The sequence below is a fragment of the Chlamydotis macqueenii genome, chromosome 3, assembly GCF_036417535.1.
Source record: "Chlamydotis macqueenii isolate bChlMac1 chromosome 3, bChlMac1.mat, whole genome shotgun sequence".
Taxonomy (NCBI): Eukaryota; Metazoa; Chordata; class Aves; order Otidiformes; family Otididae; genus Chlamydotis; species Chlamydotis macqueenii.
In genome coordinates this window covers 71,330,244-71,441,667 of record NC_141558.1, presented here as the reverse complement: position 1 = coordinate 71,441,667, position 111,424 = coordinate 71,330,244, and the positions used below count along the sequence as shown (strand labels likewise).

At 48.8% G+C, this 111,424-nt stretch overlaps 1 protein-coding gene across 1 annotated transcript; it reads left to right on the top strand.

The window, feature by feature from the left end:
• The first annotated feature begins 9,553 nt into the window (after positions 1-9,553).
• On the top strand, positions 9,554-111,208 carry GALNT14 (polypeptide N-acetylgalactosaminyltransferase 14). The gene is made up of 15 exons (XM_086744582.1): positions 9,554-9,691; positions 49,903-50,072; positions 72,784-72,882; positions 82,096-82,163; positions 84,598-84,663; positions 86,249-86,370; positions 91,016-91,103; positions 91,786-91,870; positions 93,274-93,377; positions 97,870-97,996; positions 100,572-100,664; positions 101,994-102,077; positions 103,211-103,355; positions 110,353-110,472; positions 111,050-111,208. Exons 1-15 carry the CDS (start codon positions 9,554-9,556, stop codon positions 111,206-111,208), a joined length of 1,668 nt encoding a protein of 555 aa, XP_086600708.1.
• The last annotated feature ends 216 nt before the right edge of the window (positions 111,209-111,424 follow it).

Sequence of the window (111,424 nt, the reverse complement as noted above, 5' to 3'; positions counted from 1 at the left end):
ACATAGCTAAGCATGTAAAGATTTTAGGGGATGAATTAACAGAAAATTATTCGTATGCTGCAAGAATAAATTGCTGAGTCCAGTCAAAGGAACCCCTATTTCTTAATCTTTTTTTTTTTAATGGTGCACAAGTACTTGCAAATACAAAATCTCAGGAGAAATTTGGTGGAAAGGCCATGTGGAAGTGTCATTCTTCAACACTGCTCCTTAAATTACGTAAAATGTTGCAATAAATTTGTAAAACATCAAAGAACTTCTGTCAGCTCCAACCACCTGGAACAGCTGAAGCAAGCTGAGATGTCCACATTGCCTTGCTGAATTAAGGTGCCAAAACCTGAGCTGCAAGCACAGCTGTTGCTGGAGAGCTTACCATGACAGTAAATCAAGCCCTTCGTGCTCTGAGGCATTCATTCATCCTTTCTCAAATTATTTAAAGCAACTGGAGGCAACAGATCCTCAGGTGGCTCACCCTGCTGCATACTCATGAAAGTTAGGATCAGCTCCGAGTGTTTCTTCTTAATGACTTGGCCTATAAGAAAAGCTGCTTCTAGTAGGCAGGTTCTTAAGGGTTAAGCCTAGTGAGGAGGTCTTCTGGTGTTGGTGGAGCTGCTTTGCTAAGGGGCTGTGCTGGGTGCTTGTGCCCTTGCCAGCCTGGGTCTAGGAGCTGAGCTGGCCATTTTGCAGGGGTGAGTGGCAGGGTAAAGGTCCTGCAGCATCAGCTACGGCTGCCTTTCTGCTTTTTGTGTTAAGTCAGTGTTTCTCCCTTGCTGAAAAACCCTGGGCTTGAAGTTGCTGCAGTGAGGGATGGGGCTGTCCTGATGTTAGTAGGAGGTGGTTGTGATGGGATTGACCCCTTCTGCATTGTTCAAGTAGCAGGGTGAGAGTACCCCAATGGTGTGTATGCCAAAGAACTTCTATCAACTTTAACCACCTGGAACAGCTGAAGCAAACTGAGATGTCTGCATTGCCTTGCTGAGGCACAGAGGGTGGGAGCTGGGCACACAGTGTTTCCATCAGTAGCTGAGCTCTTAGGGGCTACAAGGCTATGCTAGCCTGCCCTGAGATACAATAGCCCCCCAGAAACTGAGGATGCTCCTGGCTTCTTCTGGACTGGTGCAGGGCAGAGCCAGCCTGGGACCTGAGTCCCATCTTGCATACGGCATATGGAGGAAGAAAGCTAAAGGATCCATCCTCCCAGGTCAGGCTTTTTGCTCAGCTCTTCAAACTTAAGAACTGCTCCTCTTTTTCCTGCCACTAGTCTCAGTTTGCTAAAACAAAGATTAAAAGCCTGAATTCCTGTGAAGGTACTTTAATGGCAGCCAAAACAGGCTCCCTAGAGAAGATTAACTATGCCCTGGACTGAGAGAAGTTTGAGCTTTAGCAAAATGGACTGATAGGAAGAACTCAGCCAGTCCTACAAAGACTAATTGCATGAAGGTGGGCAGAGCACAGTGAAGGCATGAGACACTGGTTAAGTGTTAGTTTTTACATATAGCTGAGTTCTAGGTCTTTAGACAAGTCTTAATCTTTTCTATAAACAAATAACACATTCATTTACATGAATAATCCACATTTCTTATGCAAATCACTTTCCTGCTGCTGTTTCTACTGAGAATAATATTCAGTATAATTACCACATTTATTTAGTGAATCTGTTTACACACGGTAGCTCTCTGTCCATGAATGCTCTTCACCAGAGAGACCCAAAGAGCAACAGGGGAGCCCAAGCTGCCAGTCATGTGTGCCCTCCACTTTCTATTTTTGTTTCGATAAGGCATTTTGGGACTGTTTGAGATGTCTCGGCAAGAGCAGAAGGATGTCAGCATCCTGCCTCCGTCCCGGGGAGAGCACCTGCTGCTAATGGAAGGCAGCTCTCCTCTGCTCGCTAGCTTGCTGCTTGAGCCGGAGCTAACTGTAATGAGGCAAGGCACTTTGAATAATAACTTTCCTTTGGGTATAAGGCTATCTTAATTTTTTTTGTGTGTTTAAGTTGGTAATTGCCATGGAGTTTGAAAATCTTCCAGGTTTTACCACTCTTAATTATGTTCTCATGCATATGCATCGTCTGCTTGTGCGCTCATTACTGTGAGGAGATCAGAACGCAAAACGCTGGAGTGGTTTCTCCCAATTATCTCCCGTAGGCAGAATTTCCCGTGAAATACCCTTCCTGCGTGGGATAGCACACCTTGCTGTCCAGAGCACAGTCTGCTCTGCGTGGTCACATTGAGCTGTCTTGCTTCCCTTCCATGTCTCGCCTCGGTTGCTCCTACCTGGGATGTCCCTTTGCTTGTAGTGCTGGCTGTTGAAATGCTTGTTCAGGGGAAGTTATTACGGTGTCCTAATGCAAAAGATTTCAACTTTCTAGGCTGGGACTCTGACTGCCTCTTTACCGGCTCTGTTTGCATCTATTGATCGTTCTGGTTCAACAAGAGCCTCTGGGACTAACAAATTCTAACAAGTTTGAATGTATTAATGAGGTGTTATGCAGGGAAGGAAAAATAATGCTGTTGGGCTTCTAACTTGTTCTTGCTCAATAACGGCAAAACAAATGTGTGCAATTAAACATTACTTTGTTTTCTAAACAGCAGCCTTGAAATTTTGTCCTGCTGGTGGAGAAATCAAGCTACCGCTTTGCTTTCTAACTAACAGCAATGGTTTGGTCAGGGGAAATGAGAAGTTCATCCACCTGAGGATGTTCAAGGTAGAATATTGGTCGCTTGTAGGTAGGCAGGATTTGTAGCATGGTGTGTGTATGTGTTTCTGCAGGAGAACACAGTGGATCCCTTGGAAAGATCTATGTGGAGCAAGCGTAGATCTTGAGGCTATGCACTCTTTTTGCACTGAGTAAATGCTTGCTTTTTACTATTTTTGAGGAGATCCAGGGTTTGTTGTTAGCCCCTTGGAGCTTTTGCACTGGGGGCAGAAGATTGCCTGATCACATATAAATTGCTCTGTTTTTCTACTTAGTGTTTTGTAAAGTGCCTATATTCCTAGGCACTTTACCTAAATAGTGGGATTGAAATTTAACAAGTTAGGTGGTGTGTGCCTCACTCTCTGCAGTCTTTTGATTCCTCAGGTGGGGGGATGGTGAGGGGGATTAATAGTCAAGAATTTTTCTATGAAAAATTTTCTAGGAGGAAGACAAGGGAAAAACTTCTCATCCAGCTGTGAAAATGCTCCTTCCCACAAAATGCCTAGTGCAGGATTACATATTGCCAGCTGTGTTAATAGATGCCTAAATCCCAGTTGGCATCAGGCCACACTTACATATCACAGAAGTAGAGACTTGGCTCTGAAGTCTGCTTAACACCTGCACACAAAAGGACAGAGGCACTAAAGCTGCTTTAAGGACAAAGCTTTATTTTGGGTAATGTGTTCTCACCCATCACCTGACTTGTTCTTTATTCTGTTGAGTGTCACCTGTCCAAACTGCAATTATGGGCTTGAATGTGTCTAAGGGACATAGTCCTGCAGCTGGCTAAAAGGACTGATTTAGCATATTCAGAGTAACAGAAGAGTTTGATCAGAATTCTGGCGCAGTTCTCCACTTTCTTAGAGATGGACGGGGCTGTGTGCGCACATGCACAGAGCAGCACATCTCCTTGGGGAGCAGCTTCCCTGTGGAAGGAGGTTCCACGGGTGCATGGGTGCCTGCAGGATGCCCAGGACCTTACAGGCTCAGGTGCTGCTGGTAGAGATTTGTTTGCCCTGTGCTATGTTTGCTTATTGATTGTTTGCTGCCACTTGGCCCATAAAGCTATCTGCCTGTTTTGTCTCAAGTGCTGTTCTATGGCCACTTGGAGTGGCTGCCGCTAGTTGCTGATGTGGTGACCTGGAGCTAGACTGCCTTCCCCTGGCCGAAACACTCTGAAAAATAGGCTATGGGATCAGCAGGCATTACATATTTTCTGGGAAAAGCCTGTGGATACTTGTGTTAGGGAGCATCAGGAGAGACTATCTGGGGACAGATGGGACCCAGAAGACTTGGCTGTCCTGTGGCAATTAGCTCCACAAAAGCAGAGCTAGTCAAAAGCAGCCAGTGAACAGTACTGAAGGTGGTCACAGCAGAAGAGCACTGCTCACAGGATCTGTTCTTGTGCTCCCCAATATGTCCTCCAGCCATGTGCTGAAGTCAGTGTGTCTCCCTTCAAATCATAGAATGTTTAGGGTTGGAAGGGACCCTCAAGGGTCCAACCCCCCTCCAAGGAGCAGGGACATCTCCAACCAGATCAGGTTGCTCAGAGCCCTGTCCAGCCTGGCCTTGAATGTTTCCAGGGATGGGGCTTCCACCACCTCTCTGGGCAAGCTGTTCCAGTGTTTCACTGCACTGGTGTGAGCTACTAAAAAGGCTGCATCTCATACAGAAAAACCTGTGCTTCAGCAAATAGAGACAAAGACTGGGGAGAATGTGAATTAAACACAAGTGCAAGTGGGTGGCCATCTGATTGCAGTTGCTAAAGATGCAAGGTATAATGCCTTGTTGAAGGCAAGAATTCCCCCTGTGCACCTCCAGTCTTACTAAGGAGAAGTCTTTCTTTGTCCCAGTGGTGAGGGAGCTCAGCGCTGCCCCATCCATTGGTGCCATGTAAGCTAGGCTGAAGGTGGGAGCCTGACTTGTAGGAACTGCAGGCAAATGTCTGGATGTGTGCTGGTGCCTATCTACTTGGGGAACAGCTTGCGTTCCTGCAGCTGACTTGATGAGAACTTCAATTAACAAATGCTATTAAAGTAGCTCTCCTCTTTATTTTATTTTTTTAATGCATAGCATTTCCTGACAGCTTAAACCTTTAATTAACTGGAGATGCCATCATGGAACGTTTGCTAGAGAAGAACGCTTGTGGTTTAATTAAAAAGAAAAAAATATCCTTTACAGTTACTGAAAAAGATCTGCTTGCAACTCCAATAGTGGCAAAAAGCCCACAGGAATTCCACTGTTTCCCTTTCTGATTGCAGCAGTAGATGAGGAGGTGCAGAGAGGTGGTGGAAAAGGTGAGTGCTTCAGAGCTTCTCGTTTGACCCTCCAGTTTAGGCTGCAGATGTAGGACAAGCTATGGTTCTATTATCTCAGTGAGGGAAAGGAGACAGCCTTTTACTTTTTTTAAAGAACTTTGACTTACAGTTCTCCTGGAATTAGGCCAGAGCTGTCTCTAACATTTGTGGTCTTCTCTAAGGGCACGCAGGGAGAACATTGTTCAGCATAAGCAAGGGTGTCTCTTTTTTATTTATTTATGTTTTTTTTTTCTTCTGTTACAGCACAAAAGCAAAGGCAGAGCTTACCTGCCATAAAAATGTAGGATAATCTTCACAGTCTCTTTAACGGCCTTCATGGAAGCTGCTTTTTGAGATGGTAGGGTACTGCCTGAGGGGGCAGAGAGTCTTTGCTGCTGTTGACAACCCTGAGGGCTGTGTGTGACAGGAGGACAGGACACACATCCTTGCAGCAACGTGCCATGGGGTCAAGCCGCAGTGGTGCTGCAGAGCTGGTGGACCTCCATGGCAAAGCAACAACTTCCCCTTGCTCCTGTGCAAAGGACTTGCTGGCTTCTTCTCTTCTGCCTGTGTTGACTGGATGAGGAACAGACTAGGTGGCCTGGAGGCTTCTTGAACAAATGCAAACCCAAAAAGAGTTTTTGTTCCTGTAATAAATATAAACCTGAAAGAGTCACCAACGTGACTGTGTTTGCGTTCAAAGCACAGCTCCACCCTTAGAGAAGTAGCAAATGGTTTCTGAGTCATCCCCTGTGAGCAGGTTGGGCTGTTGAGGTGGTGCCTGGGCCAGGGATGTGTGTTGGCTGGTTCTCCTGGAAGCCCTGCACCCCAGCTGGTACCTTGGCTGCTGGGTGATGAGGGACAGCTGGGCTTCTTGAGAAACATACCAGTACTCAGCACTTGCCAAAGCAGCTATTTGAGAGCAGCTAGATGTGCTCTCCCTCCTCTCCTAGCCCTGTCCTCAGCAGGGATAAATTCAGTAAGTGTAGCACACCCTCTTTTCCAGGGGTGGGAGGGAAACTCCTGTGCCAGCTTCTTTCCCCAGGCCTGAAGCGGGGACCACAAGGGAACTGTTGACCACTGAATAAAATCCATCTCCCTGCGTAACCACATGTTGACACCTTCAAACACTGATCTCTTGTTTTTCCAGACAAACATATTCTTCCTGATACATCTGCTACCGCAAGCAGCATCTCTCCATGTGAGAGCTGGACTACCATAAACAGCAGTGAGAGCTGGGCTGCCCTGAACCACTGACTGTACCAGGTCCCCCCCTGACAGCGGGGGTCCATGTCCTACAATCTTCTTTTCAGCCAGAGCTCCGTGAGGTTGCTCCATCCTACAATAACCTGTGGTGTTCACCGAGACTCCTCAGCATACCAAGTTGGGGGTAGATTTTGATCCTTTCCTCTGATCCCTTCTTGAGTGTATCGGTTTAAGCCCCTTCCAACTATACCAGAACAAATGACAAACTATTTGTGATCCTTTTGGAAAATAAATGTGTGTTTTCCTCTGTAGATGGCATCTTGGATGTGAACCACACTCAAATCCAGTAGTGTTCCTAGTGAAAACTGCACTGAAACAGTGCCCAGCTGGTTTGTAGACCTGGTGAGATGAAATTCCCTTGAAATGTGCGTTACAGATGCCTGTGAAATAGCGAGAAGAGCTACTTTCCCCTACTCTCTTTCCTTAAACCAGGACCCTGAAGGGCCATTGCCTGCAGCTGTGATTGTGAAGAGTCCCCCTTCTACTCAGCAATGATGTCCTATTTTTTGCTCTCATGAAACAATCACTTTTTATCAACTTTGCAACGCTGATACCCGCAAATGCTAAATACCCATTTCCTAGACTTTTTTTCTGTCTCTGGCTGGACTGCTGGCCTTAGGTCTTGCTCCCTTGGAAACAGGTAGTACGGACCACACTTGTGAAGCATCTGAGATTGGCAGATGAAACATTAGAAAAATGGGAAACGTATGGGTATCAATAATACAATAGAAGATTTTTTTTTTTTATTGCCATGGTTTTAATGGAAATTGCAGTAGGATTTTTATACAGAGCCTATGACTTCCAATAACTCTGAACCTACAGATTTGTACTCTTGCCTCATTCTTGTTTAAATAGCTGTGACCATCACCTGCTGGATACATTATCTGTCCCAGCACACACGCATGTGATTTAGTTTCTCGAAGATCGTGTGCATTGCTAGAGCTCCTCTGGATATTCATCACAGCACCGAGCCCTGCCAATAAAGCTTTCCCTCAGTAGAGGGAGTTGTTTCTCAAGGTAATAAGATAGCATTATCTGATCACATTTTTGTCAGGTCTGTCCTATTTGTTACCTTACCTGTAATCTAATTTGGAATGTATTTCCCTGATATTTTCTATATCCCCCCCCCCCCCATGTTTTGTAACAGCTTCCACTGAAAGTCTGACCTATGAAAAAGACAAGGTTTTAAATCCAGCTTTGAATGATAACATGTGGGTGCCTTTATCTGGAAAAGCTCTCCTAGGATGGAGCGAGGTCTGGTAGGAAAAGCTCAGCATCCTCTGCAAACGTGTCGGGGGAACACTGTGTTACAGCAGCCAAGTCCTCGCTTTGTCCCAGCCAGGAAAATACCAGCAGCTACTTTCTACTTGTGGCAAGATGGTCTTTTTGGTCAGAAAGCCATTCCTGTCCCAAAGGGGTTAGAGCGGAAGTACCTGAGAAGCAGCAACCAGCCTGTGCCAATAGCTGGGGTGGGCACAAGAAGACAACTACAAGCCATGTGAGAAGCCACCATTGGTGTGCCTCAGGTGCTGAAAGTTGCGCAGGTGCTTCACCTTAGCATTCAGGAGAAAGCATAAAGCAGCAGTTTGGGGAAGAGAGCAACACCCCCTGCATTCACCTTCAGGTCCCTTCTAGGTTGGGTGGTGATGCCTCATGATGGCAGAGCCAGAGAGCAGTGGTCCAGTCACCCGGAGTGTGGGCCTGAGGAAGGCTCATTGGTGTGACTAACAAAACACACCGTGGGAAAGAGGTGGCATTTTCAGGCTGGCACGGGCCTCCTGTGCAGCGTCGGGCTGGCGGCCCACTGCAGCATGAGGGCTTTCTGCTCTCTTCCCACCCGGTTAGTTCTGCTCCCGCTTGGCTGTGCCGCTGTTGTTGTAAAACGAAGTTCAACCCCAGCCTGCCCGCTGAACCTGGAATGCGTTGTTCTGATAAAGGCGTTTCAAAGTCAGACAGCCTTAAAACAAAGAAAGAGAAATGTCCCTTTTTGTGGATGCTAATGAAATTTTTATCTGGGTATCTTTCTGTGAATGTTGGGCCTGAGAGCCATGGATTATGTTAAGGGAGATGGGCTTATTGAGCCCTGGAAATAAATCAGAGGAGGATGGAGGATGAAGATCACAAATGATAAATTAGCAAGTGACAGAAAACAACTGCAGGAAATAATAAAACCAGGAGGAGCGTGTGGGAAACGCAGAGGAGAGGTTGTTTACAACATGCGCATCGGACTTTCCAGCATTTGACATCTTATCTCCGATTCATCCCATATGTTACTTTATGCATGGATTTCTGTTTTTATGGGGTTTGTTCCATAGTTTTTGTACTAACATGAATGACTCACATCTGCTCCAATACTTAATTTAGTCTCTAATGTCTTCTGCGAGGGATTGCTCAGCTCCTGCACTAGCTGTCAGTAGCAGGGTGGGAAGAGCAGCGAGTCAGGCAGGTGAGCAGGGGCTGTGGTGCGAGGCAGCTCTTCTCTGGAGTTGTTTTGGTTTGTTTTTTTTAAATTCTCCTTAGCGATGTCTGTAATCCCTAATTTGGCTGCTCTGGGTGGACAGGCTCGCAATGTGTGGAGCCAGCGGGGAACACCCCACGGGACAGGGACAAAGGCTGCGGGTCCTTCCCACAGGACCACAGTCAGCGTCGAGCTGCTGCCGGGGTACCCACAGCTCTGCGCCGGTGATGATGATTTTATTTTTTAAGTGCTCTTGACAGCTCCGGAGACTCACATCTTCTCTTCCAAATCCAGTAATTAAATTCCACCTACCTGAATTCCCCCTGCTACTTCAATTGGATAAATTAATCTTCCCGTCATGGCTGAGCCTCCTCGGGGTATTGTGGAGCGGCCTCCCCTCGCCCCGGGGACGGGACGGGGACAACTTCGCGGCGGCGCTGCCCGGTCCCCGCAACCCTTCGCGCTCGACGCGGGGGCGCCGGGACGTGGCGCGTGGGAAGGGAGAGAGATGGGCGTCCCCGCTTACACCCCCAACCCCAGCCGGTGTGCCCGCTGTTCCCGGCTCCGGGCGGCCGGATTACCCGCCAGCGTTGCACCTTCCTCCGGCTCCAGCCCCCCGCCACACCCCCCCGCTCCTCCCGGCACCTCCTCCTCTTCCTCTTCCCCTCCCCTCCCCTGCAGATCATGCACAGCCCGGGACTCGCATCGCCGGCTCCGAAGCGGGCGGGCGAGACCCTCCTCCCCGCTCCCCCCGCAGGAACCCATCCACCCTTCCCCAGCCCTTCATATCCCGACCCCCTCCAGCCCCCCTAACCGGACTTTTTCCCGCCCCTCCCGAGGATGAGGCGGCCGCCGCGGCGGCTGGCGCTGTCTCTGCTGGGGTTGCTCTGGCTGGCCGCCCTCCTCCTCCTCCTCTTCTTCTTCTTCGGGGCTAGGAGGAAGTTGGAGGCGGCGGGAGGCGAGGGGCGCACGGCGGAGGTGAGGAAGGAGGCGGGGGTCGGCGGGACAGGGGCGGGATGGAGCCGCCGCCCAGGGAAGTTGTTCCCGGCGGTTTTCGGGATCCCCACCCCCATCGCGTTCCCCTTAAAGTTTTGCACCGGTTGTGTGCCTGGGAGGGGCGCGGAGATCGGGCCCTTTTCTTACTCCCCCGCCCCGGGCTGGGTCACTGGGGGCTGCAGCCGTCGGGGCTCCCCGAACTGCGGGTGTCCAACTCCGAGCATCCCTCGCTTCGCGCCTGGGGTCCCCAGGGAGCGGGGAGACCCGGCCAGCCCCGAGAAAACGAAGGAGCGTGGTTTGTGTCACGCGTGGGAGACGGGAGACTCTTTTCCCCCCCGTGGCTCATGCAGCGTTTCAGAGCCCTCTCCTAAACAAGAGGGGCTCGATCCTGTCCCCTGGCCGAAACCGGAGGGGGGCGGACGGAGAGTCTTTAGGTGGCTGGGGGACGTGGGCTGGGTGAGCTGCGGGTGCATCAGCCGGGTGAAATCTCCGCGTTTGTAATTCCTGGTTTTGTTGAAGGCGGAGCGCGGGCGGGAGCGTTGCCCTGGGTGGACGAAGGGCGCGTTTGCCCTCGGGACGGTTCTGTGTCGCGGTCGAGTCACCGCAGTGAGGGAGCGGGAGAGGTGCGGAGAGCATCCCGCTCCACGCAGGGAGCGGGGCAAAGGAGTTTCCCTGCCCAAACGCCTCGAAAAGCAGGGAGCTGCGTTTGAACAAGGTCCCGCGTCCTCTCCTCCTGAGCTTAGCCGAGGGTTAACTTTCCAAAGGACACGGATGAGATGCTGCTCTTAGTTATACTGCTGTAAACCTTGAATAAATTAATCGGGGAAATTAATTAGTTAGAGCCCAGATCCTAAAAATCTGCTGAGATTAAGGGTTACCACAGCAGAGGAAGGGTGTGAGCCCTCAGCCCCGTTTTTGCACTCATGACACTTGGCTGAGTGTTTGGCCCATGACATCTGGCAGGTCTACGTGTTGGCCAGGTCTTTGGAGAGTCTCATATACATGTCACCTCTGCAGTGGAATTAACGACCTGATTGGAAAAAAAAACTCATAAAGAACTCATAAAGCTTACTTTGATTTTTTTTTTTTTTTCATCCCAAGGAGTTATTGGTTTTCCATGTTTTTTAAATAAGAGTGATTGAGGAGGTTTTTTTTCAGGCTTTCAGAAATCTTTCAGCCCTAGCAGAGGGGAATGAATCTGTGCAATTTCAGGCCCCAAAATAAATAATTATATATAAACTTATTTAAGTGAGGGAAGGTAATAAGTCACTGAGAACGGAGTTAGAAGACAAGCACTTTCTTAACACTAAGTATGCTTCAGTGTCACTGTTGGAACTGTGTTCCTAAAAATTGCAAAGTGAGAGCTCCCCTGTTTGACGTTAGCTCCTGTCTTCTCCTTGAAATGAACCTTATTTCTTGCTTGGCACCAGCTGCAGCTGAGTTGCCGCTTCATTTTGCATCTCGTTTTGACTCTCTGCTCCCGTTCAAGGCTCCCCCCACCCCAAGGTGCAGGTTTCTGACGCTGTTAGGGACTAGGCTGGGCTCCCACAGCTGGCGAAGCGAACTTCTCCTGTCATGCAGGATCAGGCCCTGAGTTTTGAAGCTGCAACCACCAAGTTGCCATAACTCCAGCAATTTGACTGCTAAAATTGCCTCTCCTTCATTTCCTCCGAATTTTCCATCAAAACAGTTGTATCCCCTTGAGACCCACAAAGTGCAGATTCTTTCTTTCTTTCTTTCTTTTTTTTTTTTTTAATGCATTACATTTTTGGCTTTGGAAACCACTTTTGAGCGGTATGAATTATAAGCTGGTTGTGAGCACAGGGACATGGTGTCACTTAACGGCTGCAGAGCTGACTTTGGTACCAGAGGCAGGGATGTTGTGGTCCCGAGAGGAACCTGGTGGCGTGTCCTGTTCCCCTGGCTGGCAGGACCAGCTGCCGCTGATGAAAACTTGAGCAGTTAGAGTTGTCCTCCTAAATTCTTTGAGAAATATGTGGAGGTAGTAGGTGGCTAACAGCAGTGCAAACTTTGTAGCATGGCTGCAGCGGAAAAATGGAGCAAATCTACATCAGCTTTCCTGGCAGCGTTTTCCGACGTGTTTTTTTTTTTTTTTTAGCCCCCTCCTGCCCTTCTGCCTTCTCTCAGTCGTGCTTTATTTCTGTGGCCATATGTGCACCATATATCATCCTTCATGTGGATTTAACCTTTGGACCCTTCTAGTTAGGCTCCAGCTGGTAATGCCTCCTCCTGCCCGTGCCTGTCTCCTGGCAGGGCTCACTGCACGTCTCTGATGCTGGAAGGCTGCGGTGCCCGAGCTTGCTGGCTGGCCGGGGTGCATTGGTGGCTTGCCAAGGGCCGATGGCAGAGCTGTTCCTCACAGAGCTGCCGCCCTCGGATGTGTGGAGGGCTTGCCTGTTCATCACTGTTATTTTGGTCTGTGCCTCCCCTCACCTTTTACTCCAAATCCTGTGCCAGATGCAGTGCTCAGCTTCCCAAATGGAAGTTTGTGATGTTTTTCCTATAGCTGAGAACCCTATGTTGGGTTGGCAAGGTCTCTGAGGAGCAGGCCCTCAGTGTGAGTAGTCTGCTGCCATCTTCAAGTCTTGCCTACCGCCGAAATGTGCCGTCTTCTGTTCTAATTAGCTTGACTTCACCTCCTCTCTTTATTTTTTTTTTCTTTTTTTCCTGTTTTCCCTTCTAATCCCATCTCCATGGGTCTCTTGCTGCTGCCCTGTGGCAGGCAGGCTCAGAGAGCTCCCCTTCTTGCCAGCCCTGGCTCCCCTCAATCACGGCCACCTCCTTTCCCTTCTCCTCCATACCACTTGCAGCCGCTGGCGGTGCATGCTGGAGCAGGCTGAGGCTGGATTTTAGGGTGTGGAACTCCCTTCCGGCTGTGGGGTGTAGTAACCTTGCAGGCCTGGTAGCATGTAGACGAACATGACTTGTTCCATTTAGGACCGCGAAGTTGTTCCCACAACAAATTCCCTGGTCCCTCCGGTGCTGTTATTGTTGCTGTCACTTGGCGTTTGGGTTTTTTCTCTTTTCCAAAGGGCAGATCAAGCCTTATTAGTGCAGCGAGCAAAACTTGCCCGTGCCCTTTCCCTGCCCTTTGTGAAGTCCTATGAATTAGCTGAGAAGGGAGCCGTAGTGGCGTGCCTGCCGCTGCCAGGGTGCGTCGCACGCGTGGCTCGGATGCGAGCCTGCAGCAGCCAGGGGCTCAGCCCGCAGGAAAGCTGGGTCTGATGGATGGGGGTATAAGGACATGGGGCTGCGTGGGGTTATGGATCAGCTGGGACTCCTGGATGCCTCTGTGCCTTTTGGCAGAGGGTTTTGAAATACTTTGCAAGCATTAATTAGTTCCAGCCTGTCTCCCTGTCCTGGCAGTTTTCCGGCTGGATAAACCGGGACCCACTTAGTTGAACTTTATATCCTTCTGGCTCTCGTTGACTCCAATTGGAGTCTCTCAGCCCTCTTGGAAAATCAGGCTGTGAGTGACCCACCTTGAAGTCGCAGAGGGAGGCAGCGTCGGGGCTTGGCACGTGCTGCGCTAATCTGGGCTCGTGGCCTGGCGCTACTGCCCAGCATCTCCTCTGCTCCCTCTGCTCCGGCCGTTTGCTTCGCTTTGGAAAGCAGGGAGGGGGGGAACATATAAATTAATAACTTAATTACATTAAGAAGTAATGAGAGGAACTGATATACGGGATTAATTACAAGCAAATGTCCAAACTGATTTGTGAGGAGTACATGTAGCTGGCTCTGCGGGGATGTTTCGTGAGCGCGCTGGCTCTCCCGATGCCGGTGCCCTGTGCCAGGCTGCAGCCATGCAGCCCTGGGGAATGCGAAGCAGGGAGAGCGAGAGGGGTAGGTGGCAATCCCTTGGTCGTCTCATCCCCTCTGGCTGGTGAAATTCATAGCAGACCAAGGTGGGGAGCTGGCGGTGTAGCAGAGCCCTGCTGCCGCGTGGGGCTTGCAGAGGGATCTGGGCTTCCGTGCTGGGGGCCGGCAGGAAGACTTTGTCGTTGGGTTTGGGGGTTTTATTTCTCTTCGTTCCCTGCTGTGTGCTGGCTTGCTCCCTCTGATGAATGGCTGAAGCACAGCTGACAGCTTCTGGATGGAAAGCGGGTCCGTTGTGGGCTGGATTGCTGGAGAATAACTGCAGAGGAAAAGTTCCTTTTATTAAAAAGTGACCTGATATACATGACTTGTACTAGCGTTCGCAATGCAACAGCTCTTTTCTGAGCGTATTCCAGTGCAGCTGGGGAATGGCTCCTGGGAGGTGATGAGAGGCTCAGCACCCTCGCTGCCTGCTCAGAGCGCTCCAGGGTGCTCAGCATCTCACAGGATCGGAGCGCGATGCGAAGGGACACTTGCCAGCTTTGCGCCTGTGTGCCTCGCACCAGCCTGCGCTTCCTTTTGCATCATCGCCATCTAGAAAGCCTCAGCACCTGGAGCTCAGCTGACAGTTCCCAGATATTAAATTCCTGTCAGTTTTATAGCAGCAGAGCCACTTAACAGATTAAAATAACTGTGTATCCTGCAAAAATTCAGATCTTAACAATTAAGGGATTGAAGTGCCAAAGCTGTCAGGAGCAAAAGGGCAGGGATGCTGGTGCTGGCAGGGGCTTGGCTCTGGGGATGGGTAGGTCCGGGGTGGGAGAGAAAAGGAAGTTCTGTCATGCTTTGGTGGTGAAATCCCACTCTGAAATCTCTAGGGTAAACCCAGGCTTTCTAGGATATCCAAAGCTTCGATGGTGCAGGAGATGGGGTGGAATCCAGTTGCTGTCTGCTGCCAGTGTATTTTAGCGATGGATGTGGAAATACAAAACAGAAAACCATGCTCAAGCTGTCCTCTTCTGTGGGACCAGACAGGGCAGGTCTGGTGCATTGATAGATGTCATTCCTCAGGCGCTCGCCTTCCTTCTGGTGGGCTTGGGAAAAGGTTTTTTCTCAGCATGGCCGCCTCCCCGTACAAACGGCCAAGTCCCCATGGAGCAGGAGCGAGGTGAGCAGTCCTGCCAAAGTCAGCACCCAGTCACCTCAGCTGCTAAACCAGCCATGGACAAATGGTGAGCGGCCTGCCTTGGATGTCTCATTTAATTAATCTACTGACTGTGCATCGAGGTGCTCACTGAGATACCTGTGAAACAATAAGCAGTCATTGAAAACCCTGTTAATTTTTCACTGGTAATTGCAATGAATTAATTTTACCCCCGTTATATTCTGGTAGAGCTCTGTGTTGCAGCTGTGACTGATAGGGGCATAAATATTGATTGAACAAGAGCCGTTTGCTTTGCAGAATGGTGAGCATTGGGATGTCCAGGTGCCTTTCCGAGCTTGGTGCTTTAAAAAAAAAAAAAAAAAAAATCAGGGAAGGAGGGAGAAGATGCAAGGATTCCAGCTTTTTCCTGGGAAGATGCTAAATAAATTTTTATGCAGCTGGCATGTGTCTTGTTGACAAGAGGCGTTGAGCACCAGAAGAAGAAAAATACTTTTTGTTCTGCTTGGAAAGGATAGAAAGAGCTGGAAAAGTCCTGCTGCTGTGCTCCAAAGGGGTATCGGAAGTGGTGACGCTCCCGAGGTGAGCTGGCCTCAGGAATGTCATGCTCTCTCTGGTAATCCACTCCTCCTGGCACAGTCCCTGTGGAGCACCCTCCACGCTGCCAGTCTGGGCTGCAGCATCCCTCGCTGCCCTTAGGGCTGGGCTTAACAGAAGAAAGTCCTGCTTTTGAGCTGGGAGGTCTCTGAAGTCAGCTCTGTGTCTGGATGCTGAGGTGTCATAGATGCAGCATGTGTGTTGTGAAGTGTCTCCACGCTTGAGAAAGGTGCTGACTATCAGAGAAGATCTTTTTGCTATTGATCCTTTTGCCACCTCAGATACATACAGAGGTGGGTTATTTGCTCAAAAATCCAGGCTGTTTTCTCCTCCTCGCTGTTCCTTTTCATGATAAGAGAATGTCACCCCTATTTATTTTGACGTGCTCATGGCCCAGGGCCTGTCTTGACTGGGTTGGCTTCCTCTTGCTCTACCGAGAGGTCTCTTGACCCTGGCTTGGCAGCGTGAGCTGCGTACGTGGGATGGCTGTGGGGTAAGGGCTATAAACAGCAGTGTTGTGCCTGGGGAAGGCAGGTCTGTAGAGATCAGGGCAGAGCGCACGAGGGACGCTCTGCCGAACCGCTGCGGTTTAGCAGGCATGAGCTGGGCGAGCGCAGATGCTCGAAGGGCAGTGCTGGGAGAAGCAGCCTTGCAAATAGCATCATCTCGTAAGCCCATGTAAGTGCGGGTGCAGCTTTATTGTCCCATGCTGGCAAATCCCCACGTAGGTGAATATGGAGTGTAAGCAGAGGTTTTGTGAACTGAGATTTTTTTTTTTTTTTTCCCTTGGATCCCATGCACAGCCCACGGGATGCCAGATTGGTACTTCTGGGTGCTCTTGTCTCTTTGCGGGTGGGAAAAGCAATCTTGAGAGAAGCTGTGGAAATGCAAAAGCAACCTGCTGCAGCTGGGAGAGAGAAACACAATTATAACCTTTCCCTTCCACGAGAGCAGCCCAGCATTTGGTGCAATAAAACCAATTATGGGGAATGTGTCTGCAGAGAAAGCAAAAGCAGGATCTGTTTAAGAAAGACGTTTGTGTGGAGGGGTAATTATGTGTAGCCTAATGATAAAGGGTGCAGCGGATTGACTATTAATTGGAGTAGCACGAGTGGGAGATGGCTGGTGTTAGCTGTGTGTTTCTTGCTGGCTTCCTCCTGTTTAAAGAAGGAAGGGGAGAGGAGAGGCAGATGATGGGTGGGGGGTGTGTGCTCTCAATCCACTTTCCTGTGCAATGAAAAAGCCATTTCCCCCCCCTTTTCTCTCACAGTGAAGTATTCAGATTTTGCCAGCGACACTTAGCACAGTTGCTTACTAAGCCGCAATTAAATTGATTTCCCACTCTCTTTGCCCTTTTCAGTTCCAAAATCTCAGCAGGAGTCAGTGTTACAGGAAGAGTGAGCCAAGAAGGAGATCTTGGGGCCCATCCTCTGCTCGTCTGAATCAGTGTTGTTCCACTCTTCCTATGTATTTCCATAGGAGCCAAGGAAGCTGGGCTGCCTAGATATAGGTTTTCCTGTCCCTGGGAAGCCCCCCGCTGTGGGTGGTTGGTGTCCCAGGGAGGCTGGGGCTTGGGGTACCACAGGCATGCCGCTGGGAGGAGTAGGATGATTTCTCATCCTTAATCCTTTTCCTTCGGAAAATGATTGGTGGTGACAGGTTCAGCAGGAGTTCACTGCTTTGTTTATGGAGGTGGTGTTAGTAGTACTAATAATTTGCATTCAATCCCGCTGTGTGGAAGCTCCTTATGAGCCTTAATTAACCCTTACTGCAGCCCTGAGGGAGCAAGGGAGGCACGGCAGTCCTTCGCACATCACAGAAAATTGTTACGGGAAGGGACAATGTGCTGGTTTCACTTCTTCATGGAGGGGAATGTGCTGGCTTGGGGACTGTCCCCAGCTGGAAGGGATACAGAGGCATCAGTGATGGCACCCACGGGGCCAGGGGACACCTCATGTACCTCACCAAACCCTGCCTTGCTGCATATAGGCAGAACTTAGTGATGATTTACTGCAAAGCAGCTCAAGCTCCAGGTTTGTGATATTATTTGGAGGAGCAAGTGAGCTAATGATTGCATCTCGTCTCAGAAAGGGCTGCGGGAAGTGCAGTGCCAGAAGAGAATTGATTCAGAAGCAAAACAGGTTCATTTTCAGATCAGGCTGAAAAACAAGGGAAAGATAGATTATTTTTTAATTATTATTTCATTTTTTCCCCCCTCCATCTGAAGTGCGACTGAGGATTTTAACCTTTCCCTCTCTTCAGCTTTCTAGTGGAAATGCCAACAATGAACCTGACTGGAAAGCAATACAAGGAGAATAGAACTCATGTGGTGCAAAAGCAAACGAGCTTTGAAATCACCTTCTATTCTCTAAACATTATTCGCAGAGCCAAGGAAATTGAGACGGATTATTCTTTCTTTTTTTTTCTTTTTTCTTTTTTCTTTTTTTTTTTTTTTTTTTTTTAAGCCACTGAAGGAACAAATCCAAAGGATGTAATTTGGCCCAAGCAAGGAGAGCAAGGCTGCTTTGTCCTGGCTTTCTAAATAGCTTTGCCGGCATTTAGACACAGACCATTTCCTCCTCAAGGACCACTGTCGGCATCCGCTGGTTACAAACACACCTCATAACGCATTATGGAGGCATGCGGCTCGAAATAAGATGCAGGTATGTTCAGTGGCGCAGGCCTCAGTTGCAGCCCCCCTGGGCCAGGGAGAGTTCATGCGCATCTTTTATTTTGTGTGCATTGAATAGTTAGTTGCTTGTTGTTAGGTGAGACAGAGGAAAGATGGGAGGGAGGAGTTACAGGTGGCAGCAGGCTCATTTTCAGTGCCTTGAGTGAATTCTTTTTATTAAACATTGATTTTTTTTTTTTTTTAAAGTTGTTTTTTTTTTCTTCTGAGTCGGGCTAATCTGCTCTACCCAATGGGTAGATTTGAGGTCCTTCAGGATGGAATAATAGAATCACAGAATAGTTTGGGTTTGGAAGGGACCTTTAAAGGCCAGCTAGTCCAACTCCCCTGCCAGCAGCAGGGACATCTCCAACCAGATCAGGTTGCTCAGAGCCCCATCCAACCTGGCCTTGAATGTTTCCAGGGGTGGGGCATCCACCACCTCTCTGGGCAAGCTGTTCCAGTGTTTCACCCCCCTCAGTGTAAAAAATGTCTTCCTTATATCCAGTCTAAATCTGCCTCCCTCTATTTTAAAACCATTACCAAGGCCCTGCTGAAGAGTTTCTCCCCATCTTTCCTGTAGGCCCCCTTGAGGTACTGGAAGACTGCTATCAGGTCTCCCTGGAGCCTTCTCTTCTCCAGGCTGAACAGCCCCAACTCTCTCAGCCTGTCCTCATAGGAGAGGTGCTCCAGCCCTCTGATCAACTTTGTGGCCCTCCTCTGGACCTTCTCCAGCTGGTCCACATCCTCCTTATGTTGGGGGCTCCAGAACTGGATGCAGTACTCCAGGTGGGATCTCATAAGAGCAGAGCAGAGGGGCAGAATCACCTCCCTCGACCTGCTGGCCATGCTTCTTTTGATGCAGCCCAAGATGCAGTTGGCTTTCTGGGCTGCAGGTGCACATTGCTGGGTCGTGTTGAGCTTCTTGCCCACCAGCACTCCCAAGTCTTTCTCCTCAGGACTCTAGTGTCCTCTAATATCCTTTGGATGCTGCCTCGGGTGATGCTTGGGATGCAGCCCCTTTGCGCTTTGAACTCGCCCAGCTGAAATGCAAAACTTGGAATCTGGTTGGGGAAGGCAAGTGGTTTTTCCAGCAGGGTGGGCAGTGGGAGGACACAGGGGGGCCACTGGAGCTGGTGTTTGGGAGCTGAGCTGGGAGGGAAGCTGTCATGTTGCATGGCCCTGCCTTTTGGCAAGCGCAGAGCTGGTTGGCGAGGGAGCGGGGAAGATCTGTGGCATTTATAATGCTTGTTGCATTTTCTCGGCGCAATAATACGATGTAATTTGGCGAGAGAAAGTCTGAAACGTGCATTAAGCAGCCATCTGCTCCTGCGACTGGGATCAAAACAGATGAATATCCATATAATGCTCAGAGTTAAACCGTGTACGGCATGTAGGCTGCATAGGGTGTGCTCTTCATGGTATCGTGAAAGGCTTTGTGAAGAGCCTTCCTGTCCTGCCCTCCCACCCTACAGGGAGATCTCTGGTTTAGGTCTCTTAAAAAAAACCAAAAAACAACTGCCGTGCAGTCCTTGGGGATGGCCGCTCAGCCCAGCGGTCCCGGCAGTCCTATCTGCTGGCTATGGCACGGGAGGAGCTGGTTTAGAGGTGGAGGAGATGACAAGTGTTGCCTGGAGCCAGCCAGTGCTAGGTCTCCCTGTGCTGCTGCCATGGTATGGAGCAAGGGAGGGATGGATGGACAGCTTGTTGCAGCAGAGGGATGGCATGTGACTTGGGAAGCTGTTAGCAGCAATTCTGCTGTGGGGTCGCAATTCTGAGAAGTGAGAAGGAAAATCAATTTGACTTTTTTTTTCTTAAGTTTTGACATTTTTTCCATATAATTAAGTACTCAGAAAAATACTGTTCTGGGTGTTTGAGGAGCAGGACTGAGGTTTTAAAGTGAGGTGTGCTGCTGTACCCATCACCACTTGAATTTAGCCCCTTGAAGTGGGTGTAGTTTGAATCCTCCCTGATGAGATGATGTACAAGAGTACCCAGACAGCATACTGGATGGCCTCTGCTTCCTCTTCAAGCAATTATTTTGTTTTATTCCTTACTGCTCCTTACTGACCCTGGAGCCCATAGATGGAGGACAGCTTCCATGCAGACTCTGCTGTGCTTGATGCTCGTGCAGCCAAGGGCTTCAGGAGCTGTAATAATTGTATTTGCACAGTTCCTGGATAAATAAGGATGTATGTGCCCCTTGCAGAGTTGATACATGAAGGATTTGGTCATTGCTAGAAACGGTGAGAAGGTCAAGCCTACAAACAGCCTGAGATTTGCTGAGACTTCAGCTGCTGTGGGCTTAGGAAGCATCAGGTATTTGTGCAAAATTAGCCTGTGCAAAGGCTTCTCACTTTGCCTGGTTTGGTGGCATTCTCAGGGGGAAAAGCATCTGAGCCCATTAGAGAGGCTGTCATCTGCTCCATTGGAAGTCCCAGCCCCAGAACTTGGAGAAGGAAGGACATCTCAAAACAGAGGTCACCAGGATTTTATAATGGGACCAAACCAACTTTTTTCTGCCCCGGTTTTGTTGTTTGAAAGAGTGTCTGGTTCTCCCTGCCCAGCTCTCTGTTCCCCTGCAGTAGAAAACCAACCAGGACATTTCCAAATTTCATCTCTTTAACTTGAAATTACACTTGCAAATGGCAAAAAATCAGAATTGGATGATGAGAAGAGTGGATACGTTGGTGGTCCCCACTGCTGCTAGTGATGTGGCCTGCGTTACTGCACACAGATATGGATGTGTCTCCTCAGCAAGGACCTCCTGGATGCAGCTGCACGCTCAAGAAGCATGATCTACCTTGCAATGTGAGAGTAAGTTCCAGCAGGCATTCGAATGCTGGGGAAGGTTGTTCAGATGTTGTTCTTCACCTGAGGTACCATGGGGCTTGGGGAGGTGAGGACACCTTCCCTTCTGCAGGCAACATCAGCAAGGGAAAGTCAGGTCCAATTTGGCCTTTGCGAGCAGAAGCTCCGCTAGCATGTGTGAGGAAAACGCATCGGCACTTGAGGGCACCAGCTGCTGGGAGGTGAAGTGCGGTCGACCTTCCCCCATAGGCATGAGTCATGTTCTGTAAAACAGGATTTCTTAGCTCTCAATGCTTTATTGCATCCTTTGGAAATCAGCTCTTGCTGCTGGCATCGTGGCCACATCCTGACAAGATGTGTCCTAGAAGTGAAGAACATCTCTGCTGTTTAACCAGACCCTTGTACACCTGCTGTTTAACCAGAGTGTTGTACTTAGACCACGGTTGTTGAAGTGAGACAGAAGCTGGTGTAAGGGCCCTTGCCGCAGGTGGAGCAGCACGTGCAGGTCTGGCACAGGGATTTGCCCATGTGATGGCTGGAAATGAGCTCATTAAATAAAGTGTAATTTGCACCTTTTAATCTTAGTGATGCCTGGGTGCAGGCACTCGTGTTTGGGATAAAAGCTTATTCTGCTTCAATTAATTTTATATCAATATAAGCTGAATAATTAAAGGTGCGAATGAAAGGCCAGGTAGTTATTTTCCTTCCCCCTGGTGCACAGGCTGCACTGAGATAGCTGTGGAGGTGGGAGCACCCAGCAATGCAGGTGTTAGTCCAGCCGAAACGTGCCTGCACCAGCCAGGAGCGGCTATACTTCACAGGCATTTTGTTACAGTAGGCTGCAATAGATAACTGGCCATTTCTGCATCAGAATCGCAGGAATTTTTTTTCTGAATTATACTAATCCAATAAAAAAGTAAGTTTTTAAAGTGTAAAATCTGGGGATCTTTTCCCCTTGAGAACATCAAGTGTTAGCTTGACCTGAAAAGTGTGATACATCTCTATTTCCAGGGTGCAGCTAAACTCATGCCTTGCTTGGGATTTCTTTTCCTCCTTCAGTAATCCTTTCAGTGCACCAAACACAGGTATGGGAAATTAATTTGATGAAGGTCTTTGTGTTTGCTCTGTCTTACAGGGACCCAAATTCCACACAGGGCCAGCTTTCACTGAGGGAGGCTTTAAAGCCACCCAGTTGATCCCAGCACGTGCTTAAGGGCTCTTGCCGCACGGTAGGTTTCAACAGAAAGGACTGGGAGCCAGTGCTCGCTTTTCTGTAACTGGGGCTGGTTTTGGATGCCGTAAGGAGCACGGTGAAGTGTGATAACCCAGCAGCATGGTTTAGTGCCTTTCCTCATGCTGCCTGGCTGTGCTCTTGCAAGGAGCCACAGCGTGATTACAAGGGCCGTTAAATGCCTTTAATATTCATGCTGTTAGAGAGCATGCCACTCCTGCAGGCTCTGCTGTCTGCCGCTGTTTGCAATAGCAAATTAGGATTAAATCACCGGTGCCGCATTGAATAGTGGGTGACGCCCCTCCAGCCAGGAGATTCAAAGACAAAGTTGAACCTCTCCCATTTGCCCACCTCCTACTTTCTCTGCCTCTTAAGTGATGGTGTGGTTTAAGCAAAGAAAACACAGAGGGAATGGTTCAGAGCTGTGAAATAAATCAGAAACAAGACCTCTCAAATGAGACCCTTGTGGAGAGGTCAAGAGATCGGGGCATGGGTGCTGCGAGGGAAAGGAGCCAGTGGGTTGGGGGGACACATGCGTGATGCAGCGCTACTGTACACACTGCTTCTCCTCATGCTCTTCTCAGGCATGGATGGGAAAAGCAGCAAACTGAGTTTTTTGTGTATATCTATCTATCTGTCTATATATGTGCTGATATGTACTTGGTAAGTGCAGCAAATGAGGGAGTGGCACAAGATGCTATGGTGGTGGCATGAGGAGGCTTTTGGACCTAGAGCCAGCAGCTGCTTGTCATAAAAGGGCCCCAGTCCATCCTAATATCTTCTGGGTGCTGGGGGGAAGCTGCTTCCTGTTGTGTTTTTTTTTCTCTTCAGGTTGGTTGGTGTTGGATTTGGGGAGTGTCCGTTCCTCACCATATCTGCACTGTTGTCCGAGCTCCTGGATTTCCTTGGCTGGTGCTGGGACACAGCCGTTTCCCTGTGAAAGCTTTGTCCTGCGCACGTGGCCTCAGCTGCCACAGAGGGGGCTTTAGCCTGCTAGGTATTTTAGGGACAAGAGCCAAAAGCAGTTTCTTGGTACCCTGCTTTACTTGTTGGGCTGCTCCACATCCCTTCCAGTCCCCTGAAGCCGTGTCCTCTCTCCCCTGCCTGCTTCCCCGCTCAACCACGTCTACTGCAAGTGGGTGGCTTGACTTGGAGGTGTCCTGGTGCTTCCCATTTACCCCAAAATGTGCTGCATCCATCTGGCCGTAAAGACTTGGATTTAGCTTGTGGGCCTTGAAAGGCCAGTGAGTGTCTGGGAGAGAGGTGCTGAGCTGAACATCCCTATCCACGGGGAAATGCTGAGGGCTTTTCTGAGGCTGGTCCCAGAGGCACCACAATGGCCTCAACAGCCCCTCGCTTCTGCACCAGTACTGCCAGGGAGAAGGCTGAAACCTCTGCCAAGGACTTGTTTACATGCCTGGCATTCACGGGCTCTGCATGAGAAGAGTCCTGACAGAGTGGCCATTAATGAACCTGTTGGTTAATTGCTCCCCCGTCGGTTTTGGTTAGAGAGAGCAGTGCGGTGGGGATGCCTGGCTGGGTGCTGGCAGGCAGCTTTGCTGAGGGTTTGCTGAGCCTCCATCGATTTTTGAGCTTGTCACACTGTTCATTAGGAGAGGGAGAGTGAACTAGGTGCTTAGCAGAAATGCTCTGAGTCAATCTTGATGGAGCAGAGGGGAAAAAAAAAAAAAAAATCTTGCCCAAATCTCCTCACTCAGCCTCAAACCTCCCATCTTCCAGGGAAGACTAGCAGGACATCTGTCTGTCCCAGCATTGCCCCGTCCTCACAGACTTGCCACAATGAGAGAGAGTGAAGAAAATTGTGCTATTGGTGCTCTTGGCTCGTGGGATGGTTTTCTGTCCTGTTCCTCCCTCTTTTCCTGTCAGGCTCCCATGGCTGGGTCCCTGTTGCATGTTGGGCTTGATGTGTCCCTTTTTCACGCAGCTTATGCCGGAGCTGTGCTGATTGAGGCAGTGAATCAGCTTGCCAGTGCTGTGGAGATAAATGACGGCTGTAATGCAAACTGAGGGGGAGCAAATGGGAAAAAAAAAAAAAAAAGGAAAAATTGGGAAGAAAATAGTATATTCAAGAATGAGTAGGGTATGAAATGAAGTATCTACCTTGACCAAAGCCCCTTGGCATGGCAGCATGATCCTAGCGATGACTCGAGGTGCTGCAGTGGGACCTGCTGGGGAAAAACAAGGGGGTTCCTACGCATGCACGCTGTGCTTGCCTGGCGGGTGCCCCAACGGGATGGCAGAGCCACGCTGGCACCTCGCCTTCCACCCCTTGCTTGCTGCCAGCAGCTGATGGGTGGCAGAGATAAGGATGAAAGCTGGTATCCACAGCATGTGCCTAGGCACTGGACTGAATAGAGGGCACCAAATGGAGGTAAATCATAGGCCAACTTATCATCTCACCATCTACAGCTGTGGTGAAAGTTTGAGCTGAGATGCTATTGTTTGAATGTCTCTGTAGGTCTTATGGTTGCAACATCTCCATTTGCTACCTGCCTTAGCTGGGTTTCCTTTTTTTTTTTTTTTTTTTTTTTTCATGTTCAAGCGCTTTCCTTGCTGGTGAAAGGCTGACAGCCCCCAAGGCTTAAGTCTTCTACTGATTTCAGCAGGCAGTGGTGATTTTTGGGTGTCTGGGCTGCCCACATTGCGTCCCTCAGCCCTGGCCCATGCTTTGGGGATGGAGAAGGGTGTTTGGGGCTAAGTTGGTGGCGTCCTCACCAATGGGTAATTATCCAGTCAGAGCTGAACGGAGCCTGGCAACTCCCTGTGGGCCACAAACCAGATGTCGGGTGGCAGTGATTTAAAGCTTCTGTCATCTGGAGACAAACCGGTGATAATGATTCTCTTTTTATAGACAGAGGCTTCAAGGCACGGGAAGATTTAATGGGAGATGCTTTGTAAAATCAGCTGCTTAGCTAAGTTTAGCAAAATGTTAGCCAAATTAACTAAAACTGAGATAAATTTAGCTAAAATCATCAGAGAATTGTCATTCTTGTTGGGGGGAAAAAAGCAGAAGTCAGAGGGGAAAGTGAAGAGTTAGTGAAGCTGAAAAAGTTGTAACACTGGTCAGTAGTTCAGGAGCATGCCCTTGCCTCGAGTACGCTGCTGAGTTCTGGGCATCTCGCTGGCATCGGCCATGGGTTGGAAGAAATTAAGGTGGGTGATAGGAAGTTATCTGCAGGGAGAGAGAGGGGTTTCATTGGTGCGCCTCGCCACTGTTGGGCCTCTGCAGAGTCAAGCACTGGATGGCTGGCAGCAGGAAGATTTGACACCTGTGTGGCCACGCTCAGCCACACCTTTTATAAGAGGAGGAAAAGAGATGGCAAACAAAAAAAAGTCTTGTGGCTCAGATGGTCTCTCAGTGGCAAAAAAAAAGTGGGGAAAAGCATCACTCATAAGGGAGTTGTGTGTAGCTAACCAGTGTGAGGAGGTTTGCATCTTCCTTGCTGGTGTTGGAGGCAAGGTACTGGGTGAGGTGTCTAGTTGGTACTGAGGTTGGATATGGAGGAAAAAACAATGTTGCTGTAGTCCCGTGCCCTTGGAAGCGAAATGTGAGGAAGGAGTGATGAAGAAAAGCCTCTGTAGCTGAAGGAGGAGGTGAAAGAGGATGAGGTGAAATTCAATTCTGCAAGTCTGGCTGTCAGCCAGGAGGCTGTGGTGAACTTCTGCCATGTGCCTTGGGATCTGTCACAACCAGGAGCACTTAGGAGCTATTTTTCCTACAGCAGAGCTACAGCTTTCTGGAGATGTTAGGCTGCCAGAGACAAGACGAGTTGCTGCAGATGTACAGAGGGCTTGGGTGTATGCTTTTCCCTTTATCCCAATTTGTGTTTGAGATAGTTGTAAGCCCCGTGGAAAATTATTCCTGGTAGAGGATCTGGTGATGTGCTAGTGGCTTTCTGCCTTTTGGCTTTTCCCAGAGGCAGTCCAAGTGGACTAACCAAGGGATGTCAGTGTTACTGGCTGGCAGTGGTGAAGCTGGTCTGTGGGGTCACCATCTCTTCTGCTGAGGAAAGCTGGGGAGCTGCTGTCGCCTATGGATCAGGAGGGACCAGTTGTGAACTGTGGTGGTTTTGTGAACTGTGTGTGCCTGATCTGGCACTTTTCCATCCATTTTAAGCCCTCAGTGCTGGTAGAGTGGCTGCATCTAAGCGGTACCGATGGAACCCGAGTCAGGTGGGCTGGTGCCAGGGGAAGCCATGTGGCAGCATCCCTGCCTGCAACCGCGGGGCTGTGGACTGCAAAATGGGACTTAAGGTTAACCCCAGAGCCTGCCCTGCTGGGAAGCGAGAAGGGGACGCAGAGCTGGTTTGGTGAGCAATGCAGGGGTTTGCCCTGCATCCCCACCTTGCTTCTGGGGCAGCACTTTCAGGAAAGTGATCTTGGAAGAAATATCTTTGGAGGCAGAAATCGGAATAATCTCTCAGTTTGCAGGTGCCTCTGATAAACTTTTGTTTTCAGAAGCGAGAAACAGGTCATGCAGTCTTTTTACTTCCTCCAAGAAAACCCAAGCCCCCCAAATCCACCCTGTGCTATTAACACAGTGAGTAGGGTGAGGAAGAAATATTTATCTTTTTTTCATTAAATATTTAATCAAGAAACATTCACCTTGGCCTGCCCAAAAGGACTCAGTTTTAGAATCATAGAATCATAGAATGGTTAGGGTTGGAAGGGACCTTCAAAGGTCATCTAGTCCAACCCCCGTGCAAGGAGCAGGGACATCCCTGACTAGGTCAGGTTGCTCAGAGCCTCATCCAGCCTGGCCTTGAACGTTTCCAGGGATGGGGCCTCCACCACCTTTCTGGGCAACCTGTTCCAGTGTTCTATAACTCGCATCGTAAAAAAATTTTTCCTAATTTCTAATCTAAATCTACCCCCCTCTATTTTAAAACCATTACCTCTCGTCCTATCGCAACAGGCCCTACTAAACAGCCTTTCCCCATCTTTTTTGTAGGCCCCCTTGAGGTACTGGAAGACCGCTATCAGGTCTCCCCAGAGCCTCCTCTTCTGCAGGCTGAACAGCCCCAACTCTCTCAGCCTGTCCGTGTAGGAAAGGTGCTCCAGCCATCTGATCATCTTTGTGGCCCTCCTCTGGACCTTCTCCAACTGGTCCATGTCCTTCTTGTGCTGGGGGCTCCAGAACTGGACACAGTACTCCAGGTGGGGTCTCACCAGGGCAGAGTAGAGGGGCAGAATCACCTCCCTCGACCTGCTGGCCACACTTCTCTTGATGCAGCCCAGGATGTGGTTGGCCTTCTGGGCCACAAGGGCCCATTGCCTGCTCATGTTAAGCTTCTCATCCACCAGCACTCCCAAGTCCTTCTCCTCAGGGCTGCTCTCAATCCTTTCCCCACCCAGCCTGTATTTGTGCCTGGGATTGCCACGACCCAGGTGCAGGACCTTGCACTTGGCCTGGTTGAACTTCATGAGGTTGGCACGGGCCCACCTCTCCAGCCTGTCAAGGTCCCTCTGGATGGCATCCCTCCCTTCCAGCGTGTCGACGGCACCACACAACTTGGTGTCGTCGGCAAACTTGCTGAGGGTGCACTCTATCCCACTGTCCATGTCGCCGACAAAGATGTTGAACAGGGCTGGGCCCAGCACGGACCCCTGAGGGACGCCACTCGTGACCGGTCTCCACATGGACATTGAGCCGTTGACCACCACTCTCTGAGTGCGGCCATCCAGCCAACTCCTTATCCACCGAGTGGTCCGTCCATCAAACCCATGTCTCTCTAGTTTAGAGAGAAGGATGTCATGCGGGACAGTGTCAAAAGCTTTGCACAAGTCCAGGTAGATGATGTCTGTTGCTCGTCCCTTGTCCACCGATGCCATCACCCCGTCATAGAAGGCCACCAAATTGGTCAGGCACGATCTGCCCTTGGTGAAGCCGTGTTGGCTGTCACCAACCACCTCCTTGCTCTCCATGTGCCTTAGCATGGTTTCCAGGAGAATCTGTTCCATGACCTTGCCAGGCACAGAGGTGAGGCTGACTGGCCTGTAGTTACCTGGGTCTTCTTTATTCCCCTTTTTAAAAATTGGGGTTATGTTCCCTCATTTTAGTTAATGAATGTATTTTAGTTAATGAATGTATTTCTTCTGTCTGGAATCCCTCCACTGACAGCATTCCCCATGCCAGCAGGGCAGACCCCGGCCCTGCCGCTTTCTTGGGATCCCCAGGGACAAACCTGAGCAGCGTTGTGCCATTAGCAGTGTTGTTTTGTGGGTGTGGTGGCCGTTCTCGAGTGGATGGGAATGCTGGTGGATGATGGCATGGCATTTCAGTTCAATAGCTCCGGTGTTGGATGTGGGGCTTGGTGTCCCATTCTAACCTCGACCTTGATTTCCCCCACCCCGAGTCTCCCGCGTGCTATAAGGAACACGGCGTGATCGGGGCAGCTCTCACAAGTGAGCGTTGCTCTTTCAGGTTTGTGGGTAATAACGAGCCATGGTGTGAAATAGCAGTTTCTTTTAAAGCAATCTTCTCTACAAAAGTCCCCTTGAATTTAATGAAGACTTAGAAAAGTTGTTCCTGAAATTTTTATGCTGGCATATAGATATCCATAAAAGAGCCGTCCTGTAAATGGAACAGAGAGGAAACCATTCATTTTAGCGTCTGTACATTTATAGATTGATTTTTACAGAATCCTATTAGTTTCACTGCCAGTAAATGGTAAGAGGACTCTATTTCAAACCAGACAATGTTGAGGTGTAGAGGTGGGTATTAAATATCATACTACCTGTTGCTGTTCAGCTGTAGTTCCTGCTTGTGTCTGAGCAGAATATAATTGCAGAGACTAGGAATGCCAGGTCGATCTCCTTCCAGCTCTCTGGTTAATAAAATCATTAGGAACCAGGATAACATAAGAGGCTGGTGTTACACTATTTCAACAGCCCATTAAATAGATCAGATCATTTTTGTGCAATATTCTTAACAGCAAAGAAATACTCTTCTGTAACTGCTACTTGGTGCCTGCTTTTGAGAAAGCAATGATTTATAAACCTCTTCCTAAATAAGTTACATATAATGAAAAAAAACCTATAAACCTCAGACTGCTACTCCTCACTATAATGCAGACGATTTCCGGATTTTTGTCGCCTCCCCCACTGCCAGGTGGAGGATGGAGTATCCCCTCCCCACCTAGAGGGCTGCTGCCAGCCCAGCTCTAGCCAGACCACAGCTGGCACGGCGACGGGATGCAGCGGCCATTTACACTTTACTTCCATGTGGCATTCGAGCGGCTGACAGCCAGATGGTTTCATAAGTCGCCACGTCTCCTTGGGCCAAGGATAGTTCACCTTCCAGTGTCATTACCAGGCTCTCTCACATTATTATGAATGAAATTAATGTAATGTAATTTCAGTTTTTTTCCTTGTCTGTATTTAAGCTCCCTGCTTTGTGCATCTCGCTCGGTTTTGGCAGTGCAGCACTTTGATTTTCGTTGATAGGCAGTTTTACTTTTCAGTTTCAATTCCAGCTACATTTGATTTGCCGGATTTGGGTACTTCACAATTAAAACCAAAACTGAGCTGTACGCATTGAAGCGAGGCAGGAAAAGCAACAGGCTAACACTTTCAGTATTACAAAGTTTTCTGAGGGTCACTCTACAGTCTAGGGAACGGTGGGCAGATTTGGTGCTTCAGATTGAATACGGCTGCCCTGGGAGCAGAGGGGAAGACGTAAGCCCATTTGTGAAACATTTGCAAACCATTAACCACAACCCTGTTATTAACTGCTTGGATTTGTCCCTGCCACTTGGGATGAACCTTTTGTGGCCTGGCAGCCCTAGGCATATACTTCTCTCTTCCATCCCTATAAAGCTGATGCTGGGATTAATACAAAGAGTGTGGCTTGACAAAGTTTAGGAATATTTCAGATCTGTTTCAACTAGTTTACCATAGTGTTCTAGTCGTAGAATCATAGAATCGTTAGGGTTGGAAGCGATCTTCAAAGTCATCTAGTCCAACCCCCCTGCAAGAAGCAGGGACATCTCCAAGCAGATCAGGTTGCTCAGAGCCCCATCCAACCTGGCCTTGAATGTTTCCAGGGATGGGACATCCACCACCTCTCTGGGCAACCTGTTCCAGTGTTTCACCACTCTCAGTGTAAAAATTTGTTTCCTGATGTCTAGTCTGAATTTACCTCCCTCTATTTTAAAGCCATTATCCCTTATCCTTTCACAGCAGGCCCTGGTGAAGAGTTTCTCCTTGTCTTTCCTATAAGCCTCCTGGAAGGCTTGTAGGCTGCTGTAAGGTCTCCCTGGAGCCCCCTCTTCTCCAGGCTGAACAGCCCCAACTCTCTCAGCCTGTCTTCACAGGAGAGGTGCTCCAGCCCTCTGATCATCTTTGTGGCCCTCCTCTGGACTCTCTCCAAGAGGTCCATGTCCTTCTTTATGCTGAGGGCTCCAGAACTGTACTCCAGGTGGGGTCTCACCAGGGCAGAGTAGAGGGGCAGAATCACCTCCCTTGACCTGCTGGCCATGCTTCTTTTGATGCAGCCCAGGATGCGGTTGGGCTTCTGGGCTGCAAGGGTGCATTGTCAGCTCATGTTGAGCTTCTTGCCCACTATCACTCCCAAGTCCTTCTCCTCAGGGCTGGTCTCGATCTGTTCTCTGCCCAGCCTGTATTTGTGCCTGGGATTGCCCCGACCCACGTGCAGGACCTTGCACTTGGCCTGGTTGAACTTCATGAGGTTTGCACAGGCCCACCTCTCCAGCCTGTGAAGGTCCTTCTGGATGGCATCCCTCCCTTCCAGCGTGTTGATGGCACCACACATCTTGGTGTTGTCAGCAAACTTGTTGAGGCTGCACTTAATCCCACGGCCCATGTTGCCAACAAAGATGTTAAATAGGGCCGGTCCCAATACCAACCCCTGAGGAACACCAGTCATCACTGGTCTCCACTTTGACACCAAGCCATTGACCACAACTCTTTGGATGTGAACATCCAGCCAATTCCTTATCCAGTGAGTGGTCCATCCATAAAATCCGTGTCTCTCCAGTTTAGAGACAAGGATGTTGTGTGGGACAGTGTCAAATGCTTTGCACAAGTGCAGGTAGATGACATCAGCTGCTCTTCCCTTGTCCACCAACACTGTAATGGTGTCATAGAAGGGCCGCCAAATTTATCAGACATGCTTTGTCCTCAGTCAAGCCATCTCTGTAACTTCCAGCAGCACTGGTAGAAGAGAGAAGGCACCTGGGGCTCAAGATGGAGAGGAGTGTGGCACAGTGAGCGGGGAACACTGCTTAGCCATGAGTATGTCAGTCTCCTGCTTGGGAAAAGTGAATCCATAATGCTTTACTGGGCTGTTTAGAAAAGGCAAAATAATATTGCAATCATATATATATATTTTTTCCTATATATAGGTTTTCTGTAGATGAGAGGGAGGGGGTTGTTGCCGAGATCAGTGGTGTAGCCTCAGATGCTGTGTGTTATTTAGGGAGCTGATGCTGCTGGTTTTCAGCCTCCTGATCAGAGAGAGATGTGTCTTAAAGTCATTTCTCCTGTTTCACCTCTGTGGGCTGCCCAGGTTGCCCCTGCATCGAGGCAACAGAGACACTGAGGACGTCACTCCAGACAGAGGAAAAGACGTTTTTTGGGGGGGAGAGATGGATCAAAGGAGAGGGATGTTGATAAAAGAGCCTGATGTAGAGCTCTTACCCTACTGCTTGCCTCCTTCACCCACTGCGTCTTGCCGGCTGTGGAAGGAGAGCGCTGTTGGGGTGCATGGCAACGTGTGACCAGCAGCCTCGCTGTTCCCCTGGCCGCGGCAGGCACCTGCCAGCACAGCCTTGCCACGGGTTTTTCCTGCTTTAATATTGGGGAATAATTTCTGGGAGAGGAGGAACATGTGACTTTCTCATTCCTGGGCAGCGTCGGGCTTCCCTGCCCGTCTGAGCGAGGAGCTGCCCTGCTCTGCCTGGGGACCGGTAAAAGCCTTGGTAAGCCAGATCAGCGTTGAGCTGTTAAAAGCGGTGCAGACGCTTCGAGCTTGCCCTTTTTGCCTTGTATAATTTATGAGTGCAGCAGAGGCCGGGAGCTGTGTTCGGGGTGGATTAGTGCCAGGGCACCTTTCAATTGCAGGGCTTGGCTGCTGGCAGGAACAGGATCTGGCCATAACATCGGTACTCTAAATTTCAGCCTGTCTCAAGGTTTTTGAGTCTATTTGGAGCTGGGTTTTTTTTTTGTTGTTGTTTTTTTTTTTTTTTTAAAGCTTGGATTGCACTGTACCCAAAGAGCTGACACATAAACCTGCAGCTCTGGGAGAGGCCAGTGGCTGGGCTAACAGCTTATAGCATGTTTCTGGTGGATGTACATCCTATGGAGAGTTTCTGGGCTACTGTGGGCAAAGCAGTTACTGTCTCTGCACTTCAGCTTCGCCATCAGGATGGGGAGAAAGGATGGGGAGCCCTGGGTGAGGCTGTGCTGCGCTCCAGCAGCATGGAGCAGCAGCTGAGGCGATTGCCATGTACCAGCCCTACTTCTCCATGCTTCCCAAAGGGGAAATAAGGCCTTGAAGTGTGGCAAAAGCTCACTTTGCCACCTGATTCGCCCACTGCAAGGGTTAAAAGCAGCTTCGTGGCTCCTTGTGTAAGGCTGCAGTGAAAATCATACTCAAAGCAGGGCTAAAAACCCTTTTCTTTTGTCCTTTAATTATTTATTTTCTATATTTAATGTGCTTGCTCTTTGCGAGTCAACTGAACTTTTTGGTAATATTTTTTGCTCAAATATTTATCTGTGTTGGCGGAGGGAATATTTTAAACTGAGCCTCACAGAGCTCACCCTAGATGCTCTGGTGTTTCTTCTGGCTTCTCCTGCTATTGAGCAGGAGCGGTTTCTTGCCTCACATTCCCCACATGTTTTCCCTGCTGCTTCCAATACAGATAAAATGTTAAATTGAAACACAAAGAAGAGTTTTAATTCTATTCCCCGTGTTCACCACTTTTGTCTCAGAAAGTAAGGGACTGGTGAGGATAGGCTGGTGCCGGTGGCAGAGCCCTGGTTGCCCCCTCCCCGCGCCTCCTGCCCTGCTCCAGTAGCACTGGCATTGCTGGTGACAGGCAGGGGGTGAGGGCTAAGCCAAAGCAAGCCTGCCGGAGCTCAGCCATGGTGCTGGAAATAGCAGAGCCCTCTCCAAACACCTTGTGGTTTTGTTTCCTATCTCAGTGTGGAAGAACATCTTGTCCTGATGTACCTTGCTCCCACAGCCCCGGTGCCTTTTAGCAGCCTGGACTCATATTTTAGAATAATGATGCTTTTTTCTGCTTGTCTTTTTATAGCTGTGTTTAAGCAGGGAGGCGGAGGACAAGACACCTGCCCATCCAGGTGACTTGTACTTGGGTTTTACTGTGCTGCTGGCGGAGGTGAGTGATGCTTGGGGAGCGCAGCTGGCCCCAGAGCAAGCACTGAGGGCTGGAGCATGGTGGGCAGGTCAGTTGCCTTCCTGGTGAGCCATGGGTGGTCAAGAAGTGATGCCAAGCAGGGTGCTGCCACGTGAATCTCCAGTGAATCCTGCCTGCTGTTTGCTCCCTGACGACTTGGAGAGAGGGCTGTACAACTGGAAAAGGTGCAGAGAGGGGAGACACAGGGTGGTAGAGGCTTTGGGATGGTTTCTCTACAGGAGGTAGGCTGGGGATGCTTAGTCTGGGATGGGGGAGGGGGATTGTGTTGGAGATCTGGAAGATCATTAATGGCAGAGGACAGGTGGATAGGAAATACCTCCTGTCTCCTCCTGGACAAAAGCTGGGGTCATTGAAGGAAGCTGGCAGGGGCAGTTTCAATGTGGATGGATGCAGGCTGTTTGTGGAGCCACCTGCAACAGCATCTTCTGGGTGCTGAAAGCCTGTGTGGGTTCAGCGGTGACTGGACAGATGTGTGGCAGAAAGGTCCATGCAGGCGTTAAACATGAAGGTGGGAGTGTGCTGGCAGCAGCAGGGTGCTCAGAAGAGGTGTCCCTGTGCTCACCCACCTGTAGTTTTCTCCAGACCTTTGCCATCGAGACTCCCATCAGAGATGGAGTACTTAGGCAGATGTGACCCAGCACTGCCGCCTTTCCGAGAAGCCCTTCTGTGTGTGGCCATCACCCCACTCCCTGGGGGCTGGCTGGCCCAGGGGCTGTGTCTCCCACTCTGTGTCCCCAACACATCCCTGTGCTGGCTCTAGCAGTTCAGTGCAGAGGCAAGGGAGGGAATGTAAGTGAACAGGAAGAACACTGCATGTCTTCTAATATACACCAATATATTTCACTTACTGCATCTCTGTAAGGAAACTGGGCTGTGGAAAGCTGGAACTGGCTGTGGGAATGAGCAGCTTGGAAGGGAGTGAGCTGTGAGCATGCAGCTGCTTTCCATCTGGGCAGGAGGGAAGTCTGCCATGGGCCGAATGGGGACTGAAACCCTCATCCTTCCCCCTGCCGCTCTGTGCCCCTTTGGCTGCGTTACAGTGCACTGGATCTGCATGGTGGCCCTCACCCAGGACATGCCAACCCCTGGACAGGCGCTGCTGTGCATGCTGTGCCCACGCTGTACCTTCCTGCACCTCGCCCTGCCTGATGCTGCTTGCCAGGCAGAGAGCCCAGGAGGAGGTCAGAAGTTGACAGAGAGGGGGAAGCTTTTTAAAATAACTTGTTTCCTTTAGCATCACTAGATTTTTTTTTCTCCTTCTTAAAATAGAAGGAGGTAGATTCAGATTAGATATTAGGAAAAATTTTTTTACACTGAGGTGGGTGGAACACTGGAACAGGTTGCCCAGGGAGGTGGTGGATGCCCCACCCCTGGAAACATTCAAGGCCAGGTTGGATGGGGCTCTGAGCAACCTGATCTGGTTGGAGATGTCCCTGCTGCTGGCAGGGCTGTTGGGCTAGATGGCCTTTGAAGGTCCCTTCCAAACCCAAACTATTCTGTGATTCTTTTTGCCTGCTCCTCTGAACACCACGTTCCCCAGCTCAACAGTTTTAGAGCCAGGCAGTACAACACGGTACAATTGCAGTGGCGGTGCCTGGCTGGGACAAGACCCCCTGCCAATGCAGGGAGCTGGGCAGATGCTGCCAGTGCTGGTCCAGGACAGGGAGGAGGATGCACCCCTGCTGCCGGAGCTGCCATGCATCCTCCTCTGAAGCACTGAACGGTATTAGAGACAGCTTACTGGGAACTGTAGCACAGCACAGACCATTAGCCTTGTTGAGCATGGCTATGATCATACTTAGCGCTGCCTTCCTGTCTCTCGTTGCTGAACCGTAGAGCACTTTGCAACGATTAATTCAGCGTGAGGCTCTAAGTGAGCATTATTGCCCCTGTTTTAGAGCAAACATAAAGGTCGTTGGCAGACCAAGAGCAGAAACTCTCTGCCATACAGGTGTTCACCAGCCTAGCTGTCACAAGCCACCGGTACCTCCCACTGGCCTTCTTTTGTCTCAGCACTTTTTTAGGTCCATTTAATTGCCCTTGAGATGTTCTTTCCACTGCAAAAAGGGAGGATGTATTCATGCGCTCAGCTGTACCCAGTAGTTTGGGAATAAAACTCTCTTTGCCTGCGTAGGAGAAAAAGTCTTGGCTTGTGTAACCAGTTATTTCTGGTGCGTCTCTCCAGGCATCTGCGTTGATGTGGGCAGCAGCAGCAGCATATGTTGCTGGCTGCAGATGGACTGGTCCCATTGCCATCTGCACACAGGCTTGCTGGGGCTGCGGCGGGTGTTACAGCTGGGACTCTGCCTCCCTGCCCTTCCTGGGGCCGTGCAGGAGCCGGTAGAGCTTGGAGCTGGGGACCTGGGGTGGTATGTCTGGAGCTCTTCACATCTCATGTGCGTTTCTTCTCCTTTGAGCTCCAAGGAGGGCTGAAAGTATATGAAAATGCTCAGCTGGAGCTTGTGCTCTGAAGGTGCCTTTACAAGCAGTAAATCAAATTGTAAAAGGAGCCAGGTGGGGCTTTTTTAGAGCCATCATGGAATGGTTAGAGTTGGAAGGGACCTTCAAAGATCATCTAGTCCAACCCCCTGCAAGGAGCAGGGACATCCCCAACTAGATCAGGTTGCTCAGAGCCTCATCCAGCCTGGCTTTGAACATTTCCAGGGATGGGGCTTCCACCACCTCTCTGGACAACCTGTTCCAGTGTTCTACAACCCTCATTGTAAAAAATTTTTTCCTAATATCCAATCTAAATATCAGGACCAGTGCTGGTTGAGATGCTCGAGCCTGCCTGCCCCATGGTAGGATATCTGCACTGACTGCTGTGTTTTCGGGAAGGGTCTGTGGAGTAGCACATCTGTGCCTCAGCAGGTCATCTCCATCCACAAAGTTTCTGCTCCTCACCCTTCCTTCCACGAGGTGTTGTGGCTTTTGCTTTCTCTGGTGTGCCTATGAAAGCCTGAATGTTCTCTCGAGCCCTTTGTATCACCATCTTCTCTTCTCCATTTGAAGGCATGCCATGCCTGGTGCCCAGGGCTCAGGGAGCAAGGGGAGGTTGAGGCATGCCTGTGGCTGGGAGGAGAGGACTGGTGAGGGATGTAGGAGGATGTGAGAATGGAGAAATGAGCTGGTGGATGCCCAGTGCTAAGGAGACATGGCTCCTCTGCAAGGAGAGTCCCTTCCCCTTGTAGCTGGGGGCCGTTGGGCACTCTAGTGGTATACCCAAACCTGTGGGCAGAAAAGCTGCCTTCATCTGGTCTCAGCTGTACCCCTGCTTTCCTCTCCTGCCTGGCTGGAGTTTAACAGCATGCCATTTCCCTCTGGCTGGGAAGACTGGCTCCTCATTTCTTTGCAGCTACTGTCAGCAGCAAACACGACCTCATTTGTATTATCCTGCGTCTGATCCCACCTAATCCTTAATGCAGGACGCTGCCGGCAAGGGGAGCGTGTCGCTGCAGGAGCAAGGAGGATGAAAGGCATGTGTGGCTTAGCTGGGCGGTGGGGCTACCTAAAAGTGGGTCGAGTCTCTGCTCCTTGCATTGTGTGGGGCACTTCCCCTCTCCCTCCATGACTTTTTGAGAGCAGAGACCTTTGCCTTCAGTGGATATTGTACAGCTTCTGGCGGAGCTAATGTGTTCACCTGGTGTGAAATGCTCTTCGTTGAAGAGAGCATCCGGCTGTTTTGTGCTGACACTTTGAGTTTGGAGGTCCTGGAGGTGTTGCCTATCAACTTGTTTCTGGTAGATGGTTGAGCAAGCCTTGGCTGATAACTCCTCTGTGCTGCTATGGCCAGTGCGTGGGGCATGCATTGACTCACCACCCAGTTGCGCTGCGAGAAGCAGTACCGTGCCTACAGCTACCACCCCGTCTGAGGCCGGTGCCACTGAAGCATCAAGAGCCAACAGATTTAGGGAGGCTTTTTTCCACCTTGATTTGGGCCCTGCTGCTGGCTTGTATCATGCTTGCTCTGCTTGCCCACATGCATGGTGCTTCCTCACATAGTGCACCAATACAAAATGCCATTTACAGGAGCACTTTACTGTCTGCATTGAAGAGGATGAGGTTTTGAGATTTGATGCATCGAGGTACATGCCAAGGCTTGCTACCTCTGGGCACGGCTTGGCCACAGCGCACGCAGTCATGGTGGAGCCGGGCAGGAGCGTGTTGGGAGCCGTTAGCCATACCGCCTTGCTGCAGCAGAGGAAACATCTTCCCGCAGCAGCCAAGGGGGCTGGTGCATACCCAAGCAGGAGCTGCCTGTGAAGACTGCCGTGCTATGTTTTCATGACTGATAACTCCAGAAATCCTCTTTTCCTTATTGCAATGTGTGTATGTGTGAGAGAGAATCAGTGCCAAATGCAGATTTTTATTTATTTATTTATTTTCCCTGATAATAACAACAAAGCTTGGTGCCTGGTTGCTGGTTTCCGTCCAGATCTCCCATGTTCTTGGGAGGTATTTTGAGTTTGCTGCATCAGGTAACTTAGCAGTGGGTTTGGTTTTTATTTTTATTTTGAGTGAGGTTTTTTCAATTTTTTTTTTTTTTTGGCTTCTGTAGATGTGCAGATATATTGATCAGATATGTGTTAGGAAAAGGGGGAAGGGAAGGCTGGTGCTGTGTCTCTGGGCTGTGACATTGCAGTGCTTTTTGAACCAGCACCTTCCTGAGTGTGAGAGCTCCAGTGGTGGGCCAATGATGGTAACATAGCCATCCTCCAAATTACAGAGGGAGGTTGGACCTCTGGTGTGGTGTGCATCTATTGCAAAGCAATGGCCAGAAAGCCTCTGGGTCCCCATTTGTCTTTCTTCTGCAGCTGACATAAAGCACGGCAGGCTGAGGACCTCAGGTTTGGGGACACTGATGAGGAAACTCAAGCTCTGCTTTCCTCCCTGAGTTGGTGTGTTCGCCTTTCTGTTAGGTGTGCTGCAAAGCCAAGGGAGGGGAGAGAAGAGGTGGCAGTGTCACAGAGCTGCAGAGACCTTGCAAACCTTGTCTCTGCCTGGTTTCCTCCTGATGGGTTTGAGGTGCATGTGGACTGCGTAGCTGGAGTGGAGCTGGCGGGTTGCCAGATCCCAGACTAGGTTGCTCTTCTTCCTCTCCAGTGAAACAGTGGCTGTGTTGAACATTGATGTTACTGTTGTCGTTTGCTGCAAGCCCAATTACAGCTTTGGTTTTGTTTCTCCCCCACCCCGCCTCCTTCTGTTTTCCTTTTGCATCTCTGATCTTCCTAGTAAGTGTGGGGAGCTGTGCTTGTGCGTTGGCGTGAGCACAGCGGGATGGGGCAGTGGGAAGTGCATCTCCATGCTTGTTTGTCTGCTTCTCTTTTTGGGAAGGACAATATTACTGAAGCCTGTCCCTCAAGGGAAGGAGGTGGCTTTTGCAGTGGCAGAAAGAGACTTCGCTCCAGAAGAAGGTGTGTTTTTTATTCCCCCCCTGCCCCCGGCACTGTCTTTTCTCTCACTGTGGGGATGATTTTTGGGGCAAATACACCCTAAAATACTGCTCAGGCCTTAATATGAGCTTTGGCCCCTGCTTCCAGCTCTGTGTTGTCCTTGGGCTGTCTCTGCTGCGTGGAGCTGGCACGTCCCATGCCCCTGCTTCCATGCCGAGTTGCAGCTCTGCTCAGGGCTTTCTCATGCGAGCAGCAGTGCTGCACCACTGGAAGGCGGACAGACCCTGGAGATCTGATGGAGATCTGCCTGGCCCAGTCACACCAGCTGTGCCCTGCCTCTGGTCTCGCCATCCGCAGCTAAGGCCGCATCATCTCAAGACGCAGCACCTTTCTTGAGGATCCCACAGTGTCTGTGCTTGCAGCTGGCAGGGACCCGCAGTCCTTTCTCAACAGGGTTATTTATTTTCTAACTCACTATAGCTTGCTATGGTGCATTTCTCACTAGCCAGGGTTGTGTTTTTTTATTCCTATTACTGAGCTGAGATAGGAGAAGGTTGGGCTGACACGTGTGCTCTAAATTATGCTGCTGTATCTGCAGTGCTGTCAGTCATGTTGCTCCAAGGCCTGGGATCTCAGAGATGCTCCAGCAGCAGGTACCTAAGGATCAAAGGTTTAGATCAGTTCTTGCTGTCACAAATGTTTTATATCTAATTTCTCCTTGAGAAGAGTTGGGGGCGGAGGGGGGGGGCTGGCAGCTGGGTAGCACATGTGCTCTGGAACATCATTACTGTGACCTGAGCATCGTCTGCATGCTGAGGACCAGCTCTGGGTTACAGAAATGCCTGTACCTCTCTGCAAAACGTGTGTGTGAGATGAGGAGGTAGGTCACTCTGAAGCCCTGGCACTTCTTGTTGGTGGGATGGTGTCTGACAGGCGGGCACCAGCATGTCCTGTGCTCTGGCTGTAACAGAGGGTTTGCAAGGTGCCCCACATGTTGGTACCACACAGCCCGCGCTGCCACTGCCGCTGGTTCCTCCATCCTCTCGATGCGACGTAGGGCAGCCCTGCGCATTTTCTGATGGTGCTTTTAAATATGTTGGAGAGGTCGTGCTCTGACTGAGATTTTCTCTGCCAGTACCAAGGTAGCTGCTTGGTGTGGTTTGGGCTGGGCTGGCCCACAGCACATCACTGCCCGCTGTGCATCTGCCAGGAAAGCTCTCTGAGAGTGCTTGGGCATTTTGGTTAGTGACCAGCAAGGGTTTTCTTCCAGTCTTTCCACTCTGCAAAGAGTGAGAGATGGGAAGAGGAAAAAAAAGCCCTTGTTCTGGAGCTGCTCAGCACAGGGGGGGCTCCCCGGGGAGCCTCCCACCAAGCAGGAGCCTTGTGAGTGAATTGTAGGAGCGGGGAAACCAAGGCATGGCTTGGGGGAGTCTGGGGCTTTTCCAGAGCTGGAAATCGAATGCAGGGGTGAGGAGTTTTGACTGACAGCACTTCTTGTCCTTGCTGAGCTCCTTCCTTGGAAGTGGGTGTGCCTTGGTGCCCGCTTGGTAAAGCTCTGCTCCTTAAAAGTAGTTAGCTGACAGAGGGAGGGGGAAAGGCAAGCTGGTGGCTTCCTGAAGTCAGCTAAAGCCATGCATGTAACTGCCTTGTGTATTGGCAATTATTTTATTTTGCTTGAATATCTATTTTTCTAATCTCTGGGTTTTTTTCCTCCCTGTTAGAATAAAGCAAGGTAAAATAAAGGCTGAGCTTTCCCTCCCTTGGAGGCACTTTTCCCTTCACATTAATACGCTGCTGTTTTCCATTCCCCCTTGTTGCTGCTCAGTTTGGAAGGGTGGCCGCGCGGGGAAGGATAGTAGCATTAGTTTCTAAAGCTGTGTAAAGATCCCCATGGAAGCAATTACTGGATGGATTACCCTTGGCTTTGCTGCTGCGAAAAGGGCACATCGGGTCGAGGATGCTGAGTGTATTAACAGCACGATCCTTTCCTCGCTCAGGAGGTGCGGTTCGGATTAGCCGCCTGCTTTTTAAAGCGCTGGGTTCAGAGCAGGACTCTGGCTGCTTGCTCCTTTCCCCTTCCCTCCCTGCTCCCCTTTCCCCCTCCCTTTCCACCCAGCACGCCCCATCCTGGGCTCTCCTCCTGCATGTGGGACCCACAGCTCTGTGGGGAAGGGGGAGACCTTCTCTGACCTCTGAGGTGCTGAAGCTCTGAGATTTGGTAGGAGCTTTGGCTTTTACGCAGAAGGATGAGCAAAGCTGAGCTGGAGATCGAGTGCAGTTACGGGCTCCTAAGTACTAAATCATCTGCTGCTCCTGCTGAAGCCTAGAAAGGCTGGTTTGACCTTCATGGCTGGGAAGCAGCTCATGTCTGTCCTGAAAAGGCACAGAAGGAAAAACAAAACACCGTCTGTCCACGCAGGAGCTCCCTTTCGCCACTCTATTTATCCTCCATGGGTCTAGGCTCTTCCTGAATGTGTTTGACCTCTGATGATCCTGAGAATGAGCTGAACCTGGCTGGTGTGCATGGGACACAGGATGCTGCCTTCATTTATTTCCCAATTAGTGCCCATATAATTGCTGACAGTCTTCAGGGCAGCAATTCTCGGGCTTGCCCATGCTCTGCTGCCAATGGATAGAGGCACTGAGTGGTGGCAACAAGCCATGGAAGGGCTGCCTGTGGTGCTCTGGTTAACGTGGCACAATGGCCACAAAGATGCTCTCTGCCATCTCCTGATGCCCTGGTGAGCCCAGAGGTGGGTGCCGGCGTGTCTCCCTCTGGCAGGGGGCAAAAGCATTTGGGGGAGCTGGCATCAGCAAAGGATGGAGAGGGCCTAAGGGTGCTGTGAGTGTCCTACCACTGGTGGGAGCAGCAGTGGGAGACTGTTGCCATTAACCCAAAGGGCTCACCATGGAGCAGAGCTGCTGCCAGATCACAATGTTTTCACCTTTTTTGGTTTTTTAAACCTAAAATCTTAAAAAAAAAAACCAAACCCCCACAACTCAGTGGAAGCAGAGACCCTCTTACAGACTCTTGAAACCTCTTTGATCTTGTTTACTGTCCAGAATTACTGTTTGAAGGCCCATTAGAGCAGTTCATAGGTGCCAACGGGCTTGGGCTGGCCTTGCTCAGCCTTGCTTGAGGGCTGTGGGGGAGGCCAGAAGGCCTTTCTTGATGGAGGCTTGGGAAGACTGATGCAGCCCAAGCGCAAGCGGTTGAGAACGAGGAGTTGAACTGAGCAGTACTGCAGCATCTCAGGGGAGCTGCAGACAGGGGGAAGAGATGACCAAAAATCCTCTCCATCCTCCTGCTTGGCTCCCAGCACACACAGAGCTGGGTCTTCTCTTTTCTCCAGTCAGCAGCTTGGTTTGTGCTGACCTCCTAAATATTCAGCTCATTATACAGTATAACGTATAAATAAAACAGAAGCAGGCAGCAATATTCTCCAAGAGGGTATAATCGGCTTCCTTTCCTTTTTAATTATACAGGATTTGTCTTCATGTGTCAGGCTATCCTACCGGCTAATTTATTATTTTAAAGAATTAAAGTTGGTATTCTTTATGCAGCAAGGCACCTGATTTTGAGGGTCCAAGAAGGAAGAGCATATTTCCAAATGGAAACAGGGAATTTTGTAGTTGGATGTTGTTTGTAGAGGTCAGCGGCCTGGATTCTGCGCTCTCCATTGTTACAGGGAGGCAGAAGGTTCCTCAGCATATTGGAGATGATGGGGTCACCATGGGGATTCCTTGGGACCTGGCTGAGACATGCGGTGCTGGCCAGTAGTATGCATTGCCTCTCCCCTCATAGAGGCAGGACGGTGGCCAACAGATAGGAGTATCATCCACGCGTGAAGCTCAGGCACAGGCTGCCTGCAGGAGGTGGGGGGTGTATTTTAATCTGGCACAGCTGCTGGCATGGTGTTTGCAGATAAGTGTGGTATGGACTCTGAGCTGACTTGCTTTCCCCTCAGGGAAGCCCTGGAAACAAAATTTGGCCTTTCATCAAAGCAATGAATCTGTCATCTTTCACTCCTTGCAACTTGGAGTCCCCTGCTCCTGATTTGCAAATAAATTCCCCATTTTGGTGGCTGCCCTGGCCATCCGCTTTAAAATTAAAGCTTTGATGCCCTTACTGGAAAAAGCATCAATAATTCTCTGGTGGCTTTTCATGCTATTGTATTTGGCTGGAGACTTTAGCAGATTTAAGCCTCTGCATGGTGTTTTGTACCGTGTATATAATTTACCACGGATACAAACAAGAAGATACACCATGAGTTGGTTCTAGCTGTGATGAACTTAACGATGGCCCAGGTGCCCTAACCCTGGATCAGCTCCTTGCACTGAATCAGTGGCCAACAGCCTGTGCTAATGCTAGTTGAGTGTGGGGACGGCGAGAGGAAGACACTGAAGAGCCTTCTCCAGAGCCTGAATGGGGATGTTTCCTTCCAGGCAGTGGTTGCAGCTGTAGTTCTTAAAAGTCAAATCTTCTTCCAGTTCCTGAAGGTCAAGTCTTTTTCCATGGCCACTTTGCAGTCTTTGTCAGTCTTGCTGCCTGATGCAGTAGGTGTCTTGATTGCGTAAATGTGTGCGTGCACCACAGGAGAGATCCAGACACTGCCCACATGGGAGTGGGTGTTGGGGTGGGGGTTTGGAAGAAGACAGATAAAGGAAACTGGGTGGTGGGCAGCAAAGTTGGTGATAACATGGCCTTGGCCTCAGGGCCAAGTGCGAAAGTGGGACGCTTTCTGGAAGGTCCTCAAGGACTCGTGTTCCCTGCCGAGCTAGCAGAGGAGGAGGTGATGCTCCATTCTTTGAAGATGGAGCAGCATGCTTGTGGATGTGTGCAAGCAGGGGAAGGTCAGTGGCAGTGAGAAGCTTAATGGTGAACGCTCAGAGCTTCTCCAGGGACCTCAGCTGCAGGAGAGGCTTTGCTGCAGAAGTGCTTTGCTTTAATTAGGTATCCGTATTAATATTATATTTGATTTTTTTGTGTGTGTGCGTTTCTTCTAACAGCAAGTGGGGTCAGAGCAGACTCTGATCTGCAGAGCTCCCTTGAGAGGCGGTAAATCGCCCCCAAGCAGCAGGAGATGCTGATCTTCCTTGGGGCACGCGTAGGCCTGCCGTGCGTCCTTGTGGGGGTCCTGGAGGAACAGCCACCAAGGTTGTTGTGCCCAGGTACTGATGCAAGAGGGAGAGGAGCTTCACATCTGTCAAATAAGTGAACTGGAGCTAAATTTGCTACAGGGCAGAAGACTAAATAAGGCTGGATGATAGCTGGGGTCCAGAGCTACCTCCATTTCTAATGCCTGGTTGGTGTCAGCACAAAACTGGAGAAGACGGCACTGAGCCAATGAAGCACTTAAGCAAGTACTTAACTTCAAGCATTTAAACAGGGATTTCTGCGGGCTCCTCCAAATGCCTGGTGTTGCTTAAATTTGTATTTAAGTGCTTAACTGGCTTGAGGGATGTGCACTTTGGGGAAGGGGAATAAGAGAAAGGAGATGTGGGATGTGACCCTGCCAGGGTCTGTGCCAATTTACTCCTGCAGTACCCAATGCACTTGCAGGACATGCTGCAGAACGGATATCAAATCTGTTCTCCAGAGACCCATAGCCTGATTTTTGTACCACCACACGCTCTTCAGAGAGGGCAAAGAGCGTGACCATGGTGCTCTGTCTGTCTCCCGCTTGTATCTTGGGCATGAGCCCATCGGGATGCACAGCACTGTGCACACACTGGGCTAGGCCAAGCTACTGGGCTCTAATGTTGGGAAAACTACACCAAAGCTCACCTGAAGGATCTCCTACCTCGATGCGCCATCTGGGCTGTTTGGGGAGACAGGAAGAGGATGGAGGCAGAGTGATGCTGCCCTGATTCTTTCCTCTTTGGGGCTGCTGGCCCTCTTAATGCATGCACTGGCACTGGGGCATGAGGAGGGATGAGCCCTACCCTGTTTGAATTATTATAATCCTTTCAGATGGCATTAGCACCTCGGTCAGTAACAGCTCTGTAATTGAACTTCCTGCTTGCAGGGGCCCCATGCTTCAGCGAGACATTTATATCTCATTTGTATAATGCCTGGTTGCAGTTTCTGCTGAAAGATTGCCCTCCGCCTCCAGTGCCCCCGAGCCTTGCCGAACACGCACTCATGCTCCAACCCTCTGCAGGCAGAAGAGTGACCGAGCATGGCTGGGTAGTGACATGCCGCAGGGCATCTGAGTTTCTGGAGTTTTTGCTTGTTTATTGGAGCTTTTGCTAGACTGATGTATTTTTTTTTATTTTGCCCTTCCCTCCTTTCCCTTCTTTTTTTAGTGCCTGAGTCCCAGGAAAGGCAGGACGGAGGCTCAGCAGCGAGTGCTCAGTCAAGGATTATGTAGGGATGAGATTTTCCAGGGAAAACTGGGTGTGAAGGGGGACTATAGAGGCACATTTGGCCACTGCCAGACCCCCTTGGGGTCATCATTGCACCTGCACCGGCAAAACCCCTTTGACTGGGCAAAGCCTGGTGCTCCTTGTCAAATGCCAGCGGCTCTGCCGGCTCCTGAGCTGGCTTGGGTTTGCTGCCTCCTGAAAGGATGAGCATGGTGGCAGTTCAGTTCACCTTGATCTAACAGCAACACTCAGCAGCCCCAAAAGGAAAACAGCTTTTATTTTAGCAAAGGCTTAAGTTCTCTATTTTAAAACAGTGCCACGACAGAAGAAAGTGAATCAGAGTCCACTTTTGGCTTGTGCCGCCCACTCCTTTTCTCCCTGGGCAGCTGGAGGCTGGCCCTGGAGATCAGCATGACCTGCCCGTCCCCAGTCACTGTCTGCTCCACTTGGCCCAGACTTTTCACCCAAAATGCCCTTTGCCCGTTGGGCAGCCTCACTGTGGCCAAGGCGCTGCCACAACGTGCTGTGCAGTGTCCAGCCTCGGGCCTCCGGTACCGGCGAGGGGTGCAGGCAGGGGAGGGCAGAGCATCCCGTGGGGATGCTGCGGGTCCATAGCAGCAACTGGCTAGGTTGTTCGTTCCTCCTTCCCACTCCAGCAATCCCTGCTGTACTGTAATCACACAATTATTATGCCATTAAAATGTCATATTTGCAGAAATCCACATAAACAAGGCATTAGCAGTTGCCAGAAAATTGTAGTTTTACCACTAATGACCTGCTGTCCCCTGGTAGCACTACTGCTTTTTTTGTTTTTAAATTTTTTTTTTTTTTGGTTTTTTTTTTTTGTTTCTGAGCCATGATTTAAGAGGCAGATGATGAATTACATCTTTGCACCGAGGAGCTTTTGCTTTTTAATGTACAGTTGCAGTGAGAAGCTGCCTCTGTGCTTGCTCTGGGGATTTGCTGTTTGCCTTTCACTGGCGAGAGGTGGCTGGAGGTTTTAGGGGGTGCCTTTAGCGGGTGCTTTTGGAAGGGTACTTTTATCAAGCTGGTGAAGGAGAAAAGGCTCCTGAGCCCTGCCCTCAGATGGGAGCTCCTCTCCACAATGAGTTTTGTCCATGTCTCTTTGACTGGCGGGATCCCTCTCATTGACCCCCCCATGAGTCCCCCTGAGTGCTGTGTCAGAAGGGGCGGCACTTGTTTGCCAAGAGTGGCTGGCCACCCGTTAGATATTTTTTTCCTCTCTTTCCTGCAGATTTGTTGAGTCTTTCAAACTCTTTTAAGCATTGACTGTGTTTCCTATAATTAATACCAGCCATTAAACTGCAATGTTGAAAGAGAAATTACCTAATCCCAGGAAAAAAAGGAAAATTTATTACTAGTACATGAAAGAAAATGAATATGAAACTTGGAGAGAGGAGCCCTGTAGAAGATAAATAGAAAGGCAAGTGGAGTATTGACTTGATCCTTTTCTAGTGCAGGGTAATTTGGCTTCTAAAGTGAGTTAGATCATAATAAATTAAATTTAGATTTCTGCACATCAGTTAAATAACTCCCAAGACAGAATTCTGGTGTGAGGAAGAGGTGATAATACATGGTGGAAATATTATAATAAAGACCTTATCCAGTAACCTGTAACTGATGTGCTGTCCCTGGGTGAGCAAAGGGGATTTCTCCTTCTGTTTTAACTCACTTTCCCCACCCCTGATTAGGTGCCAGGAAACAGGTGAGTCCCTGCGTGCAGGTCAGGGAGGTCTCCTGCCTCCCACTACTTGTGTAGCTGGGAGCTTTTCATCCGGGAACACTGCCTTGCTTTCCCTCACCGCTTTGTGCAGGTATTTTGTTGCAGAGGTCGGTGGGTGTGTGTGTCTGAGCATCCTGCTCTGATTTCAGCTAGGTTTGCAGGGACCTCTGGATGGAAAGCTGAAGAACACCAAGAAGGTTTGGACAGGAGGTGTGGATTGAACGAGAATGACCAAACCTGAGTATTTGCTTCTGGCTGAGAAAGTTAACGTAGTCCCTGAGCTTGTTTTGTGGCCAGGTAGTGGTTAAAATAACTCTTTAGTCTCTATTTGCTCTTGATTTCAGGTGTGTATTTAGCTACCCAATGTCAGTGCGTAGTTGTTTAGAGTGTAGTCCAGTTGTTAGAGCAAAGTCTCAGTCGTTGCCTCAGACTCTACTGCAAGGTAGGCAGAGAGCCCCCATTCTTCCCGTTTCCATGCTTTTATACCTGTAGTTCCTCTAACCACCACCAGGTGTTCCTTATTGTCTCCCCACCATCAGGTGTCCTCGGTTTTGCTTCTCTTAGAAAGTCCCTTATTTTTGAATCCCAGGGCTTCTGATATTCATCATCCCCAACAACCTGATATTTAGGAACCAGCCTACTGATAGCTTTTCTCAACCCAAAAAGGAGAGTCTGGGTCAATCAAGGTGGGCTGATGTCTTTCAAGTGGAGATTTTACAGAGGTATTAGTGTGTAAATTAGCAGTGTAAACCAAGAATGCGACCCTTGTATGCAAGGAATATCCAGGCAGAGTGAGGAGCGAAAGCCATGGGATAAGGCACTGGTATTTGTCCATGTGTTTGTTTACCACTGGGATCCCCCAGTAACAGGATGGTAGCAGGGATAAATGGATGCTGGGGAAATGCCATCCTAGACCTTGAAGCATGTACCAGGACCCTCCTGTGTGCCAATTCCCTGCTTCTACTGGCCTTCTCGCTGCCTTGCAGTGCTTGCAGAAGCTCCAATTTTCCTGGAGCTACAGCTTCTCCTAGGAACCTGCCAGCTCTCCTGCTCCAGCCTTTGGATGCTTGCCCAGCTGCACCCTTCTAGCCGATCCAAGGCTATTTGGTTTAACTAACATGAAAAAAAAACCCCACAACATATCTACACATCCAACAGCCTTAAATGCTATGTGGTCACTTTTAAAAGCCATTTATTTTCTTATTAAGTTTGGTAAAACCAACTTTTACTTTTCTTCACAGTGTTAAAATTTAGGAACTGCAACTGCATAGCAGTTGTTTTAGTGGTGCCAGGCCCCTCAGGGTCATCATGAAATCTTAAAACGTCAGGCTGTCGGTGGCTCCGCGATGCAATCGGCTCACTTTTCCCTGATCTTTTACTGTGGTGGTAAATCACATTTTGCAAGATGCCTTAGAAAAAACATAAACAATATTTATCACCCTTTGTACGTTGGTCTTCCCAACGCAGGCGTGTTACCTACATCCTCCTCATAAACCTCCTACAGTGACCTTACTGGTTTCATAACTTTCTCCCAGCCTTGAATAACTTTCTCTTGGTCCTGAATAACTTTCTCCCAGGACAGCTGGTGGCTCAAGGGTTTCTTCTGATCTTCCCTGCACTGGGGTAAGTGCTGGAGGAGCTCCTGAGAAGGCGATGGGGTCACACAAGGGGAGGATGAATGTGACCCTGTATCTGGAAACCTCTGCATCCTTGGGCTCTGTCGGCTTTTTTGGGGGTACTCATGTTGCTGTGACCCAGGGGAATGTGGGGCACTGTGTAGCTGGAGACACCCAGCTTGGTTCTGCTGTGGTTCACTTGCAAGAGCTGGTGCTCCCTCCTCCCTTCCTATAACTGGAGAAAACGTTCTGCCAGATGCGAGTAAAATCAATTATGGGATAAAAATCGCCCATTTCAAAAGCTTGATTTTGCGCTATTAGCAGCCAAAATTGGCTTTGAGATGGTGTGAACTGAGGAGGGGGGAAAAAAAAAAGAAAAGAAGAAGAAAAGATCAATTATTGGATAAGATCACAATTTTCTTTAGGGCTGAGATGTCTGTAAATGTTTGCATCTGCCCGTGTTACACGTAGGCTGAGATCAAAGAGGTTGTGCTGCTGTAAGGATGAGATCTTATCGGCGCTGCATTGTGCTCGCTTCCTCATGCACCCTGACGCAGGGGGATGCTTAAACCCCTCCCTTGACAGCATCATGCTGCTGAGGAATGCTTAAACCCCCCGATGGCACCACACTGCTGAGGGATGCTTAAATCCCTGATGGCACCAAGCCACCAAGGGAAGCTTAAACCCCTCAACAGCTGTAACCCCGAAATGCAGCTCCTCCATCCTTTTGGAGGGAGGGGACTGCATGGGCACATAGTTGCCCACTCTTCTCCCTGTGAGTAGGGCTGGAGTCCTTGGTGGGAGACTTGTTGTGGCAAAGACTAACTGAAATTGGGCTGGGAGGACCGTGACCCTCTTCTTCCAAGATCCCATTGCTGATTCCAGCTGGGGGCCAGGGTACAGCTGTGGATGTGCTTGATGAAACTGCTCCCGTCTGATGGCCCTTTCCTGCCTGAAGGGTTGCAGGGGTGAGTGGGCATGTGGTGTAAAATACCTTTGTTTTTTGGCTGGAGAGAAATTAAAACCCCAAAGAGACCTTTGCGCTTTTATATTTCTTGAAACTGTGCTGTTTGAGAGGGTGATCCACAAGAGACCTGAATTTTGTTTCAGATCAGTCATTTTAAATTCAAATTGGCAGGCTGTCTTTGACATGCTGTTTCAAGACCTAGGAGAAAACCAAAACCTGAAGACCTAATGAGGCTCCTTGTTAGCCTGCTCTTGTGATGCTTGCCCATACCGTGGGGCCGACTGACCTTCGGCAGGGCTTGGGAGGACCTCCAGAGTGGGGTCAGGTGTCCTCTGGTCTCTCCTCTCTTTAACGGGGCTGACTTTGTGCCCGCAGAGCTCATACGTGGACTGGGACGACCTTTGGGATCAGTTTGAAGAGAGAAGGTACCTGAATGCCCGGAGGTGGAAGGGCGGCGAGGACCCGTACCGGCTCCATGCCTTTAACCAACGGGAGAGCGAGAGGATCCCCAGTGACCGCGCCGTCCGTGACACCCGCCATCACAGGTTCTGCCTCCCCCCTGGTTTCTCCTGATCTTCCTCGTGAAGCTTCATTATATGGGTGGATAGTCCCATTCCTCTTCAGGGCCGTGGTTTTGGGATGCTAGGTGGGTCTGCCCAGTGGGTGCTCTTGGGATTGGTTCTACCTGGGTTGTATTTTTAGGATTGAATCTTTCACTTTGCTTGATTTCTTGGCATGTCTGGCAGTGTTAAGCCTATCAATCAAAATCTGTATAAATTATTCCAGGACTATAGGGAAAGAAAGGAAAAAGGAAAAGCCTTTTTTTTTTTTTTCTCTCCTTCAGAAAAGTAATGGGTGTGTGAGAGCATGTCTCCATGGTGCTGGGAATGCTAGCTCTGCAGAGGATGCAATGAAATGGTGCAAAGGGGATAAAATAACTGTTGAGCACTTATTTTGCTCTGCAGAGGGAGGAGTTAATGTGGGAATAAGGGACTATTGCTGAGGGAGGGGGAGAGGAAGGTAGAACTCTTTGGGTTACTAGCAACTCCAGCGCCATGGGGGTCCAAAATATCCTTTGGCTCCCAAAGGACGCCGAGGGAGGCAGGGACGAATTGCAGTGAGGGTTGCCTTGCGGGACCAGTGCTCCCTTGCTGCTGTCAGTGAGGGGGTGGTGTGGGAGTTGTGGTGCACCCCTGCTTGCTGTGAGCGCAGCTGTAGCCTCCCTCCAGCCACCTTTCCAAACTTGTTAGGGAAAAGTTGCCCTTTGCAGCTGCAGGCTGCTGTTCATGGCCAGTGGGGTTAATTGTGTCCTGCTAGTGTAGGAAATACCCCCGTGTTTCCCCCGATGCAGTTTTCCTCCTTGTCCTCTGAGGGCATAGCATATGATGCCTGGCCCCCGCTGGCGGTCCTCAGCCCACAGCCGGTGCAAGCCTTTCCCAAGGAGCTATGCCTGGCATTATGTCCTAGCACACTGGCAGCAGCTGTCCTCTCCTGCCTTCTTCTGGGAGCCCCTTGGGTGAAAGTTCTGTTCTGGTAGGAGCCTGGTGCTGGACCCAACCACAGTACCTTGCTCCAAGGTCAGAGTAACTCAACTCCCAGCATCTGACTGGACTCTGAATTTCCCTTATTCCAGTCCAAATGCAGCACTTAGGCTGAAATGCTCAAACAGCACCAGTTCTCCAGCCCTAAAGCAAGCAATGTGCTTTTTTATTTATTCTTTCAGCTCCTTTTTGTAGTAAGGACCAGATGCTCCTTTCTCTGGAGAGGAGCTGTCAGCCCTGACGGACGCCTGTTATAGCTGAGCAGAGAGCGAGTGTGCTATTCCTGGAGAGAATTAATGCCAGGGATATTAACCATCTGCCCTATTAAAAGGGAAGATTGACTCTGCTGCCCCCTCACCGTACCCCCGCTGTGCGGTGGCAGCCACCTTGTTCCTGGGCGGGCGGATGCGGTGCTGAGTGCTTCTGCGAAAGAAAAGTTCTCATTAAGGAGGAAGCAAGGGCACAGCACGTGGGAGGGGCTGGGGCTAATTGCATTTACTTCCAATTTCCTTAACCCGGTAATTGGATTCTGATTTATTGAATATGTCTGAACAATGCTGCGGATGATGCACCATTAGCCGAGCATTAGAGCAGCCACGGAGGAAATGGGGCTGCTGGGAGATCCAGGGGAGGCAGGCACTGATGAGTGGGATGGAGGAAGGAGAAGGGTCTGGGCATGGTCGTCAAGGGGGAGACGAAGGTGCTGAGTTTGCAAAGCCCCCTCTGGAAATAAAGCCTTGCTCACAGCACAGGTATCCAGAGAGCTGCTGCAGGTGATCCTCTGGCACTACTGTGCAACCTGGGAGCAGGTCCTGAACAGCCCAGTGGAGCTGGGTGGGAAAGCATCTCCTTTCTCTTAAAGCAGGGAGAAATTGCCAGTGGCTGTGCAAGAACATGTAAAGAGATTTCAGCATGGAGTTGACTAGGAGAAGTCACTCCTGCAAAGGGGAGAGCAGAGTACTGCAGACTGGGCTAGCGCAAAGAATAGGAAACCCCCAGGGCTCGTGCTGCATGACGTGCCGGAGGCTGTGCTTAGAGAGGGACTTGGTTTCAGTGGCAAACTTGACTTAGGCTGCTTTGTAAGAGCCAGACTGGAAGTGCTTAGGCTTGTTTGTATGAAAGTGAACCCAAAGAGTCAGACCTCAGTTCTGCTCCAGCTGACCTTGGGAGAAGGTGCATCCTGGCACAGGCCCCACACCAAGGGGCACCACTGTGCTGGGAGCTGTGCCGAGGTGCTCCTTCCCAGCTGGTATTCCCGAAGAAAGTTTGCATGGGGGGCAGGAGACTTTGCAGAGGGTCTTACCCACCTCTTGAGCACGTCCCCATGGGCAAACAGGCTCTCCTTCAGCCTCTCAGCCAGATGATGTTGCCCAAAGCAGCTTGCTCTGCTCTCTGACCAGGTTTTCAGCATGTTTGCTCTCCATCTCTTATCCCCTTTGTATGATGCACGGCAGCACCAAGACTCACAGGCCTGCAGACCATGATAATGCCCAGAGACCAGCACCTCACAGTCCTGATCTCAGTGCCTGGGACGTGGGAGTGCTGCTCGTTACAGCTTCTCTGTGGGGTGTTTTTCACCAGGATGGTTGCAGAAGATTTCTTGGAGTTTTCTTTGCTAATCCAGCCAAGCATCTGGACTTGCCAACAATAGCTGAATATGCAAAATCTGGCAAGGACTGAGCAGCAAGCTCCTTGCCAGAAGGTCATGGAGAGGGCAAATACTTTCAGCAGGGTGGGATATGGCAATGACAGCCAGTTGCTTAGCAATGTTTGCTGGATTGATTTTGTTTTTAAATCACAGCCAGTGGAATGGTTTCAGATGAAGAGGAATCGCAGTGCTCTGAGGAATCTGAGCTGGAGGAACCGTGGTGGCTCTCCTTGCCTGCCTTTGGCCATCACAGGGCTGCAACCTCATGCTTGGCTTGTGAGTGATTTCAGCCAGGGAAATGCTATGGCTTCTGTAGACCATGTCGTGTCCTTCATCCTGGAAGATCTCACTGCTGGAGCATCACTCCTGGCGACCTGCCTGTGTTTCCCTGCTGTTGACTGCATTCCTGGTTGCAGGCTGACTAAGCCCTTGTACCATATGAAGAGATGTCTTTCTCCAGAAGAGGACCATGTATGGTTCCATGGTGGTATATCACATCCCCACCAAGAGTCAAGGTTGAAATTCCCTGTGACCACAACAGCAGATTGGACCTGGATCTAGGTGGCACGTACAGAACATGCGCAGCCAGCTCATGCCGCTGGAGTGGGTGGCTAGTCCCTATCTGCCGCAGTAGCCACACGCCATTGGGATTACCTCATCGCCACATCCCACCTTCTGCAACTCCCACCAGCAAACCGCAGGACCAAAACGGCAGTGAGTGAGTCAGTGCTAGGCGTGTACACGGCAAGGAGAGGAGCTGAGGTTTCCAGTATTGCTCAGCGGCTTGGAAAGCCGACAGGGAGGATGCGTCGCCCCCAGCCAGAAGATTTCATCGTGATGGCTCCTGGGCTTGTTCCATCTGCGGCAGACAGCTCCTGGGGAGGCCGGTATTCACCACGCCATTGCCCCATATGCTGCTTAGGCTGACCTCCACCTCCCAAACGCTCCGTTGGGTTTAATAGAAGCGCAGATGCTGTTGTGGCTTGCAGGCTAGGCTGGGACTGCAAGTCACAGCCAGCACCGGCCTGAGCTGGGGTTTGTGCTCGTGACAGCGGTGAAGCAGAGAGGTGAAATCGGGGATGAGGAGAGTAGATGAGAGGGTAGTGGCTGGATGAGAGGTAAGAGCCTCCAGCAGACTTCTCTAGCTGTTGCAAATCATGTCAGCCAGCCTTAGGCATCCCCTGCTGCCTGTTTTCCTCTATTTATCTTGCTTTTTTCCTCTGCAGTGCCGATATGAGTTTAGTAGTGCTGTCTCAAGAACTGATAGAGCAAGGAGGTCAGGGATTGAGCCCTCTCAAACCCTGGCATAAGGCAATAATCCTCTGAAATTTTGAAGCTCCCTCCCTCCCCAAGTCCCAAGTGCTTTACAAGAGGCCCTGCCTACCCAGCTAAGCTTGAATTTTAAAGCTGCTTGAGGGGGTGCGTTTGTGTGTGTATGTGCGTGTCTGAGAGAGAGAAAGCAGCTGCTAAAATCAAATTCTGATTGAAATGCGAGGCTGGCAGGGATACTGGCAGATATGAAGATCAGGCGTTGCCTCGTTTGCTGAAGATGAGAGCAGCCTGGCAGCCTGCTCGTGCTAACTTGGGCCCCCTAGAAGAGCTCTTCCTTTGTAGTCTGTCCTATTCCCTTTGCAGGGAACAACACACGTGGTAAGACTCCCTCCAGATTTCTTCATTCAAACCCCTGTGCAGTGTCAACTGGGGAGTGTCTGTTAGGTGGGAGAGCTGCCCAGGGCTGGTGGCTCTGCTCGTAGGGACTGTTCATGGAGGGATGGAAAGAGGTGATGCCTGTGATGTTCCCCTGGGGCAGAGAGATGCTAAATTGAGTTCTCAAGGTCCAGAGAAGTCAGGATTTCAGCCCCGAAGCATGTTACAATGTTATTTTGACCCATTAATTGCACCGTGCATCCAAGGGTGCAGAAGCTGCACATTTAGCATTTTGTTGGAGCAGCTCTAGTTGGGGTAGCTGAAGATACCTGACTGTGCTCTGCGTGGGGATAACCGGGAGGAACACGCTGTTGTAGCCGGTTCGTAGGATTCCTATGCACAAAGATCACCCAGCATATGATATTTAAAAGCACAACAGTATTTATTGCTCTATTATAACCTTGCATAAAGCAGTTACCAGCATAAGCAGTTACAGTCCCTAGCATAAGCAGTTACCAGTGTATTGTTTTCCCTTTGTGAGAGTCTCACCAACCCGACTAAGCCGCAGACACCGTCGAGCAGGAGGGTGATGATCAGGGTCAGAGCAGAGAAGGGAGGTAGGCGCAGCACCTTCAGGGCATCCCCTGTTGTTTGTAGAGTGAGCTCTGGGTCCTTTCTCTCTCCCTCTGCTCCGAGCCGCCTCTGTTTATACCCTCAGCAGATTCAGTGGCAGAGTACTGGCCAGGTGTTGGTGCACGCGTGGCCAGCGCACGCAGCAAGGCTGCCAAGTACGTGCCCTGCTGGCTAACAGCGGTTCCCGGACAGCAGCAACACCCTGCTCAATAACAACCCTCCTGGCCCCCCTCTCTGAGATAGCAACCCACCTAGGTCCCCTCTCCAAGGTCGCGTTCTCACAGCCGTGTGCAGCCTGTAATTTCCCACAGTGGCCCTACACGGACCGTCACTGAAATCCCTCATACAGCTGTCCCGAGGGTGGTCCTGCTTTGCCAGGTGTGGTGCCTGTGTACATGGGCATACAGAGCTGAGTGTGCTTCTCTGCCACTGCACACCTTCCATGTGTCCGCGTGTCCTGTGCGAATGCATTTGGCGCACGGCATGTGAAAGCGTGCGTAGACATCCACATGCAGAGTGCGTGAGGGCAGCTGTATTGCATACTGGCTTTGAAGTGGCTCCGTTTTTGGCTGAGTAGATGATTGCATCCCAGGAGTGGCAAGCAAGTCGAGTGCGCTGAGAATATATTAATATCTTCTTGGAAGTGAAGAGTTGAAGAGGAGAAAAATAGATTTTTGACAACACTGCCTTTGGCTTAGCATGTTTATGGTCCCCTTGGACTTCTCACATTGCACTTCTCACATTGCCTTGTCTTCCTTCAACTTCATTGCCTGCTAGACCAAAACCACTTTGAGCTGAACTGAGGTGAACACTGGATCTCAGAAGCTAGAAGTGCATTTGTACCCCACATAGGGATCTAGGCATCTTATCTTCTCTAGTTTCTTGAGAGTCCCCAAAGGAAGTACTTAATGTCCGGAGAATGACATGTATGGAAAAGCTCATCTTATTCCACAGGTAGGACAGAGGTGGGGCTCTGCTTTGCTGTTCTCAGTGGTACGTGAACATTAGACCTGCAGAAGCAGGTAGATACCTATCAGGTGGCCAAACCCCCTTTGATTTTGAGGGAAGGTTTGCTGGGACGTTACCCGGATGGACGTCGAACAGTTGACAGCGGCACCGAACCAAGAGATTTTCCTGGTCTACTGTTGCCTTTACCTTTGCTGACTCAATATATTTCTCACTGTGGATTGTAGCTGAGCTAATCCGGTTTCCTGCATGATGCCGACTAAGTCCCAAGAGATTCTGTTATTTTTAAAATTTGCTCATTCAGGCAGTGTCTTGCCAGTTGCTGACTCTGGATGTGCTGTGTTGTAGACCAGGGCAAGAAGACTCACTACTCCTGATGCTGCTGGGTGCATCTGCTCAGGGGAGAGGGGTGGAAGGACAGCAGGGAGCGGGGCATGTCTGAGCATAGGTACCTTGAGTGCAGTGTGGGTGGATGGACCTCTGTCCATGAGGACGGACGGAGCTGTACAGTCTAAGATGTGAAGAAGGGAGTCCAGTGAGGAGGATGGGGAAGAAGGAGTGCTCAAATGCTGCCACATCTCCAGGCTCGGCATTGGTGAAAGCTGGAGGAGATGTCCTCATGCAGCCATGTGTGTGTGCTGCTGGCTTTGCTCTGTCCTGCACCCTTTTGTGTGGCCTGGGGGTCCCTGTGTGGGTGCTTCTCTGTGAGAAGTGCTGCCCCGGAGTGAGTGGGCTGGCAGCACCTTGTGCGGGCTGGGGGTGACTGGATGCAAGGGGGTATGGGTCTCTTCTTGCTTTTGGGGTTTGTTATTAGCTGCTGCGTGACTGCCAGCAATATCCCAAAGAGTTTTGCTGTCCCTTGATCTGTTATTCCAGCTGTTACACTGTTCTCTGTGCAGAGCCAGAGCATTTGTCATTTCATTACAAAATAAGATTTATCACATTTGGGAAAAGTCCTGTATGCTCGAGGGCTGTCCCTAGATCTCTTGCCTGCAGAGCGTACTCTGAGGCTGAATTCGCTGGCTAAGAGAAGATCTGGGATTCCTCTGCCTTTGGTCTTGGTGTCCTTCGTATTTCTAATGATAGGCAAGAGCACAGCATGACCCTCCTGGCGAGCAGTTACACAAATGAACAGTGGAAAACACATTTGAGATTAAAGTATCTCTGTTAGGAAACAGCATGATTGCTTTCATCTCTTGGACACCAGACCCCAAGAGCATAGTGCTGAACGTTGTTTTTTTCCATCACCTCTTTAGGCTGCAATCTCTGGGGATGAAGATATGAGAACAGTTCATCAAGTAGGGCAGGGTTTGGCATGTGTCTTGCGGATAAACTGGAACCACCTGAAGTGGCCAAGGTTTTGTTTCTGCTGTCGATCAGCTGGCTCTTATGGCCTAAGGTTGAAACTTTCACAGGCTAGGCAATGTCTTAAGAGACAATTGCTCATGCCTCTTCTTCTGTGCAACCCAGTAACCCTTTGTCAGCAGTAGAAATAGCTAGCACAGGTTGGTTATATCAGGGAAAGTAACTTAGTATGTTTTGTAGCTTCTCTTAATGCCGTTTGGCAGCTGAAAGTCAGTGAAAGAGACGGCTTTGGGCAGCCAGCTCAGCAACCACTGATCAACCATTTGAGATCCAGCCGTACCATCTATGTAAGAGGGGACCATCAGGAGATTTATTCTATTTTTTAAGGAGCTGTAATTATTATCTCTTTTCATCACAGTTAGCCTGTTTTCAAGCTCTTTGGCCCTCCTGGAATTCAGACCTTTGCTATACAGGTTGGTTACAAGCACAGTCAGTTCCCCTAGCTGGGACAGTTTGCTGCCTGCTAACAAAAGATGCAGTATGGAGCTCCTTTTATCAAAACCCACTACCTATAACTTTGTGATAGAGTGTATACCTACTGTCACTCACACTCACAGTTTGGACTCATGTGTTACTGGAGAGCCAAGGCTTTTGAATGAACTGAAGCATGAAGCCCAAACTGCAATTTAGAGGATGCAAACTGGGAAGGTCCCCTGTGGCCAAAGACTTAATGGTGAGGTGTAGTTTGAGTAAGAGTGTGCACTGTGTCCCCCAGACTACCATGCAGTAGTTTTTTTTTGCCTCCCAGCTCCTGTAAGACAGCTGTACCAGCATCTCATGGTTGTGATGGCCAGTTTATTGCCCTTCACTCCGGGCCAACACTAGCTTTTGGATGCCTGTTGGCTAAACCTGACCTTCCTAGGTGGGCCAAAATCTGAGTCTTTCACTCAAAAGAGCTTAGTTCTGCACTTTGTAGATTTGATCCGTCTGAAGTGCTCACCACACATAGTGGCATTTTGCACTTGGTCTTCTGGGTGAATTTGAACTTGAAACTCCAGGGAAGTTTGAGAAACAGGTATGTCATCTAAACTCAGAGATTTTTTTTTCAGTAGCACAGAGAACAAGAAGAATTGAGATTTGCAATTGTTGGCAGCTAAGCAAGGAGAGCAAGACAGGTATTAATAAAAAACAGGCAGTTCATAAAGTTATAGAGTAATTCAGGTTGGAAGAGACCACAGAAGGTCTTTGTTCTTGCCTTCTGCTCGAAGCAGGGTCAGCTATGAAATCAGACAAGGTTTTTCTCTTATAGAAACCATTGAGCTCTCTGGGGCTCCTGCCTCTCAGGCTTGGCCCAGTGTTTTGTAAGAGCTGACATAATTTACAAACCATGATTGCAGCGCACATAATACATAATCATTTTCCCTCAACTGTCTGTGTTTGTGTAACAAACTTTGAAGTTGCTTGAGTAGCCATTGCACTACCCATATCTTACACTGTGAGTCTGATTCTCCAGTCACTCATAGTGAATGCATTTAAATGAGCAGAGAGGCGTAGGTGCATATCGAAGCATGCTTGCTAAAGCCTTCCATCCTCACTGTCTGTCATGTTTTCCAGGACTGATCATCATGTCAGCAGCAAATCTGTGTTTTAAATCTGTGTACTGCTCTGCAGTCATCCTGATGGAGGACTGCTGAGGTGACTGCAGACTTGTCCATGAAATCAACAAGCAAGAGTGTGCTGCTGCTTGGGTGATGTTGATATGCCTGGTGGCCTCATTTCCTTCTTGGTGCGAAAGCAGCAAGGGGAGTTCTTTCATTTCCTGCTTTTTGGGTCTGTCACCTAAAAGCAATGCACTTAACTCATGTGTCTCTTCTGGTTTCTCATTGCAAGGCTTTGCTGGTGGTGAGACTCCAGTACAATCCTCACAGCATTTTAGTATCAGCTTTTCATGCTGCTTAGGCTTTGCAGCTGTTTTCATGCCCTGCTTTCCACTGTTTGTCCTCTGCAGTCAATCCAGTGCAAGATGTGGTGGCCTTAGCACTGCATCCATCCAAGATTGCCAGAAAGACGCAATCTCCTCTTATCAGCTGACCAGGGCCACATCAGCAAAGGAGAAAGCCTTAAAAACTGGACTGTAAGCAGTACCCTATGTGTTCCCCATGTTTCCATGCACCACTTAGTCCCTGGTATTTCAGAATGTGCTGTGCATGCAGAACTCCACTTTTTTTTTTTTCCTTCGTGTTTGTATAAATCCAAACCCACTTCACTTCTTCCAGTAGAGAGATTCTTGGTTTATGTGCATTTCCCTGAGAGAATAGGACCCATAATTTAAGATGTTTCCTACTAGAGATGCCTAAACTCACTGGAGGACTGACTGTGACCATCTGCTTTTTTTTTTCCTCATGGAAGAGAGGAAGGTCCTGGCTAAGTATTGCCTAGAGTGCAGGGTTGTGATCTGTCCAGACCTCTGCTCAGAGAATATTGAGGAAAAAAAAAGGGAAAGAATAAGTAACCCTGACTCCTTGTTTCAAGCTGGAACTGAACTCCTAAACTTTTCTCTTTCCTAAGACTTGAGAAAACTTGGTCAGAGACAAAAATCCCACAGAGTCTCTGCTCCATGGTGTTGCCTGAAAGTGGAGAAAAAAAAATCATTGGACCATTTTAGCACTGCAAAAAAACCAGTGTTTCATGTTCTCCTGCTTCTGCTGGAGTTGGCATCTTGCATAGATGTGGGAACACCTGGTGAGAAGTCGCTAAGGCACCTCTTTCCAAAAGCTGCACCTATTGCTTCTGGAAACCTCATGCAAGAAGCATAATGGGTCTCTTTGGGGACTCACCGGCTGTGAACAGGGCTGGAAGTGCACAGTCCTGGGTAACGGCTGGTGTGTGTCCAAGTGCCCATCCTGGGAATGCCTGTGGCCACTTTAATGTTTGACAGCATCTAAGATGTTTGCTGCCCCATGTTTGTTGTCTGGTGGACTTTGGGATAGCTTGCCAGGAGGTGGAGAGCTTGAGGAGCAGGCTAGCTAGGCCTGATGGCTTCTGAGATAGAGGCTGGTGGCGTCAGGGGACAAAACTTGATGAATGTGATTATCTTTTTCAAATATCTCTTTCCATTTAATGCCCTCTTATGAAGCTTTTTGTTTTTTTAATGGAAGGAGAGGGAAAGAAGGTAGTGATGAAAAGGGGCTGCATGAAATGGGATTATGGTGGGTGTGAGGACTGAGAGAGGTCACATGTCCCCTGAGCCTGTGTGTGGGCTGGGGACTGTCCTTGGGCGACACTGTTGGCCAGGTCATCATCCCAGCATACACTCATCCCTAAGAGCCTGTTCTTCCATCTTCAGATGTGATGAGGCTTCTGCCGCAGTCCATGATGGCTTTGCTGGTGCTTGTCCTAGAGGTTAGTGTGTTCTCCAGGCTCCACTGACATCTGAACTGTCCTGCAAGACTTAACTCGCATAGACGTCTGTGGGGAGGAGAGAGGCTTCCAAGTGCCGAGATCCCAACCCAGCCCTGGCTTTTGCTCTGATGTCTGAGGCAATGTCGGAATGTCACTCTGCCCTTTAGCCCCTGTCTGATTGCTCTCTGGAGCTGGAGGTGGTGGGTGAGATCAGTCAACACTGCCTCTTTGGCAGAGATGGAGGTAATCACTACCTTCAGACAACCTGCATCACAGTGAAAGGACGGCCAGGCTGTTGGATTCGGAGGTGCTATGTCTTCCTCACTCTGGCAGTGCAGTGGCTCTGCTCAGGTTTTTGGACCACAGCGAAAGTGATCCCAGGTTGCAAACTGTTTCCTGGAGTAACAGGCTCCGACGCTGGATGTTTGCGACCACCAAATGGGGCAGGATCTGAAGAGCCATGAGGTGCCATGCTTGTGTATCTCGAGGGGCTGCCTAAAAAAAGGCAGGCTGAGGGCCTTTAATTAAAAATGGTACTGGGAAGGGGTGCTGGGGCAGGAGCAGGGGGAAGCTGGTGTTTCTTCAGGAGCAGGGTTGGTTGTGTTTCGATCATGGATGCAGTAGGGAAATGGCAAATGTGACAGTGCTTATTCTGCAGCAGTGGATTTGCAGTCCTGTTCCTTCCCCTCCTCTCCTTTTCCTTGAGTGAGAAGGATGAGGGCAACCATTGGGAAGGAGTTGAGGAGTGAGCTAGACTGTATGAGGAGCTGATGGACATATATAGGCAGGTGTTCTGAATGCAGGAGGATGTGTCGTATAAGTGGCTGTGTTACTCATTTTTTTTTTCTGGAGGGCAAAGCTAGTTATATCTGAAAGAGCTGTGCTAGCAGTGTGAGTTATGGCATCTGTCTGCGCCACAAGCAGAAATGATTCTTGAGCTGTGTTCTCAGCTAAAAGGTGTCTGCAGGGCAAAGGGGATGGGCAGCACGGGTACTAGGGGAGCTGGTAGGACCTTGGTGTCTCAGAGCCTGGCTCCTGGCAGCAAGGGTGGCTCTGGACTGTCCCAGCAAATAGTATGGTATAATATAAAATTTCCTACGTGCTGTGTTTTGTTTCTCCAAGTTATCCCTTGTCCTAGCCCCACTGTGCCTTGCTGGGTAGGAAGAGCGTCCGCATGGGCAGGCATCCTCCCAAGAAGAGTCCAAGCAGCTCACTCAGGAGGAGGCACAGCCTCCATCCCAGCTGTCTCTTCCTTCGGGGAGAAAACCTTTATTTTGTTTGGACTAATGTTTTGCTTACCAAAAATTGCTGTTTCAGAGAAAAAAAAGAGCTGAAAACAGTTTCTCCCCCCACTCCAAGTGATAATTTCCTTCACCTAAGTTATTTTGGTTTTGTTTCCCTGTGAGACAGTTTTGATTTTATTTTGGAAATTCCCTGCCCACCCGTCCGTTACATTTTGCCAAGGAAAATGCATGCATGAAATAGTTCTGGGCTGATCTGAAATGACTCTTCCCTTGGGAATTATGCTTCAGTGGTTGGTTCCTCCCGTGAGAACAGGTTTGTTGTTGGGATGGACGAGTTGGGGGAGCCCTTGGGATTTGCCTCTTGTTGTGTAAACTGGGGCATCCGAGCAATGATGGAAGAGACTGCCCCAGAGCTGGCACCAGCGGTGGTGCCTGGGGAGAAGGGGCTCGGACTGGTGCTCCAGTGCTGCAGGTGCGGCTCTTGCCTGAATTGCAGTGCCTTTCTTTAAAACATCCCCTGTACCTGAAGGCATAGAGTAGGACAAGCAGAATATGTACAGCCTTTGGAGTGGGGTTTTGCCTCTGTTACTATTCTATGGCGGGTTAGTTTGTGTTGAGAAGTTAGATGTACTGTTAGCCCAGAGCTGAGATGCTGTCTATCCATCAACGCTTCGTGTCTCTCTCCAACTTCCAGTCTCTTGCTGAGTCTCTTGGGAAGTGGCAGAACTAGTACTGCCAGGGCTAATTATTCCTCAAGACAGAAGACATGTGATAAAATATTAACCTTTTTCAAAAACAGAGCCCCAGTTAATTAGCTCCACTTCTGCGACACATTCACCCGGAGATAAAAGCTCACTCTCAAGATATCTGTCTGGCGCGGTGATCTTTGTGCGTGTCCCTGTCACGATGAAGGAACAGGAGGGGGGAGAACTGGGAATTTAATAAAAGACAGTGACCTGCCAGTCACTGCGCCCTGAGGACGAACCACTCCATTTCAAGATGAGCGACATCTGGGCACGGGCACTGTTGCTTTCGTTTGAGAGGCTGAAGATGGAAACAGAGGCGGAGCGGATGGTGAGATCCGCTCTGCTCCCCACGCCTGGGTTACGTCGGTGTTGTCAGTGCCACATCTCTGGAGCCTGAATTTGGGGGCTCTGTGGGTGGACAGGGCTCCGTAGAGCTGAGTGAATAACCGTGTTTCAGTTCTTTGGTTATTTTAAGAAAAAGAAAAGCCAGAAGTTAGCAATTTCAGGATAAACCAAAAGCAAAACTCTCAGTGAATCTAAAAGTAAAAACACAGGAAAACTTAAGGCCGAAGAGATTTGTTTTTCTCATCCTGAAAAGGAAAAAAAACGTTGTTTAGATCTCAAATGTTTTTGACACTTCTAGTCATCTAAAAATGACAGGCTGTATTTAAAAGCAAGTGATTTCGAGTATCAGATAAAAAGTACAGGTTGGGCTCCTCTGGAACAAATGATTTGCTGGAGTGGAAGTGATGCTGTAACGTGCGTCAGCAGCTGCAGGAACCGCCAGTGGGAGGACATGCACTGAGGGGAGGGCTTCTTCCCTCTGGAGGGAGGGATGGAGGTCTCTGATAGACCAGGATTGACCGCAGCCCCAGCTGTGGCCCTTTGGATGGGTGTGCCAGCACCAGTCATGGAGGCATCGGGTCTCCTGTTGAAACTCCACCTGCCTCCTTCCCTGCAATGGATAGAGGGAATCTTGGGGTTTTTATAGGGAAGAGAAAGCCTTGCTTGTCTCCAGACCCATTGTAGAGAGCGATGCGACACCCTTCTGAACCATACTAGGGCCCATTGATGATTTCATGATGGACATCGCTTCATCACCAGGTGCTCTGGCATTCGCAGGGTGCCATCGATCACCCTCTGCTAGAGCCATCCTCTGCCTTTGACTGCTATAACGTATTGACCACTTGTCTTATAGTTATTACATGCCATCGATTACTTTGATAGCTTGCTCCAAGTAATTCTGACAGAATGAAGTTGTTTGTTTACCTTTCATGCTTGTCTCAGTGTTTCTATTGACCCAATATGTCTGCATAGGTTGAAATTGAAGTCGAGTATTAGTAAGCAATGGAACTAATTCTCCGAGGCTCACTACTGGTGATAATTAAGGCCATGAGACAGTTTCTTCCATCAAACTCTTGTTTGTTTGTTTTTTCAGCTACCCAGCACCTTAAAGTCCTACTCCATCAACTGTAGCAAAAGGACAATCACAGGCAAAGTTTTGGGGCCATTTGGCTGGATTTTTACTGTAAGTGCTGCAGATCTCTGCATGCTTAAAGTGTTTTTGAGCTGTCACAGCATGGAGTTGGGTTTGTGCTTCTCCAGTTGTGACTAAGGAGGTGCTGTGGGGATGGGGACTTTGCTTTGATTTCCCACATGGTGCCAGGAAGCTTTGGTCAGAAAGCATCCTCCATAATGCATCTTTGCATCCATTCCTGTGACTTTCTAACACATAATTTGAGGTTGTCCTGGCTTCTAAAGATCTCTTAATAAAGAATTGATGCCTTTCCAGGAAGGTACAAGGTGCCAGATTTTGCTTTTACTTTCATCAGGTGGAAAGCTTTAATATCAGCTCTGGTATTCCAGTACGACTGGCATCAGAAATGTGGCCACAATTTAAAATTCTACTGAAACAAAGAAGATTGGTTGTTTGGGTTTGGTTTTTTTTTGTTTTCTTTTTTTCACTTTTGTTGGCTCCTTTTTTTTTCTTTTTGCCTCAGTTCTGAGAAAGGAAGGGTAGGGGGAGTTGAGAAGCAAGACAGACCCTGAGTCTGTGTGGAGGGCCCTAGAAGTCTGAATTATTCATGAGCTGCTTTGAAAATCAAGACACAATCTGGTTTAACGTGGTTTTAAATGCAGCCGTGCTTTTTTAGTAGGTTTTCTTTTTTTCCCTTCTCATTTTCTAAAGACAAAAATCCAGTGAATTTTTAATAAATTATAAATGCATCATCTCATCAGTTTTGAGGTTCGCAGGCAGCAGCACGTCATGTGCACAGAAGGTTATTTTTGCCTTCTTGCATTTCCCCCTTTCTTCGAATTTAGCTGTTTGATTAATTTTTTAGATATCTATCTTGCAGGGAAAAGAAAGAAAGACACAAAAAGAGGCAGTGAGTTAGAGGAAATACTAATTGTGCACTAGCCAAATATAGCACTGTTTCAGTTTCCAGAAGCTGTGTAGAAAATTGTCCTTCTTGGTCGCCCCAAGAAGGCTGACCTTCTCAGGTCAAACTACAATTGAGTTGAACCTGGGTTCTCATTTGCAGGTCCCTGCCCTGCTGGGCAGTGTGTGTGGTGGTTCTCTTGGAGCTGCTCGCCTTCAGGCAAGCACTAGTTGTGACCATCACATTCATCGTAGCACATCAACTTCAGAGGAACATGGAGGTGGAGAAGATCTCTTTCATCAGTGGCTGCATCTTCTCCTGCCCTCAGGAGGGCTCTTCTCTTTTGCCCGTTTTCTAGTACTTTTACATGTGCTGGGGAAGGGAGGGGTGGGGACTTGGACAGATTCCTCTGGGAGTCTAATCTACAGCTGGAACTGGTTCAGTGCCCTGGCAGTGTTTTCCTGATGGTCTTCCTTACAGTTTTATGCAATTATGTCTAGTTAAAGCCTGCTAAATAATTCCTTGTCAGCTCTGATGCTAACCGCCAAATAATATTTGTTGCAGATGTGCCTCTGCATCCTCACTCAAGCTCTTGCACACACCCAAGTCATATGCTCAACCAGAGATTCATCTGTTTGGATCACCATCATTTCTCCCAGCCGCAGAAGCCACTGAGGCTGTTGCATGCCACCCTGGGGATTTTTCAGTCCCTTTTTGGGAATGCAAACCCTGAGGCGCGTGCCAGTCCAGCACAGAGAAATCCTACCGACCTTTCACAAGAGTATTTTTTCACTTTGGCAAGCCAAACTTGAGCTGGCATTCTCTGCAATCATGTGGCATTGCCAGTTGACATCTAACTCCTCATCCCTTCTTCTTTCCTTTTGGGAAGGCTGCTTTCCAGAGTCCTCTGCTTTCCAGTTGGCTTTTCAGCCTCTTTTCGCTCTAGGCCTTTCGGTGTTTCAGTAGCACCAACCTGCCCCATGGTCACAGCCAGCCTGAGGTAGACCTGCAGGACCAGGATAGGTGCAAGAGGGTCTGTAGTTGGTGGCAATCTCTGCAGCCACTGCTCTTCCTATTGTGCTACAAAGGTCACATATGTGCTCTGAGCAGCGATGTCCACGCTCAAATTATGGTGCATCCTGGTGGAGTGGTCAGCATCAAAGCTCTTGGCATTATGGAGCAAACACCGGAGCTTTCTCAGTAGGTCTTTGTCCCAGACCCGATTCCAAGTGCAGGATGTGCAAGCAACCTTTTTGCTGCTAGCAGCCATCACTTGGTGCCAGCCTCGGTGCCAGCCAGCACACACAGTGCATGGTGATGCTGGAGATGTCCAGCAAGGCAGACTATGGTCAGTCCTCCATTTGGCAGCCTCATCCTGGTTGAGAGGGAGGAGGAGATGCTGGCATATCTTGGGAAGACAAAGTAGGATTTTGAAGGTCTCTCAAAGCTGAGTGACAAAATATTTTGAGGAAACATGCACGAAGGATGGCTTGGGGAGAGCCAAGAAGAACCACAGGTGGTGATGGGAGGTAAATGTCATGAAGAAGGCCACTGACCCCTCTATGTGCTCTGGTCATGCAAATACCGAATTGTTGTATCCCATTTGTGCTGTTGTATGAGACTGATGTCTTGACTGTAACTTGAACAGCACTTCTTGGATCTTCCATCTCTGAAGGGCATGAAGTAATGATTTTTTGAAAGGTACAAGTCACTGAGCTTAATGCATGGATAACTGAGAAGTGCACAGATAACTGGGAAAAATGCCAGAGACCATGTTACCCAGAGGTCAAGTGAGACAGTGCATGGTCCTGTCCAGCAGTGAGCTCTCTGAATTCATTATCTTCCATATGAGTTGGCACCTACATTGCTATATAGCTCTAAATTGCAATGTGTCCATGATCCCTATTTTTAGAGTATTTTTGTGGAAGTCGCCTGTAATTTTTCTTCAGCTCGAAGATAGGGTTTAGGAACAATGGTTTCCCACTGGCTGGAGGCTAACGCCACCCTGAGAGGTTGTCCTGAGAGGTATGACCAAGGTGCTCGCATGTCCTGCCATCCCTGCCGGCATGCGGAGCCCAGGCACTCTCGCTACTGCCAAGGCAAGGCAGCTGGGGCTCTAATAATTTCCTTCACACTGGTGACAATTTGCTTGCCTGCGGTGGGTGGCTTCCTCTCTCTCTAGGGCAGTAATTTTCATTTTCCTCCGAGGGAGTCATTTTTCATAACTGCTTGATTGTCAAGACTTGCTCCAGTTTCCTCTGGGGTCCTGGAGGGAGGAATTGCAGTGACTACAGCAAGGATGCCCAGCCGCAATAGTTAGGTGAAATAGCTCAACCCAGGGAGGGCTGAGCTGGTTTTCATGATAAGAAAGAAAAAAAATTATAAAAGAAAGCTCTCCTTGTTTTTCTTTCCTGGCCTGCCACCCATTTCCAGAAGCCAACTGGCTCCTGTCCCTTTGGTAAGGTACAGATATGTTTTCAGCATCTCTTGTCTTTCTCCTCTCCTTTCCCTGCTGCTCTCTCTCTCTGGCTGGGTGTGGGGTGACAGCAAGGTCCCTGGGAGGTAGTTATTTACTGACTGGAATGTAGCCTGAGCAGAGCTGTAGAGGCTTCTCCCAAGCATGGATGACTTTGTCCAGCCCAAAGCCAGGCTGGAGCAGAGGCTTGATCTGGTCCTGACTGGCTGGGTCCCTTCAGAGGTGTCCACCAGGCTAGCAAGATCTCTTCTTCCAGCATAGGTGTCAGCCGAGAGCTTTCACATTAGTATTAACTCTTCCTTGAATCTGCTGTGGAGATTTGTATAATTTAGTTAACTTTTTCTGTGAGCTAAAAAGAAGCTATGTTTTTGTGAGCTATGTTTTTCTCCTTTCTCCACCAAGTTCTTCTCTGCTTCTAGTGGAGCGTCCAAGTCTATAACATGCAGCTCATGGTAGCTGCACTGCTGTGACATGACTCTTGCGTGTGTTTTCACTCAAGAGAGCCATCAAGCTTGGAGAGCTAGTCAGACTTGAGGAATGTCATCTGAAACCCAAAGTGCTTGCAGGTTTGTCCATCAGTGGTGGTGTGAGCCAATACTGTTTCTGATGGCAGGTCAATGTGAGAGGGAGAGACCTGTGAGTGCAGTGTGGAGACCAACCCAAATACTCTTGGTTTAGATGTGTGGTGATGAGACTGCTCTCCCACGTGTTTCCAAAGAGATGAGAGGAGCCAGGAGAGAGTTGAAAGATGGCATAGCTCTGTCTGATGCAGCTGGCTGTTCGAAATAAATATGCAAAGAGTGCTTTGGAGGTGGTGAGCTGTGTTAGGGGAGAGTTTGGACTTCATGGAAAACGTTAAAAATTCAAAGCAGAGCTGCTGGCAAGTGATCACTGTTGAAGCAGAAAAGAAGTATGAGCAGAAGCCTGGCAGAGGAAGCTGGAGCAGCGGGATGAGGTTAATAATCTCTGGAGGGAAGTTAACGAGGCACAGGAGAGGGTGAGAGTGAGAGGTGGGTTTTGGGAGACATGGCACAGCTCTGTGGGTACATGATGGCAGATGTCAAGGAGAAAGCACACTCTGGATGAGCCAGGGGTGGACCAGGAGTGACTGAGGAACAGAGTCCATCTCTGTTCATACCATTAGTCTTTACCATTGTGCTATGTAGCAGTGACTCCAAGGTGGGCTTTGGTTTGGTGAAGAGCACTATGAGTTAAGCCTGCCATTTTAAACACAAAATGAGTTGAAATGTGCTGGGAATGGATGTGCGTTAACCCATCAGGAGTACTTGTAGGGATGCAGGGGTGGCTGTATGCAGAGGCGACCAGGATGTGATACCTCATTGCTCACCAGGAGCACAAGGTTGAAGCAACCCAAGAAAAAGATCATTAGAGCGAGGGACTTCGGAGGCCTGTGAGGAACACTGGAGTGTCAAAAGTTTGGGAGTTTGCAGGTGGGCTTTGTGATTCTTGTGATGAGTGGAGGGCTCCAACTGTCTGCTCCCTATCACCACAAACAAGCATGCTGTAATTTATTCCTGAGCTGTTAATGGCGTACTGGGAACATGGAGATGAGATGTGCTGCTCCTTCCACCCTGAAGGAAGTACAGCGAGCAGTCAGTCCAGGCTGGAATTTTCCAAGGGTGATTCCTGAGGTGTCTGCAGAAAGAATGCCCCTTTCATAACTTTCTGATTCTGAAATTATTTCACATTTGAATGGGAAATAACCTTAAAACAGAAAAGTGAAACTTCCCATCAAATGAAAGTTTGATTTCTGGGTTTGCAGGGGGAAATAATTATTGCTTCTCCGTCTGGATGCTCTCTTTGGGGTTTTTAGGGCAGGCCAGCCTAGCTTCTGTCTTCTTTGAGCCCTCCAGATGCTGTGAGCTGCTGGAGCAGCCCACATTGCAGGCAGTTGCCGTGCACTGCTGTGCACTTGCTGTGCTAAGATTGCTCCCCAGTCCTGATGCAAGGTTTCAGAGCATGAAACTTTAAATGACTTCAGCCAGTGAGTTTCAACACACTGCAAGTATAAACAATGCAGTTACTACTTTTTTTAAACTTTTTTTTTTAACAATCTGAAAAAAAACCAAACCCTCAAACTTTCATTAGTTTCCTGAAAATGTTGTGGGTGTTGTTTTTTTTCTTGTTGGCAATTGGGTGACCTATGAAATACATAAGCAGCACAAAACGTTTATCCAGTGACAGCCTGAGGTAGCACAGGCGGCTCTTAGCGGGTTTATTTTCATTATTACAGCAATTTTAGGGCTGCATGCTGCAATTTTCACTTGCAGTGAGGTATTAAATTGAAATTACCCCAGATGTAATTGTCATACAAAATAATTCTGGACATGCTGGATTTAATGCTTTTCCAAGCTGTGGTTTTTATTACCCAAGCAACTGCCAAAAAACCACTTGTCGTCAACAACTTACACTGAAATCTGCCTTCTGGGGAGCCAGGATGTTTAGCTGCAGTGACACTGGTGGGGGAAGGAAAAAAAAAAAAGGGACCAACTGGAGAAAATTTTGGGAGGGCTCCTGGAGGAAGAGCCCAGGGGTAAAATCCTGGGCAAAGGCAGAGTCAGGGCCACGTAGGGACCTCAGAGGAGCCCTGGCAGATGCAGCAGCTCAGCCTGACCCTTTGTGGGCTGTTTTTTTGGGGAGGCTATTCCCACCTGCAGTGCACCACTGTGCACAGAGGCGAAGCGAGGCTGAGAGGCTGGTGGGTCCTTGCCTGCTCTGTAGCAGCAGTGCAGGCATGGGTCCCGTCTTCGGGATGCAACAAGCCTGGTTAGACAGAATTCAGGGGTGAGTCGCAGAACCAGTGACCAAGCTCTGGAAGTGCTCGTATATGATATTTCAGTTTTTCCCACATGACACATTGTCTAGTTAGGCTGATGTGGTGCGTACACGTTTAAAATCAAGTTGTCTCACACGAGGAGCCTTTGTCACAGCACTGGCAGGCTCAGCCAGCGTGCAACATCCCCGTCACTCCCACTGGTGGCTGGTACAGCATGTATCCGCTGCAGCTTTATATATTAGCTCCTTAACTGTTGTAATAATGTAAGTAAAGCATTGATGACTTTGTGTTTTCCACTCTCTTTCATTCTTTTCCGGAAATAGCTTCCCTTGTTTGCTCCACACAAGCCCTCCTGATGCCATGCTGGAAGTGGGTGGAAGGACACGCATGTGGGAACGGTTAGGAGATAATGGTGTACAAATATCACAGGGAGAGCAATTGTCGTAGTCTGTCCCTGCAGCTCTGCAAAGCAAGTGAGAGCTGAGCCTGAGCATGGCAAACCAGGCATCGAGCAGCAGCAACAGTGGCTTCTTTCTCATCATATCGCGTTGGGAAAGCTCAGCTGGAGTTGGTTACTGGATGATGCAAAGGGGCCACAGTGACCCAGTCGAGCAGCTCAGGGCATGACTTGGTGCTGTTTGGTAATTCAGCAACTCTCTGCTTTTAGCATCCCCGAGATGTAACTTTGATGCATGAGGGTGTTGCCACGCAGGGCAATGACACTGAATTTTCTCCTGCATGCGGAGTGGCCATGCGACTTTAGTGTCCTTTGAGGAGGGACCTAGAATTAGAATTGGTTGAATAATGAATTTTGGGGTTGGTGACTATGCTGAAGGAACGGAATGGTAATAAGAAATTTGCTTTACTCAGGTTAAGGCAGGATTTGGGAAAGGTTTTGATGAGAGAAGGCAGCAACGAATTTAGTGTGAGCTTGCAAATATTTTGTCCCACCCAAGATGTCGGGATTTTTTTTTCCTTATCTTTGGAATTATTTCACCTGTTGCACACTCTATTTTTCCTTTCATTTTGGTCACTTTGCAAATAATTAGAAATGCAATTTCAAAATGAAAATGTGAAAAACTTCATTAGAAGGAATATCTCAAGCATTTTGGCACTTCTGAGGTGCGACATGCTGCGCTGATAGCACAAACCAGCAACATTTGTCTACTGTTACTTCTTTCCTCCTTCCCATCTCCACCTTAATTTTTCCATCTATTTTTACTTCACCTTGCAAGTACTGTGGTCCAGAGCTTTGGGGGAGCAAACTGATGTTTTGTTGAAAGAGTGGTTGCTTGGTTCTCTTTCCTGCTTCACTGGAGGTTGGTAGCGGTAGCACCTGGGCAGGGACAGAAGAGCAGGCAAGTGGTACGTGGATGGGAAGGAGCGTGATGGCTGTGATGGGAGTTCCTCAGGCTGGGCACAGGGTGCCCTCCTGCCACTGATGTGTCATCTTAAGGCCATCACAGGGGCTGACAGTGACCTGGAAAGAGCAGCGCAGATGTAAGAGGTGTATCTGGATTTCCTGAGCTAGGAATATGTTGACATCAGTCTATGAAAGCCACAAATTTCATCAGCTGAAGATCAAAGTAATTACTGGGTCTACAATGTTTCCTCCTGGGAAGGAGGCAGCAGGGGCTGTGGTTGCAGTTGTGAGTTTTCACCTTCTTCAGACTGGCTTGGAAACACTGAAATACCCATCTTCCCTGTAGTCAGGTTATGCCATTAAGGCAGAATGAATAAGGAAACAATCGATTTAGGAACAGGACTTGGCTTACCTTTCAGGAGGCTGGTGGAAATTTCAGGCTTGGGAGGTGGAAGTGAGGCAGCTCAGAGCTGGAGCTGCAATGATATTCTTACCTCTGCTGATGGCACCAGCCAGGTGAGTGCGAGAGTGCTCAGGCCCCTTCCTCAATCTCAGAAAGAAAAAACCCTCAGCACAATAACCCAGTACTTCTGGAATGACACTGAAAGCCCTGTGAAGCTCACAGAACCACCGAGGCAGCGTAAGACTTGCGGCTGGCCTTCCACAGGTGCCTCACCTGTGGTGTGAAGGACCTGTTTCTGATCCCACTGTGCTAAGGTCAGCAAGGAGTACCTTTGCTGATGGTGGCGTTGCTCTAACTAAAACAAAAAGGGAGGGTCTTTATCTTCCCAGTCCCTATTGGTGGAGGAGGCTGGTGGCACCAGGAGGGTGTGCTACCAATGGTTAGAAAGCAATGGCTGCAAGCTGGGTGCCTCCTTTCTCATCCCTTCCTATTAATGACAGTTAAGCTCTTTGCTGCTTTAATCCTCAGTGACTTACTTGCCAGCTTCTGGACTCCTTCAAAAAGGATTCACGCAGAAAAACTTTTTGTTTTGCTAGCAGCAGGAGGACCATCTACTGGTGGACGCTGCTGCCATGGTTAATGACATGAGCTCCTATTTTGAATTGCAGCCCCTGAACAGCCTTTTACTATTTCTCCCTCTCCAGGTGTACGACTCTGCACTATCGCCAGGACCTCCCACCGACCAGCGTCATCATCACCTTCCACAACGAAGCCAGGTCAACCCTGCTAAGGACGATTCGGAGGTAAGAGCTCCCAGTCTGCTCTTAAAAAAGAGTGAATGGCCTACAGATTTTCGTGAGTAAAGGCAGAGTCTGTTTGCACTTACCACAGCAATGGGATCGGATGTACCAGCTCTGGTCTCAGATGATTACTGGGGGAAATTAGCGTGAAAGCTAGTCTCTGAGAAGTAGGTTTTACAATGAGATGCTCAGGAAAGTAAGTAGCTGTGCTATCTTTGCAGTGTCTAGTACGGGGCACTCTTGAGGGAGCAGCAGAAGATTAGACAGAGTCTGGGATAAGAGCTTTTATATTCAGCTGGGTATCAGTGCTCAGCTGTATTTTGTCCTAGTCTTCTAGGGACAGCTATTATTCTGCAGATGTCTGCTCCTGTACTGCTGTTTGAGCTTCTCCAGTGACCCATTGAGTGCCAGAAAGGCTTGCTAATTGAGAAGCCTTAATGGTGCACATGCAGACTAGATTTTCAAGGATGGTTTCTATACTGCTTTGGATACACGGTGGAGCATTCTGGGCCTGTGGCCATTCCTTCATTTGTCGGTTTGGTCTTGGCTGTGTTTTGCTTTAGTGGATAGGCTAAAGGCTTTGTTATAACCACAGGATTTTGAAATTAGTGTTTAATCCCAATGCGTGCCTTGAATCTGCATATTCTATTGTAGGAAGATTTAGTGACCTTTGAGGGGTGTGTCTCCAGATCTCAGCTTGTGGTTTCCTCTGTAGTGAGCTTGGGTGTGCTCTGCTCTGTGCCGGTAGTAAGTGTTTTGCAGGGGTGTTTTGTTTCATGCCTGGACAGTGAAGGTTTGTGTCCTGCTGCAAGCCTTGTCAGTTAAACCCTAGCATCCCCAGGGACCCCTTGTCATCGTTGGTGCTGGTCAGGCTGGGGTTGCTGGCTGAGGGGAGACTTTAGCTGTGCCTTCACCGTCATGTCCTCGCTGAGCTCTTCTCTGAAAACAGCATCCTTCCTCAGGTGAATGCACTCAGTGCCACAAGTGAGTTTGACAGTCCTGAAATTGAATTCCTGCTTTGCTTTATGGTTTTGTGACCAATCCCATCTCCTTCACTTCACACTTAATAATGTATCACTGCTTTCTCTCTCTCGGGTGTGTGGATTTCAGGTGTGCATAGCACTGACACTTGATGCTGTGTACCACCTCCTCGATCCTGGACCTTCTCTTTTATTTTTACAGTACCTTGCATAGGTCTACCATTCTCCAGAACCCATTGTAACAGAGATAGCAAGGCAAAGCCAAGTGCAGTCCTCTAGCCCCTGAGGTATAGGATACTTTCAACATGGTGATGGACTTTATGTCCTAGTGGGTACGATCATGAGTGATGTTGTGACATGAGATATGTAAGACCCATTATACAGCTCTTATGCCTGGATCCTCTATGACTGGATTCATTAGAGAACTGTTCATTGCAATGATGGTAGGGTTAGAAAGACAGGTAGTTTGAATTTTTCCTTCTTCCTCTAGGATATTGTCCTCTGAAATGCCTGATTTCCAGCTATAAAAAGACTTTCTTCCTTGTTCCTTTTCTTTTCTTTGCTTGACTTGATTAGTTGGCTTTACAGCCTTCCCTACCTGGTTGCACATGATTTCTGCCACAGCTTTGCCCCGTGCACTGCTTCTCCCGCTCACGTGCTCTGGTGGTTCCAGTGCGTCTGTTTTGCCCGCAGGGAGGTTTTCCCCAGCTCTGGGACCCCTTCTGAGCCCTCCTTCCTGTAAGCTGATCTCCAAACAGTGCCAGAACCCTGTGGAGCATCTCACCAAGCTGCACCACAGAGGCAAGCCCAGGCAGTGAGGAACCAAGATGCCAGCCTTGCGATCCACCTCTCCCTGGGCTGAGATCCTGAGCTCTCCTGAGACAACCCTCCTTCTTCTGGTCCCCATGGTTTGGAGGTGGCATCCTGGCATCAGGGTTCACCGTTTTCCTCCTGGATGCAGTACTAAGAGGCTTGCTTTGATCCAACTGGCCCTAGGGGTACCAGCCCTTGGTGGCAAGTCGTGCTGGTGATATGGCTCCTGCTCTGCTCCTCTCTGGCCATGATTGTGCACATATTTGCACCTCCCTGCCTATTTTCAGACTCAGCTGAGAGCTCATCTGCGTCTTCAGCGTCTGTAGGTTAATTTGCTGTGTCTTCTGACTGCTCTGGCTTTTTTCCCCCTTGCTCAGCAAATGCTGACTTTAATTAGATCTTCTAGATAACTCTATCCCATGGTGGCTGTAACAACATGGATCATTTTCCATGGCTATTCAAAACAAACTCTGTCCTCCTGACACTGCTTTGTGCTTTTTGGAGCAATCTGTGGCCAAGTGTCTCCAAGCACTTTGAGCATAGCGGTGAGTAAAATGGGTGCCTCTTCTACCCTCTTCTCCCCAGTATATCTCCCCGGTGCACTCTTAGTATAACCCTGGTGACAGATGGACAGACTGAGGAACAGAGAGGTAATTTGTCTGTGGCTGGTGGAAGATTCTGGGTTGCAAATCTCATTTCCTGAGTTCCAGCGAGATGGGTTTTCCAGTCTAGTTGCAAAATGAACGTTCTCCCTTAACTCACATGGCAGGAGCAGGAAGCAGGGCAAAGGGACGTTGCTTGGCTTGTCCAAAGCCATGAATGACAGTGCACTGTCCTCCCAAAGGGATCACTTCTTACAGGACCCCATGTAAACACAGTGGAGTGGCAGAGGGAAATGCTGCTGAAGGCATCCCCTAGCAGGGGAGGAAGTCAGCTCTCATAGAAAGAACCATGTGCATGACGAGCAGGTGGGATTTTGCTATTCCTACGATTCTCCTAGGTGCCTGAGAGCTTTAATGCTCACCGAGTGCTGCGGCTGAGCTGTATTGCAGGCTCAGTGGGTTGCCTTCAACTCTCAGTAAGAATGTGAGCGCTCTGACCTGTGAGGCAGAGGCACCAACACACGGCCCCCACAGCACCCCTTACGCAAGTCATGTGAGTGTTTGTGGCAGTTTGTTTATGAACAATTTGCGTCATCAGGGCTATTGAGAAAAGCTAATGGACTGCATTGAATAATGAATTAATTTAAAAACTTCATGATCTTTTCTCTGACCGTTTGCCAGCTAGAAGAAAAGGAAAGGGGGAAAAAAAGAAAAGCTAAATTAATTGAATGCCCAAATCTCTGCAAATGATGTAGTCGGTGTTTGTAAATGTGTATGTAACTATGCTTGTGAATATGTAAAGTGTCCAGGCAGTATGGGCTGGGTTTCATGAGAAAGAGAAATAGAAAAGGGGAGAAGAGGCCACAAAGGAGGAGATGGTGAACAGCAAAGTAGCTCTTGAGTTTGTTGTTTGTTTTTGTTTTGTTTTTTTTTACTGTGCAGACAGTGAAGAAACTGCCATTGGGTGCTTGTTACAGCCACTCACTTTTCAAATCACCTTGGGCAAGCTTCTTATCCCCATGTGGTTCAGTTTCATGTATTTCAAACTCCAAGTGCATTAAAGGTGTTGAGAGTCTCCAACAGTATGGGGATGGGACTGTGTGAGTAAACCCAAGGAGGGAAGGCAAGAGCAAGGGAGAGAATAAGCAAAACAGAGACATTTTTAAAAAAAATACAATTTCTTCTTTCCTCTCTTTCTATCCTGTGCTAGCCTGGATATTTAGGAAGAGAATCCAGCTCATTGCCCAGCTCTAGCTGCCCAGCTCCTCCTGAGGGAGAGCTTAAGGATGTCCCCAAGGCCATAGCAGTCACTGGGAGGAGAAGGAGCAGCATGGCCAGGAAAGATGCGCTCCTCATCACCTGGGACTGGACTGGGTGTTGGGGCTCTTGACAGTGATGGGTAATAGTGCCTCCTCGTCATGTAATCCTATATGGTTAGGGGGATCTACTCCATGCCTTGCTTGTGAGAACGTCATCCCTCCTCTGCAGGCATTGGTATGCTCACATGCCAAGATGTGCCGCCACTGGGTGGGCAGCTGTGATTTCAGGGCTTGATGCGGTGTGACGTTCCCTGCTGAGGTCTGCAGGGAGCAAGGCTTGGTGCATGCCCCATCCCCAGGAGCATCCCTGGGAGCAGCGGGGAGAAAAACGGCGCCTGCCCTTGGAGGCAGAGCTGGAGGAGGCAGAACTGCAGTCAGCCTGGGGTGATGCTCTGCTCCTGGACCATCAGAGACCATCATGCTGTGACTTTCTTCAGTGAGGCAATTTTGGGAGCTTTATGGCTGGTCAGCGCTGGTGCAGGCTGGGCAGGAGAGAAGCAGAGGAGGCTGTTGTGCTGGCAGCCTGTAGGATAGAGGGTGAGACAGTCCCGCTTAATCTGCTGAGTGGTCTTTATTTATTTATTCTTCAAACTTGCAGCTAGGGAGCTCAGAACAGGAATAAGGAGACTTAATTATTTACCTCTCGCTGACAAACCAGAATACATCCTTTGGCAAAAGTCCTGATGCGAGTGCTGTGAATACAACATCAAATATTTAAGTCATTAATTATCGAGGAGAATATCATGCCTTTCATTTTCTAGTGCTCGTAAGTAAGAAACGTGACATTTTGGACAGCCAGCACTTTGCACCTTCCCATCATGCTGCTACCTTGTCTGCATCCAAACGCATCTGAGGCAGGGGAATGACGAAGCCTCGCACCTCCTTCCTTAGGCGGCGGTGGCACCGTATAGAGTCTGTGCCATAACTGAAATGAGCCTGATTAAAGAAGCAAAACCAACCCAGGTGTTGCGCAGAAACTGTATAATTAGCACTTTGTGCTGACTGGTTTTTTTATTTCTTTTTTTTTTTTTTTCTTCTTTTTGCTTAAACCCTGGACTTTTTTTTTCTTAATTTGCTAATCATCTCTCGTGGTGAGTAAGTACACAGCCCTCCATGCGCTTTTTACCTTTTGATGTTAACATAAGAGAACTCTTGAATTTCAAAGAGCTTGGTGGGTATTTGAAAGAATAAAATGTGAAAGCCGCAGTGTAATCAAAGCTCATTATGGTTATTCTTGGTGTGATGTCTCTCTTCCTACATAATTAGCCATTTTGGGTTGTTGAAGCAGTTCATTTTGGCGGGCATTTTCTCTCCGCACTCTCAGCCTGATTTTGATAATTGTGACCCTTAGCCCTTTCAGCACTTTATTGTATTCCCAAAGTTGTTGTTTTTTTTCCTTAACAAGTCCCAATATGTTGCCATGGAGAGAATTAATGGGTTCATGAGTTCCCGATGATCGATGTCCACAGTCACCTCGCTAAAGCAACTGGTATTCTGGGTGATGACAAAAACCCCCCTGACCTTTGGTTAGAAGGTCTGAATTCCTCCCTGCAAACATTTTCCGTGCCTTACATGTCAGAGTGACTTTTTCACTGGCATTTGTTTGGGAGGAAATTGTTGGATCCAATGCTTACCTCTGGGTAGGTGGAGAAGAATCCCAACAAATTGTTGAGGACAGAAGGTGGCCCTCATGATTTAAGGTGAAATTCTCCATGGTTACATCTGCATAACATCTGCTAAATCCATTGAAACAAAGAAAATTTCAGCATTAACTTTTCAAGATAATTTAGCAGTGAATCTGGTCTTATGGGGTTAAATAAACATAAGCACTTTCTGGACTAGAGGCGTGAGTTTTGATTTCGATGGTAACAGGTCTTTTGGTGATTTAAGGGAGAAAGTGTTGTGATCTCTGGCTCAACAGAACTTAAAAGCTGTTTTGATTTGTTCAAATATGCCTATCACTGCAGTATATCTACTTGTGTTTGATTTCAGGGAAAAAAAAAAATCTATAAATATCAGAGAGACTTCAAAGCACTATAATATTAATTGTCTTCTGATTTAACCCGTATAAAAGGAAAAAAAGCCATGCACACACAAAGAAGGAAAAGAAAGTATATAAAAAAAACAAAGCTGAGCAAAGGCACAAGTAATAGAAAAGCTGGCTTTGAATTTTTATAAGTGCTTTTATAGTCTGTTTGAAAAAAAAAAATCCCTATAATGTCAAAAACATGCAGGATTTGGTGCCTCTGTTTCCCATCCTCCCTGAGGAGGCCGCGGGAGGGGAGCTTATAGGCTCCTGTGTTCCCAGCGGCATGGGTGCATTATTGTGTGGTTAATGGAGCGCAGGTAGAAAATGTGTTGGAGATATGAATTCTGCTTTGCTGAAAAGCTGGCACGCTTGCTCTCGGCTGCATTGGGAAGCAAGCTGCAGTCACGGCATTGCGGCCTTTGGTGTGGATCTCTTTGTGCCTGCATCAAGTGGCCCTTAGCTTAGCGGCAATTTGGGGGCATGCAGGTGTCTGTGCGCAGACTTGCAAGGGCAGTAACAAGCTCAAAGCCTGCTGAAACCAGTGGCCATCAGGTCCCTTAGAGCCGTGGTAGACTCAGCCTTTGGACCACCCTTACCAGGGCTTTGTTCACTCAGGATTTGGGAAAGTGTTGCGCGGTGAGTGAGTCCCATAAAGGAAGTGATGGGAGAGGGCTGTGATGGTGCGGGGTGAGGCTGTTTTTCGTGTCAGGGGATGCTGCGTCACCCATGGCAGTGTCTGTCATTAGACCCATGGAAGGATGATGGTTGTTGTAGGTTCATGGAGCTGGGGCAAGCCTTGGAGAGGTCCCTCCCTCGTCAGCCCTCACACTGACTTTTTCCCCCCTGCTCTGGTCAATCTTCTGCATCCCACAAGTGGCCATCGTTGGCACTCAGGAGACATCTTCCCTGATTTAGGGAGGGGCAAGCAGAGGCACAGCATTGGCAGCAAACACCTTGCCCTGGGAAGAACCTGGGAAGAGCCTGAAGCTGAGTCAAGACTGGGCTGTGCATCTTCCTAGCCCAGCACCTTGAAAATGGCCCATGCTGGATTTTCTTCCGTAAGAGGTGCCCTGAGGGGAATTCCTCTAAGTCCCTGAGTACTGCTGTGAGCCTAGGTCTGAGTTTACAGCTCAGTGCAGTAGTTTTGGCTGAGTTATTCTTGCCGGTACCAGCAAAAGCAGAATCAGCCCCATTGTGACTGCCTTCTTGTAGAGTTAAGCCCTGCATTGCACTTCTGGCAGGCGAATCTATAGGGGAGACCGGGCAGAGGCAGGCTTTGAATATTCAAGTTGCCTGCTGCCTCCTCCTCTCCCGCTCTCGGTGGGTTATTTATTTATTTTGTTGGCTTTTTTACAAGTCTGTTTCTCTCCTGCAGGTTTCACCAAGTTAGGTTTCCAGGCAATCAGCGCTTGTTAAATATTCCACTGAGCATGATATTGCTCTCCTGTCTCCCTGTACTGATGCTCAGCTGCGGTAATTTGCTGAACTCAGCTCTTGTATATGGGGATTTTTTAAAAATAACAAACCTATTAATAATAATAATTAAAAAACACTTGACAGGTGGGAACAGCGCATCTAAATTGCTCTGTGTGCCCCAGCTGGAGGAGGGGTGTTCAGGCACTTTTTCTAATACTTTGCGCAGGCTGCGGGTGCTGGTGAGATCGTGTTGTCTAAGCCTGCGTGGTGCAAGCTGTAGTGATGCTGGGGTTGCCACAGCAGCTTCTGGCTGTAGGGCTCCCACAGAGTCTGTTGCTTAAGGGACAGAGGCTTTCTCTTCCTCTCCACTCCAACCTTAATGTGCAAGGCATCTGAAGCAGGGGGAGGAAAACATGGCTTTTGCCAAGATCCTGAAACTGGAGGAGGCAGGGATTGTGTTCCTAGGGGAAGTAATTCTTGGAAGTGATTTTTGAGGAGCTCCACAAAGGAGGTGCCAGCCTTACCTCTGGTCTGAGATAAACCGCACCTTTTTTTCAGGATTTCTGCTGTTGAAAAAAAGAAAAACAAAACATGGAGGGAGGGATGTCCTGTTGTTCTTCCAAAAAAAATCCAGCTCAACTCTTTCTCTCTGGAGAGTTGTAATTCCGGCACTTGGTGGGGTGAGGGTACACCAGCGCAGGCAGCAGGGACCTGGCGATAGGCATAGATAATCCAAGCCCTCCTGGATGGAGTGGGCTTACAGTTTCTCATCAAGTTTTCATCAGAGAAATGCAGCTCTTTGACTGAATGTCCTCAGATATCTGGGGGTGATGCCGTGAGATCCTTCCAGGTTCCTCCCAGCTAGGCTACTGGCTCTGGAGCACTGAGGTCCGTCGGGGATCCTGCCCTTCAGAGCCTTTTTGACTGGGGTGTGTGCCAGGGGTGTGGTTTTCCAGACTTCCAGGCTTTTTGCCAGAGCTTTGGGAGCTTGAGACACCGGGGAAACCTGTCAATCCAGAGGTGTCAGGGGCTCTAAGACTGTTAGCCCGCAGGATGTCTGCCCTCTTATGCCAGTGGGAGGTTTGAAGGCTTTTTCTAACCCAGACAAGAAGGCAGACCCAGGTGTGAAATTTGAGGGGATTTTAAATCCTATGTGAAATGGGAATCACGCTCAGGATGAAAGCAAAGAAGTTTAAATTCTGGAAAAGCCCGTATAACACAACTGGCATTATCAAAGCCACAAAGCACTTAGGAGATTTTTGGGATGCTCTGGGATTTCTGCTTCAAGAAGTCAGCCTTGACCCTCTGCTGGGGCAGGACTTTAAGCACATGTAATTCTGCCGACCTCCGCACCAGGTGTGGAAGAGGAAGAACAGGTCTAGACTTCTTAATAATAATTAAAAAACCCTTGGCAGCATAATGAAGGGAAGATCGTAGCTTTCAGCCATGTTTCACAGTGTCTGTCCACCTGGAGGGAGCTGTGAACCACGTCCTCCAGCCTCTGTCTTTCATTAAATAGGCGGGCTGCAACCCTGCTCTTATCCTCTCGGCAGTCTCTGAAACACAATCAGCTTGCGGATAAAAACACGAGTTGTCCTGCCACGGCTGTGAGCTCTGTAAAGATGGGTTTGAGCTGGGTAATTTTCTCTGTGTTGGCCCTGCTGTCAGTGGGCACCGTATCATTAGCCCCAGGAGAGGTGGCAGGGTGACGGCAGCTTTGCTGTAAGCCCTGTTAGGAAACACGGTGCTATATGCGTGTTGCAGAAAAGCCGCTTTCTCCTGGCTTTACGTGGTGCTCTGCTTTTGCTCACAATGTGGGAATCTCAGCTATTTCCCAGGAATCCCAGGTGCTCAGCTCTTAGGCTACAGGGAACTGATAGCTGGGCACTGTAGGGTGGTGGAGGGCGGTTTCTGGGTCTTATCTAGTATATCCTTTCTGGGAATCCAAGCCTGGTCTTCTGTGCTTTGGCAGATCAGTTCCCAGGCTTTGCTGCCCCATTTGCTGGGTTGTTGGGTTGGTCAAGCACTGTCATGGATTTTTTCTCTTCATTCTTTAGCGTGCTGAACCGCACCCCAGTGCACCTCGTCCATGAAATCATACTAGTGGATGACTTCAGTGATGATCGTAAGTGACCCTTTCTGTGTTAAAAACGAGGGGCCAAACCCAAATAGCCTGTGAGAGACTGGGATTTATGCAGAGAAGGGGGAAGAGTTTGTCGAAGTGATAGGAAATGTAAAGATTTGTAGGTGCAGAGGGCAAACCCCGTTGTGCCAAGTTTTCATCGCTGCATGGAGAATTCATATTCCAAACGATTAAACCTCATCTTATTAAATAATACAAGAAAATGCAAGGCCAAATAATTTTTATGCCCAGTAGATATGAATCCAGTCCTTACCTGGCTGTATCCTGCCGCAGCCATGATGTGTTTAATCTGGTTTTCAGCTGCAGCCAGGAGCAATTCTGATTTGACATCACTGGAATTGTGCAGGATAATGATAGTCTGACTCTCCTGATGTATGCCTACATTCTGCATACCTTTACGTAGTGGCCAGCAACTCGATTGATTTTTTTTTTTTTTTTCACCCATGTAAAGAGGATTTCCTGCATGGGCTGCCCATTTCTGAGATGCATTGTAAATAGTTCTGTACGCCACAGGCATCTAGGTGCTGAGAGTAAGTTCTTAAAAAAACTGTCTCAAGCATAAAAGGGATGATAAAATACACCTAGGCTGAGAGGTCCATAGCACTTAGATTTCAAGGAGCTGCAAAACATAGCCATTTACTAGGAAACATGAAATCAAAGTCAGAGAGGTTTTTGGTTTTGTTTTTTTTTTTTTTAAAAAAAAAGGATCTACGCTTTGCTCTTGAATGTTCTAAATAGGCAATGCCTCAGAGAAAATCAGGGACAGATTTTCACATGAGACCCACTTCTCAGCATCGATGCCTCCCTGGGGAATTGCTGAAGCCAGGGGAAGGGTCTGTAGGGATTACTCTGAGCTTTGGAGTGAATCCAGTGCATGGGGGCCAGGCTAGACAAAGCTGGGGACCGGCAGAGCGGCTGTGACGGAGAAAAGGAGCAGATGCAGGGATTCGAGCTGCCCTGGCGTACAGCTGAGCAGACTTTTTGAAGGGTGGAGGAAGGAAATGCCGGTTATTTGGCTAAATAGAGAAAGCGCTTGCCTTCCTGAAGGGAGAAAGGTTTGTAGAAATGTGGCTCCCCTGTCGCAGTGTGCCCAGTAGCATGAGCTGGGGAGAAGGAGCAGGGCGGGTTTCAACTCATCGCAGGGCACCACGGGGGAGCCTGTTTCCCGTGTAAATTAGAGCAGCCCCTCCACTACTCGAAATCAGTGCTTCTCAGCTGTCCTACATCTCCTTTCCTGTGATAGTCTGAGTCTACTGGCATCTAGTCTGCATACATTTACATAAAATAGAAATATTTGCATAATATGCTATGCACACATAGTCAGTTTTTTCCCTACAACCCACCTCAAGCAACTGGTGCTTCTATCTCATGCCCAGTTGTGTCTCATTTCTCACCTCTGTCCGCCTGCTGACCTTTTCTTCACTGGGATGGAGTTGTTCTGCATGTGGGTTCTTGCTCTTCCCAGCAAATTTCCATTGTAGGTCTGTAGCCAGCCCCTGCCACCTCTGCTGTGCTAGTCAGCACGGAGCAACGCAGCTCTGTACCCGAGTTGTTTTGGATACTAGTATGGTTATGTCTCTTGTTAACAAAGATTGCTAGAGGGAATGAAAGCACTCAGAGATGCATGTGGGTAGCAGGGATGGGGCACACATATGTGGTTTTAGTGCAGAGGAAGAAGAGGCAGAGTGGTGAGAGGCACGAAGGGGTTGCAGAGATCACGGCGTGGGCATGTGGAGGTAGAGGGGGCTGTGCTGGGTGCACCTGCCTGCAGACCCAGCTGTTGCTGGGAGAAATCTGCGTGAGGAGGGATGCCAGGGCTGCAGGCAGCGCCAGGGCAAGAGCAATGGTAGCAACTGCATGTGGGACTGTAGGACATCCCTAGCTCAGGTATGGGTGGCTGTGGGGCCTCTCTGTCCCATGGAGCTGGTGCTGCCCAGGGCAGGAGGAGCCTCCAGCTGCTCCATGGGGCTCTCTTTGACCATCCCTTTGTCCTCGCTCAGGGCTTGCAGGCCACCTCGGGAGGCTCCTGCCCAGCCAGGAAGACATGCATCAAACAGTTCATGTGTTGCTTTGCAGCTACAACATATAGTCATTTGCATTAATGTGAAAAAAGTCAGATTCTGACTCCAACCATAGCTCTTCTGCACTGACCTTACAGTGTAATTCAGCTGTTCATGGTGTAAATCCACTGGGTTTACACTAGTTTCATGAAAATTGCTGCTCTACCACTCCTGATTTATGTTGTGTGAGCTGAGGGCTAAAACCAATGTTCCCCAGCAGTGCCATCCCCCTAACAAGCCCACCAGCCAGTCCATGACGGGGTCCTCCCTGCTCCCAGTTTCCCCTGGGACCATTTCTGCTGCCAGAGCCACCATGAGGGCTGAGGGTGACATGTCCTCCCTTTGTGTTTCCCAAGCTGATGACTGCCGCTTGTTGGGCAAGCTCCCCAAGGTGAAGTGCTTGCGGAACGGACGGCGAGAAGGTAAGAGCTGCCTGCCCACCACCCAAGTGGGAAACCCAAATGTTGCATGGCATGAGAGTGACGGAGCGGTGAGGATCCTCAGTGGAGTGAGTGACAAGGGAGGTCAGCAGCTCCCGGAGATGGGGTGCCCTGATAAAAGGAGACAAGATAAAGGGCTGAAAGTTGAAATAGATTCCCCTCCTTTTGCTGAAAAAGATGGGACTATTAAGATATCCAATGAGGCTCAGCTGTAGCTTATTAGCCAGAAAATTAGAACAGGCAAAACAAAGCCCTGGGTCTTATTTTTAAAGATGTTTGCTCTAATGAAAGAAAGGAGATGTGCTCCTGCTCCTTCTGTGGGATTTTTTTTTTTTTTTAATAATTATACTTGAAAGATTTAGAAGGGCTATATGGAGGACAAATGTATGCCCAACTGAGCTGCTGCTGGCAACCTTTTGAGACATTTTCCAGCTCCCCATAGTCTGAATGGGTGTTTTCAAGTCCTGCTTTGCAGTATTAGGAAAACAAAAAACAAATAAGTTTTTTCATGCTTAAAATCCAGGGCATGAGTCCAGGTGTGTATCAGGTTGGGGAGACTGAGGAGCAGAAAGGATTTGTCTGTGGATTCTTTCTGCAGAAGATTTCAGCTCCGCAGGTCTGCTGCCAGGGTGGCATAACCCCTCTGAGGGTGTAAGAGACATGTCTGTGTTGGCAAGAGGGTAGGGGAGGTCTCCATACGTCTACACCTCTACATCTTCTTCTTGCCCCTCTGTCCTGTGTTATTGGGGTATGTATACACTTGTCGTAGCACTGGATGGACCCAGAGGTGTTGGTACTCTATAAAGCAGTTGGGATTTGGGAACCCAGCCTGGAGGGTTTACCTCAGTTTACCTCATCACTGAAGCTGCGTCCTTCAGGACCTGCCAGGATTTGGGGAGGGCTGGGGTGGATATAGCAGACTGTGCCTACCCACAAGATCTTAGAAGCTGCAGAGGGAGATACAGGGACAACTTGCGTTGCAGGAGGCGACCTCAGCAAACTCTGGATTGCTCCAGGCTTTGTTCTTCTTTATTAAGAAGCTCTGCTTCCCTTGAGCAACCTGTGTGTCCTCCTGTTTGCCAACCAACCATCTCCTTTCTTAGGCTGCAGTTCACTTGAGCATTGGCCCCAAGCAGGAGTGGTGTTGACTCCTGTCTAAACAGACAGTTTCCCACAGAAAACCCACCATCAACTCCCTGGGGCCATTCCCCACTGACTTAGGTCTACATTAGATTTATTACCGGCAGAGGATTATGGAAGCATTTTGAGTCTTGTTTTGCCCCAGAAGGTGACAGCAGAAATAATTGCACAAATTAAGGATTGGCATAAATGCCATAAATCATTAATCTAGGTGGAGCCATTTATTTGCTTTGGTGACCTTGAGAAATGGTTGGCATGCCTTGCAGCCCCGGGAAGGAGGCAATGAACCTGAGCCATGTTTTATCCAAATGGAATTTAGATAGGTCAAAACCCAGGGGATATGCGACTGCAGGAGACCATGTTGGAGGAGCCTGGGGACGTTGCCCAGCTGTCTGGGTGGCAGCTGACATGGTGTGTCCCTGCACAGGTCTGATCCGGTCCCGAATCCGAGGGGCAGATGTGGCACAAGCAGGAGTCCTGACCTTCCTTGACAGTCACTGCGAGGTGAATAAGGACTGGCTGCTCCCTCTGCTGCAGAGGATCAAAGAGGTGAGTGCTCCCGAGAGCCCAGGGCCACCTTCAGGGGATGCATCGCTGATGTCCACCTCCTCTTCCCTCTTAATGGGCATGACTGCACAACCATAACTGTCTGCAGGCAGGCATCTGAGTAAGAAAGCTATGAGCTTTTGGGGTGCAAAGCGGCCTTGTCTGGTATTCCTCCACCCAACAAGCAGGTGCGGTTATCTCTGTGACTGGGCGAGTGTATGGGTGGGTGGGGCCAGGTGCCTCCTAGGGCAGCAAGACTCTAACCGGCAAGCACAGAATCATAGAATCTTTAAGGCTGGAAAACAGTCCAAGATCATCAAGTCTAACCGTCAACCTAACACCACCATGCCTACTAAACCACAGGTTGAGTGGTGAAAGGGGAATAGGTGGGCAGTGCTCCAGCAGAGTTTTTAATTAGGCTTCTGTAAAATGCTCAGTGCTGATGATTTAAGGGAGTGACGGCTCCTTGAATAGGGGCCGAATTTAATTTCATGCAAATTAAGGGCTAATAAATTGATTTAATAGGATTTAAATTCTGCTGATTTTGGAGCAGACAATGACATTTGCCTTTTGCCGATGGTGACTCTCTCGCCAGAAGTGTATATGGAAGCTCCCGGTGCCTCGTCACTCAAGTTAGAGGGAGCTCTGTGCCAGTGACCCGCTGGCATGGTGCAAGGGATGAAGCCTTCAGCTCTGTTGCGGACGTATGGTCCTTTCCCTTCGCTGTGCCTCATTCCCCCACCCTTGCTACACCCCTGATTGCTGGTATTTATTACTTAGTAATTTTAAAACTACTGAATTATGTTGAAATAGGGGCAGCTGAGGAGCAAGGGGAAGCCAAGGCAGTGGGTTATGCTTGGCTGGTGTTCACGGTGCCCCTCATCCAAGGCATCCTGCTTTTCACACCTCCATACGTGACAGCTGTGCTGGCTGGGCTGTGTGTCCCCTGTGTGCTGCAGCGATGGGACAAGAGGAAGGGGGGACACAGCGCCAGGTCAGGCCCCTTCACGGTGGGCAAGGGCAGTTGGTGCTGTTGGCACTTCTAGTGCAGCCAGCGCTCGAGAGGTCCCAGCCTCGGTTTGCAGGCTGGGCCGCAGTGCTGCTGATAAACGGTCATATAATGAAAATGGCCTTTTCATATTATTGATCGCAGCTCTGCTGGAATTAGGAGAACACATGCTGTGATACCCAACTTGAGCGTTGTAGCTGGCCTGCCCCAGGGTGGGGTTCACCACTAAACTTTACTGCATCCGTTGTTTCTCTGAGCGTTTTTAAGGCAGGCATTCCTCATTCTTTGCTGAAGCCCTGCTGTATTTCAGTGAGGAATATTCAGAGCAACTGTGTCTTTCCCAGGCAGAGCTTCTAACGTGTTTTGGCAGGAGAAGGGAAGCGGTGGTGGCAGGAAGGGGCAGGCAGAGTTGCTTTCTGGTGCAGCTCCGGGACTGTGCCCCACATTCGGGGCCTGTGGGGTAGGTGACTGTGGATGTTGCATGCAGCATCGCTGTAGCAGTTTCACTGCATTGTGATCTGAATATAGCAGCAAATGCACACGTCACCGCCATGAACTTTTTATTTGCTCTTCTGGGTTAAATCTTTCTCTGGCTGGACGTAAAGCAGTCTGTGAGCTTGCACTGCTGCTCATGTTGCTCTTACCCTGCCCAGCGTCTTGCAGCCCAGCTGAAAGGCAGCAAGGGAGACTTACTACAAGGAGTGTTGAGGAACTGGCAAACCAAGCGGGATTGTGCTTGCTTGTTCTTTAACTGCTTGCAAAAGCTGCAGGTTAAGGACAGGGGGTCCTCGGTTTCCTTCTTCCCAGGCCCACCGGACCCATCCTTTCCATCAGGGTTAAAATATTGATCAATAAAGTGTATGAAATGTTACTGCTGCCACCTTCAGGCTCTGCTAAAGAGATGGCTTCCTTGTCTGACCGCTGCGTAGAAAGAGCATTTTCTTACTGTGATACTCCTAGGAAAAGTCTGCTTTGAGAGAATGTGATTTAAGTTTTCAAGCAAAGGAGCAATGAGGGGCTCTCACTACCACCAGCCATCCTGTGCATTGCTTCTCTTTTATTTTCTCGGGCAGAGCAGCTGTTCCTGCAGCTTTCCATGGTGGGAAACGCTGGATGAAGCCTGTGTGTGCCCCCTTGCGCGTGCATGGACGTGGACATGGGAAGGTGCACCTTCAGCACCCCACGTCAAACTTTCCCGGCAGCTGATGGCACCCCTCCCCAGGCCCATGCTCCCTTTCGGGTGTGCGTGCCTGGCATGTAGGTTTGGAAACAAGCAGGACTAGAAAGTCTAAGAGCAAGTGAAAGGGTGTGGGGGGAAGAGAGGGATCTGGGGAGTCTCAGACTTGTGCCTTGGAGGGTGCGTGTCCCAGGGAGCAGCAGCAACCGTGGGTGTTTTGCGTCAGCGTGTTTACGAGCGTATGGCTGTGAGAGTGTGGGCACGGGCTCTTGTTTTCACTTATGGAACAAATATCTCTAAAGCCATTAACGGTGCATTTCGACTGAATAACTTTTCTAAAAATGTAATTATCCAGCCCAAGGCATTTTTACAGTATGACTCAATGAGCTCGCTCCAAAACTGGATTTGCAAATGGCACTGGGATGAACAGGGTAGTGACCCACCCACACCCCCCTTCCAGCTCAAGCATCTCCCCCAGCTTGGTGCTCTCCTGCGGCAGGGGGAGGCAGGTGAGGGACAGCCTGGCCCTCTCACCTTGCCTGGTGCTGCTGTGGGGCCAGAGGAGCAACCATGCCCTGTTTTGTTGTCCATTACAAGGTCATGATGTAGAGTTTGGGAGACAAGCTGGAACCAAGGTCCTCTTCCAAGGTTAACGCATTATCTTCAGGACCATTTTCAGAGTTTTTTCCTGTTGATTTAGCTCCATAATTTGGTTTGTTTGAGAGGTGTATTGGAGAAATGCATTATCGGTTTTTTGAGAACTTCATGTGAAAGGGATTGAAGATTTGGCTGTTTTTCATACTAAATGACCCTGGTATGGGAGAGTATCAAAAAACCAGAAAGGTGAAGCTGCCTAGAATAAGGTCTGGTGCTCAACTCAAAATAAATCATAGCAGCAGCACTGTGCTCTTGAGCATGTCGTGCTTTTCTCTTGAGGGTCAGAGAGACCTTCATGAAAGCTGAGTAAATATAAATGTCCCCACGACATGGCAGGGAAAGTGAGGGAGGGAGAAGGTGGCACTGCTGAAAGCTGCCAGCACTCTGTAGTAATGCATTCAGCCAAGAGGTAAAGGGGATTTTATTGCAAGAAGTTGTGCTGTGCAATGAGTATAGACGTGGAGTTGAAACTGGGGATGAGTGTGAACTAGTTAGAAGTGCTTACCAGTAAGATGCTTGAGAAAAAAATTTTGAATGACTAGCTATGATCCTTTCCCTGCAGTGTTCAGCATGCAAAGCAGATGCTTTGCCTAAAACTTTTCCTCTGCCCTCAGGCAACTAAAGGATGCTTGGGTATACTGAGCTGCGGCATTCTGAGGGGCACTACTCGGCAGCTACGATGGGTTTGAAAGGCTCATCGTGCTTGGACGTGACTTGCATTGTATGTAGGTACAGCAGACCTTACTCTATCAGTGGGTCGTTTGACTCACAAAAAGTCACATTAAGACTCCTGATTTGCCACTGTTACAGAAATACCAGTTATTTGTCGTGCTCATTTGGAAAACCTGAGCTCTAGTCCAGCTCTGGCTGGTGGCCTGTGGTTGCTTCTTCCTACAGCAGCATTTGAATATTTCTTTGTTAGGACTGAATTCTAAAACAAAATCTTTTCCGAGTGAGGGAGCATCCCGTGTATGCTCAGTTGCTTTCCTTTGCATAGCTGTGAAAAACGATTTGATCTGGTGAGGGTAAAAGCTTGAAGTTTGAGCTATAATTGGACTTTGGGATTTTTGAAAAGAAAAAGGGAGATAAGAGACCAGTCAAAGCTGTCAGAGTCTCTTCCTCCTGTAGATATTTTTGTTCATAACTGTTTGTGTAATCTCTTTGCCCATAATAAGATGTTAATTAAATCACCACCAACTATTTAAAATAATTGGCATCTTTTTTTTTTTTAACCCTTTCACACCTTTGGCAAAACTCTAATTGTATCCCCGCAGTTTGTGCATTTAAAAAAATGCCTGTATTTAAGCTGCTTGACTTCCTCTGTTGTTTCTACTGCCTGTTTGTTGCCTGACTTCTGAGATCCAGTAAAAAGTATTGAAGGGAGGCTAAAGGGGAATACATTAGTGAATTTGCAAAAAGCAGATGGAGCTTTGCATCCAGCTGAGTTTGCTGCTGAGTACACACACAGCCTGTGGAAGGAGAGACTGTGGGTGAAGCCAAAGCCGGTGAGAGACACTAGCTCAGCAGCCTAGCAGCACACAGTCCTCTTTCCCAGGGGAGATCATGCCTGCCTTCCCAGGCTCCCAGCAATACATCTGTCACTTGGTGCTGCTGCCATTAATTCCTTGGTTCAACTGATACGATGGCTGAGGAGGAGGCAGCAGTGATGGACGCTTGTCCCCAAAAAACCTGAATTGACACCAAAATTACCAGCCACCTGATGTCTCCAGGAGTTTAGCGCACCCCTTGACCAGTTTGAGTGGTGAGATCTGAAGTCATGGGTTGTTTCACTTCTGCTTTTCCAGGATCCTACCCGAGTGGTCAGCCCCGTTATTGACATCATCAACTTGGACACTTTTGCCTATGTGGCAGCTTCCTCGGACCTGAGAGGAGGTAGGTCCAATCTGTGTGCATGCCCTGTGGGCGTCCATCCCATGGGTGTGGGTGTGCAACGGCCTGAGGAGCTGGTGGCTTTGCACCACCCTATTGGCTTCCGTTATCTTGCAGAAAGCTCATTAGCACTGTTCAGTGCTCCCCACTGGCTGTTTTCAGGCTATTTTAGAGAAAGGTAAGCGTGGCGTGAGGCATGGTGTTTGCTACAGTGGATAAGGTGCTCAAGCAGGAAAGAAGGGTCATGTCAAAGCCAGCCTTGGCAGCACTGAGAGCTGAGCTGCTGACAAGAGGAGATGGGGGATGTCTAGGCAACAAATGGAGGATGCGGCTGTAGCGCTTATTAGTATGCCTGTGTTATTTGTAGCATGCAATATCCATCAGACCGTGTATCTCTGTGCACGAGGGGACAAAGTGAGGTTTCAGCAGCAGCTTTAATTATGACTCTTCCTGCCATTGGAGTGTTTGATTTTGCAATTGTAATGCAATATATTGTTTCTCATTCATATGCAGTAGTAAAATACGTTGGTCATTGGACTCTTCTCCCAAGAGCTGCATCTCCATGTCTTAAGTAATTTGAAAATGGGGAAAATACTCCATCAAACACGGCTTCTGCAGCCTACGTTGTCTCCTAATCCATATCCATTTCTAATTTCCCCATGGTATTTCTCTACTTTGGTTTTAGGTTTTGACTGGAGTCTGCATTTCAAATGGGAGCAGCTTTCCCCGGAGCAGAAAGCCAAAAGACTTGATCCCACCGAACCTATCAAGTAAGTTAAGAGAGGGAAGGAGGCACCTGAGGAACATGGGACGGGACGGGCATCTCATCTGACCTCATGTGTGTCACCATACACCACAGCAGTGTGATATTCTTTCCAGGACAGCTCTGAATTTCTAATACCTATAGTGAGCTCCTGGCTAGCTTGGGTTTTGCAGTACAGCTTCACCTCCCAACATTGAAGCCTAAAGGTGCTACAAAGGTAGAAGGGATGTATTTATCATTATTTGTGTTTTGGTGGTGCTAAGGAGGCTGAATAAGGTTAGGGGGAAAACCTAGTGCTCTAGGCTCCTGCTTCTCTCAGCTCAGCTGTCACTTAAAAATAAGGCAGTGAACTTGGCCAACTTCATGAAATGTGTGTCTGGTCCAACCTTTCCAGATCAGTGCTGCTCTTCTGGACCTTGCTGAAGGCTCCTCAAAAATTTAGGATGACAGAGAGTGAAACTGAATGGGAGGGATGCCATCTGTCCTCGTGCCGTGGGATAGAGGGAGTCCCTCATCTGCTGAAAATATCTCCTGACAGCCAGCCAAGTGCTGGTGTCTGCAGCCCCAGCTGTGAAGTGCTGCGGTGTTCGGCATGGAGGAGACCAAGTGTTGCAGGGAGCTCAGGGCCTTAGAAGGCTTACAAGGAACAAAGCACTGCTGCTCCTAAGGATGCTGTTGTTAACAGCAGATCTTGCCAGCTTCCCAATGGCTCACCTTGCATTCCTGGTTGTTGTGCCATGTAGGGCACTGTGGAGACTAGCCTGGGTGCAGGAGTCACCTCCACTCCTCCCAGGCCTACGCTAAGGCATCCATGTTGTCTGCAATTGAATGGGGATGGGACTTGTGCCAGCAAATGGCAAGTCTCCTCAAGCTATCTTCTGAGTCTGCCCTCCCCTCCTCCACAGACCTTCTCTCTGCAGTTTTCTTAGCTAATCCAAAGAATGAAAAATAACCCTGTTTTGGAATAAAGATCACACAGCTAGTGATGGCTTTTAAAAAGCCCTTCTGAATTGGCTCTGCCTTCCCCTCCCCGGTGGAATGGTGCTCTTAATAGGCTGGCTGCAGGCAAAAGCCCGTCTGCATGAATAACCCCCCGAGCGCTAAGTGCATTTTTGATGCTGAAGCCTACAATCAGGGCTGTGAACTTTGGGTTTGTAGGAGTTGTGCTGACGGTTGCATTAGCCAGTCATTAAGTGCCAGGCAGTTTATGATTGACAGCAAAATACCAAGGCAGCTGAGAGAAAGCCCCAGATGCTTTTTGAGGTGTGTTGTCCTTGTTTGGTGAGAAGGAGATACATAGGTAATGTCCCGATGATGGAAGAGGAAGCAAAGGGAAGGGCTGTTTCTGTTTGTCAAGGTGCTGCAGCAGTGTTTGAGAGTGTGTCCCCTCTGCCCTTACCCATTCTGCAGGACTCCTATCATTGCCGGGGGGCTGTTTGTGATTGACAAAGCATGGTTCAACCACCTGGGGAAGTACGACAGTGCCATGGACATCTGGGGCGGAGAGAACTTTGGTGAGTCACTCTTCCTCCTATGCCTTGCTGTGTTGGCTTCTCTTCCTGAATCATGCCAGATGGATACAAGGTCATTTTGGTCTTTGCTTTGAATGTTCTGCATGGTTTCCCTCACTTACATCCATTGGTTGCAGTCTCAGGTAAGTGATCCAACAACTGTGAATGATAGGAAGTGGGCAATTGTTGGTACTTGGGGACTCCCTGCCTTCCAGGCTGCTTGGATTTTCTGTAGGTGAATACTCTAAACCACAGAGTTTTCAGCTCTGGTGTTACCAATGGATGACAGAACACCACAGGCACCCTCCTATTCCTTACTGATTTTATTTTCTCATTAGTAAAGCAAAGACATGACATTCCATTGTCTGACAACAGCTTTTCGAAGCTATGAACTGAGGCATCAGTGCTTCCCTAAATTTGCGGAGTGCCTGAAGCAGTAGCTCCATCGACATGCTGCAAGCAGGTAACAAAGTAACGTGGCTGCTTATCCATTCCTGTATCACTAGATGGCTGAGTGCTGCCAGGCGCTCCTTAACACTCTCATTTTTCCTACACAAATAAAAAAGGTTAAGAGCTGACCTAAATTCAGTCACCTCTGCCCATTGTCATAGGGCGAGATGGGCATTAAGAAATCTCCTGAATGCAAACTTGAGAGGGCACATGAAAGAGGTAACAGCCTGTCCCTTGTCCCCCATGTCAAGAAGAACCGGATCAGGCTGGGCCCTTCGCTCTTTGAAGCTGTAGTGATGCTGCAGATCAGAGCAACAGACTGTATCCATGGAAGAAGGGGGAGGCACTCAGTGTCAGGCAGACAGATCAGAACCTGGTTTTAATAGCTCACACCTCTGGGGAGTATGACTAGCAAGGAAGGAAGGATCTTGTGTCTTAACAGATACAGCCATGCTGTCAGTCATCCAAGGGAACAGATGCTGCCGCCTTTCAGTAACCCATCCGCTGCCTGGCACTGTTGTTTCCTTCACATGCCTTTTTCCTCTAGCATATTTTATTTATTTATATCTTGTTATGCAGTAGGATCTCTCTCCCTTATGCTTTATCTGTGTGGGTGGGTGTCTTGCCACCGGTCTGACCCAAAGCATCTGCTCCTTTGAGTCGGGTGGTTCTGAGGAAACCTAGGAGGGAGCAGCAGCCCTCCCAACCTCCCCCACTGCATCAGTGGCCCAAACAAAGCATTCAAGAAGGGAACTAGACAGGAGGAGAGGGACTGCCACCCTGCACCTGACCTGCTGTCCGTCTTTGCTTGTCACTCATCTCTGACAGCAGCCAGCACCAGTTGCTCCTGGGAGATGAACAGTGGTGGCACAGCCTGCCTTCTGGGGAAGCTCGATCCTGGCAGCTTATTGATGCCCTGCAGTGGCAGGAATTGCACTCCTTATGCATGGTTATGGCCCATCCCACGTAGTGCCATGTATCTTCTACTGGTTCCATGCCCCGGGATGCTGGTCCCAACTGAACAGGTGCTAGCTGTGCTGCAGGGTTTAATGCTGCCTTGGGGCGTTGGCATGACAAAGAGGATTCAGGCAAGTTAACACTGCAACAAAAAAGTGCAGGTCTGCATGGCAGCAGGGCAGATCCCATCTTGCCCATCGCCCTGAGAGCAGAAGCGTGCCCGGCTCAGTGCTACATCTCCTGAAGACACAGCAGTGGAGGGCAGCGTGTCCCACCTCTCCTTTGCACACAGGCAAGGGCAGCTCTGACTCTGCTGGCCCCGGTCATTTCTGGGCAGGTGACAGAGGGCACGAGCTGACCGAGCAGCTACTCATTTTGGGCACTTGCAGTGAACTGTGCTTTTTCTGGTAGCTTAGTCCTGAGGGGCTGCAGGACTCTGGTCCTGAGGAGCATCGCTGCTGTGTTATTGACTGGGCATATAGAGGGGGCTGGGTACTTCAGGCAAAACCAAAGCAAGTGTGTTTGAGTTAGGAGGAGGACATTGTAGGTGTTTTACTTCTTAAATTTACTTAATCCCCTGTAGGTCAATTGATGAGTAATGGCAGAAGGACTTGCAGGCCAGCAAGAAGCGCTAACGGTATTTTGGCAAACGAAGACCAAGCCCAGTGCACCCCAATGCAAACTACTCATATCTCTCCTGGAGGTCATTTGGAGGGGCCACCCACACTGGAGACATCCCTCAAGGGTTGGGTCAAACGTGATCTCGGTTCCTGCTCCGCTGGCTCCTCTGATCTGGCCCTGTGCCATGCCTTCGCTGGTGCCTCAGTTTACCTCCTCCCAAGGCATTTACCTCTTGGCTGCCTGTCTGGAGACCTTGTTTGTTAGCTGCCATGTCTCTGTGGGTTGTCCCTGCCTGCCAAAACCTATGCTCTAGTTGCCTCTGCTGGGTCTGGAGCAGGGTCTGTAGGGTGCAACATGTCTGAAGCAGCAAGCTCAGACTCCTCACCATGTCCTGCCTCCCCAGCACTGTGTTCTCATTCCAGTTTACAGTGCGAAGAGATCACCTCATCCCACCTCTTCATTAGGCTTTAAATTGAGAGCAGGCGAGGACTGAATGGTGCGAGTCATTCCCTTGTAGCGCTCCGGGGAGCTGCTCTTCTCCCAGGCTGAGCAGAAGGGACCAGAGGAGGGAAAGGCACAAGGCAGCAGCCATACCATGGTTCACAGCTGCTCAGCTGGTTGTTCCCTTTTATCAGACACCCTTCCAATTTACTCAGCAGCACTGGCGGTGCGGCCGGCACTGTGACACACAGGAAAATGAGAGCAACAGCCACATGCGAGGGGAACCGAGTGCAGCAGCTTACAGCGGCCACATCCTGCCGTAATCTCATTTCCCTGCAGCCGTGATTAAGGTTGCTCCCAATATAGCACCAGGACGTGGCACAAGGGCACCTTTTATTGGCCTGTTAATACCCAGTGCTGGGGAAAGTGGTGAGGCTCCAGCTGCTGTTGCAGCTCTTGCCTGTCAACACAGCACTGAGGGGAAGAGGAAGGGATTTCTGGACATAAATGCTTCTCCTCCCTGCTGTGCTTCTCCACCCCACCCATTGCTGGCCACTGCTGCCAGGGCCAGCTATTGGGGATGGGCTCAAGCCTTGGATGTTGAACCCGAGCATCAAGGCAAGAGGGCTTTGAGGCTGTGCCAGCCTCCCATTTCCATCAGCTTGGGAGCAGGGATGGGAGCGACATGAATCTGGCTCCCACCTCTGCAGCAATGTGCTCCTGGTAGCAGAGCCGTGTGTGCTTGAGAGTAGGTAGCTTTGGAGGTCCAGGCTCCAATTCTCCTTTGCTCCCTGAAGCTGTGAGTTGGTTTTGGAGGGATGGCAGCTTTGTGGGCCACCAGAACCTGCCATTGAAGGAGGAGGAGTCCACTGCCCAAATGGCCTTCCTGCCACGGGGCTTTTGTCTTGCCAGCATCCGACCTGAGGACAAGTCATCCTTGTGCTGGCATCTGTGAGGGGACTGCCAGGAGCATGAGCTGGCAAAGACGACGGGTGGCCTCCTGTCTGACTTCTGTAGTTAAATGTGTGTGTGGGGGCAGTGACAAGGAATTTCTTGTTTTGGAAGTAGGTATGTGCTATGTATAGCTCTAGACTGTCAACAGATGATAAAACAGGATGCAAAGCAGAAGCCTTTTCTTTTTAATTTCATTTATTTTCTATGCTGATTCTGTCTAAGTATGACTGTCTGACAATATAGCTGCAGATTTGTACCTTCACAGGCGTTAGGACCAGATGGAGCCATTAGATCAGCCGTTCTGCTCAACCATCTTACCTCGCCAGCTAAGATTTCACCCAGCTCCCTGCCAAGAGCCCCATAATTTCTGGTGTCAATTGTGCCACAGGCTCCTTTTCCTTCAGAAGGGTCCCGTGGATCAGCCAGAGAGCAGCTAGGGGCAACCAGGAGACATTTCCTATACTGACAGCTTATCCAGATTTTTGGGGTAACCCCTCCTGCCACTGACCTTTGCTTGTGTGAAGGTGCATGCCTTGTTGGTCCACAACATTGGCAGTCACGGCCCGTAGTATGTTCTGGGCAGGGTAAGCTCCTATCCATTTTGGGACAGGTGATGGATGCACAGGTCTGTGTTCACTTTGCAGAATCAGTGGTGGATTCATAAAGATAATGACCATTGTAGTCATTAATAAATGGAATTCATGTCCTTTTCTGACAGCCCTTTGGAGGGAAATGACTCTGAAACAGGCAGTGCAGAAGTAATTAGGGGAGCACAAAACTGGCAAGATGATTCTGCGATATAAGCAGGGCTGCAAGAAAAGGGACCTACTTACCATCTCGCTCTTGCCATTGTGATAGAAGCTGCTGTGCTATAGGCAGGTTTCAAGTGCACTGACTTCAAACAGATCACAAGAAGCTTTGAAATGTGCTTTTAAGGGAGTTATGCCTAGGGAAGCCTGTCTGGTAATTGATTTACCCCAGTTTAATGTGGAGAGGATGAAGTGAGAGGTAACACCAGGATCCAGCCTGTTCTAGGACAGAAAGACAAAATGCTGAACTGCTTTTCTTGTAGAAATCTCTTTCCGTGTGTGGATGTGTGGAGGGAGCCTGGAAATCATCCCCTGCAGTCGTGTTGGCCACGTCTTCCGGAAGAAACATCCGTACGTCTTTCCAGAGGGAAACGCCAATACGTACATTAAGTAGGTGTTTTGTACTTGCTTGGTTTTTGTGAGGTGGAATAAGGTGCTGCTTTGTCAGAAGGGGGGAGCAGAGAAGATGGGCAAGAAAGTTTGCTTGGAAAATTTGGAAATATCCCTGGGCAGGAATCACCTGAGACAAAGAAAATCAAGCCAGTACAACTCTCCCTTAGGATTTTTACAGTGTTGAGAATATGACAGATATAGGACACTTATATGATACCTTTCATCAGCACGGAAATTGAGGGATGGCCCCAGCATCTCCCTGAGCACTAGCTACTGCAACAGCAAATGGTTTAGACCCTGAGGTCGTCAGAACACGTTTATAATGACCTGAAATCAGGCTGCCGGCAATGTCTGTCAGTACCCAGTGACCTTAGCTGAGGGCTGAGCGTGGCTCAAGTGAACCAGAAAATTTGGTTCCTGATGCGTCTCAGAGAGAGTTGCTGAGCAGCACACTGGAGCGGGTGGCTTTGCCTGCAGGCTGGTGCCGCCTCTTGAGCAGGGGCAGGAATGGGCTGCACCTCACTGGTGGGGACACCAAAGGAACTGCCAGAGCGTCCCAGCTGAAAAGGACCTGTCCTCACACACAGGAATGTAGGCTGAATCTGGTACTGAAACAGCCGGCTGAAATGGGCTAAGATTCTGGGAACAGCAGCCAAGGATGGAGGTAGTGCAGAAGTGGGAATCAATGTGGGAAAGATGATGGGAGCAGCTAATTAAGTCAGGAAGGATTGTCTCCTTTTTTTAGAGCATGAGGCTGAAGGTTTTCCATTAAGTAAATAACACAGAAAAACACGTGGGGCATTTATACTTAATGCAGGGTTTGTCAGCTAAACTGCATTTGTGTGTGTTTACCCACCACGTATCCCTTTTAGTGTGCCTTTCCCAGTGTTACAAAAGCTGAGTATTTGTGAAGATGCTGATCTGGGCGCTCTGCAGCTTCCCCATGCTTCGCATGAGACAATGAACTGGGGGTTATAATCTCTGTTACATCCAATATAGTTTCCAGCCATGCAGAGTGTGGGGCAGGAAGGGGACTTTGTCACCTTGCTTCAAAAGGCTGGCAGTGAGTGGCACAGGGCATTGCTGGCATTGAGGAGGAAGGCACAAATTTTAGAGTTCCGAGGAGGTCTCTTGCTTTTAGTGGGGAAATAAGACTCCTACAGAACAGGCTGGGATGTGCCAGGATCTCCACTGTCAGAGTTGCTGCAAACCTGAGTGAAAAGGCAGTGTCTGTGTTGCATCACCTGCAGAAGGAGCAAGAGGAGCTTGAATGGGTACGGCTCCTCTGGTTACACCCCAAGCACAGGCCCCCGGGGACTTTGGGGAGGTCTGAATCAAAATCCAGGTGTAAGCCTTGATGTTTATCCCCATGTTTCTTATAAACTCAGATGAGATCAGGAAGCCAGAGGAAAAAACCCTGCATGTTGGGGAAGATTAGATACAGGTGTAGATGTAGGCACTGTGACTTTGGCATCTCTTGAGCAAGAGCACTTAGACTATTGCAGTGGCCTTAGAGAGAGAGGAAGAAGCACCATGAATCAGCAAGGGACTGAAAAGCATTGTGGAGAAATGTATCTGTAGGCATTAGGAGCTGGGATTTTATTAACTTTATGGTATCCATCAGCCTTAAACTTAAAGTATATAGACTGGGAGGAGAAGCAGCTTCTGGCAAGTTTCTGGCAAGCTTTGCTGTCTGTGTTTAAACAGAGATGTTAACAAAAAATATCTCCACCTTTCTGCCAGATATTGATTTTTTTCCACACAGCCTCTTCTTCAGTGCAAGAAACAGCTCAGGCTCCAGTGTTGTCCTGGCTTCACGTGCAGACTATCTCCTGTTCTGGCCCCGTGGGACTCAGCTGGATCAGAGCCTGCCCTGTGGCACCTGCAGCCCAGTGGCAGATAGCAATAGCTTGGAGGCACTGGTCTGCCTTGGAGCAGGAGCTTGGAGGACTTCTCTGACCTGGGCAGGGACCAGCAGATAGGCATGGAGCAACAAAGCCATTTGCAAGGAGAGTTAGAGTCATCTGAAGTCAACAGATTTCCTGAGGTTCATAAACCTTCTGCAGACACCTGGCTGATGTGGAAGACTCGCATTTATGCTACAGCTCTGTGGCCAGGATGGTTCTCAAGTTCTGAATGCTGAGATTTGCCTCAGTGAAATGCTGGGGTGCAAAGCAGGAGAGTCCATACAGGACTGACACAAAATAAATATTTGCCTTCAATCTTTGGCAAATTTTGCGCCACTTTTCAGAGCTCCATCCCAACCACTAAATAAAACCCCAGGCACGCCTGCCTGGGAGATGGTACTTAAGAGAAGCTTCAGTTCTGAAGGATGTAAAGCGTTCACTTGAGCTTGAAATGGTGAATTCTTCACCCAAGCTTTGGCCTATGGTGTTTGGTCCCTGGAGTAATGGGGAGGAGTAGTGGAGTGGGCTGGCTCAAAGGTGGTTTGGGTGAAGCCAAAGACCAAGTTGAGGATGGGAGGAGAGTGGGATGGATTAGTCGATGCATTTTAGAGAATGTCACCTTGGAGGCTTCCTTGGTTTCACCTGTCTTTCATCGCCTCTTCCAGAAACACCAAGCGCACAGCAGAGGTGTGGATGGACGAATTCAAGCAGTACTACTATGCAGCTCGTCCTGCAGCCCAGGGGAGACCTTATGGAAAGTAAGCGTCTTCCTCTGCTACCTGCGCCCTGCCTGCTGCAATGGGTGTGCGCAGTGACGTTGCTCTGCTGTGGAAACCCACCTGCGCTGTTTCTGTAGTAATGCTCAATTAAGTGCTAATGGTAGGCAGGTGCTATCAGCACAGCAATGAAATATATAAACAGCTAGTTTATATGCTGTGATTGTTTATCCCAGTGAGTGAACCAAATTGAGTTGGGGGAAAGCCCACTCTGCCTATGTCCTGCCCTTGGCATTAAGTACAAGTACTTCTGGTCCCAAAGTGGAGTTTGATGGGGAGAGTCCAGAGGTCTCGCTGGCAGCTGAGAGGCAGGAAAATCTCAAATTTTGGACCCACTAAGGCTTTATTGGAAAGGAGGAAGTGCTCTGTGTTCAGGGAGTTTGCCATTGAGTCTCTGAACAGTCAGATACGCCTCCCTGTTGGGACGACTACATATTTTTGTTAATTTCTCATTTTTGTATGCTCTTCCTTTCCTTAGACAGTTTCCTTCGGACTACAGCGGGTTCCAAATCCCCAAATTCCTTCTGGCTACTCTAAGTTTCTAAGATAAATAAATTGACATCCTGGTGACTAACCTATTTCCACTGAATTCATGCCCTCTTCCCATCTGTCAGCATGGACTGAAGTAACAGCTCTGTCCCACTAAATTTAGGAGGATATAGAGAAGGTAGACTATGGAAAGGGAAAGTACTGGAGGCTTCCTACTGCTCTGTAAATGCCTGCTCATAACAGCTCCATGGGTAGAGGCTCAGAGAGGAGCTGGAGTTTGGAAAAATGTCACTGTACGGCATGATCCCTCAGCAGAAATTTGACCCTGGTTAATGAAAGAAAGAAGTATTTCACTGTGTGATTAACTTCTGCTGGCTTAAAGGTGTGTTTAGGTGCTCTTGTGCATCAAGGCCTTCTGTAGTCCTGTAAATGGAGAGTAAGTTATAATAGCATATATTAATTTTCTAGTACATTAATATGTTAAATTAATGCTTATTGCATATAGTAGATAGCAGACATTATTTACTAATCATTTTTAGATGACCGTACTTTTCCATGAAACTTTCACCCATCAGACTCCTTGTTAAAATGGCGATATGTCATCACGTCATCATGCCATTTTACCAAGGGAGACCTCCAGAGAGATAGAGATCAAAACGACCAACCAAACTCATGCAGAAGATAGCAGAAAATAGAGGTGCTGATGCTCTTGTGTTTGCTGTCTGTGCATATCTGTTGGGTTTCTCGCAGCCTCCCTTTTTGGTACATTGGATCTTACCTTTATGATTTCCATTGTATCTCTAAAACATTTTCTTCCCACAGTGTCCAGAGCAGAGTGGAGCTGCGGAAGAGGTTGAAATGCCACAGCTTCAAGTGGTACCTGGAAAACGTTTATCCTGAACTTCGGTATGGATATGTGATCTCCACCTCTCTCTAGCAGGCCAGGGGGATACCCCATCTCTCCTGCCCCACAGAGTTTTCCTCTGCCCCTCCAGTCCCTATGTGTCCCGCTCCCCCAGAGACACAGGCACCCCCTCCCCTGGGCTGCGCGGAAGGGCAGAGTGAGTTTTGTCCTGGCTTTGAACACAGCTTGCTTACAGTGTGGCACGGTTCATTTGTGATCCTGCTTTCTTTAAGCAGTCTTATGAATTCCGTGGCTCTTTGTTGTAGAGCTGGTGAGAGGCAAAGTACCAGTTACCTCTCTTAGTTCCTGGGGCTTCCTCAGGTATCCTCCTGCTCGTGCTGCCAGTTTTCCTTACAAAAGTATCCCAAGGTGGAAAATCCACCATAGCCTCTGGTGGGTTGTTTCAATGACTCTTGCTTACAAAAAAAAAAAAGCACCTAATTTCCCATCTTTTCACAGTGTTCTGTGATACTCAAGACATCTCTGTTGTGAAGCCATCCACTCTAGGAGTTTATGACCTGTATTCAAGTGGCTCTGTCTTACTCCTAGCCTAATGCTTTGCTTAATATGCACTTCTACAGCTGCTTTTGTGCAGGTCCCTTTTAGTCACCAAAATTACTCCAGAAACCATTGCATCCAGTCCGCAGTCACTATCAGAAGCCATGCTCAGAAAGGGTGAAAAAATTTTGGAGGCGCAATGGCTGAGTCCAGAATCACAGTGAGAAAATGATTTATAGCTGTTTTCTTGCTTTTTTGTCATGTGTGGCATTGCACAGCAGCATTCACAGGGAATGCCAGGGCTATGTGGTAGTTTGTTATAAAGTTCCACGCACCTGTAAGTTGAAGGCTGACCTTCAGCCTGCTCGTGGTCTATTCCTTCCTCCTCTGTTTGCCTTGTGCAGTGTTATTTATTTTTTCCTCTTAAAAAGGCCAGCCATCTATCTCTGAGTGCTGCTTCTGCAGCATCCCTGTCCAGGTACTGCTCTCAGCGGTTCAGCATTGTAATAGGTCTTGCCATTCTCATTTTCTGAAGGTGAAGTGGTGCCACTACGCCCTCCCTACCCCACTGAGCCTCCCTTTGGGTACTCCGTGTGCCTGGGGGAGCAGGGATGTTGTTTTCACGCTGTTCCTGCAGGATTCCCGAAGAATCGCTCTATCAGACTGGGATGATCAGGCAAAGGCAAAGCTGCCTGGAGTCGCACAAATCTGAAGCCCAAGAGTTCCCCGTCCTGAGCTTAAATCCTTGTAGCAGCAGCAAAGGCACGGCAGCAACAGCACAGGTAAGATGTGTTGCCTATCCCTGTGATGCCAGCTGGAGAGAAGGCTCTGGGGCAGCTTCCTAAGTTTGCTAAATCTCTGTTGGAGGATTACCCATTTTGCCAACCCATTTCCTAAGGTGGCACGTAGGTAAACCCTGGTAAGTCCTCCTTACCTTGGTGGAGGCCCTGGGCAGCAGCAGGGACTGGTGCAGGAGCTGCAGCACACGGTGGACCCCTTATCTCTGTGCTAGCCTGCACTGAGCACTTACTGCTGCTCAGGAACGCCATGCGCCATTCATCTGCAGAGATCAGAGAAAGACAAAGAGAACTATAATTTCCTCTCATCTTTCAGCCTTATTTTTTTTCAAAATGCACTGAATCGCAATGGTATTTATAACTTCATAGTCTGCATTCTCTCAATATTAGATTGCCCATTAAACTAGTGAGAATTTAATGAGGATGATCTCATTTATTTTGATCTCATTTTTTTTCAATCTCACTGAGATGAGAAAAAGCTGCATGAATCAGTGTTCTTAAAAGCATATTCTAGGAAACGTTAGAGCCAAGAACAGGCACATGTGCCTTGCAGCAGAGTTGCTGGAGCAAGACCCTAAGACACAGCTTCAAAACTTGCCTTTGCTTCAGGCTCCCTTTGTGATTTTGGGCATGTCAGTAAGTTCTCTCACTGTTCCCATCTATAAAACGGGGAGGATAACAATCACTCGCTGCTTCAGCGTGTCGTGAAATAATTTATTAGGCAATGGTGTGCTTGCTGCCACTTGACTGTACATCCTTAACCCTCATGGTTACACATTCAAACCAGGTAGCTACGCATATAAAAGGCCCAGCCTTTATTTTTTCAGATGTTGCTGAAAATGTCCCTAATTTGTGTGTGCAAATGAAGCATGTCATTATGTGCATCTCTTTTGCATGCTCTTGCATGCTTGCCTTTAGTCAGGAAAATAATATCTGTTTCACAGTCTGGTAAAATCAACAATGACTTGAATTTTAGTCAGTTCAGAAAATACAGTGAATATAACTGCAAGTACTGTACAGTTACAGTTCTTACAGTTGAACTGTTTTCTGGATTTTAGAATTACTTTTCTTTCTTCCACTGCTGCATGGACTTTTTACACAGCTAGAGAAGCGAGTTGATGAGAGCAGGTCATCATGTCTTGCAGAGTCAACTCTGGTGAAGGAAAAAAAAAATGCTTTAGTAACAATTGCAGCTTTCAATGAATTGGATTTTAAAAAAAATCTGTGAAAATCAAAATGAAAAATGCTGCTGCAAGCTAGCATTTCAAAATGAAATGGCATTGCCCATTCTGAAATATCAATTTGATGTGATATTTTAAAATGAGAAATGTCACACCAACAAGTTGGATTGTTTCATTCCCATCAAACACATTTTGTTTTGACATTTCTGTGCAGTAAATTTTTGGAATTTTTCATGCCACAAGCTTTTCATCTTCCCATTCTCATTCTGCAGCAGTTTGCAATAGGTCAACACTTCCCACTGGATAGCAGTTCCATTTCTTGTGCACATCCAGGACTAACTCTGCAGGGGAACAGAAAAATGCACTACAAACAGATTTCTGAACAGCTACACTCAATACACAGGCAGGAATAGAGAAAAACCTTTTCCTTTTATCTTTCTCTGTCTTTCTAGGATAGTTCTCTGTTACTTGTATCCATGGAGAATATTTCTGATGAAAGCAGGATATTTAAATTTTCATTGTGCATAGAAACTTATATTTTAATTACACAGTTGTTACAAGACCACCTGAACTTGTGGATGACATGGGGGGTTACAGTCACCAGGCTGTGTAGGACAGGTGATGCAGCAGTTTTGTATGTGGTGTACCAGAAAAGAACAATAATCTTCACTTTTAACATACTGACGTCACATCTTGTTTACCCTAAACTTCATTATTTGAAAAATAGGCTTAGCTAAATAAAAGCTGGGCTTTCCTGGCATTCAGCAAGTACTATGGAAATATCCTGGCCATCCAGATGCTTTATTATCAGTGTTAGCAGCATTAATTTGGTTGCTTGATTGCCCTTCTGTAGCTGCTTCCCTACTAGGCTCCCCAAGCCCTTTACCAACATGACATGCATGAAGTCCTGGGACTGGGTGTGAGAAGATCTGAGCTGTCATACATCACCATGGTTTGAGAGGAGAGGAACAGGAGCTTTCAGGTGGCAATCAATTGCTCTTTATTTTAATTTTTTATATCTGTAATGCAAGGGAAAGGTGTTGTGAGCCCTCTGGCCACATCCACAGTTTGGGTAAATTGAGAAGAGTGACTGCAGTGAGATCAGACAGGCTTTACACCCCTAGCAGATCTCACAAACCCTCCCTGGTAGTGTCTGGTGTTAGTCTTGAGGTACTAAAAGGGGCACTGAGGCACAAGAAGACCTCCTGATCTTTGTATCGGAGAGTTCTGGCTTCTCATCCCTGGGATCCACTTGGCCTTTCCCTCTCCAAAAGGTCTGGTGGCAGTCAGGGCTGGCTCTGTCCCCTGGGGTGGCTCTCAGAGGGACCTGCTCTTGAGATAGTGACTGGCAGAGATCTTTGTGCAGTGCTGCCCATCCTCAGGGCACAGCAGGCTCTACTTGCACTCCAGCCCACTACAGCCTTGGTACTCTATGTCTTCTTGTGTCTCATTTGCTAAATGAACTTATTGATTTCATTTTTCATAAGATAAATGCATCTGAGGGAAAATAATTGATCATAATTTTGTCCTGGTCTGTCTGATGAAGATGTAAGTAGTTGTTGTTTTTTTTTTTTTTCAAACTAAGTTTCAGTTGATATTAGTTCATACATCTTTGGAATAAACACATCTGACTCTGGGATATGTTTAAATCATTAGCAGTTCTAGGAAATCTGACATACTTCAGATAAAAAAAAACAGAAGTCACTTTGTCCTGGATGCTCACACACATGTAAGCAGTAGCTACAAGATGAATGTAAAGTTAGTCATCTTCTAGACAAGTGAGGAAACGGTGGGAAGGTTGCAGCATCTGTTTCCTGGGCCTGCACCCCAAAAATCTGTCATGCACCGAAAAATATCTGGGCCTTGGAGATGAGTGGCTGACATTGCATTTGAGTGGCATGTCCTTGGCTCTCATTGTGAAGCAAATGCAACATGACAATCTGTCTGATGGGGCTTACCCCAGTTGGCTTGAGGACCTCTGTAGGCTGACTAGATCTGCACTTTCTTTGGAGAACATTTAGCATCTATCCAAACTAACCTGACAGTGTCCCTCCTGAGACATCTTAACCATAAAAATTCTTTTCTGACCTCCTCCCCTCAAAAGTGTTTGTTGTTTTCTTCCATGTCCTGCCCCAGCTGTAGGGCAGCCAGAGCTGCAGGAACCGGGTTGAGCCAGCAGAGCAGAGGGGCTGGCTGCCAGCAGTTATCACCTCTGCACCCAGGCTGCTGTGGGCACCTTTTACATTTTGCTTTCCCTCTTCTGACATGTGTGTAAGAGCTAGTTACATCCTAGGGCCTTTTGATGAGCAAAGCACTTTGGTGTCCTTAGGTGACCCATGCGGTTGCGTGCCTTGGAAAATCCTTCCTTGTGATTTTAAAAAGATAGTAAGTGAGGGCTGAGGTTATTCCTAGCTTCTTCAGAAACATTTTTCTGTAGCTGCTACCTTGGCTTTAGGGTACGGCCGACCTCTTGCTCAGCAGCAGAGCATGTACAGCTCTGTCACGTAACACTGGGCTCCTGTGGGGCTGCCCCTTGCTAGGCTGAGGGGCTCCTTTCTCCTTCTGCCAGCCAGGCTGCGCCAAGCCAAAGGTCACATTTTAAAATAATTTCCTCAATTCACAATGATGCTGAGCAGCAGTGACAGATGCCTGTTCAAATGATGCTAAAACCTTGAAAAATAGTCACAAGCCTCAGATGGGGGCTAGCGTTATGCGAGGCTTTGGAGGAGGGGGACTGCTGGTTGTGGTGTGCAGCTGGTAGCTCTGCTCTCCTAGTCCACCCTCTTCTTCCTTCCTCCACCACCACTTCATCAGGAGCTGCTTTGTCTTTGAAAAGGCAGGAAAACTTGATTTCAGTTTCACCTCATGTGTCTGTTTTTCGCTGGTGGCAGGGGTCAGCACTCAACCCCTTTGGCATCACTTCAGGCCAGTTTGCAAGTCCTGAAGCCGTGTTAGCTCCTTGAAGGTCTCCCTTCCTTGAAGCACCCTGGGCTGCCTTGTTCACCACAACTGCTGGGGTGTGAAGTTCTGCTGTTGTTACTGCAGTGTTCAATGTGCCAGAGTTTAGAAGATAAAGTAGTTTCTCATGGGGAAAAAAAGCAGGAATTCTCATCCCGACTGATACAAACAGGGGAAGAGATGGGTTAAGATAAAAATTTGCATGGCCATTTGCCTGCATTTTAACTCAAAGCTTTTCATGGATTCTGTGGTGTTCAAGTGACTTTCCTCCCCCCGCCAGAGAATTTCTTCATTTTCTGCATCATTTTCTCTGGCTTTCATCTAGGTTGCAAAGAGACAAGACATTATTAGAACTGGATAAAACATTTTCAACAGGACTGGCTTCCATAAAAAGCCATTCCGCCAAAATAGAAGAGCCGTGTGAAAATCTGTCAGTTTAGATAAAGACAGCAGCAGGACAGCCTAGGGGCAAGAGGGGAGAATCCAACGTCAGCTATCAGCCCCTGTAGGCCTCACTTCTTATGATGAAGAACAGCGTAGGAGAGATGGTTACCACCACCCTGTCTGTCCCATGATGCTTTGCCGAGTGAGAGGATGATGGTCCTGCCTTGAAAGGATGTGAATATTGGGACGGCTTGAACAGAGCCTGGCCTGGGAAAAGCACAGAGAACCTCTGGGAGGACCAGTCCTCTATGAGGTGCCTCAGTGAAGCAAGGAGGTTAAGGGGTCAAAGTCCGACGGCCTGAGTTTGTTGAGGGATACAACATATACATGAGTTACAGGATTAGCTTGCTGCTGTGGAGGAGCTCAGGCCTTGTCCTGAGCTAGAATGACGAACAATTGGTTTAAAATGCAAAGCAAGTTTTCAAAGCAGCTTGTAGCAGCACAGGCACCAAGAACAGGTGTTGGAGCTTGCCCCATAGGGCTTGGTGCTTCACAGATGCAGGACTAATTTGGCACCTGATTTCCCAGGCTGATGGTTTGAACAGCAGCTGACAGCGTGCTGCGTGGTTGGGATGGCTGGAACGCGCTCACTGTAGGATCAGGTAAACTCTGCTCTGTCTGACAAAGAAGAAGTAGTTGCCAGAAAGCCCTTTGGGTGCAGACTGTGGCTTTGAGAATGAATGCTTGTTATGTGCTGAAATCCCGGGTGGCTCTCGCTGAGAAGCCTGTGGGCAGGCTATTCAGAAAGCCAGGTTTCATTTCCATTAGCTGATGGGGGGTAGTAGGCTAAAAGCACTGGCTGTGAGGATCACAGTGTGAAGTCCTTGTGGATCTGGGTCTGCTGTGCAAAAGCATGCTTTCCCTTCCAGGTGGCTAAGAACCGGAATGAAGTGGGATTTATATTCCCAGGAATTAAATGCCTGTAGCTGTCTGCTTTGAAGTTGGGGAGAGGAGCTGGAGCTGCTGACGGTGACAAATACCAACGTGGTGGAAGCGTTTCCCTGCTCTAATAACTCATGCTAATGCAACCCAAAGCCTCCACCATTCAAAATCAGGGGGAGCTGCAGGTGGCCCAGCTTTGAGATCAGGGCAGCCATTCTCCACTTCCCCCTCTGGCACTCAGAAAGGGTTGCAGTCTCCCAGGAGCACCTCTTATTCTTCATTGTTCCAGACCCAGCCTAAATTGCCATATATTTGAGTGCTGCCTTCCCTTCCATTGCCAACACCCCTGTTCACTTCACTGCTCCTGGAGCTCTGATTCCTCTGTATCTGAGCTCTCAACTGTTTTTTTTTTCTTTCTGCACCTTTTCTTTCACAGCAGCTTTCACCAGATCTCATAGCTTGTACCTTGTCAAGGCATTTGCCTTGGCTCTGGGGGCCTATTGCAGAAACCCTCTCGCTCCCTGGCCTTGCTGTCTCCAGCATGTTTCTTGCCCTCTGCTAGTGAAGCCAGCCTGCTGTTTGTCCCCGAGTCCTGCTCACCTGCCCTGCTGCGGCTCAGCAACCTGCTTTCCATTTGCTCCCATCGCTGCTTGCCTGATGGCTACCTCAGAGCCAGCAGGAGTTGATCCTGCTTTGCACTCTGGCTGGAGGCCCTCAAAACCGCCTTCCAGCTCTGCTCTTTCTAATTTTAAAGTTAATGCCTACACAAAGTCACAAGCAAAAAACTTTTGTTCCAGAAGTCGCTCTCTTAGTGCTATGTTGCATGGTAAGCTTTACACAGGACAAAGACTCTCTGCTCCCCCAAAGATGATTTCTTGGGCTGAGGAGCTGATAAAGAGCAGGTGAATATGAAAAGCAGCATGAGAAAAAAAAAACTCCAAGACAGCCCAGGGGAGCAGGAGTAACAGTGGTCATAGCAAACCAATACAGCAAACATTTAGAGTTTGGTCCCATTCCTTTGATATAAAGGGGAGTTTTATCCCTGATTTTTGTCATAATTTGGGAACAGAATCCTGGGAATTGCAAACATTTGCTATATCACCTTCTCTCTCCCACTGCCAGCTGCAAAAGCATTTCTGCTGTTCTTTGTCACAAAAAAAAAGGACTGCACATTGTGTGTAGTATTTCTGCCTCTCTTTTGATGTTTTTCCATCCCCCTGTTCCCCAATCACAGCCCAGTTCTGGCTATAAAATCCTTTGCCTTGTGAACCATTTTGTTCCAGCAGCTTTTGTAGACATTTTCTTTGGTACATGCGCGCAGTCCCCCAATGACAGCTGCAGTTCTGAGGAAGCTTGAAAGATCCTAGTGACCTGTCCCGGTGCCTCTTGAAGTCAACGAGGTTTGTGCTTGGTTTCCAAGGGGGCAGGATCCAAGCCAAAGTGTTTGCTTCCAGGTAGAAAAATACCAAGGATCAACCCTGATGTCTCACCTTCTTTTTTTTTCTTCCTCTTTGCAGGAATGGACATACACATACAACCACCAAGTGCGCCAGCAGCAGTTGTGCTTGTCCGTGTACACCCTCTTCCCTGGTTCCCCGGTGCTGCTGTCACCTTGCAAAGAAGGTGACAACAAGCAGGTAAGCCCTTTCATTGGTCCCTGTTTTCTTTGAAGTTCCCTTTCTTTCAGCATAGTATTACTGCACATCAAATCGCCCGTGTGCTCTGACTTCTTCTGGGAAGCACAGTCTGTCTGGGAGTACAGAGTCTCTCCTGTTCAGCCCTTTGCCTCTTAAATGAGTGTGTTGATAAGGATGTCTATTAGTGTGAGGGGTGATCTGGATACTTATCTGCAGAAGTCAAACCAAAACTGGCAATTTAGTTCGCACAGGCTGCCAGTCAGCCAGCAGATGCTAAAATTTCTCTGCATTTTATCATTGAGCTGGCATTTGAACCAGTGACCTGGGGAAAAAGCTGTTAATAATATATTATCTTTCTGAAGCCAGGCAGAGACTGAGCTTAAATGAGTGTGCTTCTGATGGGAGAAACGCTCAGTGTGTGCTCTGCTGGGTGTGGGCTGGAGGACCCTGTACTTCCCAGCATCAGGCCATAAAGGCTTAGTGGTGACTGTCCTCTTGATGCTGGAACAGTATAGTAAAAGCATAAAGAGGAGGAAGCTTGTATCACCCATTTCTCCTCTTGTGTTTTTCTTCTCAGCGATGGGGTAAAGTCGGGTCACGCATTGAACACATAGCTTCACGCTTTTGTTTGGACACTGAGACGATTGGGGACACGAATGAGAGCACCAAAGAACTTGTCATCAACCCTTGTGAGAGCACAGCCATGAGTCAGCGCTGGGACATGGTGATGTCTTGACCTGCTGGAGGACTTACACAGCAGGGATGGGCACCAAGATATTGCTACACACAGTCAAGATGCACCAGATGGATCTCAAATGCAAAACCATTGGGAGTCCTTGTGTATTACGGGACAGGAGAAGAATAATTCAAATAAAAATAAGGACATGGTGCTCCAGGTTGAACCACGGATGTTGTCTGCTAGGCATACAGCTGGTATTGGCCTGTTGGTGAT

What these genes read in the sequence shown, in the direction of transcription:
- GALNT14 (XM_086744582.1), top strand. Translation starts at nt 9,554, where the DNA reads ATGAGGCGGCCGCCGCGGCGGCTGGCGCTGTCTCTGCTGGGGTTGCTC. An exon ending in TTCCTCGGACCTGAGAGGAG is followed by an intron (nt 91,104 to 91,785) that starts GTAGGTCCAATC and finishes CTTTGGTTTTAG; the next exon opens with GTTTTGACTGGAGTCTGCAT. An exon ending in GATCCCACCGAACCTATCAA is followed by an intron (nt 91,871 to 93,273) that starts GTAAGTTAAGAG and finishes CCCATTCTGCAG; the next exon opens with GACTCCTATCATTGCCGGGG.